We start from the raw sequence: 115102 nt of genomic DNA, 5'->3' as shown, positions 1-115102 counted from the left end.
CTCTTCTACACTGGAACCCTGCAATTCCCTGGAAGCTCTCAGTAGTGAAAGCACTTTCAAGTAGTTTCTAATCGTGTAGCTGCTAAATAAGCTGTTACTTTGTGGATGTCTTTTGGGGTCTACGTGATCCTGATACAGTCCTGGTGGCAGTGATTACTACACCTATGCTTAGAAATTAAAGTATATGCTTGTGTGATGTTTTCATATAGTTATTGAAAATTATTTAATATCTAAGTATTAGTTTTTCATGAATATTTCTGTATTATTATGGACATTTTCCAGACTCTGTCCTATATTTATATACACAGACACATTTTATACATTGCATTTTAACATTCTATAAACTCTACAATTCTCCTCTATCTTTTAATCCTTTTTAGCATCTACTCTGTTAAAATTCTTTTCATGTACCTTGTGAACTTCTGGAAAGACAAGAGAGGTAGAATCAGAACTTAATTTGGGATGAACTGAACAATTGTTTGCTGTCTCGAAACTGATTATTGGGCCCCAACTGAAATTTAATTCTTTAGAGGAAAGGTGAGTTCATAATGGATTTAGGAACCATGTTAAGTTCCATACTTTTTAAATAAATTCATTATTTGTTTTTAGTTACAATTTCGCAAGGTTCCAGTGGCACAGAAAAAGGAGCAGCAAATCACTAAGAGACAATCACTACATGTAGCAGCTGGGAGAGAGGAGGTAAACTGAAATTGCAGGAATTTACTTTAGACTGCAATAAGCTTATGTTAGCTAACACATGGCAACTAATACACCATAAAATCCCAGTGCAGAAAGGCCATTTTTAGTTTTCACATTTGTTAGCAGATCATGGTAAACAGTTGGCTCACCCTAACATGCACTTGTCTTCCCTAGGTTTTTTTTCACATGCTAAGTGGCAAGGAACCATCTATTTCTCTTATCATATACAAGGCCTACGAGTGCGCAGATAGGAATGAAATAGATCTATGCCAATGTAAGACATGTGGACTAACAACCACCTTTTTTTTCCCTTTTAAAAGAATCCAAGGAATGAATTAAAAGGCTGCAGGTAGATTGCCCTTTGTAGTTAAGTTCACATGTGGGCTTGAGTTCAGTGCACGAGGTGGCTTGAGACTGTCAGCCGTCAAGGTACCTAGTTCACCTTACGCCTTTTGTTTTTGCACTGTACTTGTGCAGGAACACTGTTGGCTTGCCAGTTATTCCATAAGCATATGGAATATGCAGTGCCACCAAAAGAAGTCCTTGTAGTGCAAAATATTATCAACATTGGCCTTTAATAATAGTACAATAAGGAAAACTCAAGCCCATAGCAGCACTCCAAACAGCTCAGAAAAGGGATAATAGCAAGTCAGAGCCATTCTCTGTGGAATCCAGGGTACAGAGTAAAGCAAAATATGGGGCCACCAAGGCCAACCACCTTCCCTCAAGAGTACAGGAAACTCTTGTTTGAGTTGTTTGATGAATCTAGTCCTAAATACTATCTGCTATGGCAAAATAATGTGAACTCAAGTGAAAAAGGTCATTATGCCTCCAAGGACAATGTTGTAACTGATGATGGTTAGCTAGATGATCAGGGATTAGTGCTGCCCATGCAAACTCCAGCCTGACCATCTTGAGATAGGCAGAGATCTGGCTTTAGAGTCATTAGAGAATCGTTACACCAAGACTACATTCATAATAACATTTTAAAATCACTATTTTATGTGTTTGAAGACATAAAACACGCAGCATCTTTTCTTTAATTTCTCTGTATTTTGGCCAAGTAACATCAAATTATAGGTATTCTTGAACACTGTGATTACCAAAGTTGTTTCCCTTGTTACAACTAGCAATGCTAAGAAGTGGATGTTCAGTAAGACATAATCACACCCAGTTATCTGTCCCCAACCTTGAATATAGAGTCTGTAGAAAAAAATATATGAACTTTTTAAAGTTTGCATCCATAACATCATCTTCTGCATTCTAGAGCTTCAGGGACCTTCACAGCACACAAACTTTCTACCCCTCCCTGCAAGAGTTAGTGGTCCTATAGAAGAAAAAAAATCCTTTAAATTAAGATCTTAAGGGAATGAACAGGTATATATGTATTTGATCAGAAACTGCAGAAATCATTTAATGTAATTACTACCTAATCCATCTTGAAATCAAGGACAATTTCAAAATTAAGACATTAATATGAAATTAGAATGACTTGAAGTTTGGATGAAGAAAGTACACAGTAAAAAATGTAGTTACATACCATGTTTATCTGCTAAATGAAGATAGTCGGTGAAGCACAGATGGACTACAGTATTTCTCAATCCTTTGACCCATAAGGATTGGCACTGAGACAGTGTTCCCACTAATACATCTCTCACTCCTACTTTTTTACATGGCATTGAAATACTACATTTGGGAACTCATTGACTCACTTAGGATGGCGGCTGCTATACCAGAGAAAGGCAGCCGATTTCCTTTTATTCTGAGCACGCACAAAAGCAGTGGCAACTTAGGAACCAGCTCTTAGAAATAGCACCTGGAATATAAAAGCTCTTAAAATCTTACCTGCCAGAAAGTAATGTTCCATTATACAGGAGAACTGAAGTTCAAGTATACTAAGGGTCTGATTAAGGAGTGGGCACGGCACTGTTTAGGACAGCTAACCTTGACCATTCCTGAAACTGTGCCAAAATTAGAATGGGTGGCAGAGTCGCTCACAAACCAGACACAGTATCTGCAACTTGACAATGTCTACAGAGGAGGGCTAGTAAGTTCCACCTTTGCTTAAAATTCTGTACTGGAAACTGCAGGATTGGACATTAGATAACCCCATCAGCCACCTTAAGTTATACCATCCTGAGGGGGTCACACATGACTTAGCATCGCTTGAGAAGCCCGCTGTAGAGCAAGGAACTGATTTGGCTTCCCAAGTCTCAAGCTTACCCATCAGGACCTTCCTCCCATACAGTAAGCAAGAACTTTTAAAGGGAGCAGCTGCAACCAGCCAGTGAACCGAAAAGTGACAGAAATGTTGGTAAAGTGTCCCAGTATAGCACTGCACTCTTGCAGAGATTTACACAATAGGCAGGATTTAAAACAAACACAAGAATAGATGCTATTTAATTAGGACCTTCACAGAAAAACATCTGGTATAATTGGTTAAGGGGAAGTCTTTACTCAGGCAACATTTATTGGGATATAAACAATGTCCAATTGTAAAAGCTAATTAAACAGCAGGGCTAAGGTAACAGAGAGTTTTGCCTGCATGACTGGGATGTAAGGTTTATAATCCATGCTGTTATGGGACAACAACAGCAAGAACAAATAATTGTGTATCCAAAAAGTCAATTATGCCCTTCTTTTAGTAATAACATGCTCCAGAGGTCAGAGAATACTTTTTCTTTAAGTAACATAACCAGTTTTCTGTAGAGATTGAAGCTTGATTACTGTTCAGCGTTTGCTAGGAAACTGAGAGCAGCAAAACCAGCCTGATGGATATTCCACCCTATTCGGCGGTACATTATTAGCCCATCACTGTGAGGCTCTAGGCACCCTCATGCCCTTTGCTTTCAGAGCAAATTCTCTGATTTTGAGCCATCTGGCCTATAGCAGTTTCCAAGGAACTCGTATCATTGACCATATATTATTTCAAAGTGTCCTTTTAAAGAAAGTTCATTTACAAGTAGTAGGGATATTTATATATATATTTTGTTGAACTAATGGAAATTAAATGGCAGGTACGCACACATCCATGTAGCTACAAATTCAGTGACAAATGCATCTTGTAAAGCTTCTTCAGACATTTTGCAATGGATGGCAGCCTGGGTTTACCTAATCCCCCAGCCTGCCTCCAGGTTATTCCTAGGAAAGCCTCAATTTTCTGCAGCATCTCCGGCGCTGCTTCTACTCGGCAGCACCATACCTGCCATTACAGTCCATTCAAATGCAGTCTCCGCAACAAAGAAAATTCTGCTTTATTAACTTTCTTCTTGCTTATCTTCTTTGTACTGGTGGAATGACACACCTCTGCAAATTGTAGGGAAAATAAGAGGTTTAGAGGCCAGACATATACTGCCTCTTCCGCGAAGAGAGAGCAGTATTTTCCCTTGAATGTCACTCTATGCACTGGTATAATCCATGGGGATTGAGAAGTGCCATTTGCCATATAATATGAACAACTAATACTAAAGAATCTCCCAAGAAGTCCTCTTCCAGACCAGTGATGTCCACAAGAGCTTTACTGTCTTTCAGGTGAACACTATTAAGACATCTTTTTTTTTTTTTTTTTTAATAGCTATCTTGACACAGTATAGGCTAAAGTGCATTTGCTGCAGTTTCCAATTATGGCCATCAAACAACTTGAATTCTGAGAGAAGGCAGCATACCGAGCAGGGGTACACAAATGCACTGAAATCTTAAGCTAGTTAACAGCCTTTTAAAGTGCACATAGTTTTCTCACAAACCAAATACCTGCAGCAATCCAAGTGGAAAAAATAACTTTAAAAACTTTTAATGTTTTTTAAATTCATAGCCTCCAGCAATATATGATCATGAACAGTAGGTATGAAACTATACTCAAAACCTTAAATGTTTTCACAATAATTTTTACTTTTAATAATTTAATTTACTGCATTTTAGATTCGAAAGTAGCAAGGACAATTTCAAACGAAAACTTCAAAAACAAGATACAACCAAAGACTTTTTCAGGATGAAAGAACACATGTAAGGAGGATCAAGACCCTACAGTGAGATCAGCTATTAGCTAATTAAATATGTGACTAAAATTCATCATTTTAAATAGCAGCCGTATTGATGGTGAGCAATCTGGTAAGCAAACAAATGATAGTGGATTTTTTTTCATATCTTCAGAGAGAAACATTTATCTTAATAAGATTCACTATGCCATAATACACACGGAGTAAGTCAATGTCTACTAATTAAAGGACACTGTCAACCTGATTTTCTAAACAGCTAATTAAAATATGTAGCATCTAATACAGCACTTCTTGCAAAGTATGCTCTGTTTAAAAAATACATCACTGTAAAAGTTACTTGTTTTTCTATTCCCTTGTGTTTGCTTTTTTAATTGGTTTTTCAACAAAGGAGGATCTGCTGAACTAAGGTTCTGTTTCTGTATCAAGTTCCATTAATGCACACCCCTGTACTTATGCAGAAGCCCAATGATTTCTAGGTCTAAAAGGCTGTACAAGAAAACAATGACACTAATCCTAAGGGTTTGCCATTTTTGCTTTTTCAAGGATGACAAGATTTTCTCTCTGTTTTGGGGGGGATTTTAGATAATCTAGGTGTTACTTGAAACTGTAAAATTTTCAAAAAGGAATGTGATTTTTGTATTGATGAGGAATCTTTAACCTTCCATTTTATAGATTACATTAGTTTCTCAGAATAAGCAGGCTTCTCTATTTCTTATTCTGATTCTGTATGTAGCTTTTTCAAGAGAAAGAAGTTGTTGTGGATCTGTCAGCAAGGCTCTGGGAGTAGGAGGATGTTTGGATTTCCGGCATATTGCAACGCAGTTCTTGGCCACCAGCAAAGCTATGTGTGTGAATCTCATTTTATATCCGTTGTTTGCAATACCACATATTTTAAGAGACATTTGAAATAGTCTCTGTACTCCTAATCCTAGATAAGTAATCACAAATCATTTCCTAACAGAAGCTGAGAAGGCAAAACACATACCTTTACGTAACTCATGTCATGAGAGACTGTGGATGAAATGATGCTGTCACAAAAATAAAATAAAGTCTGTTGTATCTTGAACAATTTAAGTCTGTATTCAAAGTTCTTAGCTCCAATCAGGCTATTGTTTGCTATGTTTGTTTGTCTTTCCAGATTCAGATTTAACAATATTTTCTATTACATACTTTTTGCATTAAAACATTATTAGCCAGATAATTTTATTAGTGATTTTTTAATCTTTTTTAAACTGTGTATTTTTGCAGTGCAGAAATCTGATATAGTAAATTATGAACTCTGTGGCTGCTAACTAGTTTTACACCTGGAAGTATATGGAGCTCATCTTCAATTCATATTTGCATTATTTTTTTCTTTAAAGATCACCCGAGTTACCGCTCCCACCATTTCCCCTTCTTTTCTATCCTCGACCAATACATACAAAACATCATTTTTCCAGCCAAGGCATATGCAACATCCTTCAGAATGCATCACAGCAGATCCTTCATCAGCTGGAAGAATCACAGTGTTAACAATATGAGGTCCTTCCTGCCCCAGGCAGCATAAAAGCTTGGGATTTCCAAACATTTTGTCTTCTCCAGCAAAGAGGTGATTTTAGCATGTGTTAACTAACACATTATAAACACATCTTTTCCTTTCACATACCCGTGCCCTTTTGTAGGCAAGCACCCAGCTCCTCCCAAATTCTAATGAAAGTTCAGTGGCTGACCAGGGGCTTTGACAATCTCTACACGGGACAATGACTTGAAACCAATCCTCTCCATTGCAAGTAATTCCAGAATAAAAAAAATAACCGAGTTGTGTTGATAATGACTTGGGAGGGCAAAATACTTTTTACTCTTCCATAACTGCATTCTGCAGTGTTAACAGGAGTTAAAACTTGGTTTAGTCATTAAAGTAATCAGGTATGAATCAAAGAAACCTCAGGAGATGCTGTTGTTGAGAAAGCAGATATTATTTTCACACAAACAAGCATTTTTCTCATCCTAACTTCACCTTAATGGGTATATATCTTTAATAAACAAAACCATTATTTTAAATTGTATCAAGAAATTTCCATCTTTAAAGTTGCTCAAACAAAAAATACTAAAATGCTAAAAGCATTTTGTTTTTCTATACACACATCTAGTATGTTCATTGCCATAATGCAATATTGTAAATGCCAAAAAAGTGAAGCAGTGATCTATAATTGTAAAATGCCAGTGATTTCCAAGCTGTCACTGATCTTGGAAAATTTCCCCAGTAGCATGTGGAGATCAATAACTGTTTATAGACTTTTTAGTCCCAGTTTATAGGGAGCGTATAACTATGGACTATGTCAAATCTCTTAACTGTGAAGCGAAAGACTGATTTCACACTTAAATCTACCCAAAAGCCCATAATGCTAAAGAAAGGCAAGAAGGATCATCCAGGGAACTACAAGCTAGCCAGCATCTCCTTGTTCTCTGGGACAATAATGGTGCAAGTCCACGGGAGCCATTTCTGAAGAAGAAAGGTGATTAGAAACAGTAGCCAGCATGGATTTACCAAGGTTTGCCATGCTTGACCGAGCCCAATTACCTTCTGTGACGAAACAGCAAGATGTGCAGACAAAGGGAGAACAGTAGATGTCGTCTACCTTGATTGAGCAAGGCTTTCTTGGAAAGTTGGAACATTATAGCATGGATGGGTAGAGTGCTAGATGGGTGAAAATCTAGCTTGACAGGCACAATGGGCTAACAATTCATACTCCACCTGACAGCTGGTTACAAGTGGCGTTCCTTGGGAGCTTACCCTTAGACCTACGCCATTGAGTATCTTTATCAGTGGCTTGGAGGAGAATACAGATCCCAACTTTCAGGCTTGCCGAAGGCATCGAACTAGGGGATGCTATCAGCACTCTCAAGATCAGAATTGGCATTTAGAAGGACGTACACAGGCTGGTGGAATGGACTGACAGGAACCTCATGAAACTCAACAAGGACATGTGAAAAGTCTTGCACGTGGGACAGACTAGCCCCCTACAATGATAGAGGACTGGACTGACTGGCTGAGGAGCATGGGGGTCCTGGGGATGTTGTACACTAAGCATGAGCCAGCAGTGCGCTCTGGCAGCAATGAAGGCTAACAGCATATTGTGCTCTATCAACAGGTGCTTAGACAGTAGATTGAGAGATGCTGTTATTCCCTTTTACTCTGCACATAATATACCAGATACTAAATATCTATAATATACTAAAATAGCCTAAAGAATACAGAGTACCCTGTACAAGAAAGATGCTGATAAACTTGAGAAAGTTGAGCAGACAAGCACCGAGTTGTGTTCAGGAGGCTGGAGCACTTGCTCTTAAGAGGAAAGCCTGAGAGACGAGGGCTTCTTTAGTCTGCAGAAGAGACAGCTTTCAAAATACCTAAAAACAACCTGCCCCTACTTAAGAAGAGGATACCAAAAAGATGGAGCTAGGCTCATTACTGAGGTGCAACTGGATATAAGGAAAAAAATCATTAAATACAAGGATGTTTAAGCACTGGAACAGGTTGCCCAGAGAGGCTGGGGATCTCCATCCTTGCAGGTTTTCAAAACTTCATTGCACCAAGTCCTAAACAAACTGATGTGATTTCAGTGTTGACCCTGATCTGAGCAGGAGTTTGCACTAGAAAGCCTCCTAAGGTCCCTTCCAACTGAATGATTCTGTGATTCCGAGTACACAGAAGAGTCTTTTCGAAGGTAGACTTTGCCATCCATCCTATCCTTAGGGTTGTCACTTTACATGTGTAGTTCTGGGCTGATGTCAAAAGAAAGTAAATAAGCATGTCCTCCTCATCCTTGTATCTCAGAAGCAGGTTTAAGATCAATATCCTGTGCATGCTGATCCTAAATTCCACTGCAACATTAATGTATCCCTTTTACTTACTATTTTTCCTTCCTTGCACATGTACCCATGTGAAAGTGGATAAAGAATGTCATTGTATCATGGAACCTTTCTCTTCTGGGAATCCAGATGGTTTTCTATTTGATATTTTACAGAAAAGGTACTGAAAAATAATTTTATCTTTGTCTCTTTACAGCTTATTCATCAATGTTTTTAGTTACGGTAGATCCATTCTTTTCTATGCTCATCCTTTTCTCAGTCTTCTGTTTCGTCTAATTTTTCATCAGCTGAATCTTTTCCTTGCATAACTGAAATATAAGCTATAGTTTCACACACATTGCTGTGTCCATATATCCACAGTTCCTGAACATTAATTGGATAAGAAACTGTGATGCAAATTGGTAACAAAGCATGCTACAGCCCAACACTGTAAAGACACGTGAATTTTGAACTGTTCTCATAAAACCAAAATTTAATTACATTACTCCATTTAATGAAATCAGACATACTGGAACTAGTGTCCTCTTACAACCTTAGGTTTCATCTCTTTACAGTCACATTCATACTGTAAATTCCCTGGTTAGCAAGTAAGACAGTGCAGGCAATCCTCAAAATGAACAATACTACTACAGTACAGTCATTTGTTACATGATTGCACATTCTAAATGTGACAGTATTTAGCAAATAGTAGAAATGTATACTGGAAATGAACCATGTATTTTCTTCCTAATTCCGTTAGTAAGACTGTGTAAACACGTTAAATTGTGCAGTTTCATATCCAAGGTCTTATTTCCAATATTATGAAAGACTGCCTTGAAGTATTTAAGCCTTCTTTGTGTTGTATCATCATGAAGGAGAAACCCAAGCTGCAAGGAAAACCTACAAACATACAAAATTAAAGTGGCCACTGGAATTCTCTAACTTTTGTGCAATTAAAGTGGCATAAAATGGGATTTCTAAGATATGATAAATATACAAAATTATTAAGCATGAAAACAGGTAGGAGCCTATTTTGGGGCAACTATAGCATACGTTGGTGGCTTTGCCACAAACTGAAGCCAAAGACCAACTTCTTTTAATCACATAAGAAATCCAATAATCTTCCTGAGGCGCAGTACCATTTCTATCAATAGAGGAAGCAGTTTAAACCTATTCAAACAAGATCTTAAAAGTCCAGAAAGGTAATAAAGAAACAATGTATCCTTGTTCTTTATCCTTGTTCTTTTTCCACTTCTGGCTGTGCAAATCAGAAAAAGTAGAAAGTTGGGGTAGCAGTGGAAGACTCACCAAAATACATTTCAAAAAGAAGGAAAGATATTTAAATTGGTATAAAAAAATCAATAATGTTGTACTGACTGCTGAAGGCAGAGTGAATACGAAGTCATGTGGCTCTGAGGCCTGATCTTTTAAGCTGCTCCTAATTAAATGCAGCTTTGCTCCTACTGGATGCTAAGAGCTTTCCAGGTTACAGCCCGTATTAAATGAAAATTAGGTACTTATCTGTATGAATGTTGCAAAGTTGATTGGAAAAAGGTAATGTGTGAAGTCTGTGTCAAAAAAGAATATTGCTGATTCATTCTAATGTGCTTAGACATTCCTGAACTCTGACTATTCATCAGTACCTCATAGTATAGGTCATAATCCTTAGCAGATAAATGCTTAATCCAAGATAAATCGTAATAAATCCAAATGAGATTAGACCTTTACTGAAATATTCAACGGGTGGTGTAAAAACACGTTTGAGTGACTGTGATACATCAGTGGGAGTCACTGACTAAGTTATGTACAGAACTTCAGAGAAGGTGCAATAATAGTTAAAAGAAAGGCAGAAATTTACTGATAAGCATCACTTGGGGGGCTGGTGTTGAGTGTTCTTCACCAGCCTCACTTCTTAACAATATTCTTCTGATCCGCGAGTCTTCATGGTTTAAATCAGTGCTCTGTCAAAATCACCTACTTTTTGAAACAAATGCTTTATTTATCTCCTCCTCCCCACTCCTACTATTCTGAATCTGAGTAAAACCTGCAGGAGCCTTAAGGCTAAATCATTCAGTGCAATCCACTGGCATTTTCATCCCCTCTGTATTTGGTGGCTTATGATACCTGGATGACTTGTTAAGTATTTATAGTAAAGCATAGTATTTTAAAAAATCAAAAAGCCGTATTAACTAAAATTAATACTGCTATGATTGACTCAATGCATTATGGTTAGAGCTGGACAAAAAGGTAAAAAAAATTGTTTGCTGCTAAAATCTGAGATTGCTACAAAAGTCTAGAATCTTTACCTGGAAAAAATTTCGTCCGTCTTTACTTGTGACCCAAGTATAACCTCTTAACCTGCCAACTGTAAACAAAAAGCTGCTGTTTTGAAGCAGAAGCGTTTCAGCTACGTTTTAAAAAGTTTTTTATTCTGTAATAATAAAGCCTTCGAGAAACCCTATTCTAAAAAACTGTGTTGCCTTACATTCAGCAATTTAAAAAAAAAAAATCACTACAAGAAATCACTACTTAATAAATTGTAACATGAATTAAATTAAAATTCTGAATGAAGCTACCCATATAAGTCTGAGTTCCACTAGTATTACTGAGCATACTCGGACTTGTGATCCTGGGACACTGGCTTCATGGGAGTTTTGACTGTGTGTAGAATTAAAGTTCGCATCTGATGTCCTCAAAGCCTTTGATGTGTTTATAGCTTTTACAGGTCAGCTGCAAAGATAAGCTTTGTAATGGCTTTCTACGCTTACCTTGAAAAAGCACTTACACTCTCTTTCCATTGCTTAAAATACATAAATATTTACTTCTGACAACATTTGCTATTTATTCTAAAAACAGTGGTATGTGTTAACAATATATTGATTCAGAACGCTATATTCTGAATAGGCAATTTCATCATTGTGCTCTAATAGCACAGTGAAGCTATCAGATTTTGTCACCATCTGACTTCAACTAGTCCTGCTGTTTCATCATAAAGGAATACAAGCAAAATTCTGCATTAGGTGTTACGATTTTAACAGTGAACTAGGTAAGCCACTTCTCATTAGCAAATCACACCCCCTCCATTCAGTCCAGATTTCTGAACTTCTGTAGATCCTGTTGTTGGTTGCTCAGATTAGACAAAGAAACCGGGCGGATTGTGGGAGGAGTAACGTGAATTAGATGCTCAGGTAGAGACAGATGCACATAGACAAAGCAACACAGGTGCTTTTCTAATTCACGTGTAGAATGAGCACTCACGTCCTTTGAGTTGAGACTTCACATCATTTTCATTGCCTACAACATACGACTCATTTTTCTGAAGGAGAAACGTAAGTCCTTATTTTAGAAGGCATTTTTGTTGTTGGTTTTCTCATGTAACTAAGATATGAAGTAACATGAAAATGAACTAAATCTTTTAGTTTGCGTAGTACATATCTAAATCATGCATTAGTGGTAATCAGTTGTAAGAAACATTCACATTTCTTCATATTTGAGCAGATCTACTTAGAATTCTCTTTTCAGAATAACAATGTCAGGCTTTACACTTCTCAAGAGCGCAGACTTTCCTATGACTATTTTCTGTTATATTTTTAAACAACAGTTAGGAATACCATCTGAATCTAAACTTGTATCATCAAGCAAATGCCACATAATGATCATTAGTTGTACAACAATGCAGACCTTTTGCTACGCCTGTGGAGAAATATTTGCACTGTAACCAGATCCAGTAGGAACTATAAAATGGTAGATAAAAGTTTTTGGAGTATTAAGTAGAATTTTTAAATCTTTTTTTTTTTTCCCAGAGACCTAAAAAATCTAGGCAAATAACTGAAATACTGAATAGTGCAGACTCAGTATACTGCAAATAAAAAAGCTATGTAAGAGATGTAATTTTCTTTAGGTATACAGGGCTTCAAAGTGAACCGCTTTTAGAAAAGCTGTTGTCTAATGGGGTGATACCTTATCATTTAATGGAGTGATGCCCTTTTCTTGACTGTTGTTTGGAGCTAGACTTCTCAATTTTTAAGAACAACAATACTTCTTCAAAAGAAAGTTGTAGAGGCTGCAAGTCAGGAAGGATTTCCATAATTCTGTCAAAATACACAGAAAGGAAACATACAGCGCACCTACAAGTACAGCAACACTACTTTGATTCAGAGAAGTATTTTGGTATCAGTACACTCTTTAGGGATAGATGATTTTTAATATAAGATGGGAGTGCACTGAGAAAGTCAAACTTGTTTCCAGGGGGGAAAAAAAAAAAATCTTAATTTAGCTTTGTCTGGATTTCTGACAACCGCATTTCGTATCTCCACTTTGTAAAATAATTTATGTATTTTAGGGGATGCCTGCACAGAGTATATCACAGGTCCTTTCTGTATGTGATAGTGTCTCTAAAACAAGAGGATTTTGACCAAACTAACAGACAGATGAAGCCAAACAAACAAATTGCTGCTATGCTAATTTCTGAAACAGATGGCTCTGATCCAGTATGTAATTCATGCTAGCAAATGTAATTCATTGTCAATCTAACACAGAATCGTATATGTCTTTCTGTTATTCTGCATGTATAGCATATAGGGAGAAATCTGGCTCAGGATACTCCACCCAGTTAAATTTATACACAAAAACCTGAAAAATCAAAGTGCATAAACAAGTACAAATTCTGCCGTCCTTACTGGAAGCGGAAATTAGACCACTGTTTTGAAGTTTCAGGTACAGATCTTCAAAAGGCCTGAGATGTTAGGGCTATAGTCTTTCCTCACTTTGAGGTAGAAATACCCTTGAAATTAATGCAAGTTGTACGCATGGCTTGCAGCACAAGAGTATACCAGGCAAACCACCCTATAAACTTTTAATTTTCCAGACACAAGATATTTTATTTAAATGGCTGAGATTTTGTTACCTGTAACCAAGCTCCCCAAAAAAAAGTCAGTAAAAATGTATAGTTTTGCATCCAGCCTCCTGACCAGGCCATGCAGCTGAGACTGTGGGTCCAATTCAGCTTTCTGAGATAGTGTGTCTTTGCTGTTGGTGTATCTTCAGCTAAATTTAGCCTAATGTTAAGAATGACCTACACAGCAAGGAAATAAAACTGTTTGAAAAAATATAGGACAAAGCTTATGTTTAAGGGAAAGCTTCCCACAATGTTCTATTTGTGGCACACGATCATACATTTGTGTCACATCATCTTATCCCTTCCTTGAGCACTGATTGAAAAAGAGGCTTTTTAACCTGCTCAAAATTCTTCCTTGTACCTCTTTAGCAGCGAGGGTCACAGACCTGGTCAAAAACAAGGGAAGCACCTCCACGCAGGAGATCAGAACAAATCCCATCCTGCCTGCTGCACTTTATTTATTTTTATTTCCAAATCGTGAGGCACCTGGATGCGTCGCGGCCCTGGGAAGGAGCAGAGCTGTGCGGACCCGCTGGGTACGTTACCCTGGCTCCGGTGCTTACCTTCACGCACTCATCCACGGGGGTCACCCCTCCGTGGGGCTCACCGACCCACACGGGTGCCCTCTCACCCACCCCAGCTGCCCCGCGAACTCCCCCACGAGCTCCCCCAGCTGCTGCTGATTTCGCAACGCGCCCATGTGAGATAAAAAGCCCTTCCTCAATCACACTACCCCCCTCCACCCGGGCGCCGCCGCTACCAAGATGGCGGCGCCGCCTCACGCCGCTCCGTAGCGCCGCGCCGCGCCCCGCCCCGCCCCGCCCGGCTGCGCGGGAGACCCCGTGGCCGCCACCGCCACGTGCTGCCGTCGCGTGCTGCCCGGCCGCGCGCGTCTCGTGCTTCACCCGCGGCAGAAGATGCGCGTCCAAGGCGCGGTGAGGAAACACCCCCCCACCCCACCCCCCCTTCGGCCCGCAAAGTGCCACCGCGGGGGGGGAGGGCACACGGGAGCGAGGTCCCCGCTGCACCGGCAGCTGCGGAAACGAGGGGGAAAACGTGATTTTCCGGCATCGCGGCGGGGAGGTGCCTTTTGGTGTGTGTGTCCCCGCTTCTGTACGGGCTGCCGGTGCGCGGAGGGAAGGGCGGCCGCGAGGCAGGGGAGCCCCCTGCTCACCTCCCCCGTCCCGTCCCCCCCCGTCCCCCCCCCCCGCTCGCCCGTTCAGGCGGCGGACCCGCCGCGGAGGGGTAAATCCTCCCACGGGACGTCGAGTGGCGCCGTCCTCGGGGGCCGGGCGCGGCGGCGGGTGGCGCCTGCCGGGACCGAGGCCACGCTTCGGGCCGGCCCGGGCGGTGGTTTGGGTGGCGCTGCCCGGCTGGGCTCGGGGGCGGCCAGGCCGCCTGCCCCGCACCGCCCCAGGTGCATTTCTTCTGCTTCTAAAGAAATGGGTTTTTTTTAAAAAAAAGAGGTAATTTTGCGTGGTGTTTCCTAAACGAGCATTTCTGGAAGGAAAAGATATTCACCGGAGTTTTCTTGTGCTCCCGGTCCCCACAGCGGTTTGCTCCGAGCTCGGTAGCCTCCTCTGGCTGCCTTGGTGTTGCGAGGGCGTGCTCTGGGCTTCACAGCAGGCAGCAGCCGGGGGTGCGGGCAGGAGCGCCGGGGGCAGCTGTACGGCGTGACGCTGCCTTTGCAGCTAACGACCTTTAATGACTGAGTAGGTTTAGAGGCTTGATTGCATCAAATGTGTAAGAACCAAAAAGAAAAGGTTAAATTCACCGGTGTAATGACTGTGCAAATGGTTTCTCTTTATTTCAGTACGTGATGGCGAATTTAAGAGTTTCAGGCTCCATCTAGTTTACTGTGATTAGCACAGTTATGGTGTTTTTAATTAAAATTTTTACCCATGACAGTATAGTTTTAATTGCATAATACTTACTATGGAAGTTAGCACGGTTTTGTGCCGATAGCATTTTTTTCCTGTAATGGACTGATAATATTAAGTATTCCAAGCTATTTAAAGGGTAACTTTGATATATTTGAAACTTCTGTTTACTTGTTATTCTATATAATATAAAAAAAATGGTGTTGCCAAAGTAAGTGTTATCAATGAACACGTGTGTTAAAAGATAAATTTCTTTAAATATTTTCTTTGAGTGCTCTGTAAGTGTACTGGCACATGTTGAATAAGAGGTATAGACTCATACTGACTGTGGAGACTTGGAAATAGGGCTGCCTATGGTGATAAATCATCTTTTAAATTTCACCAAAGCAAGAGTGGAATAATTCATATTGCATTACTGTGGTGGGTTGACCCTGGCTGGATGCCAGGTGCCCACCAAAGCTGCTCTGTCTCTCCCCTCCTCAGCTGGACAGGGGAGAGAGAATATAACAAAAGGCTCGTGGGTTGAGATAAGGACAGGGAGATCACTCACCAGTTACCATCACGGGTAAAACAGACTCGACATGGGGAAATTAATTTATTGCCAATTAAACCGGAGTAAGGTAATGAGAAATAAAAACTAAATCTTAAAACACTTCCCTCCCCCCTTTTTCCCAGGCTCAACTTCACTCCCGAATTCTCTACCTCCCCCCCATCAGCAGTGCAGGGGGATGGGGAACGGGAGTTGTGGTCAGTTCATCCCACGTTTTCTCTGCTGCTTCTTCCTCCTCAGGGGGAGGACTCCTCACACTCTTCCCCTGTCCCAGCATGGGGTCCCTCCCATGAGACAGCTCTCCACAAACTTCTCCAATGTGAGTCCTTCCCACAGGCTGCAGTTCTTCACGAACTGCTCCAGTGTGGGTCTCTTCCACGGGGTGCAGTCCTTCAGGAACAGATTGCTCCAGCGTGAGTCCCCCGTGGGGTCACAAGTCCTGCCAGCAAACCTGCTCCAGTGTGGGCTACTCTCTCCATGGGTCCACAGGTCCTGCCTGGAGCCTGCTTCAGCGTGGGCTTCCCATGGGGTCACTGCCTCCTTCAGGTATTGACCTGCTCTGATGTGGGGTCCTCCACAAGCTGCTGGTGGATATCTGCTCCACCGTCAACCTCCATGGGCTGCAGGGGGACAACCTGCCTCCCATGGTCTTCACCATGGGCTGCAGGAGAATCTGCTCCGGTGCCTGGAGCACCTCCTCCCCCTCCTTCACTCACCTTCGTGTCTGTGGAGTTCTTTCTCTCACATATTCTCACTGCTCTCACTGGCTGCAGTTGCTGTTGCGCATCAACTTTTCCCCTTGTTAAATATGTTATCACAGAGGTGCTACGTAGCACAGCTGGTGATGGGTTAAGCCTTGGCCAGCAGCGGGTCCGTCTTGGAGCCGGCTGGCATTGGCTCTGTTGGACAAAGGGGAAGCTTCTAGCAGCTTCTCACAGAAGCCAGCCCTGTAGCCCCACATCCCCACCCCCAAAACCTTGCCATTCAAACTCCATACAATTACATGGTTCAATTTGTTTATCGGTTCTTAAGCAGGTCTCTCACTGTCTTGGTTGGAAGGTCATTGTACACAATGGCACCCTCAGCACTATTTAAGGCTTCTATTGTCTCTTTGTATTAGTAGAAGGCCACGTAATACTATTAACAGATACATTGGAGGTTTAGTTTTGTGCCAACACTTGGCCTTTCCTTGTAAAAAGGGCCAGGGAGAGCAGTTGAGAATTTTTTAAATAAAATTAAAGCAGTTCCCTTTTTTTATCTAAAACAATCTGGAACAATATTGGAAACCTTAAACAAGAACGCTGTTCTAGTGGTTGAGAAGCAGAACCTGCAACATATTCAAAGCAAAATTGAAATTGATAGTCTAATTTTGCTATCCACACTGAGTGACATACAAAGTAGTAAGGAAGCCTAAATGTTGAAAAGTAAATTAGATTTTTAAATTAGGTAATGTTTGAAGATGCTAGAGTATTATTACGTTTATTTCGTTGTTAATATTCTGAGATGTCTTAGGAAAAAGTAAGGAAAGATAAATCATACCAAAATAATTTAAACTATATTTAAAAAAAATCAATTACAACGTGAGGCTTATTTCTATACAGAGGAAGAAGCCTTTGCACAGAAATAAGCCTTTTACTTTACTCCACCTATTTAACAGAAAAATGTAGACTTAGAGAGGAAGTGCAGGTCTAGCTTTGGCAGTAGAGAAGCCTGGGAATGGTCTGAGGAGATGGCGATTCCTGCAGCATTCCAGTTCAGCATTGCTAGTGAGATACGTAGCACAGGCATGTGTGTTTTTATCTAAACTTTAAAGGGGTTTTGAAACACAGTTAACTTTTTTTAGACATTTACAGGAAGGACTCTTTACATATTTTTGTCTCACTATAAAGATACAACTGCCTCAAATTCAGAAGTTTAAAATGAATTACTTTTAAGTAAGATGTGTGCTATGGCATTAGTTAAGACAAAACTGCTTTACAGGTTCAGGATACCCTGGTTTTGCAGAGGTAAAAAAGGTGACGCCCTACAGCCATAATAGTCTGAAAGCTACAGGCAGGACAGCAATCCAGTGGTGGCCCTGCAGCCTCTAACTTTAAAAATGGGCATGGGATTTTAAAACATTGCTGCAGGCAGCGAACTCTTCCTGGGTAGTTTGAGGATTATGTTGGGCTAATGTGTAGTGATACACCAGAACAGATTTTTTTTTTTAAAAAAGCCTGTCAATTTCTATTAAATGTGAGAGTATATTTTAAAAAGTAGAATTTTGGTTCCACATAACTGCAGAAATAACTTTCTGAAAGATGGTTCCTGCTAAGATTTTGCTAAGCAGAAATAGTTGATGTGTATCTCAGTAGGGTGTTGGGTTTCATGCCCACTGTGTTGGGGAGAGGCAGAAGTTGTTAATTGCAAATCATTTTGCTGTTTGCATTCTGGGATTGTGGGTGGGAATTCCTTTTTTACCTATTTTTATTTTGCCTAGGTATACCTGGGGTTATTACAACTGGGAGTCACAACTTTTTATTAATTTTCTAGAAATAGATGTGTGGCAAATAAGTTCTTAAATAACTCTAGGTTGTGTCAGCATTTTTCTTTGCTTGTTTCTGTCAGTGTTAACTAACTGTTACTGTTCAAATCAGCCTGGTAACGGTTTTGAAGAATGGCAAAAATGAGAATGGATGTGTATTTTCATGGAAGGGTAGTATATAAGAGGAAAGAAGTAAAACCTTAATATTGCCAGTTAGATTCCTGTTATCTGTAACTGCTTTTTGGCCTTAAGGGAAGTTCATACCTCACAGTAAAATCTGTGTGAAACCGCATCATATTTTCATACTGATCTAGCTGCCTGGATAAAAGAAACCTGTGGAGTATAGTATTATTGATGTAGCAATGTATCAGGATCCATTTGTAGTAACTGTGGATTTGTTCAGGATGAATGGGGGCAGTGTATAATATTTAAAATTACGGCCCTGTAAGAATAATACTGTCCTAGGCAGAAAAGAGTGTGTCTCAAAACTAATGACAAAATATGCCTGTCATACAAAGTTAAATCTCTGTGGTATTTTCTTTACTTTTGCTCAGTTTTTGAAGAATTTGGGTGGAAGAATCCTGCATTCAAACAACAAAGGAGTGCAAACAAGATGTAGGATTAAAGAGCAAGCTGAAAAATCATGACTGAACTTGGTAACAGTGACAAAATAATTGTGGTCACTTCCAATTAGCCTGTTTACTTTACAGTACCAATTCAGATTTTTCTAAGAAAGTATATATGCTGGTGTTTTTTTAATTAGCTCTCCTTGATTTTTCTTACATATCTTAATTGAAAGTTTGGTTGTAGTTGCTAATTATGATGTACTTGTTTAGCCTTTTGTTTAGTCTTTGTTCTGTTTATGAATGCTGCCTTGGAACAGCATTGCTCTTACTCAAACATCTTGCATGATAGTTTTCCTTGGGGGTTACGGAAATGATAATCAGCCTTATGCTTGCTCTGTTTCCAGGTGCCAGTAAGAGAGACTCTTTGGAAACGATAGCTCAACAAACAGACATTTCGTGTTCTACTGTGACCTAGTCTAGTTTGTCAAAGATTGAATTTTAAAGCATTAAATTGCTTATCACTAGCCCAAACTGCTGGTGAGATTTTTGTTTCCCCTTTGGTTGGACTTCAGAGTTCTGATTTCAGTGGGTTTTTTGGTGTGGAAAGAGGGTTATAGCGGAGGATCTAAATGCGTGTTGTACTTCTTGCAGCCTTTTAAATTTTGTCAGTTTGTTTCTCTCCCCAAACTGTTCGCAGCAAGTATAGCATAGAAGCACAGAAAACTCTTAACCTCTCGTGAAAAGAAATAACATGTCAAATATTACAGTATATTACTGGATTCAAAAAGCAATTGACTTGTGAACCAGGCTTGGTGAACCATTTTATTCACAATGTCTTTTCATTACTTATTCAGATAATTGATGCAATGTTTGAAGTCCCTGAAGTGCACAGAAGCATCTGCAATTTCATTGACATAGTTTACTATTTTTAAAAGAAGTTAACATACTTCTGTATCCTCGTAATAGAGAAAATATGCAGCCTTTGTTTCCATAATGATTTAAAGTTAATGCATGGAAGATTGGGTTTGGGATTTCCATAAATTAAGGATTTTTCCCACCTTTCAACAGTTGGGTTTTAGTACTGAAAAACAAGTGTGGTTTCTATGTGGGTTTTGTATGACTTCAGTAAAAATAAGTGTTCTGGTGCTTCCCCTGATTATAAAAAGTAGTAATAATAAATGGTATTATTTGTAAAACTGCTGATACTTCTTCAGTTTAAGAATACATTCAACAGATGCCTCCTATTGCCATCCACTTCAGTATGTTTACTGGTGCTTCATACAGCCTAGGTCATATTCTTGTTTTCATGTTTCTAAGTGCTCCTATAGCCTCTTCCTTCTGAATGCAGTCAGCTGCTCCCTGATATGGTTTACATGCTCTTACTGTCTCCCTTGGGTTCTCTCCATCCACCCGTCTTTCACAACAGTCTCTGCAAGCTTTGTTAATCAGCTCATCCATTTGCATTAGAAGGTTTTTTCCAGTGCCAGAAAAATTGTTTGCACCCCTCACTGCTTGCTGTCACTCCTTAGTTTGGAGCAAATCTGTCCCTGCTTCCTTGTTTATTATCAAATGTATCACTTGCTGTACTTCTAGATAAAGCTACACTTTCCTGTGGATTTTTTTTGCATGTGTGTCCATCTATGTTATCTGGCCCCTTGCCTGCCTTTATAAAAAAGCTTACTTTTTTCTTCTTGATTGATTTCTTCCACTTGGCTCCTTTCATTTTCTTCACTGACTAGTAGTTTTGTCACTTCTGGGATTTCATGCACTATTTCCAGCACAGTTGACTTTATTTGAACCATTGTCCTCCATACTTCCATGCAATGTATAGCTAAAGGGTCTTTGCATCTTGCTGTTGTTCAAGTTTGTCTGCCCTTGTTTTTTAGGCCTTCTTCAGTTAGGCACACTGGCTTGCTATAAAATAAATATCTATGTGCTGATGCTTTCTTACGAGTAACACAAACAGTGGATTTCCTGACCTTCCCAACAAGCATGTTCATTTTGTGTTTACTTTCTCTTAGGAATGCATAATTCCAAATTTCTTAGTAAGTGTTTTTACACCCCAATTCATGCATTTTGACATCCTTGCCAGTTTCTTTAGTTGCAGTAATCTGTGTGAAGCTACCTTTGGCTAAGCTGTTGCTCATTCCTTATGCAGAACCCCAAATTCTTTAAGGTATATGATAATGGTTATTGTTGAATAGAAACACTTTTATTGAAGGAGCTTTCTAGGTCAAAAGAGAAGGCCTGGCACCCTTGGGGCCAAGAAAACTTGCCCATCTCCTGTGTGCATTGCCCACTAAAATTTCAAAACCTCGTCTTCCTGGAAGGATTCTCCTACCAGATAGAGGATCCTAAAGCCCACCCTCTGCTTAGGTTACAGAAGATTTACCTCACCTCCTCATGCATGCCAATTTATGGAAGTAATAATACCCTAGTTAATCTGCTTCAGCTTGTTAGGGGATATGATGAGTTACCCAGTGGCTGGCTGCATGCAATTTCCTGTGGGTTTGCAGATGGGTGGCTGCTACATGGCTTACGGGGATGTGCAAACAGGGTTTGGTTGCTCCAGTTCAGGTTGTGCTGTACAGCTGTATTAAGCACCTATGGCTTTGCTAGAGAGGTTATTACTGTTTCTAGATGTGAGATTAGCAAGCTTCATTTACAGAAGTTTTGATACAAAGCTGATGTGATACAAAGCTGGTCTGATACTCAGACTCCTGTTTCCAGGTCTGTCACTTGCCAACAGTTTTTAATCATTGCTCCCCATTCAAGTAGCTGTGTTTTTGAATAGCTTTTGGTTTTTTGTTCTTAGTTTTCTAAGAAAAGTCCTTATCCTATCCTGCTTGCCTGTTGGTCATATATTCCCTGCTTAATAACTTTCTAACCCACTGGCAAGTCTTGAATGGATGACAGAAAGGTGGAAGTTTCAAAGATGCTAAACTACTACAGGGTTTGCAAAATCAAACATCCCAGAAAAGCCTTAATTTGAGCTCATCCCTTCGATAGAATGGAATTGCACAGCAGCAAAACTGAATGCAGAAACCTTAGACAAGTGTCGATTTCCATGGGACAAGGTTCCTGCTAGCAGCCTTGATAGTGTGGGAGATTATTTCTCCCATGCTATGATGAGAAGAGATAAAGCACTTTGTATGCACTTGTTGACATCCAAGGTAGCATATCATAATCCAGGCAATTTACATTTTGGTTGAATTGAGATGCCTGTTATCTGTTGGTGTTTGCAATACTAGCCTTTCTGTTAATGTACTTATTGCTGAATTTAACTGCTTTAAGGAAAACATCAGCTTTAATTGTCTTTGAAGAGTAATTCAAATCCATCTCCTTTTAAGTTCCCTCTCGCTCAGTGCTCCATGCTATGGTTTGTACTTGGCTCACTGGAGCTCTTCTCAGGCTGTCACGTAAGCAGAGACCTCACAGTAGCACCAGGATGGCTCTCTGCATTTGTACTTCGACATGGCAGCAGCCAGATAAAATTAATAAATACAATAGATGAAAGTGGTCAAGGAATCAAAGATGAAGAGATTGGTAGAGAAGGAAAAAAAATGGCATTTCCTCAAGTTGGTAACACATTGAGCAGATTGGTTTGGGTGGTTTCTTTTGCTTTTTTCCATTCTCAGGAGGGAGTGTGGTATTTGTTGACCAATAAAGCAAATCCTGGAAGAATGGTGCGCCTAGCAAAAAGAGGACTAAACCTGAACTTGCAGTCATGTCCAAGACCTCTTTCTGCATGTTTCACTCAGTGCTGGGATGTATCCTTATCTGTCTTGTCCCTCTGACCTGCATAAATCTGCTGCGTAGGTTGCTCTTGCAGTAATCAGCTAAGGGATCTCAGACTCCTGAGTAGGACCTATGTGTAGGTAGGAAGAACCTAGGAATGTCCACCAGGCAGTGTACAGTAGCTTGTCATAGCAGATGTGTGATACAGAGGAAGGAGCAAGAAGATCAAAAGCAATAAATGCTGTATGTTTGCACTGCGATTCCATGTCATGCTGGGCACTTTCCAGTCCAAGTAATTTACACTGGCTGTGAATAATGTCAGGAGGTTTTATTCTTTCACATGATTTGTGAAGCCTCTCTTCTTCCCAGTAAGTCAGAGTCCTGTGATACCTTAATACTAACAGGACAGCCAAATTTCCCACTTCACCAGTGGGACCTTAGGAAGAAGAGAAGTTGCCATTCCATATTTGCCACAGCTGGCAATGTGACTGGAGGGGTGAGAAACTTGCCTTCCAGCCCAGGTATCTTCCTCTGGCAGAAGAAAGGAGAGAAACTGATGCCAGACTTCTCTTGTCCTCTGCTGGTATGTGGGGGAAGATATTAAGGTCAGCCCCAGGCTCCGTGTGCTGTGACAGTGTAGCTTCTTCCTTTTACGCAGATCGTCTAGCTAATGAGAGTACATTGCTGAACAGAGTTCTGAATCAGGGTTATTAACCAGAACTAACTACCTTTTGTGGCACCACCTAGTTAAAAGAAATCACCTGTAATACCAGGATGCTGCATGTAGTACAGATACATGTTTTGGATCTGTGTGCATGTCAGTGCATCTAACCAGTCTTACCCTAGAAATGTTTACGACTGTCAAAAATGCCAACCCTATACTGGAGAGATGCATTTTTGGAGATTACAGCTGGATGTATGCAGCCTATTGTCTGTTTTTCCATCCACTTTCTCAAGGGTAAAGTGGTCTCCTTACAAAGTGAAAGGCTGGGGTTTTTCCCCTCTATGCCCCAGCCTTGAGCTTAAATGGAGCACCTGGATCAGGGGTGGTGGTGGAGGCTGCAGGTGGGACTGATCAGGGCACTTAATACTCAGGAGCATACCTGGCAGTGGCATGGCCCCAGGTCTTCCTCCTTGCTTGACTCCCTGAATTTCATGCTGCTCTCTGCAGATCATTCTATTGGAAACCTGTTTGAAATTTTGCCAGGTTATGTTGCTTATGTAGTGTTGAACAGTGCATTTGGGATCCTCTTGTGGTATGGGACTGTCATTGGCTGATGTGTTTTTTCTCCTTTCTGTTAACCCATCAGCTCTGATGCTCAGCAGTCATGCTTTAACAGAATGGTTAGGCTGAGCTTGTGGACAGGATAGGAAAGTGCTGATGAGCAAATTGGGTACACCAGAGCATCTGGCCTGTCCATCTTAATCTGAACCTTACAAGCAGTCTCCTGTGTAGAAATTGTGAAGTTTTTTCTGGTTTCTTAAATAGCTGAATAAAGTAAAGCCTTCATTAAGCTTGATTTCAGTGTTTTTAAAATTATTTCTATCAGGGCCTTTGTGGAAGCATTTGGAGCAAGATATTACTGTGTACACTTACACATTGTTTTTCCCAACATTCATTTTTAGTATCTGGTCTTATTTTGGTTTGTGTAGTTGATGTGACTGTATCTGCGAGATGTCTTTCCTTCATTCATTACTTAAAAGCTTATGAAACATGTGCAATAGCATCTAGTTTTGACAGATTTTTTTAAATAAATTGCTGTTATGGTCTCATGATACAGAAGGAAAGGTTGGCCCTGCTTTCCACATGGAACAGCAAGTGATGAGATTCAGGGAGTTTATTACTTGAGGAAGCTTTGCATCTGTCAGCAACATGTGCAGAGCTGCAGTCTTTGTCATGGAAGTTTTCATAGTCTGTGGCGTTGTGGGCACAGGCCATGTGTATGGAGGCTCTTGAAAATGAAGGCTGGAGTCTTGAACTTCTAAGTCCTGACTGATGGTGGAAAGAGCAAAAGAAAATGTTTGGTGTTTGGTGTGCATAAAGTAATCTGGGTTGCTGAGGAATGTTCTGAGCTAGTAGGAGTTTCCTAAGCATCAGTGTCTTCATGCCCTAGTGTATGGCAGCTGAGAAGTGACAAAGGTAGGAATAGATAAAGCCATGTCATCATCCACCGGCCTGGGATAGTCTCTGAACCAGCTGAAGAGGGTGGCTTCCTGAACAGATGATAGCATCTAAATAATTGGCCTCATTCTCAATGTTGACTATCTTCCAGTTACCAGTGAGGTCAGTGGGAGTAATTGGTTAATAGTTTCATTGTGTCTTAAATTTAAATAGTGCCATTAACCTAAAAGGTCATGAGCTGAAATTTCCGCTACCAAACTACATCATTTTGTGGTGTTCACCTATACTATCTGATATTTTGACAGAAAACAAAAGATCATCCAGGCAATAGAAACTGAAGGAAATAATCTGGGGAGAGACAATACAGACATGCTGTAGGGATTTTGCCAATTGTTGCCAGCAGTTGAAATCTTATTTGTAAAATGTTCTACAGTATCACTGATCTCTGGTTTTCCTTTACCCACAGAAGCAGGACCTCTACCATCTAATCTCTTATTTGACACCATATAAAAAAGTAAATGTGTTCTTTGCTCACTAGGTGTATGTTAGTTATCCATGCTCTCTTGAAACATTTTTTGAAGTGAATTTTTTACTTGTTACATGCTCCTGTAGGCATTGGGGCTATGGAAAATGTTAAAAACAGTCCTGTTTCGTTTATTAGGTGAGTTTAAAGTTCCTTCATTGTTCGATGTCAGAAGAACAATTAAGTTTTATCTGAGCAGAGCAGGGTGTCCCTAGATGCAGGTTACAACGCATCCAGTGATACTATTAAAAGAAAGATCGTTTGTTGTTGCATTGGGGAATCCTTATAAAACATCAGGAAAACTGCCTGAAAGAATATAAATGTGTTCAAGCAATGGAGTGAAATACTCTTAAACTGCAGGGTAATGGCCTGTAGCTGGATAGGTTCTCAGAGTAGCTGTTTTGATGTGATTGTTGCTTTTCCCAACAGTCATAAATTGGATGTACTGGAACCCTTTTTTTCTTGAGGCTTCTGCTGTTTGGAGTTATGGTCCAGAAGCAAAGCTTCTGTTATTGGAGAGAGAGCATCTAGCCTAGAGTTCATGAAATAAACCTTGGTGGGTTTTTTCTTTTGATAGGATGCATATGTGGCTTACATGCTTCCAGAGATGTTAAGCTTTTCCCACATACAGACCAGTGTAGTCTTGCAAGAATTGCTTTGTGTAGCTGTTGCAGGTGCATTTAGTGTTGGCATTGTGTCTCTGTGATCTGGTTCCCTGGACTGTTTGAAGCTTGCCTTCCTTGAATTGCTACCCTTACTTAAGAACGGCTTATGCTGGGTTACACCAAAGATCGCCCTGTGGTGGTAAGAGCCCCCAGGGGAGTTCAGGTAAACTTGCATTTAGGTGAGCATCAACTGGAGACCATCCGCCTTGGTCACCTGGTCAACCCATGGTGGGATTAGTCTGACCAAAGATGGACTTCCTACCTGAGCTAGGCTCCTTTGGTTGTCACTGGAGATCTGCTTAACACATAGCCAGCAAAGTAAAGAGCATGATTTATCTTGCTCTGAAAGATTTCTAGAGTAGGACAGATGAATTGTGCCTTGGAAGTGACCATTTCCCATAACTGCCTGTACAAGGAGATTTGGAGAGACTAGCTCCCCTGCAGATGTGTAAATTCATCTGTGCTACCCCAGAACTGGTAGAGCTCATCCTGTCACATACAGTTTTTGTCCACAGACTGGAAAAAACAAAGCAGCCTGGCAACTGCTTCACCTTTCTTTTGCCTGCCTATTGAGTTAAAAGTCAGTCTGAAGTAGTGAAGAAAACTCCCCCGTGGCTGTGGAAGAGGCAGTTCAAAGCAGAAGTAAACTTGCTGTTGGGTGCTAACCTGCCAGCTTCTCCAGCTCAGCTGTACAGATCCCTTGAAACCCAAGGACCAAATATGTATTGCTTAGAAATTGTAACCAAAGTTATTTATTAGGAAGTTTAGCCTTCAAACAATTTTTGTAGCTACTAATGTATTTTAAATGGGTTTCTTTGTTTAAAAAAAAAAACACTAAAAATACCCATTGTTCTTCATCTGCCCTATTTTAAAGGAAGCTAAAAGTCATCTGCTAAGATATGTCTGACATTTTGCAAAGAGGAGTTTAAAGAAAACCATAAATGCACATGGAAATCTGAGAATTGGGTAGGAGAATGTTAGGGCTTCCTGACCAGAGTTTTCCAGATCCCAAGACACTAGCTCCATGAACTGTAGAGTTCAAGAAGAGGAGGCACAGATTTTTTTTTAGTTGCTTTTCTTTAGCCCCTTCCTGCTTGTGTGTCACTATGGAGGGTTCAGAGTTAGCATTGGTCCTTTCTTAAATATTGCATCTGCTCTGTTTTTTCTACCTTTTACCCTCTTACCTTATTCTCCTTATTACTATAAAATTGTCATTTCTGTAATCTAAATGATACACTAAAGAGTTGTATGAGCCATGTTCATGAGGGAACTGTTTATCCCTGAGTTTTGGGGTACCTTGTTGGAGTAGCTTATTTAACCCTTATTTCTCAAGGAGTAGAATAAAATAGATGTACACAAGAAGCTTCTTGCAAGTCCTGAGACTTGCAAATACAAGTGTAAGCTTTGGAGCATGAGGCAAGCTTGATTTATTTAGTTAAGCTGTTTTGAACTTTCTTTTCTCCTTTTAAGCACACTGGATTTGGGGATAGGTTGCATGATAGGGTTGACCCAGATGTGATTGTGAGATTTTTTTGATATGTGAAATTGTAATACTTATTTATATTCTGCCTACTGTTACTAAAATACTCTATGCAAGTGCCAGCTGTTCTAACAAGAAGTAATTGGGACAGTTAATAGCTCTTGACACTTTTTATTGTCTTTATTCTCTTTCATATCTTCCCTGGTTCTGCATCCTTCCTGTGTAGTTGCAAGTTGCAGGAGACAACCCTTCTGCATGCTGCTCATCGGTCTCCTTTGATTCCTGCTGTACCTCTCTTCTGATCCAGCCACCTCACACTCTTCCCCAGATCTTTTTCTGATCACTGTCTCAAAGCTTGGAAACATCAGCACATTAATCCCCCTTTCAGGTTTTTATCTTTGTTCTTGTTATTGATATTTAGCCTGAGTGCAAGGTGTATAGTACACTGTATTACAGATTGGTTTAAAGCAAATCCATCAACTCTTCTAAAATTAGGCAATGATGGTTAAAAGACCCTGTTCACATTTTTTATGAGGGTTTTTGTGCTTATACATAGGCACATTAAAAATGGCTGAACTTGTGTAAATCTCCCTGGTAAGTCTAGACTTCTTCAGTGTCTAGGTCCTTTCATTATTTACAAGTAAATACATTTTAAAAATGCAGTCATAAATCTTTGAAAACGTCTTCATTTGTGCTCAGTTGAAACTTTGCTAACTGTATCATACAAAATTGACAGCAATGTAGAAATGTGTTAACTCTCTCTGTAGGTAGGGTTGAATCCTGCTTGTAGTGATAAGAAAGCAAGCTGTAGAATTTAGGATGTCTGTTGAATACAAGTTTTAATATCTCTAAATTTAAAAGCCAGAAAACAAAACCAGGGGACTGAAAGCATTGAAATGCATATTTCTGAGCCAAAAGTAAAAGAACTGGGAAGGTGGAAAAGAATTGCTGGTATTTTATTGCTGTATTAACATATTCACCTAGCATGTATGCTGCCTTTTGCTTTTCAGTCTTGCAGCACTGACTATGGGTTCTTTAAAATGTATTGAAAATTGGCCAGGCAAGACGTACTGTGTGACCGAGTAGATGCAGTGTTTTGCAAAGCATCAGTTAGGAGCCAGGAGAGGAGCTTGGCGCCAAGGTGCCAAGGACATTGCTGGCCTTCGGACACGCTGGGAAGGTGCTGAATCATCTTCTCCAAACCCTTCTTGCATTGTAGCAGAGATGTTGGCCCACCTCCCTGGTTGGCCTGTACCCGACATTCACAGGAAACCTTTGCTGAGGTTATTCATGACATACATGCGTGCCTAAATCTGTGTAGATGCCCAGCTTTCAGTTTTGAAAATGAGGATGTGGTTCCTATCACTAAGACTTCTCTTGCCATCAGAGCTATTTACATCTATTCATTTTGTTACCTCTGCTCTGGTGTGCCCTGGAGAGTTTTGTTCCAGTCTCCCAGCATTCAAACATAAGTATCCACAGTGGGATTTGCAAATACACGTCTTCGGAAAATTGGTGTGCGATACTTAGAGCAGCTATGCAGCATCCAAATTACACATCTCATAAGACATGAAAAAGAAAGTGGGCAAGCAACATTAAATAGCATATTTGTGCAAAAGCAGCTGAAGTGTGATTTCTGTGGGAACTGTGACTACTTGCCTAAGCTTGATGTATCTAAATTCCTCATTTAGGGTTGTAAGTATATAGGAGGGGTTTTTGTCTGGTTTTGCATCTAGTGTCTTTCCATTCCAGACCTCTTTAAGGAGCTGGATCTCTATTTGGTTTTTTTCTTTCTGGGCACAGATCAAAAAGGTGATAATTTTTCCAGGTAGATCAGTGGCATATGTAATCTCCCTAGCATCAGGAGGAATCTCGGTGCACCAGATAGTACATTGCATCAGCAGCAGAGCTTGTACAGCTTGTCGGTGGGGTCCACAGCAGGGGCAGAAGAGGAGGCAGGGACAGGTTCCTGTGTTCCCAAGAGGATCATCAAACAAAAAAAAAACTAATAAAAGCTCCAAACCATGTCAGTTATCTTTCACCTACTATTTCCTCAAAAATTGTATGGTATTTCAGCCTTTTTTTGTGTGTAGTGTTCGATTATCATGACTGTATGTATTTTGTAGTGAAACCTTAAAAATTCTACTCTTCTTTTCCTCAAATACATGAATTCACTAACCTTAAAGAGCAGATGCCTGAAGAATGTTTTCAGTGTCATGTGATGTTAGTCTTGATCACCTGCTCCTTGATTTCCACGGGGCAGTTGGTAGGGTGTTTTGTATTGCTGGCTGTTTGGTTAGCTACTGAATAGTTTAAAAAAAACCTATGTTGTTACTTATATATACCCTTGATTGTAAGGTGTTTCAATAACAGTGGAAGAAAAAAACTTACTGTATAGGTAAATAACCTGTTTAGCCATCATTTTTTCCCTCTACCCTGCTGGTCCATCCCATCTCCTGCACACATGTACAGAGAAGGGCAGTCTGCTTAATTGGACTGATCGGTTTTTGTTTCTGTTCTTTCATGAAGTCTGACTTTGGGTTAGGTGCCATGAACAATTTGGCCCTAGCTTTTCCACCTGAGTTTGTGACTTTCAGCATCACTCAGTTGTGTGTTTAGCTTTTTACATTTTGTTGTCATTTCATCATGGTTTTAAAATACTCATTTCTTCTCTCTGTGTACATTTATAAGGGGTTTGTACCCCTTCGTGTGCCCTTTTTCTTTTGCTCTTTTTTAGTTAGTCATGCAATGAATTTGCCAGTGGTATAGGTGGTGGAGGATATTTTAAATTACTGAGATCTGCAGATGAAAAGGCTGTGTGTGAGCTCAGTGTTGTTGAAGATAGTGTTGATGTGGTATCTTGAACTGGAGACAGTTTCCGCAGAGGTTCTTGAATTACTGCATAGGGCAAACCCTAGTGCTTGCATTGTGTAATGTCCTTTCCCAGACCATTGTCTTCTATTAAATCATTTTGTAGTTCAAATCCATCTCTTACTCTCCCATGCATCTCCTTTGTTCCTCATCCACCTGCACCCTCCGATCTGTCAAACAACAAAATACTCTTTGATCAGAATTAAATACTAACTTTATGATAGGAATGTCCTGGAAAAGAATAACACAGTTCTAGATGTAAATGTTTAGTCCTCTGGAAGAGTGGAAAATGAGGTGATGGAAAATGCCAGGTTGTAGTTTGCAGGCAGCAGTATTTCAATGGTTTGTTTAATTCTAGCCTAATATGATTATATCAGAGTTCTTTATTTTGTACTGCAGTGAAATAGGTCTGTTACTGATCATTTTCTCCTCCCTCTTGCTTTGATTAACATGAAAACTCGGGCAGCAAAAATTACAGGAGTTCTGCAGCAGTGCACGGAGAAACTGGTGTGAGAGGGTCTGAGTTGGAGTTTTGTGTCCTTGCACATGAGAGCTCTGGTGCTTCCCTAATAGACTGAAAATGAGACCACTGCTGCTTTTTAAGAGGTCTGTTCCAGCCACATTGCTCTACAGCTTGGCAGATGGTGGCATGTGAATGGTTTCATATTGATTGGATGGATTTGCCTCGGGGTAAGAGGAGTGTGGGTCCTTAAAGATGCATTTCTAGATTTTTTTCTTTTTATTTGAAAAAATAAATTACTGATTTATATTTATAAAACCAAACACTCCTCTGATTTAAAGTGTAATCAAAGCATTGAAGTTACCTGGAAATAAAAAGTCCTTAAATAGATTATCACAAAGACCAAAAAGCCAAGAATACTTATTTACTAAACGATTACGTTTTTACATTAGAAGAAAGTGACACTTTTAATTAGTGTTCAAGGCATATGGTGAATGAGAAAATAAGCTTATTTCATGCAAACAGAAATCGATGCAAATAACCTTTCTCCTCATATAAAAAGGGATGACTTGAAACTCAATACATATTCAAGAAGGTTAAGTCATTACTGCATCACTTTAATATTAGTTAAAGGCCAACAAAGAAAATCACTACTCTGCATATACTTACTCAGCAAGGATTGCTATAAATGAAAGAATTGGGTGATGGTACTTTGTAGGTGATAAATCTGAAGAAGCTTTTGTCCATATAATGCATTTATTCTTTAACCTCAGTAAATAACCTTTTGGGTTCTGCCTTAGCACAGGTAGTTGCCAGAGATGCCTTAATTCTCCAGCGATTCATCCTAGCTAGTAAGCACCACATTTTGTGGTGCTCTTTGTTTATTGTTCTTTCTCACACCTCTGTTTTGTGCTTCGATCTTGTAAATGTTGTTTGTAAATCCTTTGATATGAAATGACTTTTCAAATGTGTTTGTGCAGCGCCTAACACAAAGATCCCAATCTCATTCAAGCCTCTGGGTGTTGCTGTAGAGCATTGAGTGAATTCATATTTCCTATAGTAATGGAAGTATTCTTTGAGGTATTTGACCTTAAATAAAGTGCAAAAAAAATACTTAAATAGCTTGCAGACATGTAGCAATGGGGACAGTTTGGTAACTTGGGACACTTGGGTGCTGTTGAAAACTGGATCCTCTCCGTGTATTTCAGTCTTGTGCTCTGATGCATGCAACAGTGGTTTCATAAATGAATTTAAGCCAAAATACGTCATAGCAGTATCGTAGCAAGTTGTCTTCAAATTTGCTTGAAGGTATAGTTCATATTTTCTAACAGGCTCTACCCACATGTGAATTATTTACATGCTGAATTTTGTGTTTCCATGAAAGAACACTGTCATGCTGAACTTAATGCTAATTTTATCTTCTGCAGTACAGACCATTTCTATGGGTGTGCTTTCCCTTTTAATTACACTTTGTTCTCAGAACTGATTGGATTTTATCGTTTAGTTCATTTTTGCTGAATGAAATGCTCCTGTATAAATTTTAAGGTCCCTTTAAAAAAAAAATCAATGGTAAGAGTTAAGTGATTTTAGGGGTTTTGTGTGTAGGCTTGCTTCTGGGGAGGAGAGGGCATAATACAGTGCAAAATATTTTTTTTCCTCCTGCTTGATAAGTGTAGGGGGGATTTATGCTGTATATCACAACCAGCAGCTATTCCAAGAAAAATCTTTAAGATGGTTACTTCAATCTGTGTACACTGCCCACCTGGTGGTTATGGAGTGAACTGTTACTTTAAAGAATAGTTTAAACAACAGCCATGTTTGGGGCAGGCTAATCTTGCAAAGAGAGCAGTACATATAACAGGAGTCTACAGTGTGATAAGGGGAAAATTCAGCTCACTGACTAGATGTTTTAATGTGCGAACTCTAGGGAAATAACATATTGACTATTCTGTTGTGCGCACGAAAATTGAAGAACCCTTTGCAGACAGAGGGCTTGCAAAGGATTCTTTCTGTTTCTCTTAACCAAAATCTGTGGCAAGATGTTTGAAATCAGCAGGACGCTTAATGCTGCTTTGTTAAATAATGAGGTAATATTTTGTCACTTTTTCTGGGCAGCATCTGTTTTTTCTCCTTTTTCATATGTTTGTGAAGGATTCAGTTTAATCTTATGAAAGTAAGAGATTTAAAAAAAAATAATTCTTCAATTTATTATTTTTTTCCTTTTGATGCTTTTGGAGAATTGGGTTGTCTTTTATTTGCGGTTTCAATCGGCTGCTGTTGCCTAGGACATTATGCCACGTAAGGCTTCTAAACTGCACAGAGTAGGTAGTTATTAACGCTGAATTGGCTTCTGGTATAGTCCATCTGGGCTCTGTATGAGAGAGCTTGCTAGCGGCTACTGATGCTAAGATACCCGCAACCTTTGGGATGTATGCGTGGTGGAGAGGGGCTCAGTGATATGAGATCACTTCTTTTAAGGGAAACTGTCATTAATGAGTCAAGAAACTGCTCATTTATGGTAAGGAGAGGGAGGGGGGGGGCTGGGAAGCAACCCTGTGATTTCATTTTGATATTGGATTAGCTGTTTAAGACAAGTTTCTTTTTGTGGGGATGGAAGATTGCATTAAAAATATGCTTTGCTCAGGGGCTTGCTGGCTGATGCTGGAGAGACTGTATTGAGAATCTGATGCTTTACAAATGTCACAAGCGTGATGCGGTGGTCAGTCCCTTACCCTGAAAGATAAATGGTACTATTGGAAACATGAGAATAAGGTTGACTTTTTCAACAATAGGATTCTGCCTTTGTCTTTACAGAGAGAGGCCTCTGAGGATGTTTGAGCGTTTGTTTTAGTGTTCCTCAGAAAGAATGCATGTGTGGGGTGCTTTTTGGGAAAGTGGTCAGTGTGCAGAGTACCTGGATTTATAGATGAATAAGATAGCTAATTTTTTAGAGGAGCAGCGTGCAATTATTGTTTCAGAAAAATGGCTGAATCTTTTGATATGCATAACGAATTTATAGTAACAAAGTAGGCTGAAGTTGAAAAGACTTAAATAATTTCTGGATGCCTTCTTCAGTGTTATTAACCCCTGAAGAGACCTTAAGTAAAAATTTGCATTACAAATCTAACTTTAATATTCGCTGTATATTTGCACAAGAATGTATGGTAATGTACTAGCTCTGTAGCATTTTGATGCCTATGCGTTCAGTCTAATAGGTCACTTAGATTTCCTAACTCGAATATTTATCTTATGAGCTAGTTTAATCTTTACTAGTTTTTACCAAGCTACAAATGTGCTCAAAAAGATGCATGGTGAGAGAAATCCTCTGCAGCCTTTTACATTGTTCGTATTTTAACTTAATTCAGTGCTCATTCCACAAATAGATTGTATGATGTCTTTTAAATGCAGTTTTTCTCCTTGCTTGGTCTGTTTGTAGCTAGATTATAGCTTAGTATATTTCATATGTCTTATTGGTGTGTTTAGTCTGTGTGTGTGTATTTGAGTGGGTCTATGGTTTAAAGAAATTTAAAATGCACAGAATGTCAGTTCAGAGCTTAGTAGTTCGGAGGGCATATTTATACTTAAAAAAAAAATAAAACTTCCAGAACAATGATTATCTGATTACATATTTTTTTAAAATGGTTTTGGTGGTTTGTAGCCAGGTTTTCCTTCTCCAGGAAGGACCTAAGTGAGCTTATAATGTGGCCCATCCAAGCTTTCTCCGTTTTTAGCTCTTATGTATAAAAATGCTTGCAATGATACTGAATTTTTAAAAAACATATTTGGCTGTTGAAATGAATGTGTGAATGGTAAAATTAAATGGCTCCTACATATGTTAATAGAGTAATACTCAGTAGCTTTAGTTGAGATGAACATAAATTCAAGGTTAGTTGCGATTACAGGATGCCATGCCTTGTTACTTTGGCCAAAACATGCTTTAGAAAAATAACTCCAAGTAAGAAAGAAATGAATGCTTCTTAACTTGTGAGAATTTTCAATAAACTTGCTGTGGTCGGGAGAGGGTAAGTATTGCTGTTTGGAAGTGAAGTTTTGTTAGTTTGTCAGTGGCAGCGAGCGGAGAATTAATGAGTGTGCATTGTTAAGTTAAGCACGTTCCTCTCTAAGGCTGGAAAAAAAAAAATTTCTTTTAAACACCCAAAGTTCGCTGTCATTTTATTTCCTGTAGAGCTGAAGGATAATGAAGCGAGGTGGTGAAATAGTTCTGAAATACTACTGTCATTCGGGGGGAGCACCCTGATAAATGGGTGTCTGCTGTGCCTTAGTGTCAAGTGGCAGCGGTATCAAATCCACTTCTAAAAATGCGTATTTTAAAAAACCTCACAGGGCCGAAGGAAGGCGAGGTGGGTTGACTTATTAAAATCAATAGTACCTGAAAATAAATGCAGCTTTAAATGCACGTCGAAGTGCTTTTGTTGTGCCTTTAAGCCTAGAGGCAGATCATTAAATATGCATTTCTCCGGAAAGCAACTGTCGAAAAAGATAAGGTAGTTAAAATACGCCGGACCTGGGAGCCGGGCATGCAGGAGGTAAGAAGACGTAGGCACTGAAGCATGGCCGAGGTATGACATCGCTGTGGCCAAGGGCTCCTGCGCCGGTGGGGTGGGAAGAGGTAAAAAAAAAAAAAAAAACAGGGATGCGTGTTGTTTCTTCAACCGGGCCTTAATTACTAGACACAAGCAGCAGTTCAGAAATCTGGTCTCTGTTGTTGTAGAGGTCACCAAATCATTAACATTGTCAATCTGGCAGCGGCTAATTTCAATAGCACCTGATGTCGCAACGCCTCCCCGCGCGGCGGCGGCCAATCAGCGCCCGCCCGCCGCTGACAGATGGTCCCATAAATGGATGTAAAGGGGAGACGCCGCCAGCCAGTTCCAGCAGGGCTCCGCGCCGCTCCGCCCGCCGCCGGGGGCTGCCGCACGGGGACAGCGGTACCTGATTTTTAAAAAAAGAAAAAATAATATAATATTTACTATTATTATTATTATTATTAATTATTCTCGCTGCACAAACGTCTAGCACTGTGCTTTGTGGATCTTTAAAAAATAATAATAAAAATAATTCCCTGAAACCTTAGCAAATCTGTAGAAGAGTTGAAGCCTTTCAAGACCCAATATTTGCCATTAAGAATGGTTATGGTAGGTATTAGTAGATTTAAAATCTGATTGTAGCGGGTTTATGTAGAGGTAGATATAGAAGCTAACATACAGATTTTCCCCAAATCTGCATCGTTCTCAGTCTGTGTTTTCACATGAATTTAGCTTTCTGCTACTGATTTGTTTGTACATGATCTCTCCCTTCCCCCCCCTTCTCTTTCCCTCTCTCTCTTGCTCTCTCTTTCATATTTAATGTGTGCGTATCCTTTAATAAAGGATGTACTTTGTCATTTTAAGGTAATTGCGATTTCTCTCAGAATAAAGAAAAAAAGCTCATTTCTAATGCAAGGCTGGTATGTGGCTAACTGAAATGCGAAAGGAAGAAGAGGCTTTTTTAAGTGGTGGTGGGGGGGAGTTAATTTCCACATTGACATTTTGGAGATACAAATGCAGAGCAAAATCCTGGGGGGGGGGAGGGTGGTGGAAAAAAAGCCTCGAGATTGGTAATTTTCTTTTGGTGGACTGCGCAATAGGTATGGTAATTTTAAAAGAGGGTGATTTATATGAGCTTCAGTAAATGCTGCATATTGTATTTCAAAGAGTTTCCTGTCATGACCTCATAAAAAGAGGAGGAGGCTTGTATGTGTTGCAGCGCCTAGTATATGTCGATTTTGTTGCATCGTTGGGCAGCAGCGCTGTAAGAAGGAATGTCAGCTTTTACATAACGCTCTTTTTGCTTTTGACTCTGTGAGGGGCTGTAAGGGTCCATCTTTGTGATCACAGATGGAGTGGAATGGCTTGAAAATGGTAAGTGAACGGGGAGAGCCTGCTCGTGGGGTTTTGTCTCGCTTCTCGCGTGCCTCGCGAATTCTTTTGTTCGGGGCGGCAGATCGTGAGTCATAAAATAAAATTAGAGAGCCTTGTTTATTTTTTGCGGGATATGTCTGCCTGTGTGTATATATATCTATATATCTATTTAATGTATCTAACTGTGATGGCACTTCACGGCGTTTCCATTGAACGTTGCATTTCAGTCGAGCGAGGATGGTCTCTGCTGACAGTCACGGTGTCATTGTACCGCATGTGCCTGGCGGATCAGGCAGCCGATGATGCCTTTTAATCTCCTTCTGTATTACACGAGCCTTAAATACAAACCTAATAATCGCCTCTGAAATTCAGGTATTGCGTTTCCTATGGAGCCGGTGCTGTGGAGGATGGATGGATGGGTGGATGGAAGGGTGTGTTTTTTGTGTCGGGGTGGGGGCTGGGGGGGAGCCGTGTTGTTCTGTGCTTTTTAAATGCCGGGAGAAGTCAAAGCCATTTATGTGAAAAATAGTATTTCTATTTTTAGACTATATTCTCCTGGCAGAGGAGCCCGGACGTGCTTGTCTCGTCCCCTCTTTTGTGCTTTCCTTACAGATTGTGCAAAATGGCATGATCAAATACAACTGCCGGGGACTTTGGGCTGTGCCGAGCGGGGCGACCCGGGGTGGGGGCTGGGACCAAACCCGCACAATACCCATCCCTCCTGCCAGCCCCACGGGATGCTGGGGGGTGTGGGTGTCCCCCCCCTCCCGCTTTCCCTTAATTTAACGTTTTGCAGACTTTTGCCGTGGATATTTATTATAACCGGGGAAACAAAGCGACGGTCTTTTCCCATTCTTACAGGATTGTCTTTGTCTAGCTGCTTGTTTTGATGGGTGTAAAACAAATAAGATTAGACTGAGCAGCCGAACTGAAAGCGATAGCTGGGAGGAAAAGCCAATGAAAGGTTGCCGGGGAAACGAGCATAGGGGAAGCTGAGTGGGGGAGCAGGTGGCAATCATGTGGGAATACTGCAAACAGTGTAAAAAAAAAAAAAAAAATCTAAAAAAAAACAGGGGCTACCTCGATTATCTCTGCTGTTCTTTGTGGCAGTCACAACTTTAATTATTCTTTATAAATAGGTGTTAATTACATTTCTGGCTCAGGCTTACAGTGATTTCTAGAAATCTGGTTTTAAGCATCTGTTCTTTCTCTTCTGCAAAAGAGGGTTATCTTTCTTTTTTTCTCCTTCCCCCTCCCTGCTGTGAAATTGTACGTGCAAAAAATTGCAAGGAATCCTGTGAGGCAGTAAAAAAAAAAATGTAAATTATATTGAATGAAGTTGACAGAGGTATAATAGTGAACTCCCACAGCTGATAGCTTCTGCAAATCATTTCTTAGAATTTTCCAGCAAATGTCCCTATGAGAACAGTAGGTAGAATGAATTTACCCTAAGCAGTGATTTTGTGTTAAGTGATATTGGTATTTTTACAAAATCAGATGGTTATATGGCAGAATAATCAGTTCAGGGGAGTTCACCATATCCTAGGGTTTATGTGCTGAGTGAAATTTACAAAAATAGTGAGATTATTCTTCTCTTCGCCTCCAGCCCCACCTTTAGCCAGTCTACTATATATCTGCTGGAGCAATAGCCACTTACAATGCCAGGCTCCTTGTGGCAACTTTACTTTTTAAACTGTAGCTGAATATTTTGCTAATTGTGACTGTTTCTTATTGTAGTGGCAAACAATAATGGGAAATAGCAGAAGTGCATCTTTAAGCAAGGCTACTGGTGCTAGAAGTGTTAAAAAAGCATAGTAGACTAGAAAGTGATAGACGGTAGCGTAAAAGATATAAAAATGTGGTTGCCCAGAAAATGCTTATCTATCACACATGAGGAGGCACAAGAGAAGCAAAGCAAGAATATAGAACACGCCTTTCTTCCTGTCTTCAGATTTTCAGATATTTTTACTTTATACCTTTCTCTGATGCAGGATTACTTTGAATGCAAATTCAAGCAGGAATGGTAGTGCTTAGTTTCAATATGAATAAAAAGACATTAAATCCCCCTTTTAATTTGCTTTGTTTTAAGTATTGCTTCTGCTGCAATCCTTTCTGTGAAGTAATTGGCCCTCTGAAAACTGCACTGCTTTACAGTGGGGGGGGAATCTTGAGGGGGGTGTGTGTGCATGTGTAAATTTCTGTATTTTACAGCCTGTGCATGTGCAGAGAGATGTATTCTGACATGCATTGTAGTTGTACGTGAGAGTAAAATAATTTTTCTTCTGTCTAAAACAGAGATACTGTGTTCTAAATCTGTTAACTTAGTCATGACAATAAATAAGGGTGCCTTTTATTATACACAGCTGCATTGTTTGTTTTAAGAGTCATCAGCTAGTAGTTACATTTTCATTTTCTGTTCAATTTGGTGTTTCTACAAAGACTTAAAAATAATGTAATCCTTGTTTTATGGCGCACGTGTTCCTGCCCCAATCTTCCTCTTTTCTTTGTTTTAAGATTATATTAATGAATACAGCCTGCATGTACATAGTGACATTTTATTTTTGCATATAAAAGATTGCATTGTAGATCCTCATATAGAAAAATAGCTATTAAGTTAGTGAAATTTAATTCAGACTGCTACGGATAATAAAGATTAAAATGTTAAAACCTCTTTCTGTTCAGACGAAAAAATGTAGTTGTCTTAGACATGACAATTTTTTAAAAAATTGTTGTCGTGGTGAACTACTAGTCAGAAAGGATGAAATTTTACAATGGAATATTGATGCAAGGTGAATACCAGCCATGAGTTCAAAATCCTATCCCCATGTACTCTACTAATCAAGTTCCCATGTTAGATACAGGGATGCCTCTCCACTGTTGACTGGCTTGGTTGCCTCCTTTGCTTTCTTCCTCTTTATTAATTTTACCTTTTTGAGCGCTCTCAAAGTGAGCCCGAGCTGTTGTGACAAAGGATGGTTACAATGAGCTGGAAGGGGTATACTTAAAAATCCCATTTGAATGGGTTTGGAATAGTCTTCATCTTTATTTGGTCCTGTTAAATATTGTGACTATGAAAGAAAATCAGTTGTGTTAATCTTACATATATTTAATGTATTAATTTTTTTTTAAATAATATCTTCTAGGTTACAGTGAATTTTTTTCCTCAGCATTCCTACTTGGTATGCTGGGAGTGTACTAATTAAATGCAGGTTATTTTCTGTGTGTAATTGTCATACTGTTGGTATATAACCTAGAGCCACTCCACACCCCGAGGTTTTTCAAAAGAAATAAAGTATGACTGCATCCCATATTCTGGCAGGGGAATCTGTTGTTTTCTTTGGGAACTTGCACTTTCCAAATTTCAGCAAACACCCCAGGCAAGAAATGGGCAGTGGCAGAGAATATTACAGAGAGAGGGAGAGAGATGCAGATAACTTGACAAATCCACTTGTCTGTTTTGGCAATCTGTGTCCACTAGACAACTCATTTACATGCCTGGACACATTAAAATGTACATTTGTTTGTCTGTGGGACAGCTGACTGGATACAGTCCGATGCACTGGCAAATACTGCAATGCAGTATTTTTTCAATGTCATTGGGGTTTTTGGGGAGAAGTGGGCGCAAAGAGTCTTTTTGCAAGCGAGGCAATGTTAAAAAGCATGGTACCTCTGTAAAGGATAGGCCAGATTTAGCAAAATTTGCTAATCTGATGGAAAGTCACCCCTCCCCCATTGCACTCCTCTCCCTCTCTTGCTCTTTCTTTTTCTTTCTGAGTAGGATGGAGGAAGAAATGGGTATACATGTATTTTTATGTGTGTGTATCTTCCCATCTCATTTGAATGGATGTTAAGGAAAATGCTGGGGTTTGTATGAGAAGGGAAAGGGCGTTTGCATAATGTAATACTTTCCAATTGTTTGTGTAAATGTCCAGTTACTAGCAGCATAGGACTTCCAAGTAACTTTAAAAGCAAGGCACATCTTTCATTTTCTAAAGAATTTTGCAAAGAGGAGGGTAACGTTTCAATTCAACAAGTATAATAGATTTAATCCTAATAAAAATAGTGTTTAATGGGGACCTGTACCTTGCCTTAGCCTTTGCATTTGAGTATGTTTAACCATTTGAGATAGTGTAAAGGGAAGATGATGGAGAAATGGATATTCAAAGACTTGTTTGCTTGCTTGCTTTTTCCCCTCAAATGATCAATCTTTACTTTCTAAAATACTGGAATATTTTAGGTTCAGGGGGCTTTTGTAGGTCACTAGTTTTACAGCAAGAAGAAGAAAGGAGGGAGAAAAGGTCTCAATGTGTCAGAGGCAGTAATTGTCTAAAATTAGCCATCTAGAAAAGACAGGAAAGGCTTGGAGGAAAGAGAAGGAGGCACAAATATGTGAAACAGCACTGTGCTAGTCAGGGAGATAATGAGTGATAAATTTGAACTGGTGCAGTGGTGTGATGCCCATTAATTTCTCAGAACCTTGACTTTGCAGGTTTGTTACTCTGTTGTTCACACCTTTAATTATAACCAGTTTTGGATGATAGCTTGGGGCACTGAAGATGAGACCTTTTGTTTGTTGTTTACTTAAGTATTCAGACAGTTTGCAATAGCATTAGAACATCAGTGTTTGAAATACTTTCAGATGAGATTATAATAAGAATGCAATTAATTTTTGCAACTACCTAACATTGTCTTATTTGTAGCATTTACATTGCTTGCATAAATTCATTAAGAATTAGTTCGATAGAACCAGTGTTAGGTTGATCTTTATTTTCTGTCACTATAATCTGTTTTCACTAACCGTTTTGGAGCTCTTAATGCATTATCACTTCTTCAGGGCCCCAAAAACTAGGGAGGAGGCCGAGAGTCTCTTACCTATTGTTCTACCCTTGACTGTGTCTTACGTGAGGACTTGCACCTCAATGAAGAAGAAAATCTGTAAAAGTCAGGAGGTGCTGCGAACCAGTTAAGAATCGTTAATTAAATGGGACAAAAAGACAGGCTATTAAGAAAAAAATTAATTAAAAAAAAGATAGCTAAACCTTTGTGCGTCCTCTGGAAATGGTTTAGTTGCACAGTAAAATACGAGCCTGGCTTTGACAATATTTAGAGTCATGATGTATATAAAATTCTGTAGTATGCCTTTGTTGCTAAGGCACACGCGATTGCATCAGCGATGCTGTTGTGATGGGAAATTATATGTCCTTGAATTCTGGAAAAAAAATACTTAGTTTCACTTATTTTATTCTTTAATATTAAACTTTTTTATTGCTATAAAAGCTCTTAAACATTACGGTTGGTATTTTTCCCAGTCTGGAGCCGTGTGCCAGTATTCTTCAGAATCGGGGTGGTAGTGTATTTGGCTTCTGAGCATTCAGAACTCTTAGAGGTAAAGGTGATACAATAATGTATGTTTGTTTCAAAATAGACACAAATGACTATGGGAGATGGTTCTGTCTATTCGCAGTGCTTCAAGAAGGTTCCATGCGTAATGCGCCTCTGTCCACGTAAGTGATTTTTGGTGTTGGCAGAGGGCAGTGATGCCACTGGAGCCTTTCCAGTAGCATAAGTCCTTCAGATCCAGCCACTCTGCTGTGTACCCGGGTGCGTTCACTGAGCCGTGGAAGGAAAACCAAACAGCTCCCTCTGGTTTTTTGCTTCCTGAGGGGACATTTGGTGACAACATCCCATCTGACCCTCCATGTAGAGACGAAAAGATTGCTGCTGGAGCAGGTAACTGCACTGTGCTTGGGCCCTGTGTGTTGGCCTATAATTGCATGCGTGCTCGTTTGGAGTAGCCGATTGTTTTTCCGAGCACGGGGAAGTATTTACTCCCAGGTTGAGTGCTACTGAAAAGCTTTTGTAGAGATGTGAGGGGAAGCTTGTCCTTCTTATTTTTCCTCCCCTTATGAATATCTCATTATTGCATACTGGAAAACTAGCAAAGATAGCAATACTCACAATTTATAATTTAAGGTAGATCTGACTCCTCTTGTAATGTTATGTCTAATTGCCCAGCGATGACATGGAATTCCAGGAAGCGAGTCTGTCCCCTTGTCTCTCCTGCTGCAGGTCAGGACAGTTGCCAGAAGTCCATGTTTCTCTACTGCTATTAAAAGCAAAACTGATATTTGACTTTAAGAATTTTTATTGCTAGACTAAACTTCCTCAGAAGATTTCACATTGGGGACTTTTTTGTTTAATACATGGATTAATTTAAACTCTTGATGTCTATGATGTGCTTAAGGTGTGTAGAAGTCAACCTGTTTATAGTAGTTCTGGTTTGAGACAGTTGTTATAAACCACACAGGCAAAATACTAATGAACCTTTTTACTGAGTTGAATGCTAATCTGGGGAGGAGGCCATACCTTTTCTCAGTCCTTCTAAACTGACATGTAGACTCCCATAGCCATCAGCAGTTTGATGTTAGATAATAGAAAATTCATGACTCAACGGCATGAAATAACCCATGTTTAAGTCACTACACTGTGGTGAAGTGTTAATGCATTCTGCATTTGGGATCGGAGATATTTGGGGGTATTTGGTTTTCTACTTGATTAAAGGGTTTATAAATGTGACTGTTAATTGCTGTACTAATATTCATCTTCTACGGGTCATTCTTGATCTTCAAATGGTGGTCAGTGACTCTTTGCTTTACTATGTGCAGAAGAACTTGTGGGCAAAGACTCATCCTGTTATTTCTGTAGAGCAGAAGGCACAGTCACGACACCGTAGAAGTAATAATGCATGTAAACAAATGCTCCTTAAATAAAAATAGTTCTAATACCGTTCCCTGTATATCTTTGTTCCAAATGAAGCTACTGGCAGTAGATGAGTAGGGGGAAGTTGATTTTTAGCAGAAAGCGTGAATGCTGGAAATTCTTCCTAATATGCGTGTGCCAGCTATACTGTGGCAGTGTTGCTGTCGATTCCCTTCCTGTGAGAGCAGCTGTTCAGGGAATTAATCTCCTTGCTTGATGCAGAGGGTCCTGAAAAATGTAGTGTGCAACTACGGTGGTGGCTGTGGCCATTTTTAGTGTGACCATTGATGGGAACTAACCATGATCTAGCACAGTAGCATATTGTTCTTTAGACCAAGTGGGCCGGGACAAAATTATCATTCTGTATTTCGTGTGCTCTGTGAGAGATTCCGGAGTGCACTTCAGAATTTGACATTGTGTTTGATAATTTATAGAGCACAGTTTATATTTAACTGTAGACACGCTAATCCGGGGAAAAAGTAGTGTATTTTTAGAATCCTTTTTTATTGTCTGTGCCTGTCATTACCCAACTACTGAAAGAAGTGTTCACAAATGTAGATGCTCACTGGGGTAGAAATTGTTGAGTTTAATTTCTATTGTTAGTCTTTGCTATATGCAAAAATGAATGTTATTTGTCTGATGTTCTTTGTGGTTATCAAGAAGCTCTGCAGCCATATGTAGCCATTCTGGCTGTGGTAGGAGCCATGTGTTTTGATACCAGTCTGGACCAGGACACCTAGGCTGAATGCCCCAGCGGTCAGGGATGCTTAGGTGATATATTAGTTTTAATAATGACACAATGTCACTTCTGTCACCAAGTTCTCCTTCTCTGAGGTGAAACACATGGATGGAGTGGATCCAGCTCTAAGTTTAAAGAGTCTACCTATGACTACTGAGTATCGTAAGGGAAAGCTAGACAATAGAACGGTCAAAATAACCAAGTTACTGTCTTTTTTAGTGCTCAAGTAAGCTGTTCTTATGCGTTTAGGCTGCTAGGACATTTCTGCCTAGTAATAGCTAATCTGCCATTTTTCTGGTTGCCTATTGACATCTAAGCAAAATGTAATGTATGGGTTTTGAGCAGGACAGCTGGGATGGCCTGGGTCCCACCCTGTCCACAAGCCCCTGTATCTGAACAGGGCCTGAGGTCAGCAGGGCTCCTGCTGGATGCGTTAGCATAATTGTGTGTTAACCAGGAGTATGTTATCTGCAAGGTCTGCTCATTTTTTTAAGAGGAGTTCTGAAAGATTTTTGATTTCTTGTTGTTCAGGGTATGTTTGTTTTATTTGAATAAGAATTTGGTGAATTTTAATATGATTTCATTTGGAAATCTTAAGAGGCATCTTAGTAATTGGAATAAGGAGGGTGTTTGATTTGGCCTGTGGCATGTTTCCCTTCCTTAGTACAGAGATTAATAGAGTTTATGTCCAGGATAAACCATTAGGATCTGTTAGCGTGACCTGTGACAGATACATGCATATGTACTTGATATTTTGTCCTTTATTGATGAATAATATATTATTAATCTATGGTAATAGTCTTTGAGCTTAGCATAGATGCTTTTATGCATGAGATTATTTGAATTTAAGTATTACTGAGATATTTATCACATATACTACACTTAAAACTTACTCTCATTTAAGCAACTGTGTAGATATTTCTTTTGTGTGACCATCAGAGTAAACAGCTGCCTCTGTATACTAGAAGGTCATTTCTGATCATTTTTCCACCAGAAATTTCTCAAGTCTTCAATGTCTATTATCTGTTCATGATGTTTAAGATGGTAATGGCCATATTACTTTGGAGTAATTAACTGTAACTTTGTCTACCATTGGTATATTACAGAAGCAAGAATGCCTATATTTCATGAAGAGATTTTCCATAAGCAATATTAGTGTGGTACAGGGCTGTAGACTTACAAGTGAATTGTAGAAGATATGTAAATTTTTTCTTTATTACTAATCCAGTTCAGTTTTAAGCGAAATACGCTGTTACTTTGCAGTAAGCTAATGTTTCTAATGATGGAGATAGAAACTATGACGTTCAGCTAAGTCCTATTTTGGGGTCCATCTCTTAGACCTGCAAGCAGCAGTATCCATAGAGATGTTGCCAGCAGTCGAGATGTACACATGTTGATTAGTGTTTCCTAATTGCATTTACCAGTGTGTCTTCATTAAGGTCCTGTTGAGGACAGAGCCTTAAAACATCTTGGTTGTGGTGTGCATTTTGCTAAGCTGTCCATTCCTGCCTAATATAAGCCTGTCTTTGCATGAAAAATGTATGGGCAACATTTTCAGAAGAAGAATGGCTTAGGAGCTGAAATCCTATTGCAGTGAACATTAATGAATCTTAAATTGCTTAAGGGCTTCTGAAAATTGTAGCTTTTGTTTCTAGAACTTCAGTAGAAATAACAGCAGTGGGGGGTTGGATGTTCCTAGGCTTCACAGAGAGCCTGCTCTGTCCTTGCTTTGCTTTGCCTTCTGGTAAGTAGATGTTTTTAGTTTTCAGTGTGGCTTGTAATACAGCTTTTACTGTCTAAACTCTCGGGTTGCAAATGATTCTAGATTATTTTCTTAAAGGGAAAAACATAAAGTGGAATTGTGACAGGTCTACAGCAGCTGAAGACTTGCAGCTGTCTGCATCTTACATGAACATGTGCGTACCCGTGGGAATCTGTGCGTCAGTACACAGTGTGACATACATATTCCCAAGTCGGTAATATAATTCAGTTACAGATTAGTAATATATAACTCAGTAATATAGTCAGTAAACTAAACAAGTAGGTAGTGATTAGGAAACAAAACTCTAAGCTAAAAATAGAATTCAGAAAGTAACCAAAAATATAAAAAGACTTTCTCAATTTCCCTTACTTTCATTTCAGTGTATTTTTAGGCTGTATGTGCTTTAGACTGAGGATCTGTCTTAGATGTTGATTTCTACCATGCTCTTGTAGTATTATTATTATCTAGTATCCAGGCTTTTGAGAAGCCTTCTCCAATCTTTCAGGGTTTGCCTCATATACTTAATGTTTTCGGTGATGTTTCTCTTTATCACCCTGCAAGCACAGATTTTAAATATGGTTTTTGTCAGTCATCGTCTCCTTTTCAAGAGGGACAAGGCAGTCACTGGGAGACCTCTTGTCTTTGTGGTATCTGCCTAATAAAATGCAATCCATGGAGAAAGATGTTTTCATCAAATTTTGTCTTGGAAAGCCAAAATCAAATCTCAGTCAAAGAAAGATCTTGTCTTACTGTTGAGATTGTTTTTTCAGACCCCTTTAGCCTTCATATGCATCTTGAAAGAACAAGTAGTAGATCCAGATGAAAAGCTAGGAGGGAATAAAGAGCAATCCAAAATGATAAAATAAATAAAACAAAGCCCTTGTAAAAAATTTTAGGTACAGAGTTGCCTGGTACGGATTTGGCAAAAGTAGAAGGGTGGCTGAAGAGGAAATAGATGTTCCTTCAGAAGGCAGAGCCTGACCGCGTTGCCTTTGTTCTGGTTTAGAAACAGTACAGACCTTTGAGCAGAGGCGGCTGGTGACCCCCGGGGATGTGAGTGGGCAGGAGCCATTGATGGCCATGTCCCAGTGCAGAAGTAGGACACCTCCCTGCCACCGGCCTTTGTTACAGTCCATGGCATGTGGGACACAAGAGGTTGTAAGGGGTTTTAACCTGAGCTAATTGTGTAACCCATCTAATAGACTGGGGACGCATCCATTTTTCTCTCTGGGTGTTTTTGACGATGGCTTTCTCCAAAGCTGTGTTCCAGAGTGGAGTTTGAATGCTGTGAAATCAAGGCTGTGTTCTCCCATATCTTCATATGTAAGTTATGTTTAATGGCAGAAATGATTATAAGCGAATTCTGGTGAAACCAGTCTAAATAAAGAAGGGGATAGCTGGCTGGCTTTCTAGAAGTCAGTTTGTCTTAGTGAGAAGGATGACCCTGATGCAGGGATAGTAGGAAACTTCTGTGACCATCACCCATTATACTAGTTTTCCTCACTTCCTGTTTCATCAGTGCTGTTGAGCACATTTGCTGTAGACTTTCATAAGATGTTTGGAGAACACTTATAGAATAGAGCCAAACACCTCTGAGGTTTCTAACATGCATAGTTTCTCCGTAGTCTTTGCAAGAGGTGAAGAAGCCAGAAACAGTGATTGAAAATGAAGCCCAGTAGAAGTTCATAAAGAACCTCAAATACTGTGAGTTGAGGTAATCCATAATACGTACGATAGAGCTATAACTACATTCTGCCTCTGGAAGAATGTTTTTGTCCTTAGAAATGTGCAGTGCAGCACTTCTATCGTGCTTCCCAGAAATTGCTGTGCACGGAGTGCTTGTCCATGCATCTACTCCCCAGTCCTGTGTGTTTCCTCTGGGCTTTGGGGAGTGCTGAGCTGTATGTATGCTAATTGTAGTTCTCCTCCTGCAATTTCTTTTCCCCAGAGTACCTGTAGGAAGAGTAAGAGACCAGATGAAGTGTGTGATATGATGCCTTTGTTCCTATCTTGTGTGTGTTATTGGACATGTAGTTCTGAGAGTGGTTTCCTCTACTGATACTTTTAGTAAGTTATTGACGTTGAAATGGTTGTGACTTATTTTGGTGTCTCCTTTTTTCCCCGCTCATTCCCTTCTGTCCTTGAAACCAAATGCAAAGCTGTAGAGTCCGTACTTCATGGGAACAGAAGACATACTTATCTGAAACTGTCTCTCTCTCAAAAAAAATGCAATTTGGTGCATCATTATGCTGTTTTGCTTTTTGAGAAAGTTGTTAGGAGTGGTGACCTTATCACTAGGCCAGGTTTGAGGATATGGTGTTGTGTTATGGAGCTGTCACAGCTTACTGTGTAACTTCAGCAGTTTGCCTAGATACTTTCCTCTGGTTTGATTTTTCCCTTCTGCAAAACTTCGAATAAAAATAACAGGTTTTGCCTTTCTATTTTTTGTCACTGTGTTGGTACAGCAGCAGTCCTTGCCCTTACTATCCATTTGTACAGCATCTAGTACAACTTGGTGCTGGTATCAGTTACATCCTTCAGGCGCTGCTGTGATAACAAGTAATATTGCCAATAAACTTTGCATTCATTTCACTGCAGATTGGGGACAGAATATTTTGTTTTAGCATATTCACGCAAAAGCCTATAATGGACTAGATCAGGATAAATTTAGCTATTAAAATAACTTTCTCCTTTATTTGAACTGAAGCTTGCCTCTTAAAATGAATGCATTTGTTGTCTTCTCCATTTGGATCATTTGTGTGCTCTGTACAATTATTGTGGCACCCATAAATGTGAACTTCCTGAAAGTGTTTGAACACTATTTCAACCTGAGTGCAGTGCACTCTGAAACCAAGATTTTGTGAGAAGTCTGTATCCCTGCCACAAGAGCCAGAGACTGCTGGTTTTCTGAGCTGAGACTTTCAGCTATATCTATATTTAAAATATTAAATATTTACTCGAAGGAAGGTAAAGATAGAGTATGTAAAAGTGCATATGAGTGGGGAGCATGTCAAAAAACAGAGTTAGATAATGATTCGTTTCTGGGATGTTGGATTTGCCTCCGGGCAGATTTACTCAAAAGCTTCATTTTCCTCCTTTATTTCATGTTCATGATGTATTTATTAGGTAAATAATAGCAAAATCTAGTTGTGTAGTACATAAGCTTTAATAAAAATGTAATTGACAGTGAAATTTGACAGTTGTGTACAGAAAATCTGTACTGGAGCTGTACACAGAGCATCGTTTGCCTCTCCTAAGGCTGCTTTAGAAGCCCACAACATGTACGTGAGGTTCAGGTGCACCTGCTTCTTGCTGTGGCTGGAGTTGTGGTTTTGAGCCAATGAATACTTAAAATCACTTTTTTAACACTCCTATGGGAAGAAGACATGATCTGTCCTGAAGATTTTATGATCCAGTGCCTTATTATGCAAAAATGTAGATAACGTGCTTAATCCCCCTGAAGTGAGTAGCAGTGGCTGCATCTCAAAGTGGGGTGGGGGCATGCAGCTGCTGGTCCAGGGCTGAGGGACCTGGGCTTGGATGTATTTGTATGTTCCACTCCACACCTATGGACTGACCTTCTGGCTTTGGCATGGCTATTCACATACAGATCAGCAGATGGGAGGGCTGTGGATGGATCAGTCAGGCAGCTCCTGTAAATTGGGTTTCTCACCTGCAGAAAAGTTCTAGTGGGACAGACTTGTGCTGTGCTGAATTCCATTCAAAAAAGTAGATATGCTGGGAGTTAAAGCTTGTTTCACATTATAGAAGGAAAAGCTTTGTGAATCTATGTTTATTTTCATTGAGAGGTTTTGTTTCTCCTTTTGTTGTCATTGTTCAGGAGATGGCTGTGGGACCTCTGCCATGGCACCATTTGATTTCACTTGTAAAAGCAAACAACTTGCAATGCTAATTAAAGAGCTTTTTTAGATAAAGTAAGAGCGTTGCATTATTTATCTAAATTCTCTTTTATGGGAGAATGTTCTGAGTTTGTTCATTAATGAACACTTAGAAATAATATAAAATTAGACTTCATGAATTCTTCATGAGGTGTAATTTACCATGATCATTTTTCTTGGCATTTAGGTGCTGTGAACAGTTCATTATTCATAGATAACTTTTTTGACTTTTGAGTCCTCAAAATGGCTATGTCTGCATGAATTCTCCAGTTCTTAGAAATTTTTTTCAGATTTTGATTCTAGGAAAAGATTGCTTCTGGTATGTTTAAAAACACTTGTCCTTAGTGCTTATAAATAACACTGCTCTTAAGATTCTTAATTGTTACTGTTTTTCCATACATATAAAATTTTTATTGTGGAATATGGGCAGTGGAGTATACGTAATTCAGATAGCAAGAATGGGTGCTAATTTGCTGAATACAAGCTCCTTCCAGCGTATGTATGTGACAGTCTTTCAGTTCAACATGCAGACCTTTTAGACTGCTGAGAACAAATTTTATATTTATAAAGCATGTGTATTTCCATTTATCGAGCCATTGGCTATTGCTTATGCATGCAATAGGGAGATAAGACTGTCTTAGTCTGTGGGTAGTTTTCCAAATGATTCATTAGCTGTGCTTTGTAATGGTAGATGGATGTCACATATTTACTGTAATAACTGAAGATTAATGTCAGTTACTCTAGCTTGTTTAAGCATTGTAATAGTTGTGTTTATACATACAGGTATTCTTTGCATTGTTGGAGCTAATATTTCAGCAGGAATAAATTGAAATTAATTGAATTAATTGTAAAATAAATATGAAGATATGACAGAAGTATTTCTGAAAGATTATTTGTAATGTAGGAGTTGCTATAATGGATATTTGTCGCTGATATTTTGTAGGAGGGGTTATACCAAGCCTCTTGGTAAGCAGTGTTTTGCAAAACACTGGCAAAGCTTATGCTGTCTTCTGAAGCAGCAAAGCATTTCTTTGTGAAATCTGTCAAACTAAAATACATCCTACTTTGCTGATACATTACCATACTGAGGAAAGTAGTACACTGAGAAGTCATTTTTAAAAGCAGCAGTCTGATGAAACGAATCCAGAATTTGAAATATGGGTTGCCTTTAACTTACAAAATTGCAGTCTTTAAATTCTGTCACAGATAGTATTTTTTCAATGTTATAAAGATAGACTATTCAAATTATTGGTGGCTAAATTGTCAATGTCTATCAACAGTAACTGCAATTTATTCTTCTTCAAAGATACTGTTATCCTGTATATAGAACATGGGGTTGCAGTATTGGGTGTCTGGCAAGCTGTTGCCCAAAAAAATCCCAAAAACAAAACCTATACCAAAATGCCTCTTTATACAGTAGCATGTGAATGTCATCACACATGATGTTTGCACTGTAATATTTCAAGACCAGTAGTAGCTGCCTAAATTGTCAGAGAAGGTCTACAAAAGCATAGATATGTTGCTAATTTTAAGTGGCATGTATAGAGGTGTAATACTAAATCTTCAAGGGATAAGAATATATTAAAAAAAAATAATGTCGGGGTTAAGTCACTGTTTGATTTTCCACATTTATTTTGCCTGTATCCAAATAAGCCCTTGAAGAGTTACAGACTTACAGCCTCCTTTAATACTTTCATAGAATTGAATTACAGCCCAATATTTTCTTGTGTTAAAGTTATTTTCAGTAATTAAAACATAATGGAAGTTAACTGTGTGCCCAGGAAACTAGAGTATGTATTTCAAAAATGTTCATATTGTGATACAGGTATTGAATTAAAAATCTAAATCTTAGTGTTGTGGATAGAAAAAACAGTGAATAGCCTGTTGAAATCTATTCTTTGAATAAATAATGTTACTCTTATGTAATGTGCCGACTGACATGGGGTCAGCTACTTTAATGCTAAAAACAGTCATCGACAATAAATGTCCCAGTGCATGCACACTGAACTCTTAACAGTGGATTTGAGCTTCAGACATGTAGGGGAGAGAACAGAATGTTTGGAAAGGAGAGATAGGACTTACCTTTTTGCTACCATTAATAATTTAAGTCTTTACTAATTATGTCAGTATGTACATCTAAAATAAGTATTATTCCTTTGTGCTCATAAGAACTTTGAATGCAAGTTCTGGTACACAACTGCTTTTGCATAGAAATCACTCTGTAAATGGAGACTTAAAATTACGAAGTAAAAAAAATTACATACTTTATCAGAAACACTTTTAATAATTCTTCAGCACTTTTCTTTCCGTTATCTCATTTTTTTAATATAGTAAATCGATCTTCAGTAAGCTACAACTTTGCAATAATTTGAAGGGCGAGTAAGTGCCTTGATTTTCCTTTGTACTATTGAAAAATCGGGAAAACCTAATTGGAGTTGAGTGAGAGTAACTAGGAAGAAAATCTGGCACCTGATGCAACATTAGTTTATTCCAAGATATTTTGATGTTGAAGTATTATATGAGGAAATCTACTTGTTCAAGAACAGATTTTTACAGAGCAGCTTACTCTTAATGTTCTGAATGTGTTAAACGGAATTCAACTCAGATATTTATTTGCTTGGTGGGGAAGGTAAGCATGCTGAAAATGTAACTAAAGAGTTTGCAAAATGTGTAAGTAGGACACAAGCCAGTTTCAAATTTTTTCTTTCACAGATTTTAAAAGATCCAGGGTTATTGTTTATCGTGGGGAACCATAGACAGCTTTTGTGTCTGTTGCTAATAATAGATGATGTATCTTCTTCGGTTCATTGTGCTGAAGTCCTGCTTCTGCTGTAACTGAAACCAGCGGTGTGGTATTCCTGTCGGCTTTAGAAGGGCGGGATCAATCCCTAAAATTGCAGTTTACCGTGTGGGTTTCCTATGTTGGAAAGGATATGGTCAGATGATTTAAATGCGCACAGAAAGCTGCAGTTAAGCGAAGCAGCTGATATGGTTATCTTCTGACTAGTCTTATTGTCAGAACTGGAATTTTTTTCCCCCAGTTTTAATTGAGTTAATGCAGATACAGCATATATGAGCAGACTGTGCTCAGCTGAAGCACGTTAGCCTTGGGGTGCAAAACCCTGATCCCGCAGCAGGCTGTTGGCAAAGCTTAGAGTTGGTGTCAGGGTCTGCTGTGGGGTCATGGAGGTGCAGAGATCAAAGGATGATCTTCCAGCTGGAATCCCGAGCTAAACAGATTTAGCAGCATCTGAAACATTTAGTGTATGTATGTGTAAATACATGTATGAAATCAGTTTGAAAAAAGGAAGTATGGCTGATACTGGGTAAAAGGGAAAGTCTTGAAGGAAGAGCGTATGGGGCTGGCAGAGGATGTCAGCAGTGCTTGGTGCCATGTGGCTGGTAAAATTGGCAGGGGGATTCTGGTTTGGATGTGCCGATTCCTTTCAAGAAGTTACTATTTTTGTAGATTTTATTTTCAAAATTATTCTGTGTGGTTTAAGGCCTTTCTATTAAGCACAATGTGGCAAGGATTCTTTTTATTTAAAAATTGTTAAATCAAGTAGCTATTCCTGGGCTTGATAATAAATAATGGTAATTCAAAACTTATTTCCATTGATAAAAAAGAGTTATTTCCTAAATGAGGCATTAAACTAACACTGAAGCATTTCGGTTAAAAAAAAAAACAGAATTGACAAGAATACAACCTATTTAGAGTCTGAGCCACCCTCATACAGTTAACTTCAGAACAGACACCCCTTTTTTGGTGTGTCCCCCATCCTCTTGAATTACAGGCCTAATTTGTCACAACATGTACCTCCCTGGATTTAAAGAAAGCAAATTAAGTCTTGAGTAATTACAATAATTACAGGATCAGATGAGCGCAAGGTTCAGTGTGTGGTGTCTTTGCCCTCAGTTCTCCCAGTGTTTGTCCCTGTCCCTGGGCAGTGGAGTCTCTTGCCCCGGTGCAGCAGTTTGCATCGTTGACTCTGAGTCTTTGATGGAGGGAGGCCGAGCCCATCCGAGGGATGTTCTTTGATAAGAGATACCAGTGAAGCTGCACATCGCAAACTTCACAGTAGACAGCAAAAGCCACCATTTGTATTGCTTTAATTTATCCAGATTTGAGACTAAGATGATGTCCTTCTCTTGTCAACACTGGTGATAATGAAGACGGGCTGGAATTTGTGGTGGAGGCAAATACCTATATAGAAAAGGCTTGAAGTACCCAGACTTTTCTGCTTCCTTTGTCTGCCTGTGTAGTTTTCGGATGAAAACTTGCATTCTTCAGTCCTCAGCTTGCAGATAAACATGCAGGCAGCTTTACTCACGTGACTGGTGGCACTGACGACAATGGGGCTACTGTCCTGCGCGCACTTTGCTAGGCTGGATTCTTATTTGTCATTTTTTGGAAAGGTCTATTTGAGTTTCTTTTGTGAAAATTGGAGTTTCGCATTTCAAGATAGAAGCACTTGTTAAAATTCCAGCCTGCACCTGTGCCTGATACCCTTCCTCTGACTAAAACTTTTTGATTCCAGTAAATATCTGAAGATCTTTGTATCTCTGAAGATTGCAAATCCACGGCTTTATTTAAGAGGTGTCAGTTTGTTAGTGAAAAATATAACTGGAGAATATAGGTCATCACTGGAACCAGTAAATGGTATGTCTGGGGACACTGAGTTTATTAATTGAAGGCAATCCAAATGACAACGCTTTGCAGATTGACTGTGCCTGGTTAATGTTGTTGTCATTGCACTCTGTGATACAGTTATTAAATAGGTAAAATATTTTACCTTTTCATATAGAGCCATACACTTACTTCATCTGATTTAATGGAACTATAATTTTAATTATGATTATTACCTTAAATTATAATTAAATTTATGTGGTTTAAATTTACATTTGTGAAAATGGCTGTATGATGAAAGCAGAAATCAGCTTTGCATTAACAAAAAAAGAAGGTTTTTTAACTGCATCTAAGTACATGCTCACAGCTAAAGACTAGCATGACCTACTTTGCAACAATAATAGAGGAATCAAGCCGGGTTTTTTTTTTGTTGAAGTATCTAAATTGGCCATGAATGCTACCTACTCATTCGTTTGTAAGTATCTTTAAAAATAGCTATTGTATCTATGAAACTTAAGGGGTTTTTTCTCCTTCTCCTCTTATTTTGATGTAGATAATTAGCACCATGGAGCCTCAGGTGTCGAATGGCCCTACTTCCAATACAACCAATGGACCCTCCAGCAACAGTAGAAACTGCCCTTCCCCCATGCAGACAGGGGCTGCTACAGATGACAGCAAAACCAACCTCATAGTCAACTATTTACCCCAGAACATGACCCAGGAGGAGTTCAGGAGTCTCTTTGGGAGCATTGGTGAAATCGAATCCTGCAAGCTCGTGAGAGACAAAATTACAGGTAAGCACTTCATATTGTTGCCTTATCGTGCATCAGGGTCAGTTTACATTTGGGGTCAGCAAAACCTCTGTGTTTATATTGCAAGTGCTTAGCACAGGGAATACCGCAAACACCATGGAAAACTTCTCCAGATGGTAAACCTTTAGTTTTCAATGATGCACACTGGATCTAGAACAACTGTAGGAGAAACCCCTCATCTTTCAGCTTCTGTACAGATGTGAGGGGAAGTACAAACATTGCCAGTCTTCATGTGTGTAACACTGTGCAGCTTCTTGCAGTAGAGTTCAGATGGCATTACTTTCCTGATCATTCTGGTTTTTATTTAATGTTGACTTAAGTTGTAGGAGGGTAGTCTAAATGGCTTGAGCCAACTGATCGTTCCTAATTCAGAATATTTGCTTTGAAGCTCACCATACCTTCATCAAATTTTTGCCTATAACAACACTAAAGTCAAGATGGTTCTGCACGCCTATCACAGTTTATTTACCACGATGTTCTGGAACAGCAGTGGTCTGTAGTTGGAGCTACTGCTCTGGATTTTGTTTGGACATTTGTGGATATTGGTTAATGAACCCTGTTCCCTGAAAACATTTTAATTCGCCATGATCCTTTTCTGCATGAAGCAACACCTGTTGGTAGGTGCCTTCAGAATAAGAAAAGCCTCCCATTACAGATCTTACCTCAAAGAGGAGAGGGGGTGGCTGCACTATTGCTAGAGGAGGTGTGAATGGGTGCAGATGCACCTAGCCTACTCTGTATCCTTACTGCCGCAGCCAGGAATTCACTAATGCAGAAGACGACGGTGGGATGAACAATCAGCTTTTATAGCTTGCTTTATAGGTTAGTTTTATAGGTTGTGTGTCTACTCGCACCGTAGGTGGGGAACAGCTTGAAATTTCACTGCTGTTCAGTGCATCGCCAGCACTGTTAATGTTTAGGACAGAGCAGCAGCCTTGGGAAGGAAAGGGTTCCAGAAAAGGAGCAGTCTCCTCTCTCGGATGCGCTCCCGGCAGTTTGGGTGTGTGCTCTGTGGAAATAGGCACTGTGTAAAGATGAGGAATTAAAATACACATCTTCATACCTACTTCCTTAACAGCCTGGCAGTCATTGTATTGGCAGCATAAGCATGATCTGCTTAATGCTTTTAAACATGCAATGCTTCTTTTTTTACTTACTTCCTGACATATAGCAATGTTCTGGTTGAACACAAGGCACGTAACAAATGGCAGCAGCTGCAGGGCAGCTCAAGTCCTCAGAAGTGTAGTCCGTCCGGCAGAGCTTCCTTTAGCACATTGACCATGATGTATCTATTTCAATATATCTTCTGATTGGGACATAGCTTCAGGGTATTAAAAGGAAGAAGATTGAAAAATGGAATTGACTTTTATTTATTCTTTACTTTTTTCCACTTAAAGAAAAACAAATCGCTTATAACCTCCCACTCCAAAAATTTCCATGCAAATAACTGAAGTCCTCTTCTTTTATAAGCATAGCTGGCCCAGTATTCCAGTGTGACATACCACCCTTGATATCTGCTGCCAGATGAGTTTAGCTCCAGACCATTGTTTTTCTTTTTAGTCTGAAAATAATCTGAGAAATAAATTGGAGGTTACTTCAGTTATTTCAGACAGAAGTGAATACCTAACCCTCATCTGCAGGAGTCTAGTGTGCCTAGCTTGAATTTTGATCATGGCAGGTCCTGTGTTTCTTGAGCTTTTTTGCTTCCCATATCCCTCAAATTCATGGTGATTTCTTTGCAATATAATTTCAAGACTTTAGATACTCAGTGTTGTTTTCATAGAGAATTGTCTGTCTTTGGAGAGCCATCACTTCATCAGCTAGGAACAGTGTTCTTTTTGTTTCATTCCATCTCCAGGCTTTTGTCTCTGTATTTGAAGATGTGAGAAATTTGCTATGTGATCTTCTGACATTCTTGGGTAGTGTGTTTGTCTGTTTTTTCTTTCCATACAAAGTGCATAAATCTTTATGATCAGTAAAATACACTAAAGGAACCATTCTTTAAAAAAACTTACGCAGATGCTTTGAGGACGATCACCCCTAAGTGACTGAGGCGCCTACATGTTTTAAAAAGTGATACAAGTACAAAAGAACCAAATTCACAAAAAAAGAATTGTCCTTCGAAGTCTCTGCCACTTTTGAAAACAGAATTTAATCTGCTGAGGTTTTCAGGCCTGTTATCAAGGCATTGTGCAACATTACTAAATTTTAGGATGTATGTTCATTCCTCACATTGAATTCCATTAGTAAATCGAATGCAGTCCTCTGCCAGAAGCAGTCCATGTTTTTAAAGGTTCTTAAAACATTGAGAGTAAGAAAATGGAAATGCACTGAGGTCATACCCAGCTCATCTTTCCGGATCATCATGTAAGTGTGTTCTTCATTAGGCTTTCTGGGTTTTTATGGTTTTTGGGAGGGGAGGAGTAGAAGTATGCCAGTAGGCTGTTACAGGAATGACTGGCTTTTCAGGGGTTTTCTGCTTTTTTCTTATTAAACGTAGATTTTTTTTTTTGACAGTGAAAGCTGTATTGCAGAAGAAACAGTAAATTCTTAAGCTATTCTTGCTGAACTGGTGAAGGTCTGAAACAATTTAGGTTGTGACTGCTTTTGGATTTTTCATTGTTTCTGTTAAAAAATTTGTTTTTAATAAATATCAGCTAAGTGTGTGCTGTTGTAGTATGCCTCTAAACAAATGTTGGAGCTCTTTCTGTTAAAAGTATGGGTTGTCTTCATAGATAGTAAGTTTGTCTCCTTCTTGCTAAGGTAAATATCAGGTAAATCAAGGAAAGCCAGAATAAAAAGTTAGCTGCAGAGAGAGGTTGCTTCAAGAAAAATAGAAAAGGTCATAAACCAAATCATCATCGTTAAATAGTTACCCTGGCAAAACCATATTAGAAAATCTTGAATGTATTTCTGAGGCTAGATAGAGTTGAACTGGTTCATGTAAAAGATTCAATTTCCCCTGTCCTGTTAAGGAATTGCACAGACTTTGTGAAATAATGTTTAGGCTCCCAAAATACTTTTTTCAAGGAGTTCAAAGCTAAACAAAGTCTGTTAAACATACAGGATCCCTTTGAGAGAATTTATGATCTGAACTCTTTTATTAATTTAAATGGGTTAAACAGTGTATGTCAGGAATAATCATCTGCTCCAAGTCTTTTTGCAGTCTTAGAACAGTAGTAGGGTTTTTAAGAAAATTGATTCGTGATGTTACCCCTTGCTTTGGAAAGACACATGTTTAAACAAGCATATTCCTTTACTAAAAAAAAAATATATGCTAATTTGGTAGTACACCGTACTGAGTTGAATAGGAATGACAGCTTCTAAGACAGTCTTTAACTTGATATTCAAAACCAAAATTGTAAATTTCGGTTTTGTTTGGTAGCTTCTCAGAACAGGCAGGATATACAGTAGCATTTTTAAGAGATGCTAATGACTTGAAAGAGGAGATGGAAGGCAGGCATACATTTTAATTATGGGGGAGGGGTTGCAATAGGAAAAATGTTTTTTTCACTGCAGAGATTTTAAGGGAATGAGATAAGGAAAAACAGACTGAAGATAGTTGCCTTCATTTGGCAGGGGTGTTTAATAAAAGCAGAACTTGTGGTTGTAAAGTGTGCTTATTAAATTCTTCATTTACACTACCTAATTAATTCTAGCATTTTAAATTAACAGTGAAACTGGTCCCTGCTGTACCATTTCATAGCTACAGCATATTTCGTCCAACAACCCAGTTGTTCAGGTTTAATCAGCTGCTCTCAAAAAGAGAGGGAACTTGAGTTAAAAAAAACTAAATGGCATACGCATTTTAGAGCAGCATTAGATGAAGGGAAGTGACTTCACAGAGGAAGACTACGGCTTCAGATGGATGTGAGGCTCGGTGCTTACAAGCTGTGCTATGCTATATAGTGTTGCAAATGCTCTTTATTTCTTATTTTGTCCAAAGAAAGCCAGTGATAAATAATCTTCCTGACTTGAGGAAGGAGAGGACTTGAATTCATCAGAAAATTTTGAGGAGAAATGCTGAACTTGTTTTGTCCCGTGTTTGAAAACAAAGATCCAGTCAGCATAGTGTCTGTCAGAGATGCTGTAATTGCTGCTGGCCAAGTGAGTTGTCCTTGTTGACATAGTTTGTGTGTGGGAGAAGGGGATGTTTGTTACTAATTTTTTAATTGATTTGGTAGCCTTAGCTGAGCTCTTAAGAATCATATTTTTGTTTCTCTGTAATCTACACAGGAATTTACATCTCTGAATCTTCAAATGATTGGTATCTAAAATCTTTGGATCTCAATCTTTCATATCTTACAACAATCCAGGTGCACTGTAAAGCAGAATATTTATTGATACAGGATTTCTGTGCATCACTTAACTTATGACAGAGTTTGCATATTCCTGCTGTGTGGTACAATTTGATGTTCTTTGCATGCGTAATCAGGAACTTCATTGCTCCTCTGCCCAAAACACAACTCTTTTTTTAAATCATTCCTTTTGAATTTGCAATTCCTGTAAGATTATGCACAAAGATTTACATCTTTCGTTTTAATTTCAGGTATTTATAAGAGTACTGATACAGGCTTAGATTAAAAATGTGGTTATGAAATAATCATGGCATTGTAAGCGTAATATAAATATTGATGATCCCAGTGAAAATCCAGGACAGGCAAGCTATTGACTCAAAGCAGTAGCATTTGTGTGCTGTCACGTTAGGAGAGAAAGAAATACTGACTGTTTTACTTGTGGTCCTCTTTAGAAGATACGGATTGTCCATTCCTCTCGCTCTTCGGATGTTCAACCATATGATCCAAGAACCAAAAGCTAACAAAATGGCAGAGTCAGAAATAATGCAGCATTATGAGGGAGTACAGGAAAATTCTTCCATGTGAGCAGTGTTCAATGCTCATTTCTCCATAGAAACAAGTAAATTCCTAACCTGGGCGGGATGCTCTGCCTGTGCTCTGAGCAAGCCACCATGAACCCCTTCTGGTCCGGAAGTATGTCCACACTACATTAAGTTGGTATCATCTGCCCTCTATAAAAATTTTTTTCTTATCTCACTGTGTAATGAGCAGCTTACCAGCACATACAGAAAAGGTGCTGCTGTAAAAAGCAAAGACCCAGATTTTCTTTAACCAAGCGTGTTCAGTGAGTGATGGCACTGAACTGGTGTTTCTATCTGGAATGTGCGGTTCAGAGATTGCATGCTTAGAGTTCCCTGAAATTTGGGCCTAATTAAGTAGCCTTAATTTCAGCATCTGGAATCGGTAACTTGTTTTGAAAGCAGTGGATGGAGAAGGTCTGTATCCTCCAGAGCAGAAACCATTAATCGCACACTGTGGTGGTGACCCTAGGAGGCAGGAGAGAAGGAAGCCAGGTATGATCATGTTCCCCAACAGTTTGGCTCTCCAGGAGGGAAGCTCTTGAATCTGATGGCAAGTGTGCAGTAGCAGGAAAACACTACTTAAGCTTTCCTTAGTAAATACATGTCTTCTAGTATTGGCCCGGTGTTTGCAGCGGGCAACAGCTAAGCTTTACGTATTTTAATGGGAAGTTTTGATGCCTGAGAGTAGATGAGTGAGAGGTCATGGTGTCCATCTTGGGATTGAAGGGGGACTCTGAAAGCTTATTATAATGGAAAGACACAAAGCAAAAACAGGATTAATGGTTAAACTTAATCATAGGAAAGAGGCCTTTTGGTAATACAGTTCATTACAATAGGTAACTGTTTCATGGTTAAGTCTGCATTTGAAAGACTCAGGCTGGAAATTGCAGAGATATTAGTAATATTGTGCTGCTTTGTCATGGGGGGAAATTTTTATTTTTATTCAATAGTTCACAGCTATTTATGTTTAGAAGCTGCAGATAGAACATGCATTCACTGAAAATTTCACATACAAAGACTACCAGTGTTTTATATATGTTTTCTCTAGCAATTTTGTAAAAGGGCATACCAAGTGTTTCCTATTGGAAGAAAAAAATATGACCCATATGCAGATAAATACAGCTTACTGTGAAACCCAGCTTTAAGTTACCTGATCCTAAATGACTGAAAGTCTAATCTGAGCATAAACTGCTTTTACATTTGATGTCCAATGCACTGATTGTGCTTTGAAAGTGCCTTCCATTCTGAGATATTACTGGTTCCAGCAGTTTTCCCCATGTAAAATACATTAAACAGATAGGATTATAGAATATAGGGATTAAGTTAGATAAGACGTATAAACTGTTTAGAAAGTATGTAAACACTCATGCCTCATGGTGTAAGCCCACCTAATAATAGGGTTAAGGAGAAAAATACCTTGTAGAGGTAGTTTATTCCCTTGTTGACTTGGGAGGGTTTTTAGTAATTCTCCATAAAGCAGTGGTAACTAGTCACTGATCTCTGACCATTTATTTGGTACAGTCTTGTTAGTCTAGACTGAGTGTTAGCAGCAGTTGCTTTGCTCCAGTAGTAGATGAGAATTAACAATCCTTCAGAACAGGAAAAAAAACCCAAACTTATGTACTGTGGTGTTCACCATTTACAAAGTGAATATAATTCTGGCATTTGGTTTTATTGCATTTAAAGGCCATATTTAGTAGTGCCCCTCAAATTGGCTGTATAGGGAATTTCTGTAAGAAGCAGTGCAGTTTTCTGCATTTGACTTCCTTGAAAGCAAAAGACCTAGTATTTGCTGAAATAGGAAGAATATTTATACAGCAGAGTACTCTGCTAGAGTTCTTCTGTCTGAAAAATAATACCAATTAAGTGAATTACTTCAATTTTTTCAGGAAGTGACTTGTAGATTGGCCTCACTGTATTTTAACAGGTACAGGAGATTTGTATGGCAGTTATTTCTTTGTGTTGAGTTCATGTTCAAAATGCAGTGGGGAAAGAGTGGTCTGATAGAGTAGTATAACTGCAGCTGAAAGTCAAGTGCCCAGAAAAGCAGAAGTCTAAAATAATGTTTTAGAGCTGCAAAAAGAAAATGCTTTCTGTGAATACAATGGAACACAGAGCATGCTTCAATTTTTGGTTCTAATCTTTGTCTGGTAGCTTCAGTTGCATGCAGAGAATAAGATACTAAGACATGAAAAACAGACATGTATCCATCTTTTTAAACCTAAAACCTAGAATTATTTTTTTAAAAGACTAAATATATGGCTCTGAATGTCATTAAAGACCTTTGATAAGTTGATCTTAATTTGGTGGCCTAGTTATTTTATTTTTATAGCTGCTTATTTCCTGAAGTGTTCTGTTCTTGAGCAGTGATAAATCTAATTTCAGTGTTGTATATCCTATTCTAAGGGCTGCAGATTCAAGGCAATCCCCAAATATTGATTATCTAAATGAACATTTGCATTAAGTATCTGAACTAAATTCATTAGCACTGTGGGGGAGGGAACACAGAAATAGTAGTGAGTGTCTCAGTGCTGGATTTCTAAAATGTGTTTGGTACGGTTTGATGTCTGTTCTAAATGCTGAGGAAAATAGTCAAATTTGCATCCGTCATTTTCTTTATTGCCTCTCTGCACCAGTGAACAAAAGAATTTTGATTTCTTGATTATTGGGGGGAAAAACAATTGAAATGAGTGTTGGGGCAAATAGGCAGAAAGCAAGTTGGCATGACCCTTGTGCTGTGAAAAAGCTTTCTAATTAACTTCAGCAGTTTCACTCCTGAGCCTGTTCTGAAGTGTATTAAATGCCTTTAATACATACTTAGTTTATTCTTCACAGTTTTAACTGCTTGGTTTGAGTAAATAACATCACCTTCCCATCAAGCCTGGTGAGGAATGATTAGCAGTACGGTTTTCCTCAACAGCACAAGCATACCTACACCTCCTGAAATCGTGACTTCCAGATAAAAGGTTATTTATAAGGCTTTTCAGTGTGTCTGACCTAATCTGAGACTTTCCATCCTTCGTATCATCTGTGTTGAAGATAACTGTCTACCAGGAAACAGCCAGGTGAAACGGCTGTGTTAGTGGAACCCTTTATATGATGACAGTCCACCCTTACCTACAGTATTGTTTGTCTTTTTTTCCTCATTCTGCCCTTCCCTCTAGAAGGACAGACCGCATGCTTCAGTACTCATGCACAGCTGCTTCTGTCCCTAGCCCTTTTTCTTTTCCTTTCCTTTAGCCCAAGGAGGACAAGGAGAAAGGGGAGGAAAGGATTGGGAGAGTTCCAGGAAAGCTCTGGGAGATTGGCAGCAGTGTCCACTAATGATGCAATATCTTCCAGCTGAGGCAGGGTCTTTTGGGGCAGCAGTAGACAGCACACCAAAAGACACCTGTCAGGGCTCCGAGGTTGACTTTCCCAGCATTCATCTGTTCCTCGCTACTCAAGACCTTCTGCCCTTCAGCCATACCAACAAGCAGCGTGGCCGTGCTGTGGCTGTTGCCCCTGCCTGTCGCCCCAGTGCTCCTGCTAGGCAACTTGTCCAAGAAAAAAGTGAACAGTGTAAAACCAGTCTGAAAGGTTTTGAAATTGGCCTAGTTCCTGCTCTCCCTTTTCACAAGGCTTTGCTTTTTTCCAACGCTGCATTAGGAGTTTCTTCTTGGCTTTAAAATGGTGTTTAAATTTGTGACCAGGATTACTTGACTGGCTGAGCCAGGAAGTTTTTGTCCCTTCTCTGTTGCAGAGCTGATCCATCATCACGACTTCCTAGTATGTAGGAGCTTTTCTCTACAGCCAGAAGAGCCCTGCAAGATCATCTTCACCTTGATTTCAGACAACCTGAGACCTTCAGATCAGTATTGGGATCTGCTGCCCGTGGGAGTGACCTCAGCACTCCTATCTCTTTTCTCTGTTTTCTGCTAGCTCAGTTTATGTGCTGTCCCTACACTGATTAAACAAAGTACCTCTTCAGACTCCATCCACTTGGACCCCATCCTTCAGATCTCCTTTGCTTTTGGAGTTATTCTGACTGACTTGAGCAAGGACCCATTTACATGATCAAGCCAACCTGTTTTCTATCTATTTGTCAAGTGAGATGCCATCTGTAGAGGGCAAAGTTCCTTTTGGAGTATCTACTGCATGGAGGTCTTGCCTGGTCTTAAATCCTGTCCTTCTGCTTTGCTTCCAGAAAACTTCAGAGGTTCAATCCCAGTGCTTTGAAACTTAGGGTATCATCTTAATTTGACTTACGGTTAAGAGGGGTTAATTTCTAGTTATGTTGTTATGCACAAGCATATATAGAGAGGGGGATCTACCACAGTTTTCCACGCCTGCACATTCTTAACGCTGCTCACCATCTATTCTTTTCTCCTGCTTAAAGGATAGTTTCTCTTGCTGCCTGAATTGGGAGTCCACCAGCCTTTGTATGCAGCTCACTAGCAATTACTTGCTTATAGTCAGCACTGATAACCACCTCAGTAATCCGTTGGCTCTTGGAAGTTGTTTTGATGCTCAGCCTTTGCCAAGAGACAAGCATACATCTTTGGATTTCAGTAGCATCCTACTTCATGTCCTATACTTCATTCCTGGAGTTGTCATTGATAGGGTATTACAGCCTCTGACTTTTTACATCGTTTGTGGTACAGCCTGAGTCTTGTTCAGGCCCTTCTGCATCTCTGCCTGTTTAGACAGGTTTTGCACAGGTGCCATGTTTCACATTTCTGTGATGCCACAATCCTGTGGTTCCTCTCATCCCATCATGAGATTTTTGATTCTAAAAAGTGTAGGGAAAGAGGTGAAGAAAAGCATCGTGTCACCGAAGTCCAAGTCCATTTCTTTGACCTTGCTCACTGGCTCTGCTTTGGCTGACTCACTGCTGGGGTTTGTTGGACATAGCTGCTGTTCTCCATTCTCCTTGAGTAGGATCCGTCACTAACTTTGCAGGTGTTCCTACTTGTCCCCACTAGGAATTTCAGCACAAGTTACTGACTTGCAGGTGCTGCTACAGGCAGGATATTGGACTAGGCAGACCTCTGCTCTGACCCAGTACTGCTGTTCTTATGACTCGCACAGCATCTGTTTAATCTGTGGATATATCAGCTTGAGGGGAGAAAAACCTGAACACTTTCATTATTTACATTCACAAGAGCCCAGACTGTTTTTTCAGTTAGATGGTTTTTAAGGGGTGTTGCAAAAGCAGATGGACAAAAAGCTGCGTCATACTCACCTGCAAGCAAACAAATGGCAGCATTGCCAGTATGATTAATTGTTGCTGTGATAGAGGGGCTGCTGTTTCTGCAGTAAAGGTCTAACGTGCCTGCTGCCCTATACGGATAATTGTCTGTGCTCGCATGCATTTTAAAGCACCTTAAATTAGATATCAACAGGTTTCCTCTTGCTACAGCATTCTAGGATCCACAAAATGAGGCTACCTTCCTCTTCCTTAGGATACTGTTGGTTAGATGTAGGGATTGTTTTGACTTTCCCTGTTCGGAGGATGGTAGGTAGGGCATGATAAGATAGGACATGTAGCAAGGAAGAAGTATTCTCCAGCAGTTCCTTTTTTTTAGACTCCTCTGTTCTCCTACATGCTCTCTGTGTCACTTCTATTTACCAATGCATCTTTCTCCCATTTCTCTAATTTTTCTTTAAATACTTTCCTGCTCTGGAAGCCACTTTGTCTTAAACAAAAAACTCAACCCCAAACATGAACAACATGGGAGCTTGACTGATAACATTTTTTTGCCCTTATGTTTTTACTATGTTGGAATAGCTGCTATGTTACTTTGATTTACTTGATTGGTAGTATTGTGGTACTTGCTCCAGGTTAGGTATGTTTAGGTACTTTGCCAAACTCAAAACAAAAGAAGGAAAAATACATATATTTTCCCTCTCCTCTGTTTACCACCTGTATGTTTAATATTTTGAAAAGCCTTTTTACAAGAGTAGTATATCATAAAACCTGCACTGTCTTCCATGGTGGTCAGCCAGCAAGAATGGCTTGTAGTCACGACATCCACACATGGTACATCTGGTGCTGTACATGTGGATATTGTCATAGGAAAGTGTTGGCTGATACAGATTAAATCTGTCACCTTTAAAAGGAAAAGATCTGCTTTTCAGTCTGGAGAAAATTCATCAAGGAGTATATTCATGCTAATATTCTTTTCAACAAAATTATCAAGAAATTTAAGTGATAGAACTAGGTAGTACGTGCATACAACAGTCATAATATTTTCTTCTTTAAGCCGTTTTCCTTTTTATTACTTCTATTACCTGCAACTACCTAAAAGGAATATTACAAACATTTGAAGTACTTTTAAAAAAATTCCTGCTTGTCTCAAAGTTCCTCAAAATTCTGTCTTAACGCTGAAGCAAATTTGTTAAGTATGCTTGCTGCAGTCTTCAGTATTGATGGATAGCAAAATTTTTATAGGTAGCATGTTTTGGAACACGATAAGGTGGCTTTACTTTTCTCAGCATCTTTCCAGATGCTGTATAAAGTAATCTACGTAAATCTAACTGTTACAGATTAACCTTCTTAGCTGTCAGGTTGCAGCTTTTATTTATGTTTTCGCTGATCAGATTAAAAATGCTGCAGACACAGGTTGTGTTGCTAATATTAAATTTTGTATTCCGGTCTGTAATAAACGACTTTCCTTTGTGCATTGGAAAAACTGGTTAGTAGAGCTCAGAGTTTAATTAGTAGGCTGTTTATGAGACAGAATAGGTATTCTGAGTCATTGTTCAGAATTACTATGAAATTTTTTAGTGTGGTAGTGGCTTTTGTTTTTGTTGTTTGACAGAGACTGAGGTACAAAACCCTAAACGTTGCTGGATTAAATCATTTAATGACAAAATTACCAATAATGACAAAATGTTACTTTTTGAATTTGCAGTCAACCAGGTTTCAGATATTGCTGCTGCAGTATATTGTTATATCCTACTTAATATTCTTGTTTTGCAAAACAAACTCTTGTTTTTCTCCAGTTTTATGTGCCTGTGCCACTTCCTTTAGACTGGAAGTGTTACTGCCACTATTTCCACATAAAATGCTTCTAGGTTTGAGGATGCACTGGATTTTCATATCTTAGCTGTGCCTTTCCTTTCCTGATTCTCTGCTTGCATAGCTCTTTTCAGTGAGAGAGCATGTTCTTGGCCTCTTAACAAAAATCTCTCTCCTATAAACCAAGTTGCATGTTACTTTGTTAAGCCATGACTAACTTTTCACTCTGCCCATGCAGTTTTCTGACCCATCACAAAAATGGGAACCTTGGTCAGCGCACAGGCTCTATTGTGGTTCTGTCCTTCTGCCTTTCTTCTCCCCATCACTCCACCACTCACTACCATTGTCTTCTAGGATAGTGGGTTTTCTCATAAACTTTGACTCTGGGTGCCTGGCATCGCTTTTTTGTGTGAAAGTTTGGTACATTTGCACCAAAATTGTGCACATCAGATCACTGATCTGAACTTGCTGTCCCTTTGGTTGAAGGGACAGCAGTGAAAAATCACTGTTTCTCTTGGTTTGCTTCCACTTTCTGCTCCATTGTTCAGTATTAATTTTTTTAGTTGCCTTCCACTTTCACCTAAATTTTAGAAATACCAGTGTTTGGGATGGGATGCAGGAAGGGAAGATAAGTCTGCTGTAATGAAGCATGTGACTCTTCCATGATGTACTGGTTTGCACTGTTGGAGCACCTTTTTTTTCTTTGGTTTCAGACCATATAATTTTTTTACCCTCTTAATTTCATCTTCTCTTATGAGTAACAGTGTTAAGTAGCACACTTCTAATGTTTCATCTCCAGTCATAGATACTTCAAATGTGTAAAGACTATAGGCTTCTGCATCTCCTTTTAGTCACAATTTAACCAAGGGATAGCATATTTTAATGTTTTAATACTGGACATCTTGCATCTTAAGTTGCTCTCAAGCCTTAAGTCATTCTTGCTTTAAAAACCTGGTGGTTGCTGAAGTTGCCTTCAGTTTGTTGCTTTCCTTATCTCTAGTACATACATTTCTTGTTATAGTTGAGTGTAGTCTTTAACATTCTTTATGTACTGCTGGTCCAGTGATGCTGTATCCCCTCTCCATGATGTAACATCACCTATTTGGGATGTGAAAGGCTTCCTGGCATGTGTTGCATGCTTTATGTAATGCAGTGACTTCTTTTAATTCCTGTTAGAGACTTCTTTCCATACTGCTGGTTACTATTTTTATGTCCTGGTATGTCTTTCTATTTGTTTTCACTTTTTCTTACTGAATATTGTTTTAACTTGGCCTGTTTGCTTCTAATGTCTGCATTCTTGTGTTTAATTCGTCTCTTCAGCATTGAATTTACTGTTTGGGATAGACAAGTCATGGCTGTTTCTTGTCCATTCATGCCTGTCCCCAGAACACTGGATTTTTATAGTACAGTCCCTGTTCTGTTCTGGGACAAAGCGGGGAGGAGTTAAGCCTTGCTCTTCTCAGAACAGCTGCTAACTCAGAGGCTGTGTGCTCCTTGAAGGAGGGGGGAGGAGAAGATGAAAAGAAGGGAAGCAAGAGATGTCAACTCGGGGGGGGGGGATCCAAATACTTGTTCGGAAATGGAACTCAGTTGTCTTACGTATGTCAGGAGCAGTAGCTTCTGAAAACATACTTAATCAGTTGCTTGCAGTAGTATGAATGTACTTGTGCTTAAAATCTGGTTTTACATTTGAAGAAACTTGATAGAGGCAGAAAAAAGGAAAAGGGGGATAGTATGTTCTGCAGTATGAAATGTGCGTGTTGTTTACAAGGTATCTCCAGCCCAGCACAACTCGCAATGGTCCAATAATAAGGTTACTGTCTTAGGGTGAGGGAGATGCAGTTTTAGGTGCCTGTTGTAGTGACTGTGTTACTCCATCCAAGTTCACCTCGGAAATCTCGATGCCTTTCAGTTTCTCTCTCCAAAATAGGAATAAAAGTGCTTTCCTCAGTGGTGTTTGTGAGGAAGGGTGTGTTAGAGATAAAATGCTTCCATACTACAGTAATGGGAACCACAGAAGACTCCAGCCAAGTCAGCAGCATCTGTCTCAAACTGCCACTTAAACTTTGCATGCAGATTAGTCCATGTCCTCAAGTACAGTAATTACACAGCTGACTTTGATAAAACTCTGTGTAGTACGCAGGTAAGAGCAAAGTCTTGTTTCAGGTGAAATGCAGAACATCTGAAATACTAGAAGCCTTTGAGAGACTGTAAGGCACTATTTGCAAGAGTAGATGTGTTTTATATTGCTGGTATGGTCAAGTTTAAAATGGAGTAATCTCATGTTTTTGAAAGTCCTCTTGAAATTTCGGTGGGAGAGGATTTTTGGAAGGATCTAGTGGTGCTGGGCAGCAGCATGTTCTGTCAAAGCATGCTCCGTCTTGTTCTGTTTTCTGGATGGATATGTGGGGCTGCTCTAGAATGAGAAGCATTACTGTGTCTAATTTTGAGGGATAGCAGCTACTGTCAATTGGTATTTAATTTACATGAGAACTGCTACTGCTTCAGCATCTCTGAAAATCAAGACATTAAATTACACTGTCTTGCATTAAGGGATTTGTCAAAACTGCAGAGGAAGACAAAACTCATGTAATCTCCTCTGGCACTGCCTGGTGAAGTCAAGCTTTCTAACTCAGCAAGGTGTTGGTTGAAAGCCTTGCTTTCTGTTGTGGGGAGCTTGCAGTTGGTTTTTTGGGGCTTTTGCTTTGTTTTTGAGTTCACTGTGTTCAGGTCCTGGTAGTTCTCTTCCAAACAGATGTGGAGGTCCAGGGGTCGCAGTTATCTCACTAGCACTAATCATTTGATCGTTTTAGCTACATTTATAGGATTTGTTTCATGTTTTGGGCAACACTTTTTTATTCCCCTTTTTTCTAGGCTTGTTGTCATGGTATCTGGCACTTCCCATTCAGATATTAAAACTGAGTGAGTGGTGTCTGTATGTCTGGTTCATTTTCCCTCTTATCCTCTCCCTGAGGGAGAGTTTTACGTGGGATGTAGCACACCGTTTGCAAGGGCTTCCTTTGGGGGATTCTTTTAATCATGTAGCAGAGTCTCTGTTGGAAAGGGCCCGGTGCAAAGAAGCCCCTTCCACTTGGACTGGGGTATATTAAATCCTGCGTGCATAGAGCTCCCATGGGAGCTCATTGTGCAACTCGTGACTCCCCCTCAGCCTCCCAAAATGGCCTGTCTCCTGCACAAACAAGCTTTTTTTTTTTAATCTCTCTGGCATTGCCAGGATTAAGGCGGTGATAAGAATTTTCTGCCTGCAGACTTCCTATGGGGAGGGCCCAGCCTCTGCTATTTGGGGATCAGAGCTCTGGTGCCTTAGGGGAAGAGTTTGAGGAATTCTGTCCCATCTGAGGAGGTTTGTGTCAGCGTGTATGCCTTTACAGATGCTCTAGCTAGAGCTAGTCTTCAGCCTGTGGAACACAGAGGGATTTTTCCCCGAGATTTGGGTTTAGATTTGCTTACTTGTTATGAAACTACAAACGTTTTTTAGGAGGGGATCTGTTATAACAGTATCCCAGTATGAATGTGGAACCTGGCTTTCCTCTCTGGTAGGATCTTAGGAAGAAGGATCTACTGACACTCAAATTTTGCTGATGGCTGCATGCTCCTTAATTGTAGGTGCACTGCAGCATAGCCCAGCATATCTGGGCTCTAGATTGGGTTGTGTTTAAACACAGATGACTCTTCCTAATCTAGAAGGGGGATCTTCTCAAAAGAACTAAGAAGGGCACTCAAAATACAGTAATGTGATGGAAGGTTCCCAAACAAAACTTTTACCCAGTCACCTTCCTGTAAAAGGCAAAACCCAAGCTATTTCCTATTCATCCTTCTCTCATTTTTGCTTTGAAAGACTGCACATTTTTCCCTAAATTCTTGCAAAAGTGATAGTTATGTTTTAATAGGAGAAGGATGCTTTCTTGCTATTCATGAACAACATGTATTAAATCCTAGTCTGTACAAATATAAGGAGTCTGTATTCTAAATAAGCTGTAGACTAAGTGGATGCTGTGATAGAGCTGCACTAAGCACAGAACAAGTTACCTTCATAGTTGGATTACAGTAAATTGTGACAGTGACAGCCTTAGCTTAATTGTTTGGTCCTAGGAGCACCGTGTGCAGAAGCTGCTTCCCTCCTGGTTTGCTTCTCCTGTGACTGCAGTGTGCAATGCTAGGGTAACCTGCTGTGCTTCTCCTTGATAAGGGGTTGGAGAGTGAATGAGACTGTTACTGGTATAAAAAAGCATTAGACAAGGAGCAGGGTTTGAACTGGTCTCATGATCAGATCTTGTTTTCCCTTGATGTGAATCTTCTCTCTATAGCTTATGTCCTTTTTTAGGTAAACAGCTTTTTTTGTTGGCAACTGTCATAGAACCAAAAAAAAAAAAGCAGTGGGCAATTCACTTGACCCTCTTCGTGTATTTTGAATGTATCTTCTCAAGGGTATTTAGGTAGCCTTCTCTGAAAGCCGCTACTACATACAGCTTTTCATACGAGTTGCAGTTATGCTTTGTCCTTCCAGGAATGTGTTTAAAACACTTTTGAAATGATTTGGAGGCTTACAGGCTTGTGCTCTGAAATGGGACTACCGGCTGGAGCAGGGCTTACCTTGAATGTCAGTAAGTCTCTTCTGTTACTGTTACTTAGAAGATGGAAAGCATGATAAGTCTGTCTCTTGCCCATCTTTCTTGCTTGCTGCTTTCCTTGCCAGCCATCCATGGTTGTATTTATTAGGAATGTCCCCAGTTTATGAGAACGTTGGGGAAGGTTGAGGTTGAAGAGCATGTGCAGGTCTGCTTGGAAGGGTCACAGGTGGACAGCAAGTTGAGCTCAGCTGCTTCGATAGAGAAGCTCACCCTGGCACCAGTTTCTTCCTTAAATGTTCGCTGAGGTTGGAACAGGCAAAAATTGGAGCTGGGAGGCTCAGAGAATTCAGTGAGCATTATTTTATCTTTTGGTCCCAAACCCGGAATGACTGAAGGCTGTTACTGTCTGACAGCTTCTGCCTGGCTAATATGAGATGAGCTGTCAGACATGGCCTACTTCTGAAGGAAGGGATTGTGTCAAAGAAACATCGGTGCTTGGTGGTGTTCATGTTATGGCTGCTAGGCAGACAGCTTTAATTAGTTTTACATTTGGGCAGGGGACAACAAAATCACAATTTAAGGCAGTTTGCATTGTTGCTGTCCTGTTCTGTGCTTGTTTGCATGAGTAACTGCTTATGGGGAGACCATAATCCTTTAATGTGACTTTGCATTCCAGAGTAATTTATTTTCAAGAAAAAGATCTTTTTAAAACTTTTTTAACTTACCCAGTCACAGGTGAGCAATTCAAAGTCATACTCTTCTATATGTTGCTTTTGGAATAGTTTCTGGCAATAGGAAGGCTTCAAACTTGTCTGAGAAGGTAGTTTACTTCTTTCCTTGTTAGAATGATTGCAGTAGGAGCTGTATGGAGAACAACCATCAGGAACAGCAGTTTGTAGAGCTTCAAAGAGAAGAGATTATGGAGCACTTAACGCATCTTGCCAAAACTTTCCCTGGATTTAATTCTTGCTTGAGCTAGAGCATAGCTTTCAAAAAAAAAAATGTGAACTTCCAGAATTTCCAGTTTTAGAAGAGCTGACAAAAAGGTTGGTAGGTAGTTAAAATAATCTGTTACTTTCAATGTCAAAAACAGAACAAATGCATTCCCCAGGAAAACAGCATTTGCTTTGTTTCTAGTCTGGTTTCTCTTGTTTCAACTGCCAAGTGAGGGGACTTGGCATACAAAACTCAATGTTTTATCTGCTGGACAGACATTAAAAAAAAATCAATCTGTACTTCAGATGAGTACTAATGTAGTACTGTTAAGGTTCAACTTAACCTTTTTTGATCAGGTAGACAGATTGACCCCCATATTCCAATTAAGAGTTTTTCAATCCTATAGTCTATTCTCATGGCACCATCACCAAGGCATCAGTATCTTTCTTGAAGCACGTACACCAGGACTGGCACGGTGCTTCAGCAGCGAAGCACGCAACCAGATGAGAAGCAGCTATTTTTCTTTCCAAGTGTGTGGCTTTTATGCCACAAAGAACTGTTTTAACCCTCTTGGCAGCATTGCAAGCTTGAGATGTGGTTGATTATCTGTCACCCTGTATCCAAGTCCTTCATTTCCCATTTGGAACGTACGCCATGGTTCTTGGTTTGTTGGGATGTAATCTTGGGTTTGTGCTATCTTAATTTACGTATTTGTAGTTTACCAAAGAGCTTAATTGCTTTGCACCTTTACTTTGTCCTTTTTGTTCTTATCCTCTCACCCCGTTTTTTTGCAGTCGATCTTCAGGAGCAAGGAGTTTGGTTTTTTTTTTCCACTCATCAATGGAAATAAACAGTTTAGGGCCAAGATCTGTTTCCTGAGAGAGACCTGTGGGAAAACATCTTTCTGGTGATTTCCTACTCGCAATTCCCAGTTAGAGATCTGTTGGCTGATTATTGTTTTTAATCCATTTAATGTGTACCATGTTAATTTTGTTTTAGTCAATTAAATAAGCAGTACCAAATCAGTACTTCATAGAAGACCAAGTATATCAATGCTATTAAATCGACATTCTTAAAATTTGTAAGTCAAACTTGTAATCTCATCAAGAAGGATGTCAGTTTAGTTTGACAGACTCTATTTTCCATAGACCTAATTTGATTGACATTGATTTTATTACCCCTCTCTAATTCTTTATTACTAGAGTCCAGTAATGAATATTCTGTAATTTTTGCCTTGCTCAGCGTTAGGATGATGGACCTGTAATTACTTGGGTCATCCAGTCCTCCCTTTTTGAATTTCAGTGCAAAATTCTTTCCTCCAGGCTCCTGGAATTTGTTCAGTGCTGCAAGAATTACTGAAAATCGCGAGAGAGCCATTTGCCCCTTTTTTTGGAGTCTATTCTGTGCAAGTAATCCAGATCACCTCATTTAAACATGTATAATTTTAGGAGCTCGTGTTTAACATCCACCTGGGTTGCTAGTTAGTATTTCATATAGCTTCTTCAGGTGTACATAACACATCTGTCTTCTCTGTACTGTTACTATTACTATCTGCTGATGAGTCAGTGTGAGTGTTAAGGGATCTTCTTTCTGTAATCTAAAAAAACCAAACAAGCTTTTGTTATTCTGACCTTTCCTAGCCAGAGGTTTTTTCCTGGGTTTTTTCATTTGTTTCCTATGATTTTTCTGTTCTAACTTACATTGGTTTCTATCTGTTTTCCCTTTATCTCTTAATTTAAATATGGAATTGGCCTAAGCAGACTGGTTTACAAGGGAAGTAAAGGCAGGTACAGGTCTCTAACTGGCACCGCCTTTTTCATGGTTGCACGTTTTTGGGTGTATGGATAGATGTTAGAAACAGGGTATATTGATTTTTCCGTATTCTTTCTCATTGCTTGTTTTAATCTTGGTGATTTTTCAGCTCTGAAATGGAGCCTTCTAAAATACGAAATAGGTATGTTATCAGCTTGGGCTTGGCTTTGCATGTGTTTAAGACTGTCAAGTTCTTGATCATTTTTAACCCTGTTATTGCTCACTTCTAGACCTATTTACTGCATCATAGGAGGTCCACTATGCATTTTCTGCAAGCTAGAGAAAACATTCAGAAAGAGCAATGGTAATAGTACTATAACGAGGTGGTGTTTTAGGATCATCTAGAAATATCTCTTGCCTGCCCTACTGAATTGCAGCATGCGATGAACTACTGGATTCCAAATCACAGAAAATATTTACTCTTTATGGTGCTGTTCCTGGGAAGTGTAGCATGGGAATGAACTTCAGTGTCTGTGTGGGATCCCACTGAGAGGTCCAGCTGCTTGCTTCATGCTGCTAGCTTGTGTCCAAAGAAATGTTACCCTTTTTTGAGTACATGCAGTAAGAGTACGTGATGAAAAAATCCTGAAAGTTCATACTGCTTCACTGTATTCTGGAACAAATACTTCTCTTATTTCTATACTAGTAACAATTTTTAGTTCTTTCATGTCCTAGAGTCTGTGTTTTGTCTGACATAAGGTGTATTGCTCTTGAGAGTAATTTGAAAATAGTATTTTTAGCTGGATACATAATTTCTTTGTTTCTTAGCTGTAAATGTTTTGCACACTAAAACTTTATTATGTCTGCCAGCAGTCATTAAAGCTTTTCACAATTTTTTTTCCTAGGTTTATTTTCTTTTCAGTTTTTTGAGATGGGGGGTTATCTATCTTCATTAAATGATGGTGTTTAGGGGAGATACTTGAAAATACAAAATAAACCAACAAAATATACCCCTGAAGTGGCAGGCTCTTAACTGAAACATTTTCTCCCTTCAGCTTCACGGGTACAAAGTAAAGTGTATGGCAGAAAGCAGCAACAGGAATTTGCTAATTGAAAGAATTGTACCAAGATTTCAGTAGGCTGCAAAGGGTGTGGGGTTTGAAGGGTTTTTTTAAGATGAAAGGGTTTTTTTAAAGTCAGTGCTCAGAATACTGAGTAGACCCACCCTAACTTTTTTGTGAGAACATAATCCAGCCAATATAGCAATTAATGTTTGATACAAAATCACAACCAATAGCTTATGAGTAACAGGCCTTAAATTCTATTACAAGTTTTATATATTTCATGATGTTCAGGAGTATATACTAACAAAAGGAAATCGTGTTTCTGTGTACCTATTATTCTAAGCAAAATTTTATGACAATGTAATTGTTTTCTTTAAGCCAGGTTCTGCAGGCATGCATGCAGACAGCTTTGTTCGTGTTGGTACTCCTTATCCTTCACCTTGGAGAAAATACTTGTTTACATTTCCAGTTGGTAGTGAGAATCAAGAGATGATGATGATATCTAAATAACTTGAATAATGTTACTGGAGAACTCCAAGGAAAGGAGTGAATGGTCTATGAAATTTTCGTATCATTCTTTTCTTGTATTGCCATTATTTCCCTTCCCTGCAGCTTGTGTTGTCTGTGGGTTTGTTATCCATGGCCTCTTCCTTGCAGAAGTATTTACAGAAGTGAGAATGTTCCTATGAGAGATTATTAAAAATCACTGTATATATTGTAGAGCTTGGTCAGTCCGTGTGCCTTGAGAATAACAGTGGCTGGACATGGAAACTCGTGTTCAGACAGACTGACATAAATCCCAGGGCCTTGCATCAGCTACTCCTGTTACCTACGTACCTCTGAAGGTTGATAGATGGTTAATGGGAAAAGTAGGGATGTGAACGCGGGTTATCCAAGTCCTGATCCTTGTGTCTCCCTTCCTCCGTAAAGAGGTTCATTTCCTAGAGAATGGCTTCCTTCTGCCTAGGACTGTTCAGGATTAAATGTATTAAGGATTTGATGTGTTCAGAGGCACAGGGATTGGGGCTGTATAAAATATCTCGGGTAGGCAAGAAAAGTAAGGCATGGCATAGAAAGTATCTTTACAGTATTTCTGCTCCAGGCTTCTTGCTCAGCCAGACTTCAGCTCATTCTTGGTTAATGTTGTGTAACTTGGGTAAGAATATTTTTTGTTAATTCAGCTCTTTTTTTCTGAAGTTAAATTGATTGGATGCAATTGCTCCCTGGATATATTGTAGTTTAAAACAGCTATTTCTTATCCTTACGCCTGCATGTGGGCATTTTAGACATGAACTGCAGTGTTTCCATGGATTTTTAAGGTCTTCCATCGCATAGTTAGCAGCTTCTAGTGCTTTGATCTGATTTCGTAAGACAGAAGCACTCCCTGTATTTGTGTTACAGCAAATGCTGTATTTTTGGTGGCGTCTGACTTTGAGAAGCACACAGATGCTTTTTTGTAGTCCAGGAGACAAAGAAATAAAGCTTTGTGCTTGGGAGGCAGGATCCATGCCTCCAGGGTACATCAAGGCACTTCGTGTGCAGCTGCTTTTCCAACCTCCACGTTCTCTTTGTAAGGAGGAGCTGGATTGCCGTTTGCTCCCGCAGATAGAAGTCTTCCACAAGTGCTGCCCTTCTCCTTGGGAGGGATTTTCACATGTTTCCTTTCTTGCTGCCTGTGAGCAGGAGCACCTAGATCCCCGGCACATCAGTGCCCAGAGGCAGGTCATCTTTTGGCTTGCTGTTCTCCAGATACACTGAAGGGTGTATGAGAAGGAGTGTGGCTGAAATAGAGGACTGCTTGCCTGCCTGCTTGGGTTTGCTTATTCTTGAAATTTGATTATCTGTGTGTGTTTGTAAGTGGATGTGCCTTAATTAAAAAAAAATAAGAATTGCTGTGTTTTCCAAATGTGCAAAATAACTTCAGTAGGAGGCTTGAGGAGGTAGGGATCTGGAAGAGACTGTCTGTCACATTGCATTAAGAATTGATGCTGCAAAACTGGTACTTGGGAATTGGGAAAAGGTACTGCTCTGGTACGGGTTCTCAGCCTGTTGCAGATCCACAGCTCTGTCCCTGTGCTGTGTGAATGTGTATCTGTAGTGCTAACAGCACGGCCTCTCCAGCTCCTTGTTACTTATCCCAGCTATTAACCAGGTCTCCTCTTTCTACTGCAAACACAAACACAGATCTTGCTAGTAAAACAGAAGCTGTTGAAATTATTTTGGCTGCTAAAGTGGGCTTGTGCCATCCCGTGCGCAGCAGCAGTTGTTTTACTGTTTTGGTTTTGCTGTCATCTCTAATACACAGAGGAAAGCTTTAATGTAGTCTCTTATCCTACTGCAATTTGATCTGTCCTTTCTCTTCCTATTTACTGGCTGCTCACTGAGCAATAAAATGAGATGTAAAGGTTGTGGTCTGTTTCTCAGTCAGCTGCTTCAAGGTTAGTGTTAAAACACTGTTTCCTAATTTTTGCTTTTTAAGCACTTAACTTGTTTATAAACAGTAGCAAAATTATGTGTGTGGGGGTGGTTTTTTTATCATTTTTAAGAGGTGTCCTCGTTACTGCTCTGGCAGATCAGCCAGTTACATTTATTAGGAACTCAGCACAAAACTATTACACAATTCTGCTGCTGTCAAGCCTCATACATGCTTTTCAGTAAACTCCTGGGGAAGGCAGGGTTGGGGGGTTGCTTCTTTTTGTTTTTAAAGTAGGATCTTCAGAGCAGCAATTTTAAATTTTAATGTTGGCTTCCACTGTATTAAGGAGGTAATGAAGTGGTGAAGAATGGTATAGAGGAAAGCAGGGATGAAATGAATGGTGTAAGAAAATTATGATCCTGCTTTTGGAAATTGTTCCTGTGCTTAAAAAAAAAAATACTGAGTCCTTTTTTCTTTGCTTCTTGTGTTTCAACAGGGCAGAGTTTAGGGTATGGATTCGTTAACTATATTGATCCAAAGGATGCAGAGAAAGCCATTAACACTTTAAATGGACTCAGACTCCAGACCAAAACCATAAAGGTAAGACAATATAAAACACCTTTTGCTCAGTTCAGGAAGTAAAGAAAGTAGTTGAAATGGTTTCTGGCAATTTCATCACTATTTTAATCTCCGTTGTAAGGGGCACTCAGCTAATGAGCTCCTCCTTGGAACAATGGGAAGACGTGCAGAAGATGAAATCTCTCTTCTCTGAAATTGCTGCTGTTGTTATGGGGGGAAAGTAACAGGAAGCTCCTAAAAGTGTTGCAGTGAGGCTTAAATGTAGAATAAAACAGATGTAGTGATATCGTTATCCATAAACAGAGGTGAAGTACGTGATGGTGTATTCATAAGATTACCCATTTTCTTGTGTTTTAATGGGAAATACCTTGATACGGAGCTCTCTTTTAGTGACATGTCATTATCAGGTGTTGAAGGTATGTTTCTCAAGTTAGAATGTCATTCTCAAAAAAAAAAAAAAAAATTTTTTTTTCTTCAGTTTCCCCATCCTTAGTTTGATTTATTCTTTTAAAAGCTGGAGGAATTAGAGATCCCACTGAAGTCTCTCACTTCGTTGTTGTAATAGACCATTAGTTATTCAACGACCTTCTTTAGTGGTCTCACAAGAAAAGCAGTTCCTACGCTGTCACATTTTTTGCTGCACGGCTGATAAAGCTTTTTTGAAACAGCTTACGGTAGATTTCCACATCCCAAATTCTGACACATAATACAGCTCTAGGAATGTGAATCAAAAAATTGAAGGGGAACAAACAGCAGATCTGATTCAAACTATCTGAAACTGCTTTGATCATATTTGAATGCTGGCTTTTGATTTGTACCGTTTTCTTAATTTTTCTTCTGTACTTAATTTGTATTTCAAAGCAAAAAATGTTAAAGAATATAAAAATAGAATTTTCACTTTTGAAATTATGTCAGTGATTCCATATCTTGCAAAAAAGATACCATATGGTCAATACTTTAGTTCTACTTACCCTTTCTCGCTAAAGGCTTTGGTTTGGACAAAGTGGTATTCCCTATAGCAAAAATATTTGTTCGATTCCTGTGCATCTCTAAGGATTGTCTCAAGCAAGTTTTTTTCCCTGGTCTGTTTGATTAGTGAAGAGCAGAGGTCCTGAGCTGAGGGTTATGAAAGTGGTGGAGTAGCTGCATTGATTACATAGAGAAAGCTACTTCCAAACCTCCCTTAGACCAACCAGGTTCCATCCCATAGATATGTATGTGGGCCATATATCAAAATGCTCACAGCATGGTTTTGTAGAGTTAAATAGGAAAACTTACAGGAGTATGTAAGGCAAAGCAGCAAAATCTGTCTTATCTACTGCTGCAGGTGGAAATACATGCTTGGACTCAGCAGTTTGGGCTTACAGTGAAAAGTTGAGCAGTAAGTTGCTCTCCAGATTGCTTTCAAAGGCATGTTATCAGGAAAAATACAATATTTTGAAAGTACTAACCTGTCTTCTAAAATACTTTATTAAAAACTCAGTAGAACTTGAAAAATCTAGTTCAGTTTTTAATGCAGCACTTCTATATTTTGAATGCTACTCAGCGTTAGCAAAGGTGCTACATCTCTTGTCCTAAGTACCTATGTTGCTTTGCCTTTGGGGTTTTTTTTGTGAGCCAGAGCAATGCTATTGTATTCATAATATTCCAAGGTTACAGGAAACATAGAAGCTACAAAAAGGCCTCCAAAAACTCCAACCCACCCCAGTTACTATTTTACATTTCTCTCACATGCAAAATTAAACCATTATGCCTTCCTTATTATGTATAGTAAGATTTTTGTTTTCAGGAACTTCAAATGCTAAAACGTCTTTGCAGAATGTTTTTTCTTTAATTTTTTTCAATTCAGTATAAATTTTACGAATATAAGTGGCTTATTAGGTTTGGGTTTTTCATGCTTATTAATAGCTAGTATACTCTTACAGAATACATGACACTTTGTTGGGCTCTTGAAAGCTGTTTAAATTTAATAGTAAGCAAAGAGATTGACCTGACCTACATGCACAGGAGCTGCATAATTTCTTCAGCGATTGGGAAGATATATGGAAGCTTTGTTTTTTTAAATAAAATTGCTTTCAAGTAAGTGTTTATGCAGTTGCCTAAAACTCAAGGGAGCCTTCTATTCAAATAGCCAAGCTTTGGACCCATGGACATCTAATTTGCAGTTTTCAGCCCAATTTTTAATTGCAGAATCGCATGAGATTACCTCACCTTATCCCCTTGGTTTTTTTGTATTTTTAGTTATGTTTTGCTCTTAGAAGTCTGCTTCCTTGGTACTGTGTGATGGGGATGGAGGTATCCCAATGTTCACGCTAGCTGAGTGGTGAATCATGTATTTTTACTGCTCCCGGCAGCGCCCATGTCACTGGAGATGTCCCTTGTTTCCAAACAGTTGTAAAGGGGTGAGAAATTGTACTTGGCGCTGCTGAAGTCTCCTAGCTTGTCTGTTGCCCCCACATGTCCCTTTCCAGCATCTCACTGCGATTCATTATAAGTTTGAAGTATTTTAATTCATGGTACTACTACATTTAATTATCAGAGCCGATTACTTTAGTCTAGCTAGATGCCCTTTACAGTTATTAAAAATGCACTTTCAGTGCATTAAAAAAGCCTGTCTCAAAAGAATGTACAGAAAGGGATTTGGTGGTATATAGTTTTGTAGGCTAAAAAATATTTCATTAAATACTAGAATAACATTGAGCTGGAAAAGTACTGAGCATTACTTTATTCTGTTTTCTTCATGAGGTGGTTGGTTTTTATGCCCCAGAATGAATCTGTAATGTCCTATTGATGGATAGGCTGAACCTTGGCCTCTACCCATGTATGCTGTGTAGCTGCAGCCCTGCAGGTAGCACTCCTCTGGCTGCCTTTTTGTTTGGAAGCTGTTTTTGATGTGAAAGTTCAAATGAATAATATGTGAAAGCCCTTTACAGGGGCAAATTACTTCTGCTTGCCAAGGTCACCTTGGTCCTGCTGGCTGTGTCCATGTCCCTGCTCAAAGTTGTGGGCTCTGCTGTCCCTTGCACCTAGACTGCATATGAGCTGGCTTGGGGGGGGGGGGGGCATATTTGCACTCATTTTTTGACCCCACAAGGCTTAATTCCTGTTTAAAAAAAAAAAAGATATTTTCTGCATGTGTCCCCAAATCCTGTCCTTTTCACTTCTGTAACATTTTCATGGCAGTTTAATTTTCTCTCTCTCCTGATGCCTTGCAAAACAGCCATGCAGTCACAGGAGGAACTGGTTTTATGGCAGGATCAGCAAAACAGCTAGGCACAGTCTGCTCTCAGATGTGCAGACTAAAATAACTGAAGATATGTTCTTTTTATTTCATTGTTACAATAAATAATCCCTTTTTGCTGTAGCAGCTAAAATATTTATGTGCATTTTATTTAAGTCAGTGATGCCCTTTCAAGTCAAAGTCGAGAGGTGACTATTTACAGAATATCTGTTTGGGGAAAGCATTGAAGGAAGTGTTATGTGTTTGGTAATAGGTTATACACGTTATGTTCCTCAGCTGATCATAGTGCATATTTTATTTACACCATTTCATAGCATCATCATCATCCTGTGAGGGAGAAGGTCTTCACTTTATTTTTACAGCTAAAGCTTGACATAATTCTACAAAAAGCTTAGAATGAGGGAGGATACAGAGTGTTGAAATAAATATATATTCCAGAAATTGAATCTATTTTTAGAAATGAAATTTGCCCATCCATAAAAGCATATGAAAGGTCACTGCTGCTGTTGAAGATTGCCTGGCAATTCAGTTGCATCAAATATCAGAAAGAAAATAAGATGTGTGATGCATGGGGTACAGATTGTTTAAACTGTGCTGCTTTGCCCTGGAAAAAAGGACAGCATCTGAAAGGATGTGAAGGAAGTGTTTTATAATTTACATGGTGATTCAGGTGACCTGGCTTCATGTTGGGGGATGCTGGAACAAGGGCGGAACAGAGTTTTGAAAGGAAGTTTTTGAAATCTAAAAAGAGCCAGTGATCCCCTGAAGCGCAGTCTTGTGTCCCACTCTCCTTCCTTTTCTCTGTCACCTGAGAAATAGGTTTGTTTCTCTTTTCCCTCGCAGGAGCAGGTAGCATGCTGTGACACTGCTGGAGCAAAGGCAAAGTCTCCAGTGAGGGGAGAAGGAATCTGGGTTCTCCGAGCCCTTAAAGCCTTCTAGTTCTTAAATCCATCAAATCTTCAGATGATGAAATACTAAACAGATAGGATCATTCCTCTGTGGTCAGAGCCTTTCTCTAATTATTTTAATTTCAGTTAAATTAACAAGTAACATGGAAAGTAGCTACTGCTATTTTGACACTTCCTATTGTTAGTTCAAAATGTTTATTTCTGCTTTACTCTCCTGGTTTGATTAATAGGACTGGATGGTCCTAGTTTAAAATACAGCAAATAGGGCTGCGGGAGAAAGTAATCTGTTTTCTGGAAATAAAATAGTAACATTACTGCTCAAAGATCTTGCTATTTATCTTGGTTTCTCTGGTGTTTTTCAAAATGCCAGATATTTCTACAAAATTCAGGCTCTAAATCTGTCCATGTTAATTCTTGTAATTGTCTGCAAAACTACAAACCATCCTGTCACTGCAGGGTAACCAAATAACAGCAACCTCAGACTTCTCCATCCTACAAAGTCATTTGTCAAAAAGATTGCCTTTGAGTTGTGCTCACAGGTGAAGGGGGCGCAGGAAGCACAAGGCAGGGGAGGGGGAAGGCTGTGGCAGCAAGTGATGGGGAGGAGAGCTGCATCCTCTGCACCCTGTCCCAAACCACTTGGGAGGTATGTGGGGGAGTTAAACCCAACAATTTGAGTTGCAGTCAGAAAGTGCTGGCTTGCTGATAGTTATGGCAGCAGAGCTCTGGTGTTGAGTGCCGTTGGTGCAATACTCTGCCAAAAACCCTGTGTCTTCCACTCATATTCTCCCATAGCATCCCTGGGGGCTACCTGCCACCGAGCTGGCCAGCCACCACCTGCAGCTGCTTCTCCCAGTGAAGAAATGAGATGATGTGCAAGGCCGGGTGGTAAGGGGAGGGTGTATGGAGAGATCTGGGGATACTCTGATTTGTGGGGGAGCTGGGGAAAACAAAATAGAGGAAGGCACAGAGAGGGCTTAGGCGTTTTGTGAGGGAGAACAGATGGAGGGTCTGGGGGGGTGGAAGATACTGGGAGGATCTGAGCATGTTGGACTATGGTGCAGAGGGGGTTGCGTTTTTAAGCTTCCCATGCATGCAGTTGCGTTGGGCTCCCCATATGTATAGGGACGCAGCGTGTGCTACACCCGTGTGCTCTGCCAGCTCACCAGCTGCCTTCAGATGTGCTCGGCTGCGTTTCCCCCTGAGCTCCAGCAAAGCTTTGTAGAGGTTAGAGGTGTAAAACAGCATGTGCTCCTCTCCTTCCCTGAAAATTCAGATTACAGGCATTTGCAAGCTGCAGATTTGGGATGTAGCTCTGTAGTTCCTTTTAAAATTAAGGTAATTGCTTGTTCTGTTTTGTGGTAGCTCAGAGTTAGTCATAAGAGGGGTCATCTGCTGTGACTGCTGCACCCTGGGACAAAGGCTTGGACAAGAAACTTTAAAGATGCCACAGATCTGGAAAGCCTCAACTAAGTTTATTTCGGTTTTGCTCTCTAGGAGCCTCTGTCTGCATAACCTTTTGAACTTTGTAGTGCTTATTAACAAACCCTTCTCCAGCCTTTGTGCCCGTAGTGATGCTGTGGCTCGAAGGACCCTTCAGTGCTGTGTTTGAAGGTTCAGATTTGGCTCTGCTGCTTTCAGCAGGCACCAGAGAGTCTTTACCTGTAAGTTTTGCGCATCTTCTCTTAATCGAGATTTCTCTTTTAACTGCTTCAGTTTTGCCAATGAATCCGTTTCATTCCACAGAGCTGGAGCAATTATTTCTCTTAGCCCTGCTCTTGATACAGCCGGAGTACTTCTAGGTTATTATCTATGGATGTCTTTTCCTGAAATGATGGGACAGACCATTGTATCTTACCTGCAATCATAATTAATCCCAGTAAAATGGCATTGAATTGTTCAACAGTAAAGTGCATTGTCACTCCCCTCCATCCCCCAACCAAGGGCTTGGAGAAGAGAAAGGACAAAGCAGTGCAAGCGGTGAATGTGAAAATAGTCTAGATTTTGGTCTGCAGCCTCCAGACCAGAGGGTTTCTGTGTGCGATTGTTCTGACAAAGCATGTAGCTTTCACAGGAGGGTTTCTTAAATCTGTGTTTTTGCACAAAATTAGGGCATGGGCAAGGGCCTGGAAGTGCCTATGGGGAAACATCTCTTCTGGCTATAGCCCATTAACATCCTCTGGTGTTAAGCAGATTTTACTTCTGGCTTTGTATGTGCATGAAACAAGTGAGACTGTGCTTATTTACACGTGAAGCTCTCTGAGTGGTCATGTATGCACTTGCAGTGCGTACCAGTGGAATAAGAGGCAGCAGGTGAAGGAAGGGTTGTCCCCGTTTTACACGTTTGGACCTCAAGCAGAAAAAAGTGAAGTGACTCACCCCAAGAGTCATGCAAGAAATCCTACATCTTGGAGCGTGTCATGCAAAGAGACAAAGCAAAGTCTTTCAAAGTTAAGGTCACCAAGAAGGTTAGTATTTTTGAATGTTACACACGCTTTTTTGAAAGCTGCCCAGGGAGTCACTTAACACTGACTGCACCTTACCTGCTCGTGGCTGGAGAGATGTCCCAGGGATTGCAGGTACAATTGGTGGGGTGGTTCAGTGGCCTGTGGATGCCTGTGCTGCCACGCAGTGCACTCTGATTAAAGGCTCCTGACTAGTCTTGTGTTCCCCAGGTGAGTAAAACTAGATGCAGAGCAAGACATAAATCTCCTTGGAGAAGCTTTGTTTTTGAAAGACATGAGCTGCTAGGTTGCTTGTCAGCAGATGTTTTGATTGGGGCAGGGTGGCTCTGCTGGCTCAGCACATCGTTTCAGGGAAGGACAATGCTGTTCCTCTTTGGAGCAGATGGGAGTTGAGAGATTATTCTGACTTACTCCACAAAAAAATTAATTTTGGGAGGAGTCTTCTGGAAATGGACTTAATGTTTGAGAAGTCCAGGATTAGCATATGAGCTGAAGGCATCTCTTCGGATGAGCAGCAGTGAAGTGGTTAAGTGTTGGTGTTTAAATGGTTGCTGTTACATGTCCAGTGCCTTGCCTCTGTAAGACAAATGGGATGCGTTCATGCCTCTGGGTGCCTTTGCTGTGGGCTCTGACTTGGAAAGACCAGACCGCTTCAATTTATGTTCATTAGAGTTTTGCGGTTAGAAATTTTTCATAAAGTTTTCTATGTGGGAAAAGGGGTAGGAAATCAATAGGGAAGGTAATTACATTAACTTGGAGATATTTTCTGTGCTCCTTAACAAAAATGTGCATTACCATGGAAGATATGAAATGCTGGACCTTAGGACTCTGCAATAGTGTTTGGAGACAGTGGTGCAGACTCTTGAGATGGCTGTTTATACTAAAGAGAAGCCCTTACACAGGCTAATGTTCAATGTTAGATTAGAAATAGCCTAGCAAATGTTTTTCACAGTTAGTACATATATATATTTATAGAAACTAACATCGGAGGCCAGCAAGCCATAAAATGAATTGTACAGTATTTTATTATCTTCCTTGCAAATTTGACCGAAGAACTCCTAAATGATCTTATGCAGTGAAATATAACACCATCATTCGACTTCCAACTGTCATATAAATGGACAAACATTATAATGCTGAGAAATGCGTGGGTCAAACAGTAGCTTGGCATACTCCAGTTCATTTATTTTGAATTTCTTGTGGTGGCTAGGATTTCCGTATTCTTTTCTTTTTCAACACACTATTTCATTACAAGGTGCTAACACTGCCATGAGCAAAAAAAATTATTCTTAAGCGTGAATATAATGCAGCATCCTCACCCAGTGCTTTGCAGTTTTCAGTGATAAAATGGGAGCTGGTTTTGGCTCCCATTTTAACTTTCACAGCACCAAAGAGCTTCTGGTCTGGTGGAGGGTCAGGGTGGGCGTTTTCTTCCTTCGATAGCTAATACATGGGAAGACGTCCTGCCCTCAGTACTAACTGAATAATAGCTTGAAAGCAGGACGGCGTGGTCTAACCAATTGATTTGTCATTGGCTGACCTGAGAGGGAAGACGAAAAAGATTCAAAAGCAAATAAATAATTGACATTACTAGCCTTGAGTCCATTCAGCTTGCAACCTTTTCTCCTTGATACTAAAGGTGGCTGAGTTGCTTTTGGCAGCTTATTTCTTTGGCCCAGGCTCCCCTGCAGCCTGAATGTTTAATTGCAGGAGGAAATAAAAATTAGACCTGAGTAGTGATAGGTGTTTACATGTGCTGTAAGTAGATGGATTTGTGAGTGTGTGCAGTCTCTCCTTCCACTGCATGTCTGCATGGCCCACAAGAGCAGAGCATTTTCTGTATGTAGAAGTATGTGTATACATAAAGTGTCAGGTACTCAGTGCTCTGAGTAGTGGTGGTTTTTGCATATCCCAATACTTTTCATCTTCTCTGTAATGTGGCATTTGGTTAATGAATGTGCCAGAGTGAGAAAACCCAAAGGAAACCCCTGGCTGTTTTCCCAGGAACTGTATTAATTTTGCAGCTCTCAGTTTTGAGGAATAGGTAAGGTCCCTACCCCCACTCCAGAGAGGCTCTTAAGTGTTTTTTAAACTGTTACTCCTAAAGTAGGTTAAACTGTAGGTGTCTGAACCCTTGCAGTACCCTCTCAAGGGTAAGGCATTTTCAGAGTGTGGAGGGGGAGTCTGCTTTTCCGAATGCCCTGGCACGGGGTACAGATGAGAAGCCACTGATATGAGACCAGCAAACCAAGCATGGTCAAAACAGTGATTTTCGGCATGGTATCTGTAGGTGAAAGCATAGTGCAGTTATCCCTGGTTTCCCCAAGCACCTGGCTTGATCTTAGTTACATAAAAGCCAAGTAGTGTTGTGTGTGTTTTCTGGTCCTAGAGCATCAGAGGGGTGTTTGGGACCAGCGATTAAGTGACTTAAATGCTGCACCTCATCAGGAGCTCATGGGCTGTGAGGTCCTAAATTGCTGAGGCACAAAATAGTTTCCACCCCAATATACTTCTCCCTTTCAGCACTGATATCAGCACCTGAAGGTTTCTCTGCTCGTTATGTCTGCTTGTGCCTTTGTGCTGTGCCTGAGCTTGCCTCAGTTGATACAAATGTTTTATCTAACCTCTTTTTCACATTTCTTTCTCTAAATTTTTCCACGTCCTCTCTCTAGCCTTCTCTGTAAATGCTAGATTTAAAAGGTTATGTACAAACATGTAAGTTTTAAAGAAGTTGCCAAAAACCTTAAAATCTAGAATCTTTAGATTTTGTCTGCTGTTATGCAGGGAAGATTGTGGAAGCAAATATTAGTCATTCACATAATTTTCTGTGTTGAGTCAACATCTATTTTTAGGTGTGGAGCACATAGACAACTCTTTGACACAACACATAAAGACATTCATTTGACATCATTTGTGTTTGGGCTAAGGCTTGGGAAGAGGGGAAGACAATTGCTGAAAGCATTGTATTCATGATGAGACCTCCCCATTTCCTTCCAAGACACGTTTTAAGACAATGTAGGAACGTACTGATCTGTTTATATTTAAATAAATCAAGATGAAGTGCATAATATTCAGGTTTGGATCCAATGCTATTTCAGATGTGCTGCAAAGCAATTCTTCATGATCTGTGCTGAATACTTGCCATTGCTTTATCCAGGAAGTATTTTTGTTACGTTAAATGCGTGTATCCTAAATGTATATATTTTAAAAATGCAGAAGGCTTTTTATGCACATATTATAATCTGATTCATAGGTAGAAGAGCAGTTAAGAGAGACTTGATTTAATAATTTTCCAACAGCAAACATGCAGTGCCGCAGCTAGATTTTGTTTGCTTGGTCACAATATTTTTATGGTCTGGTTCTGGGCTTACAGTGCAAGGGAACTTCTTGTGATAAATTGCAGATATGACAGTGTCAGTATACAGTTCCCCGAGCAGATGTTCATTTAGTCTAATTTCACCAGTACTTTACTGTTCATCCAGAACAGATCTTGCCAGCTCAGGATGAAAACAACAAAGAGATAGCATGAAAGATCACTCTGCAAATAACCTGATCTGTTTCAGACACTTGGGGGAGGGGGTGGAATAAAACATACTGGAACTTTAGAGTGCTACGTATGTGCTAAGGTTATTACAGGTTGGATACAGTAAATCATCCATACACCCACAATCCATAGGGGTAAACTTACAAAGCCGTGCGTAGGAAGCTGCACATTAATCTACCTCTGAACAATAGTTTTTATGCCTGCACTTGAAGAACCCTTGCATTTGTTTTTAAGGTCTCTCTAGCTCTTCCTTTTGTTCTTCCAGCCTTTCCCGGCTTTGTTAGTTTTGCAGAACAGGCAGCATCTGAACTTGAGGGTTATTGCTTGTGAAAGAACAGAAAATAATCTGTCCGTTTAAAATGCAAAGGGTGGCTCTAGCTTACTAATACCCCTTTCCTTTTCTTTGATCCATAGGTGTCATATGCCCGTCCAAGTTCAGCATCGATCAGAGATGCGAACTTGTATGTCAGCGGCCTTCCGAAAACAATGACCCAGAAAGAATTAGAGCAGTTATTCTCACAATATGGGCGCATCATCACCTCACGGATTCTGGTTGATCAAGTCACAGGTTAAAAGAAAACTTTTCTTGATATATGCATGTTTTTCTAGAAATGGCAAAATTGTAAATGCATGCTGGCAGTTGAGTTTTAAGACAATATGACTTTTAGTGTAAAATGCAGTACCTGGTTCTTTGTAAGTGTAACTGGAGGCATAACTGCTGCCTCTTTCATGAGGGATCCCAAAATGCAGAATGTTGTTTACTTAAAATCGTTATATTAAAAAAGGTAGGGGCTGATTTTGGAGAACACAGCTGGGGAAGGGCATTTTTCTTTATAGGACTTCCTTTAATTTGCAAGCTGTGTATTCTGTGAAGTCAAAAAGAACATTCGGTTTGTTCGTTACATAGCTGAGGCCGTTCCTACAAATATTCATCTGTTCACATGTTTTTACTTCCCAGGGGTTTCTCGAGGTGTGGGATTTATCCGTTTTGATAAGAGAATAGAGGCAGAAGAAGCCATAAAGGGACTAAATGGCCAGAAGCCTAGTGGTGCTACAGAACCAATTACTGTGAAGTTTGCCAATAACCCCAGCCAGAAAACAAGCCAGGCACTCCTTTCACAGCTGTATCAGTCTCCCAACAGACGCTACCCTGGACCACTTCACCACCAGGCTCAGAGATTCAGGTAATTACCTGGAAAAGAACTGAAGTTCCACCAGCGACAACAATGTGGGGCAGGTGCTGTGCAGGAAAATATGCTTTAGTTGTGTAGGCTGACCTGATTTTCTTCGTAAAATTAAATATTCTTTCCTGGAGAATGAGGAGGAAAATCTGCTGACAGCAGTAGTCATGTTGTATTTACTAAAACAGCTGAAGTACTGTACAATCAGATCTCATGAAGTCTCATAGAAAAAGGGAGGACAGAATAGAGTTACACTGATAATCAAATGAGCAGTGACTATCCTGTTCTTTCTCTTTTTTTTTAATGCTTTTATTTTCTGCTACGTTATTACAGTTTTGATGCAGCTTAGACTTTGATGTTAATGACAGTGGATCGGTAGCAGGAAAAAGGCTGAGTCTGTTCCAGTCAGCAGCAGTATCATTAAATTTATTAGCCTGAGATATCTGCTTTTAGTATAAAGAGACCTTGTTTTAGTCTTTGGTGTGATTCTTCAGATACTTTCGGGGATGTTTTTATGCTTTGCATTCTGAATATACTGTTTCCATCTGATACGTAAGCCAGGGTTAGCAATACATGATGTTCTCATTACTTTTATATTTGATAATAATTTTCAGGCAACCTAGCATTCAAATAAAAAGTCTGCCTTCAAAAAAAGAAAACTTGGGCATACTCGCATAACTGAGTTACAACTGGCTTTAGAGAATTATTCAAAAGTAATTGTAGTTTTTCAGTGATGAAAAGTGCTAATGAATTACAGATCACTTAAAGTCAGCCATTGGATACATTAAATTTACACTTGTTTTTCTTTGGCATGCAGCTGTGTCCATTGAGGTTATCACTGAATCATTCCATGGATAGAAGGACTTTAGTGTGCTCCCATGGAAAGCAGATGATTATATTCTGCAAAATTTGGTGGTCATTTAGATTGACCGTGGAGGATTAATACTAAATATATGTAATACAATGGGGAGAATGTATTATGTTAAGACAGTTAGAATCAAGAATTTTTCCAGTTCCAGCAATTTTGGACTGTAACATTTTATTTCCAAGTTAACTGTAAATATAAGGTGAACGGTTGAATTATTTGCAAAAATTTCATACTAATATTGTCTAAAAAAGACAAACCAGAAGTGGATTTTTTTAAAACCAAACCCTGGAAACGAAGGTTTTCTCTAGGAGTGTAGACAAGTTAAAAATTACTTTAAATGCTGTGGTGGAAATTTAAGCACAACCTCAGACTTAACAAAGCAGGCTGGGAGTTGTTAGGCTCCTTAGATGTGTGGGAAACTTGTTGAACGTTTCTTCTTTGAAAATGGAACGCTATTAATAATAGTTCCATTGAGCGATCTTGCCATCTGTGAGACATTAACCCAAAGACCCTCCTTCTCTTTTCAGGCTGGACAATTTGCTTAATATGGCCTATGGCGTAAAGAGGTAATTAGAATTCCACAGATTGCCAGATGTCCGTGTTGGCACAGATTGGTGCTACAATTTATTTTTTTAATTCACTAACTTTACTTTTTTTTTAATTCCTTCTTTTCTTCCACCAGCATGTCAAATTCTTTTTAAGTTTGGACTTCAGTTGGTTTTGTTACTTTAAAGGCCACACGCAAATTCTGTGGGTTTTTCAACCTTTTTTTATTTACAGGTGGGCTTTTCAAATGGTTTAGGTGCAACAGCTACAAGCATTCAAACTGCAGTTGTCCTGCTAAATGGCACTTTTTCCAGAATCAGAGCTATTAACTTAAGTTTTTAACTAATCTCCGATCTGATAATGGAAGATTTAACAGTTGAAAACAGAACTACACTGCTGTTGTCTAAATCTTACAGTTAAGACCTTGTTGCTACTACATCTGGCTTCACAAGTTTGACTTAAAAAATACAGCTGTGTGCACCTTAATCAGCCCTAAGTTTCTTTTGTTACAGGTTTAATACTTTGAAAATTTTCTCAGTGCTTTAGATTTGTGTTTTGTTTAAAATAGCTCTGTGTTCATGTGTATGTGCACGCATGTGTGAAAGTTCAGCTGATTTGTAAACATTTATGCTGTTTCATGAGTATGTTCAATGTTTGATCTGATAGCTAAAATGAGTTGATGTGGTGTTAGTGTTTCTTCTAATGGCACACATCAATGCAAGTGAACCTTACAGCAAAATAAAGGTGTAGTCTTATTCCTGATGTTACCATAAGATGTCCAGCCATCCCCCACAATTAAGATGAGAAAATACTTCCTAATCTTCTGAAATGGTCTACTCGCCACATTTGAAAATTATTTGAGCTTTTTTAAAGCTCACCCTGTAAAATGGTATGGTAAGTATATCTTTACACTAGCTAGTAGTAGACAGTAACATGGGTTTCAACTGCTGCCACAGTAGCTATCATACAAATCGCAAATCTTAAAGACTACTTACACCACCTCTGTTTTGACTATTTTGTATCTTCCCAGAAGCACTACTTCTGGTGTTCATTAGTACATTTGTTACATTCGTGACATCCTTAGTGGTGATGGTGATACGATGAGTCAGAACTTACCACCTGATTTTTATCACACACCGCTTCTCCTGGGTTCTCCAGTCTCATTTGTTTCTTGATACATTGCCAAAAACATGGCAGAACTCTCAGCCTCAAGTGTCTGTTGGGTACAAGTCAGTGTCAGAAGGATGGGTTTGTTCTGGGAGCTTTCCCTGGGTTTGCTGCTGCTTTCCCTGGAATTGGACTGGCGTGTGGTGTGGGACAAACAGGGCTTAGTCCGAACTAGTGAGAGTTTGAATTCTGATTTCCTATGACCTACAGAGGGAAAGGGAGTGTTACCTGTCTTTAGGTTATGCATCTTTCTTAATATTCAGAGTCTGCAATGGTAGTCTTAAATCACAACAGGTTTTTAAGTCATTTTGTAGGCATCTTAAATTAGTTGTCTGCTCCCAGCAAATCTTAAACTTGGACTTGCACTAGCAAACCCTGTATTTACAGGCATAGGGTCACACAAAAAATACTTTGTTGATAAAAACTTCTGAAACTGCCTCTGAAACATCCATAGTGTAGTGTTCCTGGGCTTGAGGGTCGGTTCGTTCTCTCCCCATGTTAATTATATGGTACTGATGGAAAATGAGATATGCTGATGTGGAAAAAGGTTTTATTGACACTAATTTCAGATCACTTGCTAGTAGCAAAGCTACTTATGCAATAGGTTATCTTGTATTTGTGTCAATACACTTGCACTGGTTTCTTGGACTTAGAGCAACTCCTGTGCTCGTGGTACCTAAATAGTTGAAAGCTGCATTAGCTCCTAAAGGTTTCCAGGGGAAAGCTGCTCTCCAATGAACTGTATGAAACTTTAATCCTTTACATCAGTGCAGTATTCCTTAAAAATGCAAAACTTTATAACATACTGTGTGACATGCACAGCTTTGCATTGTACAGATTTTACAATAGCATCACTTACAGGGTAGTGTATACATTAGTGTTGTACTAGATGTTAAATTTAAACATTGCAGAAAAGGTGTGTTTGCTGGCTTACGTGTTTTACTAGCACATTGGCACTTGTCAGCAATGGGCTTAAAGTTCCATCTTCCAGATTTCAAAAGAAGTTGAACAAGCTGTTGGCTTGTACAAGCTCTCGGTCCTGGCCGCCTTATTTGCAATTCCACATACTGTGGAAGGGTCAGTATAAATTGGCCTTGTCCAGCCATCTTTGTTTTCAGCAGCTGGGGAAATACCATGGGTTAGAGCCATGCTGAACCATTATGATAGCTACTAGTTAGTTTCAGTATGTGGGAGAGAAATTAAAAGATGTTGAGAGTAGGATTTGCAAAAGTGAAGTTCAGTTGGAAAACTGCCACATATTTTTATTACTGTCTGCAAACCTATATGTATGTCTGACGATCCAATGCTGTGAGCATTTGTGAACCGCTCATTTATAGCATTGCTACACCCCAGTGATGTTCCTCAGCTTACGATGTATGTTCCAAGTGTGTGTTTTTCCTTGAATATACATATAAAGTGCCATCAGGAGTCAACAGAACGGTGAGCAGCCATCAAGCGTGTAGTTTCTCTTACGGTTATTTAATACACACACTGCATAACGTTGTGCAGATTGCTAAATGTGTGTGGAAATATTACAAGTGTAAAAGGAGATATTTTGGAGAGCACAAGAGCTCACTCAGCAACACTGAGTCCACCCCTCTAGTCCCGCAGTCATCACTCAAAAAATACTGAGGAATTACTATTCAGTTCTGGTATTAAAACTCATCATATGAAGGTACATGTGAAACTGGATTTTTATTAAGACGTTTCCTCTGTGCAGTTGTTATTTTAAAACATATCCCAAAGTGTAGCTTCAGAAAGCATGTCACTTTTTTTTTCAAACTGATGAAAGGAAAATTATGTTGATCCTGAGGGCTGATGCTGCTTAACATCTTCATTAATAACCTGAGTCACAGGCTGTGATGCACCCTCCTTGCATTAATGGGTGACACTAAACTGGTGAGGGAGCAGGGGCAGTCACCATGCTGTTGGCCGTGGCTGCCACTGAGGAGACCTTGACAAGCTAGAGGAACATGGTGAAATTCAGGAAAGGCAAATGTAGAGTTTAGCCCCTGACTGCTGTCTTCAGCTACCTACGAGGAGCATTAGAAAGAAGATGATGCTGAGGTCATCTTAGAGGTCAGCTGCGAAATGACAAGAGTCAACAGTAACAGGTTGCAGCAGGGGAAATTCAACCGAGTATAAGGGAAAATCATTCACAGTGAGGGTGGTGGAGCCCTGGAGCAGGGGCTCCAGAGGTGGAGTTCCCATCCTTGGAGACTTTCAAAACTTTCTTCTGCAAGGCCATGAGCAGCAGATCTAATTTGAGAAGTTAGCCTTGCTTCGAGCAGGAGGTTGATCAGATGATATCCATAGATCCTGTCTAGCCTGTGGCTTTAGCTTTCCAATTCAGATGTTTAAGTTAAGAAAACAGGTCCCAAAAGACAACAGGGGGAAAAGTTAGGGTGCTATATTAGATTTCTAGGGCTTGTCTCTCTATGTTGACTATCCGAAGAACCTAAGAGCCTGTCATGGACATGAAGTCTCACAGTATGAAGGTATTAGTTGACATGCTCATTAATTATATTTATGCACTGTTTTACTTACTCTACAGTTGCTGCATAAATCATCTTTAATATGTGGCCAGCATTAGGACTTTTTTATTAACTGGATTTTTTCCCAGCGTATGTCAGTTAAGGACTGTTAGGAGGAGAATTAAAATCTACCACTTACAGACATCTCTCTAAATCGAATAGTATTTTTAGCTAAAGAGGCTACTGTTATAGCTGAATCCTGACAATGGCATTCATATTAATCCCTTAAAATAAGTCTTGAAGTTTGTGGTGGGTGGGGTTTTTTTACTGCAAAATAGTAAAAAGTAAAGCATTAGATCTCCATTTGCCCTGAAACTACATTATTTTAGTGATGGGAATAAGTGGTAAATTCCTACAGGCCTCTTTAAATGAACTCATTGATAGCAGCATGTGCGGGCCCTTTTTGACTTAGATTGTCCTTAAGCCTTTCTTTTATTAATGTTTGTCTACATCTAAGTAGGGCTTATCCTTGAAGGGAGATACGTTTATGCCCAGATTTGGTCTGGTTTTAGTACAGCTCCCTTCCACTTAAGTAAGAGTTAGAGGCCAAGTGTGGCTACGTAGGCATCTGCCAGGGATAGGATCAAGAACCTTCATTAACATTGGCTTATTTATTCTAAAGTCTTGGTTCCATGTAGCTTGTGCCAAGAGATATATTTAGAATAGACCCCTCTTTTTACTTGGTAGGTTTTCTCCGATCACAATTGATGGTATGACGAGCCTTGTCGGAATGAATATCCCTGGTCACACTGGGACTGGATGGTGCATCTTCGTCTACAACTTGTCTCCTGACTCGGATGAGAGTGTGCTGTGGCAGTTGTTTGGTCCCTTTGGAGCAGTCAATAATGTCAAGGTGATCCGTGATTTCAACACCAACAAGTGCAAGGGATTTGGCTTTGTCACCATGACCAACTACGACGAAGCTGCCATGGCGATTGCCAGCCTTAATGGATACCGTTTAGGAGACAGAGTATTGCAAGTTTCCTTTAAAACCAATAAAACCCACAAATCCTGAATTTCATATCCTTACTTACTAAAATATATATATATAAATATATATACGAACAAAACAAAACAAAAAAAACTCTTCAAGGCTTATATTCAACCATGGACTTTATAAGCCAGTGTTGCCTAAGTATTAAAACATTGGATATCCTGTGAGGAACAGGAAAGGATTTTATAATGCTTAGAAAAAAAAACCTTTGATGCATTGAATGTTCTTTCATAGCTGTCGTTGTTGAATATAATATACATAGATAACAATGTGCAGGGATTTTTACCCGGCCAGCTAGTTTTACTACCTTCCTTGAAGGTGGGTCTTTTTAAGATGACCATTCACTCATTTGAAAAAAAAATAATAAAACAAAAACAATTTTTACAAACTAATGGGATTAAAAGCGAGAAAAAAGATTTTTGTTTTCTTTTCTTTTTTTCAAAACATTGATTGAATCAGATTGGTAAACCCCCCACATAAATTAAAGAGGAACAATAAAAATTGCAAAAAGAAGAACATAATTTTGCAACTTTTTTTATTTTTCCTTTTTTCTTTTGTATCATGTGAACTAAACAGTCTTCTGTTAGGGAATGGGGTAAAGGGGGATACCTGATGACATAACAATTTAAATAACATTAACAATGTTGCCAAAGAGGTGGTCTCTTTGCTGAAAATGGGTTTCAAGAAAAATCTATTTTTATAAAATATAAAGAATTTTTACAAGAGAATCTGGATTTGAGAAAAAAATATTTTGACTGGCTAATTTAGGGGAAATTGACAACTTTGTCATGTTCATACTGCACTGGTAACTTTTTAGAGATCAAGATGTGTGTTTTAAACTGGATTAGTAGATTGTTTTTTGAAGGATGGGCTACAAACAGATGATCTTCGTATCTTTTCATAGCATGTAATAAAAATATTAAATACAGTACGGGAGAGTGTTCTTCCCAGGCACGCAGTTACCCACAGTCAAAACCCAAAAGCAAGGAGATGAGTTGCAAGACGGTTTTTCTTTAAGTCATCAGTATGGGATATCAGCAGAACAAAAGTTAAAAAAATTAATTTTTTGATCAAAAACTTCCTTGGTTTGAGCAGTAGGTGCTACAAAATTATTTACATATCTTAGTATCATAGTTAAATGTAATGTGTTTAGAAAAAATACATTTGCTTTAAATTTGTTAAGAATTTTCAAATTCACTTTATAGCCCAAGCTAATATAATTGGGCTGTGTTGGCACATTTGGAACACTGTTTATGTTGCTTGAAACACTTATTTATTTAATTGCCGATGTGATGCATATGGCCAAAATCAAATATAGCTAGTTTGGCTAGTCTACTTATTTGTTTACTTAAACTATGGGAAGAAGCATATTATTGTGTCATTTTGTTGTGTGTGTATGTGTATATATAATATAAATATATATATATATAAAGTTATTTTTTCTTTTGGTTAATTTATTATAAGTTGTAACACTTTGCTAGTTTTGTTTGTATATGTCTTAAAATGTTTTCTTATGATACTTAAGTGACAGAGGTATCAAGGTAACTTGTGTAGAAATATTGTTTGATATATTGTCATGTTTGTTGTGAATATTTTTTCTTACTGCACAGTAGAAAAGAAAACAACTGGGTCTTTATTTTAATGTAATTCAGATTGGGGAAAACAGAGCTAAGGGAACAAAATGACTGAGGGGGTGCTCTCCCATGTCCAGTGCACTGATCATTTTAGTATGTTTGTGCTTTGTACGGTTATATATTTAAAACAAAAAAGGGTCATGCTCTTCCCTGAGTACTAGAAACAGTTACTCGCTATGCATAATCTAGTTGATAGTTAAATTTGCTATTGCTTTTCTTGTCTTGTTATATAAAATCTTTTCAATACAAGTTTAGTCTTAATGGTAATAAAACGTTATGGTTATTTATAACTTGTGCTTATTTTGTGCATTTTTTCCATGCTATACCCACTAACTGCATGTAGACTAAGTATTGTTTTTTCACACTGAAGAGGCAAACTTTTGTAGTAGACAAATAACTAAAGCAAAGGCTGCATCATAATTTTATCAGTTTTTTACTTTAACAATGTTAGATTTTAGTTTAAAGGAACACTCATTCAATGTTCAGGGAAACCTTTATACATCATCTGCTATGAATGAGCGCAGTTTGCTGGGAAAGTTTTGATGCATTTGCTAAGCATTAGTGGGGAAGGCATGTCAGAATCTTTTCTCTACGATGTGTTTTACTATCTGAATAATAATAATAATAATTTAAAGAATCTTTCTTAGGACCAGGCAGTTGTATACTTTAGTTATAATGAATGACTTCATGTTAACCTTGCTAGTTTAGATCATTTCTGAGGGAAAGTATTGTAAATGTTTTTTTCATAACCTTGTTGTGTTTGAATTATTTGTACTTTAATTGTCCAGACAATAAATGAAAGTGTGTAGAATGGCTATGGACTTTCCACCTTTTTAACCGTGTTCAGATGTTTTAGTAATCCCAGCCGCACCTCAAATGAGGTAGATGTTAGTCTGATTTCAGAAGCAAGGTCTTCAAGAGAGAAACGTACTAGTCAAACCAGATTGAACATATTCATTATTTGTTTTTCTTTCTGAAGGTTAGAAAGAATCAGCCATTTAATTTAAGATGTTGAACACCAAATATCAAACTGTAACTGTAACTTTATTTATTTGAATGTGGAAGATACCTGAAGGATTTCTACTATATACAGTATTTTTACACAATGAAAATATTAACTCAGTCAATATCAACACTTAACAGAAGTAGCAAGCAAATTTCAGCGTTAATACAGTTTTTAAGCCATCATTTAGTTTGACTTTTCTATGAATATGCTATGAATGTCATGCAATATGAAACAGTGTACATATCTGCTGTACAACAGTATATATGATCACATTCCAAATTTGATTCTTTTCACCATGTGTTATAACTAGAGTTGATACTTCTTTCAGTTGACTTGTTTGAATCCCATTAATACAAATATTCACTTCATGTTTATGTTCTGTAACATTCACTAATTGAGAATATGTACCTTGTAAAACTGCAGCATTGAATTTCGTAACTGAGATTAGGAAAACTATATCAGAGGGCTGGATGGACCGTGTGGTTCTTCAGCTCTTTCACCTATTTAATAAACTCGTGTTTTTGTGAGATTAAGTTACCATGTTGGTTATAATAATTAATTTCAGGCCGCAGAATGAGTTTGTTCTTAAATTTACAGCTTGCTTAATTCATCCTTAAATCAATCTTACCATTCCATAGTAAAATACACAAGTCAGTAATTTGCTATGTTTAAAGACTTGGCTCTGAAAAACATTGTCCTCCCATCTATCAATATATATGTATATACACACACTTTTGATTATATACATATATACATACACTTCACAATATAGTGTAACATGCACCAGCCCATTAAAAAAAAAAAAGCACTTTCCGTATAAGAACGAACCATGGTAAATAGTGTTATTTTATAACACACACTATCTACATTATAGCATTTGTTTAGGTTCATCGCCTAATTTTTTTCCTGTCCTTTCTTCAGTGTACCTTACACTGTCAGAAAAGGAGTGAGATGAAAGTCACCATACAGTCTAGATGCTCATAAGACAGCACTGGGACTGTACACACTGGCATTTTGCTGTTGACTTCAGAGGCGCCAGTTTTGATCCAGGCTATTTCCCTGCTTCCACTTGAAGTTTGGCTACTGATCTTCTACATCTCATTCATGTAAGGTACCTATTTCTCCATTCGCTTGCATCGGTGAGCTTAGGTGAGCTGTATGAAAGCTCACGTACACCAGTAATACAAGAGAAAGGACTCGGCCAGTTTTAAGGATCTGGTATGTAAAGTTCAGTCTCCCTTTTGAGAGCATCACAAACGTACACGGGCTAAAAGTAGTCGCAGAGTGGCCCTTGGTTCACTGTTCTGATCCTATGTGAGAGTTTTTACAAAGTCTTACTAAAATGCAATTTCTGCCCAGCTGGGATCAGAACCAAATTTCACTAACACTCATTCAAAGTAATCAAGTTTTATATTTCTTTCCTGAAAGGGTAATCACTCTTTCTGCAATTAGCAAGCCTGCTACATAAATGGAAAATCACCTGGGGGAGGGCATTTCAAGTGTGTTCACTTTATATTCTGCTTCAGACGACCTTGGGCACAGTAATGGGCTTTGAATGAATGGAGAGGGGAGCGTATGTTGAAAATTATGGCTGGCACATTCAAGATAGCAGTGAGCTACTCCTAAATTTTTACTGTGGGAAGTCAACCTACCTAGTGACACTGAATTTGTAGCAACCAAATGTGGACAAATACTCTGGTGCCATTAATGGTTCCCATTGGCATGGTTGGGCAGGGGGGCCTGGATGTACCACACTTAGCGGAGGCTGCTGCCTAGGTACTTGAATTGGCCTCGGGATAATTAATGGGGAGAGGTACACCCAGAAGGTGCCCTGGGGAACCCCTTTCTCCATCACCTGTAGCAGGAGCCAGGCAAGGCTGTTAACTTGTCCATCTCACTCACGTGACTACGGATAGATGAGGTAAAGCCAGGTCAGCGCATGATGACAGAAAAGATTTGTTCCCTGCCCTGGAGATCTTGCAGGCTGAGCTTACCGCACAGAAGTAATTCATTGTACATACAGAGCAAAATGAAAGGAGATCAAATCCAGCATAACTTTACGAAAGCTCTGACATCTCAGACTAATCCAGTATCTGTTTTCTAAAAATAACTGACTTCTTAAACCCAGAAGCTATGATGGAACCAACCCAGCTGCGCTTCAGTAACTCATAAGGGGGCAAATCATGGGGGCAAACAGGAACTTCTGCAGGAAGGAAACAAAAAGCAACAACCACACAAAGACACACATACGCTCCCTGTGCGGTGTTCCTCCTGGGCGTTGCTGCAGTGCAGCCTCCTGACCCCTTGCTAATGAAATCGCTTTCATCCCAGGCACATCAAGGCGGTACCTTCAACAACCAGGAGGACAGGTACGCTGGTGCAACAGTCATTTCTGAGGCCTTTCCCAGAAACACAGTATTCCACTCTGGTGCGCTTGAGAAATTCAAATGGGATTGAGTGCAGTAAGGCTACCAGGATGAGCAGGGGAATGGAAACATGCTTTACAAAGGGTCACTGAGTTTAAGTTGTTTCTGTTCCCACAAACCCAAAACCTGCCTTTCAAAAAGCCTGTTCCCTGTAGCTCTACCAGGGATAAGCATTAGAAAGGGCTGTAGGAAGGCAAGCAACCAAAAGGACGGGTTATACAAAGGCAAACTAGTTTGACTCACCCACAATTGAAGACAAATTAGACTGGTTCTTTCTGACGATCAGATTAGCAATTTTTTGAAATATTCCTTCAGTAGAAATAACTGGGAAGATGGGGACATGGATACACACAAAATGATAACAGCTGCTTTTCAGACAAGGTTTGAAGTTTTGTCTACCACACCCCTAAGGTATCACTGATATTTTTAAACACCAGTCCAGCATATTTTAAAGGACTTAAAATATTTCATCTTGAATTTCATTCAGGTTTTAAATGTTATGGGGCTGCAAATTATTTCTTGTACAGTAGCAAAAAAATAAAATCCTCAAACCTCTATCCTCCATTCCACAATAAACTTCCAGTCTTAAATCACCGGGGTTTGGAGCTGCCAGCAAGCGTGACCCAACTACTGCTACTTACTCACAGGCAAACACAATCCAAGGCTGGTTTGTATTTCCTCTCTACCCAGATATAAAGCAAACCGATGTGATAAGGGAGCATTGCTATGCCATCAAGTCTGGAAGGCCCCAACGTTGCACATTGCTTTGGGGTGGATGTGAGGACTTTGTCACCAAAACAAGTGCCTTGTCCCCAAACACTTCAGCCACCAGCCTCAAGGTCCCTCATGCTACTGTGCACCCCCACCGCAGGTGGCAGCCCCCGCACCCAGCCCCTCTTGTCTGGCACAACACCCTCGCTGTAGCAGCTATGCAGGCGGCTCCTGGCCAGCCGTGGGTGCTGTGGGGTGCTCCCACACACCCAGCCTTGCTCCAGTGTCTGAAGGACAAGGGGGACAGTTTTTATTTAGTTTTTTGTTAATACCCCCAACGGCACAGGGGCAGCACACTGCGGACCCTCCGTCCAGGCCATTGTCCTACCTGGCCCGTGTGGCACACGGCACCCCACTGCATCGATCCTTTACTTAAAGTAAGGAACCAAATTTCCTAAATTTCATTTCTGATTAACCAGCCCCTGTCTCACAGCGGCCCAGTAGCCATCACTTGGGCAGGAGGAGCAGGCAAATAACCATCTTCGGCCTTATTTTATCCATCCTGACGACCTGCTTAACACCACAACCATTAAGGCCCTGGGTCCCCCCCCTCCAATGACACCGACGTGGCCCCCATCCTAGATGAAGCCCCGTTTTCTGTGCCATACGAGGCTGCTGGAGCGGTCAGTGATGTGGGGCTGGTGAGTCTGGAAATGCCTGACCTCCGCTGAGATTCTCCGCTCAGCCTCACGTTTTCTCTTTCTCCTCCGAGACCCAGACATGCAGCCTGGGATGGCTGCATGGCCGAGGCGTGGGTACAAGTCACCAGTGGCAGCTTTCATAAAGACATGACACTTTATCAAATTGGGAGGAAACAAAAAAAAATCCCCTAAACTTCGGAAATGAACATAAGCAATGCCATTGAAAGAACAATCATTTAAAAATAAATCCCTGATAAGGAAAGAAACCCACCAAAGGAAAATGGGCTTAATTCAGAGGCCTTGTCTGTGCTGTTTATCACTGAGTGCGGTTGAACCACCCAGCAACCTTCTTTATAGCAACATCTGGGGAACCTGACACTGAGGCGCAAAATACTTAATTTTATTTAAGTGACTTTTAAACACACAAGATCATTAGTTCTTCAGTCTGCGCGTCAGGACTGACTAGAGCTGCCACGACCCATTTGCTTTAAAGCAGCACTTAGACTTTTCTTCCCTTACGTTTTGTTGGAACTGCACAGGTCCCGACAAAATGATATGCAAGAATTAGCTTTTTACGAACAATACAATTCTGATTTTAAATCAGCACATGAGACACTTAATTAATTTTGTAGGATAAGGAATCTGTTGCAAATATACAGCAGTACACCCACACATCACCATCTGCTGTGGAGAATTAAATGTACAACTCACAAATGAAATCCTGCAAAGTTGGTGCAAAAAGGTCCTTGCTTGAATTTAAACAAGGCTGTGGAAACCTGCAAACACATTGCAAAAGATCATGAAAACAATAACAAATTTGTCCATCTGTGAGTCAGTTCTAGTAGGGTTGGGGTTTTGTTTTGTTTTTTATATTGGTGTATTTGCAACAATTGTTGCAGCTCACAATGCAAATTGTGTAAAGTGTATTTGAGCTCTTCTCCTGGCCAGAACAAAGTCACTCATGGAGGTGCTCCCAACAGGCTCCATCATGTTATGCCAGGTCTTCTATGTTTCGGGGGGGGGAGGGGGAACCACAAGAAATTCCTTTTTTTAAACATTCAGTTTAGCCACAGTTGGAAAAAATTGGCAAATCTGGTAATTGGTGTTGATGTTTTATTATTAGAATTATTAACAAACACTGTTCTACTGAAGTGAGGAAAAATAAACATCAACAACTACTGCTGCCATGAAAAACCTCTAACAAACACAAATATCTGTATCCCTTTGACTCCCCTGAAGCCAAGTGTTCATTTTCTAATTTTGCCGCCTCGTTTTTTTCTAACATACTGATTTGAAATGTGCTCTTAATTTTGCACTTAGTAGAACCACATGATACTAAGTCCTGTCTCCTGATCTCCTGTACTGAGGAGATGGCTATGAATCTTCACAGCCAAGAAAGGCAATGGAGTCTCTTGACCTAATACATGCCAAGAAAATGCGTGGTTACATATGAGAAGGCTGGAGAAGACTGAAAGCAAGGCTCTTTGTACAGTTGCATCCCCTGCCTTTTCAGTTCTTAGCATTAACCCCCAGGACAGCTGAGACTGCCGAGTGCTCGCTGGCAGCCGCAGGCTGTAAATGAGCCTGGGACCTGCTCCTCACACTTTCAACAGCTGTATACCTCAAAAAAGTCGTCTTTTGCAGCATTAGGATGACTGAAGCCATACCAGTGACCCCTGAAATACAGATGCCCTTCTCTTTTTTTTTTAAATAGGGTGCCAGGAAAACATGCTGACATTTTCTCCAGTTACTACTTCATTTTATCAATAAAAGAGCTATAAACACTCTGTCTCAAAGCACACACTTATGATGCTACCAAGCCCATCAGCATCTGGAATTCTACCTGCGCATCCCCAAAACCATGAGGGTATGTAGGAAATACAAGATAAAGCATTCCTCTGCCACAGCCAAAAATTGCTCTGGGCTGGTGTTCTTATGGATTTTAGCAGGTTTTCTTTTTGAAAATGAAAAGATTTCCTAAACCTTTTCTGAGATACATGTGCTTTTTTAACATGTACTTATCCTCTCACACACCTGGGAAGTACTCTCAATACACACACCCCGAGTATAATTTATGCTAAGGGGCCTGTTACATGTTTAACTCAGATAAAGTGTATCCATAATTAAGAAATGCAGCACCAGAGGTACAACGTGCATGTAAATTTGCAGAAAGAATTCTATCAACTGAACAAGTGCCGCTAAAGACTATTTAAAACCACAGCCTAATCAGAAAACTATGCATATATATATATATTTATATCAATATCACAAAACCCTTTGACATCCTCAGTGCTGCTAACACTCTGACTAGAAGCTGACTTAACACAGCTGCCTTGGGCACACTTGCATGCATAAAAAATCAAGTGACTTGATTAATCAGTTAAAGTTGCTGAATCATGGGCTTGCAGCCGTGTCTGTGTAGCCCTGGCTATCGATGGGAAACTGTCAGCATGGGATTTAGGTGAATTTCTATCAGCTGGTCCACAAACCTGTATGGCCCTTATCTTTGCCAGCATTTTTATGAGAAATAGAATCTCTGTCCTGAAAAATGAGCCTTGTCAAAGGGGTGGAAGTGTGTGTATGAGAAGGGAGTCCAAAGGTAAGTGTCAAAAGGGAAGCGGATCTTAGAAGAAGAGGTAGGAAAGCTGTGAGCAAGAAAATCCTCAACCGACTTGGAAGCCACCTCCAACCAACATAGCCAGAGGCCCCAGGCTGCCTGGCCACACCAAGCAGCAGCTGAAGGTGGATCCCAACTTGAGCAGATCGTGTCTGAAATTCAGCAGCATTACCAAGGAAAGAGCAGGAAGAAATGAGGAACACGTGATATGGGTGGGGATGGAAAGCAAAAGCAGCCAGGCAGTCTGCCTAACAGAAAATTGCATTCTCAAAGCCACTGTAGCACCAGTGCAGCCATACCAGGAAAACGGGAGCACTTCTGGGTCTCCAGGGCATGAACTACCTTGCCATGAGTTTTCAAAAGTCAGAGAGGCTGGAAAAAAAATGCCTTTCCTTAACATATAAAGAGCAATTTGTCCAGGAAAAAAAGATAAATTTCTAGGGGATATGTTTTATTTGACACTCACTGTGGAGGCTCTCTGCATGGTTCATCCCGCCCAGTGTCCTGCAAGCTTCACCTCTTCTCAGGAGGGCTGGAGGCTTTGGGAGAAGGAGCTTCCTTCCTGTGTCAGCCTGTGTCTGGACAAAAGAAAAACCTCAGAAACAATTCACTGTGCGCTGCAGGGACCCTCTGCAGCAGCCCTGCTGTCTGGCCATGTGCGCCAGATGGAATGGTCCTTTTTGTCACTGAGTTTCAACTGCTTTCTGCTAGAAAATCAAGAAAATTTTTGTTAAAGAAACAAAACAAAACAAAAAAATCAGATGAAGCCCTGGTGAGAGCTGAAACACCAGAGCCTGTAGCTGCTGCCTTCTCCACCACCCTTCTCCCACCTGCCCGGCAGACCAAGGGTGCAGTGGGGAGGAAAGACCTTAGGGGACCAGTTCAGGCAGGAGAGGGGTCCCTTGAAGAGACTGTTGTCAGTTGCTGGTGCCTTCTTGCCCGGCAGACCATAATAGAGAGAACCATGATGACACATTTGCCAAATCCTTGCTGCCAGGCAGCTGGTCAAAGCTTTTGCTTTGCTCTTTCAGAGCGAAGTGTCCTTGAATGAGTGTCTAGAATAAAAAGGAGGGCAAGCAGTCTTTGTGCCAAACCTCTTACATTTCCTCCACAGTGTGACTCTGCTGCACTTGTGAATGATCATATTAACATATATTAGAGGAGTTCATGTGCCAGTAATGGAAGAGATTGTCAAACCACAGTATCTTATCTATTAAAATAGCCAGAGTAATAATATCACGTCAGCTAAATTAAAAAGAAGAGAAGATGCTGAACAAGTTGTTCACTGCCTAAAACCAGTACATCTTTGGCTACACACATATATATTTCAATAGGAACTGACTGTGTGTGTATTTTCAATATTAAAAGATAAAATATTGTTCTATGCCATGTTATAAACGAAGTTTGTGCAATGGAACAGATTTTTACAGCTAAGTTAAAACCTCTTGAGAATAAGAGGTTTATAATGGAAATGCTGACAGACTCTTAACTATAGCACTGGGATCTCTCTTGCTATTATGACCAGATAAACCAACAAGGTAATTCAATGTAGTGTTCCAGCTCCGAGACACTAACACACTCCTTCTGGTCCCAGGTGCTGAGGGAAAGTTAAATATAAAACTTAATGAAACTGCAGTGACTGACTACAGGGCTGGATGGTTGCCCCTGCACCAGGGAAAGGTGAATTTCTCTCCCGGGAAGGTGTCTGAAAGGCAGGGAGTGACTGGCTGGTTCAAGTGCAAGCAGTGGCTGGAGCCTTCTGAAGTTTTCCTCAGCTAAAGTCAAATGGCTAGCTAAAGTAAAAAAGCTGTAAGAATCAAACCCAGTCGCTGCACACAGACCAAGAAATGAACAGAAATGCAGAGCACTTCCAACACACCCACCACACCTCCACATGACAGATGCTGAGGGCATGAGCAGTGCTCACAGGGGCTGGGTGGCATAGACCTGCCATCCCTCCCTGCAAAATTGCCCCAGAAGTCTTCAGTTTCGCAATTCAAGTGCTGGGGAATCCAACTCCACTTAGAAAGCGATAGCTAGAAGGAAGCTCAGGTGTGGATGGACGTTCAGTTCTTGTTCTGTTTCCAGAGCCTTTCCCCTGGCCTCAGAGGCAGGAGGTAGCCGCAGGGTTGTGCTAAGCCGGCATGGCGGTTCTCCAGCTAGTGTCCAAATAGATGACAAAGCTGCCAGCAGCAGAAGTGCAGTTCATGCCATGCTTTAACACCCAGAAAACTTTGCTACTCCTTTTTGTGCCATGTATAAAATTACTGAGACTACTAGGAGATGCACGCGCTGCCTCTACCTACACATAAAATCCTGAGCAAACTTCCTGAGGTTGGTGGGCTGGTAGCACTGCCTACTGTCAAGACCGTCTGACATTTCCAATTACAAGACTCTTCTTTCAGCTGCTTATAACTGTCATATTTTGACCAGTAACTTGTCATTTTCCATCCTGGGCATCTGCCTCAGGCTGAATTTTTTTGGAAAGCTTCAGCCAAAACAATATAGCTATTCCCAAGGGCGAGGCCAGGGAACAATGCGCTGTTTTGTAATGGTGAAAGAGAAAAAGAACTGACATCCTCTTCTTTAAGATGCACCACAGCTCCTCACAGTTTGGATAGGGGAGTAGAAATTTAGTCAACGTGTGACCTTTGTATTAAGGATGTGCCTTTTCATTACTGCCGTGAAAATCTATGCAAGTGTGGCCAAGTAAAAGCAACTGAAAAAAAAAAAAACAATCCAACTTCCTCAGCAAAGACTTTTTTCAGTGGGAATCCTAAAAACTCTGAGGATTCTGTCCTGCTGGGCTCATCTTGCCCTTCAGCTTGTCCAGAACAGGGTAGCCTCATCCCACTGACCCATCAGCACAGAGCAGCTAATTCCCTTTGCTGCACTCACCACAGTGCAGGCTCACGCACTCGCCACCACGAGTTATCAGGTAACGCCTGGCTAGAGAATCGGAGCAAGATACCGCCTATGGTCACAGCTCCTCATCGCTACCTGTGGGTGCAAAGATCACCTCTATTCTGGTATCAAGACCACAAGGGGAACAAATTCAGCCACGCTGGCACAGAAGAAAGGAGACTTGGGCCAGGATCTTGGAGCAACTGCAGCCATAAGGAAAGGAAGGGACATTTAGACAAGTCTGATGGGCTGGGCGAAGACAGTGGGACTGAGCAGCAGTGCAGCTGTGGGAAGCCTGGTGCTGAACAGAGAAGGGGACTGAACCTCAGGAAATGAACCCAAATAGGGGGGACTGGGACTAGCCAGGCAAAGAGACGGGGTAGGAAAAGATAGAACTGGAACAAAGATGAAATGCAGGGGAACGGGCAGAACAATTTGCACCCACCAGAGCTGCCGGCTTTCCAGGACCAGGAATGGGATCCAGGATCCTGAGTCTCACCATCAGGAGGCTGCCAGAAAGAGCTGTGAGATCCCACCGTGCCCGGTCGCAAACGGCAGGTTTTACAGCTCCTAGCTCGGCATGGCTCTTCCTGGGTTCACAGCCCGCCAGCAGGAGTTGCAGCTGGAAGTGCTCCACACTCTGGAAATCAGATGCCAAAATGAATAGCATACATTTAGCAACCCCATGCAAAATGTCTGGGTTAAACAACCTTCCCAGGCTCACAGAGCAGGCTTTTGGCAGAACCCAGATCTGCAGGGCACCGTTCAGACAGCTGAACCAGGACAGCGTCCCGTGCCCAGCTGCATTCATCACAGCCCTCTCAACTTCCACAGCAAATGAAGCAGGGACCTGCAGAAAACAGCATCCCTTGCTAACCTGTCCTCCTAATTCACCCTGAGCGCCAGCCTCTGTTGTACCAACTGTGACAGAAAGAACGTGTGACACTAAAAGTGCAGCATGATTTGCATGCACAAGTGGTGCAGGCAGCTTCTGTTCAGGGATTCCCTAAATTCTGAGTATGGGAATTTACAATCCTTCATTATATCCTTTGAATACAGAAATCCAGGAGAGACAAAATGGAGGGTGTTTTCCTTCTCGAAAGTTGTCTTTGAATGGTGCATCCTGCCTTTACAGAAAGCTGATGGTTACTACTGCAATACATTTATTTTGAAACTCAGTTCTTCTCCTGTAAGAAATTACTCAGACCATTAATTTTGGAAGCCAATGCTGAGAGATCATGAATGTTAAGAATTCTAATTATGTTGGGTCTGGGAAATTTAATGAATAAAAGAGACTTTTCATAAGCATCTCAAGCCATAATATTTTAATGCTATTGGCATTAATTAAAATATCTGGAATTTTTAAAGGAACCTTCTCCTTCTCCCTGTAAATTTTTTACTTCTACCATTAGAACAGAAGCATCATTTTGCTAAAGCCACAAAAAATATTGTTCTTTGTGGATAATCATTTCATTTATAATCATGTCATGGCAAGAACCACCTTTCGCTAAAATTTTGTTTATGTTTCAAAAATTTCCCCCTAATAACTTCTTCCCCTCCCCACCCCCCTTCCCAAGCACTAGCAGGCCTAGATTTGTCTTCTGTGCAGGGCCGGGAAGATAAAAGTCCAGATGATTTGGCACCGTACAAGGGACTGAACGCTCAGTGTCTGATTAATGATACTATCCATCTCAGAAGGTAGTGATTCCCTCGTTTAGAGCTTAGGGAAAAAATAGACTAACCTTTGAATTCATACTTCATCATCTTCCGCTGACATTTGTGGCTTTCTGCAGGACACTGGGGCTGCAGCTCTCAGGCAGTCCTAGGGGCTCAGCAGCACTGCTGCCTTCCTGCACCAACCAACACAGCAAATGCTCCGCGGAAGAAGGGGGCATCTGCTCTTCTGCAGGCTGTTTGGTAGGCAAGGTGGGTTCACGCAGGTTCAGTGCCACATCCTGTATGCCTGACAAAAGTGCTGGCTTTTCTAGGGGACATGGTTGCACTGTGGGGCAGGCAGATCATGACTGTCCCGGTCTCTGCTGCTTATGCTGTGACCAGTCGCAGCAATGCTGAATGCAAAGGCTAGAGACAGATTGGCATGGCTCTGAGGTCTTGTGAAATGGACTTGAGAGTTTGAATGAGCTCAGAAAGATAAAACACACTTTTTGTCTCTGATCTTAAGCTCACAGAGTTTTATTTGGATTTTTTTTGTGTCTAAATATACAGTCACTTGCTAGTTATTAATAGTGGGACCTCACCTTATTTGATGCTGTTCTCACTTCTTAGAGTGTCTAATTAAAGGAGGGACACAGGAACTGCCATGTGCTGCTTAGCCACTTGGCTTGGTTGAGAAAATGGAGCCAGTGGGTTTTCCAGCCGCTGAAAGTGCCACGGACTGCCGCGGATGGAACCAGCGCTGTGCCATTGCCTGGGCAAGGCAGAGTCAGGTGCAATGGAACATCAGGTGCAGTGAAGAAGCTGCCATGCCTTCAGAGGCACTTAAACAGGTATTTTCTCTTGAAAAGACCAAAATTGTAGCTGCCTGAAAAGCGAAAACAGCATATTGCAGTGGATCAGGGGAAGCAGAGTTTCCACAAGAACAGCAAATAACAAAAAGAGGAGGTTGCTTTTTATTTCCACCAAATTTGGCACAGTCTCCTCTGTCTCAGAGGTGATTGGCACAAAACAAAGCTACTCCTGTTGGGATGCTGCACACCGGTGCATTGCAGAAAAGAGGCAGGTCACTGCTTCCTGGCAGTATTTTCTCCACAGCAAATATGCCGATTCAGCAGGCTGCCAAGCTTGCTTGTGCTTCTTTCTGTGCTGGGCACAGCCAGGTGTCACACAGGTGAGGTTGCACATAGACATACAGGAGGCCCAGAGGGCTTTTTTCTATTTTCTCCATGTGGCTGAGAGAGCACTCAAAGGTGCCTGCTGATTTTGTATGTTCGGTGCCGCAGAGAAGAAAATCGATGTGGGAACTACAGATGGCTTCAGTGTTACAGGGTAATCCGGGCTGCTTTCCAATGGAAACAGAACTGATTTACTCTTAATGGCTTAACTTTACTGACCATTATATTTTGTTTCATTATTCAAAGGCAAACACTGAAGAAGCATTTTGTGAACATGCCCGATTCTTTCAGGTGGAAGGAGGCGAGAACCATTTGTGTATCGTTTCAGACACTTGTTTTAGCGACTTCATATGGTTTCAGGAAGCTTTTCTTCTTTCTGATATTAAGCTGTCTTTAGCAGGTCTCTTTTTTTTCCTATGCCTTGGGATCCAGTATCGTTTCCTTGTTTATTCTGCACTCCAGTGCTATCAACCATCCTCAAGTGTTTGTCTCATCGCCTTCGAGACTGCACCCCTACTCAGGAAAACAGCGAGGGACAAACTTTCTGCTCTCTGCAGGTTTTTCTCCCAATAAGCCAGAAAATAATGTTTGTCTGGCTCATATTCTTAGCTAGCTACGGACTCCCCACTGAGACCCCCTGCCCTGTCAATTGCTGACTAATCGTGCCTGCAGCAGAAGTAATCCGAACTAGGGAGTTATTCAGCAGCAGCAGAAGGATCCATTAAAACAGATTATGCTCTCTGCTCTGTTTCGGTACTTAGCCTACAGGATTGGCCTGCCTAGGCGCTGCCCCAGGGCTCACGCACCCAGAGCTCTGCAAAGTCACCCTGGAGTGTCCCCTCGGCAGGTCTGCAAGGCTCATGTGTACAGCAAAGGGCCAGGCAAAATTCAGGCCAGTGAGGTCTGTGCACCGAGGGACCCAGATGCGAGGTGATGCTTTCAGGCAGGCTAGTCCAGGAAGCTGCTGCGATTTTTTTTTTTAGCTTTCTTATCCTTGGCACACAGGCGGCAAAGCAGCTCTGTATTTGATTTGACTGAGACTTCAAGGGGAGCAAACCCCTACAGTATTCAGGCCCTAGAGAAAAAAAAAAATGCATAGTACTGATGTCCTGGAGTTAATTCAGCCTCGAAACTCAGTGGCTGCCTGGCATCAGGAAAGACTCTGGCCTGGGGCGAGGACCAGGATTTCTGCAGGCCATTGGAACAAGCCTTTAGTATTTACATACCTTCCCCTTAGAGCAGCTTGGTTACAGGCCTTCATGTCTGTCCTGGGCATGAGGCCGGTCCCTGTGGGTTTGGTTGCCCCTTTGAAGATCCCACCTCAGGCTCAGCACCTTGCTTCCAACATCGACTTCCTGGAGGTACCATGCCTCTGTCTCTCCACCAGCTATGCCAGGTGTGGACGCTGTGGTGAGGTCTGCTGCTCCAGCTGCTCTTGCTCCGATCCTGTGACTGCCGTTTCACCCCTGGAGGTGCCCATCTCTTTCCAAGGGAAGCTACCTGCGCTCTTCTGTTCAGTGCCTCAGTGTGCCCAAGTGTGTCTCTGGGAGTCATTTTTTCTTGGGCACAGGAAGCCGGTCTGACTGCAAGGATCATAACCCTCCTTCCAACCTGTTGTACGAAATACAACGTTTACAGTCCTTGTTGCATCTATGAGCTTAATGCAGACCTCCAGCTGAGCTATGGCTGCTGCAAACAATGCACAAGCTGCTCTGTGGTGTGTCAAAAAGGGACTGTAGCTGACACAAGCTGGAGGATGAGGGACACTTAAAATGGAGTTACCTCGGCTGGACAGTGAATCAGCCCCCTCTTCTGCTCTGGAAAGCACTGCGCACGGTTAATGCCATGTGGCTAGACCTTGCTAGGCTTCCTCTCACCACTTTGTTTAATTGTATGACATTAAAGCTACCGCCTAAGCCAGTAGGACAGGCATATGCAGAATGTACCTATTTACCTTGCAGGTTTTTAAACCTACCAAATTCAAATAAGTTATGTAAAGCAGCAAAATCTACACAATTTAAATTTGCCTGACTTCTGAAAGCTGCAGGTTCCAGGACCTGAAAGAAAGCCTGCAGCTAGACTGAGTATCCAAGGGAGGTCCTTTCGGCATACACAGATCAAGCACTAACTGAAATTCAAACATACCTTTACGCCTAGTTTTTATCTAATTTCAGTTTCACGCAAAATAATGTTGCCCTAGAAATAAAATTTCCCCATATGTTGCTGCAGCTCTACAATGGCCATTTAGTGGAGCAGTAAAGCAAAGCGCCAGGTACTTGACAGCTCTCTTTGTGTCACTCGCAACATGTCTTCTAATTCTGGAGAGCTACTGCCATGTACTCCAACAGGGTTTCTTTGCTTTCCTGAATCAGTTATATGACTTAAGAGTTTGGTCATCTTTTCTGCTAATAGGAATTGTATATAGGAACAGGACACAAGTAGAAAGCACTGCACATCAAAATGTAGCTAGCTCAGGACACCAGTAATATGATCTACGCAGCTCTGCAAAATGAATTTTTATGATTTTCCCAGCTTAACATGGTAGCATTAATATTTCATTACTAGATTTCACCATGATTTTGGTCCTGTTACTGTCCCAACCAATTTATTGCTTGAGAAGGTTATTTTTAATCTTCAGCAGTAACTCAGAATATACCCTCAGAAAACCTTTCCCAATGTGGAATTTCTTTGCTGTTTCATTATAATTGAGGTGATGCTGTATCCAACAGCTCTTTAGGAGAGCAAAATATATATGTCAATTTTAAGAGGGGAGGGAGGCTTATCAGTTTCTAGCTCAAAAGTCTGTGTTCTCCACTTGTCTTAATTTTTAATTATAGAATTTCAGACATTAAGAATGGGGATAATGAGTTAAAAAGACGTGACCTCATACAGAAAGGCTGGGTTTAGTGCTGAGCACTCAGTCCAGCTGGCCTCTGGGGTACTACAGCACTGGTGCTCCAGCAATTTGCCTTTGAAAAATGAAGGTGTTTATTTGGGCTCTGCTTCAAACAGGGTCGAGCGTATAAAGGCACAGGCAGCTTTAGGCCAGGTTTGTTCCTCTCTAGGCTTGTGATTTAGGGCCCCGTGTCACAGAGCCAGTTCTGGCAGCCAGAGAATGAGAAAGGGCCAAAGACTGCATGGAGAGTCTGGTCTTAACCCCATCTCCCACCAGCCTCGCTCAGGCACCAGAACAGGGTTTAGCACACAGGATGTTCACTAAGTATAAGAGGAAAAAAAAACATTCAGAAAAAAGTCTCTCAAAATCTGCTTCACAGCTACAAAACATTTCTCAATGTCAAATGTCAAATAATTAGTGTTAATTATTCATCCCCTAACCAATGTGAAAAACATCCTCACTCCCCAGTTCCAGTTCCCTCCAGCCAGGTAGAGGCAGTGATATTGCATCTCCCCTTAATTTGAGCCTGAAGGATGCACAACAGGATGTGCCATTTTGGTTATTCTACCCTCTGGAGTCTGCTCTCTTTGCTTTGTGGACAACTTCCTTGTCCTCTCCAAGTTATTTTCCCGACTGTTATGGGGATATATAAGATGGGAGAGGGGTGCAGGCAATTCTCTACCGACCGCTGACAGGAAGTATAACTGCCCCTTCACAGTCTAGGAAACCCAGGCTATTCATAAAGGCACAGAGAGAGGCACAGGGCTGCCGGCCCAGTCCCATGACAAGCAGATGGTTTGCCTGTTTGTCCCCTTGGATATAAAGCCAAAATCTTCCCCTGCATGTTGGCAGGTCTCCAGAGGGACTTTTCCTTCCTGAGCTGCCCAAACTCTTCCCTGGAGGAATACCATTGTGCACTATCCTTCGTATATGCCAAAATGCCATACCTAACACCATGCAGGAGTCCCTCTGGGCTGCCTTGTACCTCTCCAAAACGTATCCTTAGCAGCTCAATCAAAGGAAAAACATGGTGTTGATATACCGCCTGTAGATGTGCAGCCTGACATGGCATTAACATTCGTAGACACTTTTTCATGATGCAAACTCAGTGTGACTTGTTGCAACAACGTCACAGTGGTCGCTCTGTACATTACCTTGTTCTCCTCCTCGTCCAACCTGCGCGTGAGCCCAAAGGATGGTCCTGTTTCTCCCCCTTTATCAGTTTATTTAGAAAATATCTGCTCTTTCCCTGTCACCACAGCTACAGTCACAACAGCACCCTAACCCAAAGACAGCCTGAAAGGATCACTGTGGTACATATCAACAAACAAGCCCAATGTTCCAGAGCGGTGTATTTAATGATAGT

The 115102-nt window shown here is 40.2% G+C and overlaps 1 protein-coding gene across 6 annotated transcripts; it reads left to right on the top strand.

The window, feature by feature from the left end:
- Window positions 1–14336: 14336 nt before the first annotated feature.
- Window positions 14337–98613, top strand: ELAVL4 (ELAV like RNA binding protein 4). 6 transcript variants are annotated; one of them, XM_076340231.1, is made up of 7 exons: window positions 14337–14357; window positions 55062–55302; window positions 78459–78562; window positions 89114–89267; window positions 89658–89883; window positions 91276–91314; window positions 95683–98613. In XM_076340231.1, the coding sequence occupies exons 1-7, from the start codon at window positions 14340–14342 to the stop codon at window positions 96008–96010; spliced, it is 1110 nt and encodes a 369-aa protein (XP_076196346.1). In that variant the 5' UTR covers window positions 14337–14339; the 3' UTR covers window positions 96011–98613. The 6 variants fall into 6 exon arrangements, with proteins under 6 accessions (XP_076196346.1, XP_076196348.1, XP_076196347.1 ...); XM_076340233.1 differs by lacking the exon at window positions 14337–14357 and adding an exon at window positions 35338–35348; XM_076340232.1 differs by lacking the exon at window positions 14337–14357 and adding an exon at window positions 35722–35957.
- Window positions 98614–115102: the final 16489 nt, after the last annotated feature.

This window comes from Aptenodytes patagonicus, chromosome 5 (assembly GCF_965638725.1).
Source record: "Aptenodytes patagonicus chromosome 5, bAptPat1.pri.cur, whole genome shotgun sequence".
Classification (NCBI taxonomy): Eukaryota; Metazoa; Chordata; class Aves; order Sphenisciformes; family Spheniscidae; genus Aptenodytes; species Aptenodytes patagonicus.
Note: the sequence above shows the minus strand (reverse complement) of the source record. Positions and strands in the feature narration are given on the sequence as shown.

Excerpts from the sequence above, each read along its gene's own strand:
- ELAVL4 (XM_076340230.1), top strand. The coding sequence starts at position 36,699 with ATGGAGTGGAATGGCTTGAAAATG. Across the intron at positions 55,303-78,458 it reads CGTGAGAGACAAAATTACAG|GGCAGAGTTTAGGGTATGGA; the intron begins GTAAGCACTTCA and ends GTGTTTCAACAG. Across the intron at positions 78,563-89,113 it reads TCCAGACCAAAACCATAAAG|GTGTCATATGCCCGTCCAAG; the intron begins GTAAGACAATAT and ends TTTGATCCATAG.